The sequence below is a fragment of the Chlorocebus sabaeus genome, chromosome 13 (genome assembly GCF_047675955.1).
Source record: "Chlorocebus sabaeus isolate Y175 chromosome 13, mChlSab1.0.hap1, whole genome shotgun sequence".
Lineage (NCBI taxonomy): Eukaryota > Metazoa > Chordata > Mammalia > Primates > Cercopithecidae > Chlorocebus > Chlorocebus sabaeus.
In genome coordinates, this window is record NC_132916.1 from 41,780,031 (window position 1) to 41,924,209 (window position 144,179).

General features: G+C 38.4%; 1 protein-coding gene and 2 pseudogenes across 1 annotated transcript; 2 read left to right on the top strand and 1 right to left on the bottom strand.

Annotated features, from left to right (window-relative positions):
• Positions 1-31,675: 31,675 nt before the first annotated feature.
• On the bottom strand, positions 31,676-32,041 carry LOC103240493 (small ribosomal subunit protein eS24 pseudogene; annotated as a pseudogene).
• A 4,365-nt stretch (positions 32,042-36,406) lies between these two features.
• Positions 36,407-57,328, top strand: LOC103240492 (nephrocan-like; annotated as a pseudogene).
• Positions 57,329-87,210: 29,882 nt separating this feature from the next.
• On the top strand, positions 87,211-119,503 carry NUS1 (NUS1 dehydrodolichyl diphosphate synthase subunit). The gene is made up of 5 exons (XM_008007227.3): positions 87,211-87,760; positions 104,270-104,395; positions 105,258-105,407; positions 114,775-114,874; positions 117,924-119,503. Exons 1-5 carry the CDS (start codon positions 87,346-87,348, stop codon positions 118,012-118,014), a joined length of 882 nt encoding a protein of 293 aa, XP_008005418.1. The 5' UTR covers positions 87,211-87,345; the 3' UTR covers positions 118,015-119,503.
• The last annotated feature ends 24,676 nt before the right edge of the window (positions 119,504-144,179 follow it).

A 144,179-nucleotide genomic window follows, 5' to 3' on the forward strand; every position in this document is an offset into this window, starting at 1 on the left:
CTGCACTGTGTGCCCTTCGCCGATGCAAGGCCACTGAGGAGCAAGAAATCACAATTTTAGTTTTGCAGTCTTTGTACTATAGGGCAGACTGGTTAGCATGAAGCAATAAAGTCCTTTGGCTTGAGGAAACTTAGCTAATCAAAATGGATCATGAGATCCTGACCTTAGACTCAAGTAGGGACCTTCACACAGGTTTTAGTACACAATAAATAATGTAAAACTAAAATTTGCATCTTTCCCCATTCTGTTCCAAAATTAGATTTATTTTCATCTACAATATTTGCAAAAACATCATTGCTACAGCTATCAAGCTCCCAGCCACTTTATCTACACATAATACAGTTAGCAACGCATTTTCAGGAACTTGAAGTAAATAATTTAAAATTAGCAGGGCAGGGGGAGAATACATTGAACCACAATTGTAATAGCTTTCAATTATTGAATCCTTACTATGTGTTAGGCATGATGCTATTTTCTTTACTTCTCTGATCCTTACAAAATCCTGTGAGGTAGGTATGACCATGTCTTCTATTGTTGTTGTTGTTGAGACAGAATCTTGCTCCGTCGCCCATGCTGCAGTGCAGTGGCACGATCACAGCTCACTGCAGCCTCACTTTGTTGACCAGGCTGGTCTGGAACTCCTGGACTCAAGCAATCCTCCTACCTAGGCCTCCAAAAGTGTTGGGATTACAGGTGAGAGCCACCACACCAAGTAATCACTTTTTAACAGATAAAGTCACAGACAGTTTAAATGTCTTGGTAAGGTCACAAAGCTAGAAAGTGACTGAGGTAGTATATCAATCTGGTGTCTTTTTCTCCTAAGTTGTTGCTCTTAACCATGGAATACAGAAGAATGAAGGAATCTATTTCTTCTTGCATAAGTTAGCAGTATAATAAACTAACAAGTCAGTTCCAAAAGTTCTTTTTAATTTCTTGCTAGTTAGAAACCGTATACAAATCTATTAACATATAAGAAATATTACCAAAAAATTGTAGTAACTCATTTTCTGTTACTTGTAACTCTAATTTATATGAACCACACTTGAGTATAAATTTCATTTCTTTAAAAAAATCAACTTCCAGCTACATTGTGTGGGTGCAGCTGAGTGACATTTTAAGTGTTTATATGTTTCCAGTGCTCTAATGGTTTGTGGGTACCCCCATTTTCAAGATTGCAGAACCCAGCTTCATATCTATTACAACTTTTACAACTTCAACAAGTCATAGACTCAGCTATGTCTCAGATGAGTTTCATGTCATGTTGTCCCTTCTCATTACCGTAGTATGGAGACATAATCTTTTGCCCACCTTGACTGAGGTTATGCAAATCTGCAAGTCACAACAGAACATCAATGTGAAAAGGAGGGCTTATCATCAGGGCTTAATGTTCAAGTGCTGCCATCTGTTGTCGGTGTACTCTAGCTACACTTACTGCCTTATCCTTACCTACTCTGGAATTTGAGATTGTATGTAATGTCAATACTTGAGCGATTTGTTTTTCCACAGATATTAAAGTCTTGATACTTCTATTTGCAGTTGGATAGGCAGAAGCTTCCAATCACTGTTTTATGAATCATGCTTATGTGATTTTTAAAAAATATAACTTAAATGTGACACTCTTGTTTTAGGAACTTATCCCTACAGAGTTTTGTCACAAGGCATTACTAAGAATAAATTGGGTGGAGACTGAGGAAATTGGGGAATTGGGGAAAGAGAGATGATGCTAAGGATTTGATAGGTACTGTGGGGTCAGTGTATAGTTTAAATATTTATGGAGCGTCATTGATTGCAAGGGCACTGTAATAAAAGGGTGTATAAGACCCACCTTGGACTAGAGAGAGAGATTATCACTTATTGAACTCTGCTGTGTTCCAGGTCCTGTACTAAACTTCACATGTTTCATTTAGTTTCCAGTAACCCTACCAAGAAAAAGGGTTAAGTATGCACTGTTGGTGGCTATAACAAGTTGTGTATATGGTGAATGAAGAAAGTAAAAATCCACTAGCATTTTACTTAATCAATGTAGGAAAGTCTTGGAGTGTTGTATTCATACATATTATTTATATTTGTTAAATTTATTATTCATATTTACTAACAGTTTTGAAATTTTCAGATACATATGCTAAAGAAGTAAGTTTAGGAATCCAAAGGGATTTATTAGCCTTATTCCCCTGATTATTTCTCTTGTATAAACAAAGGGATCTGGGTGTGGTGGTATGTACCTGTAGTCTTAGCTACTTGAGAGGCTGAGGTGGGAGGATTTCTTGAATCTAAGAGTTTGAGACCCTCCTGGGCAACATAATGAGTTCATTTCTCAAAAACAAACAAACAAAAACAGGACAACTGTTTGCTCTCTTGTTTTTTAAACTTGAGAATTTTGGTGCAGTGATTTAGAATTAGCTCAGATACCTCCTCTTCCAGGAAGCCTTCCTTCTTTCTCCTCCTAGGGTGCTATGGGCTCCATCCCCAATTAGCTTCCTGAAAATATCTTTTACAGCGTTTATCATATTATATTGGAGTTTATTAGACCGTGAGTTCCTTGGCAACAATAACTGTATCTTACTTATCTTTGTATCCCAGGTCCTATCGCAGGACCTAGAATGTGGTAGGAATGCTGTAACTATTTGTGAGATAACTTCAATAATTAAGGTATTCGAGCATTCTACCTAGGAAACTAACAGTCACTTCACTTTTCAAGACATACTTGTGATACATGCTAGAGAACATAGCTAAATATTAATCTATTTTTATATTGCCTCAGAGATTAGGATATCTATAAATTACATATTAGTCTTTCTTTTTCGAAACCTAAAGTTTTATTTTACAATGATCTGGCTTATTTGACTAATAAATACGTTATAATTTAGGCCTCAAGGATTCTTTTGCTTATTCCATTGTCAAAATTTACTAGATATTACATTTTGTATAGTATATTCAACCTAAAACCAAAACATAACAAGTTTTTTAAAAGCCTTGTTATTATATTTTTATTTCCTTACACTATCAAAGCTGGACTATAACTGCTTTTCCCCTTTTCCCCGATGTACATTCTTCATCTACCACTTCCCACAGCTCCAGGGTTGCTTCAGCCTTGTCTGAAACCACCATTTATCAACAGTAGTATCAGAGTTTCCTACTCATTTTTTCTTCTTCTTTCATCCACTGTCAAGTCACTGTTTATTTCTCAAGTGTCAGACTTTATGGATCAAACATAGACTTTCCCTCATCCCCCTCTGTTATTTATGTTTTTTACAAATTAGTCTACTAAGGGCCTCCCAAACAGTTGTATTCCAAATACCCTTCAACAGTAATTATTTTTTAAATTTTGACTGAAAAGTATAAATTATCTAATTAGAAATTTCAGCCGGGTGCCATGGCTCGTTCCTGTAATCCCAACACTTTGGGAGGTCAAGGCGGGCAGATCACCTGAGGTCAGGAGTTTGAGACCACCCTAGCCAACGTGGTAAAACCCCGTCTCTACTAAAAATACAAAAATGAGCCAGGCACGGTGGCACGCATCTGTAATCCCAGCTACTCAGGAGGCTGAGGCACGAGAATCGCTTGAACCCGGGAGGCGGAGGTTGCAGGGAGCCGAGATCACACCACTGCACTCCAGCCTGGGCAATGAGAGTGAAACTACCTCTCAAAAAAAAGAAAGAAAGAAAAAGAAACTAAAAGTCAGAAAAGTGTAGTGAAACTATTACACAAAAAACCCTATCACAACAGTTGTTGGAGATAGTATTTGTTTTGTCCCCAGTTGATTGTAACTCACTCAGAATTTGTTTGGCTTTTGTGGCCATGGTGAGCAGAGAGAGTTAGGACGAAAAGACTTCTATAGTGAAAATTTGTCACTACACATGGGATACTCTCCATATTTGAGCTCCCTCCGTCTAGGGAATTTCCCATTTTATGTTACTTGGTGAGAGAGAGAATCCTTCTTCCATAATAAGCTGAAAATGTCAGATAATCACTTTCCTGGCTCTGTGACAGGTATGTGACCTGGACTTAGCTACCTAGAATTATCCACCTGAAATTTTTAACATGGAGATAGTGAGGCAGGATTGGGGGGAGATTGGTAGGGATTGGAGAGGGAGGGGAGATAGCAGTTTCAGCAGCAACCATGCTAGTGATGGTGTTGTGCTAGATTCAGGTTTGTGGTAGAGGCTGGTACATTCGTGTTCTGTAGTGGCAGCAAGAATGGTGTCCTCACTCAACTGAGGTGCAGTTTTGCAATTTTGCTTGTGATTTTGACTATGCAGCCTTCCTTTATTCTTGGTCATTTCCAATTCACATTCGCCAGGCATTCTTATACTTCATTGTGCTACCCAATTTTCTTTCAGTAATTCTTTTTCTGCTTTAATTGGCCAGAATTTGTTTCTGTTGCTTGCAATCCATAACTTAAACTGATACACCAACTATCATTTGTTGAGATCCTACTTTTTGCCCATCAGCTTGATAAACGTTAGTTTGCTTCATCTATTCCTTTCTGTAAAGTGGAAATTACTTCCCCCATTTTATCTTGTGGAAGAACAAAAATGAGGCTTAGAGAAGTTAAGTAGTAGTAGAATTTAATTTTCTGTGGTACTTTAAACATATGCTCTTTATGCAACGTGCTTTAGAAGGAATAAATATATTTTTAAAAAATCATATACACAATTTGTTTAATCTTTAAAATGTCTTTTATCAGAGACAGGGGTTTTCATTTTGTAAAAGTCTTCTGTTTAGCTCCTGGCCAGTTTTATTGCAGGAATAATGAGCTGATGCTTGTAATCCCAGATCAGGGAGAATTTGGGTTAGTTCGTTTCCTTTTTGGAATTCAGTTTCCTATGCACAATGGAAAATGTGGTGTTGATTAGATTATCTCTAAAGTCCCTTCCAGTGCGGACATCCTATGAAAGTAATAAAAATGATCAACACATCAAAAACAAAGATAAATACTCCTTCCTTCTTTTCTTTTTTTTTTTTTTTTTTGAGACTGAGTCTCACTGTGTCACCCAGGCTGGAGTGCAGTGGCACAATCTCGACTCACTGCAACTTCTGCCTCCTGGGTTCAAGCGATTCTCCCTGCCTCAGCCTCCTGAGTAGCTGGGATTACAGGTGTGCGCCACCAGGCTCAGCTAATTGTATTTTTAGCAGAGACAGGGCTTCGCCATGTTGGCCAGACTGGTCAAAATCCTGACTTCAAATCCTGACCTCAGGTGATCTGCCTGCCTCACCCTCCCAGAGTGCTGGGATTACAGGCATGAGTACCTGGCGCGGCCAAATTCTCCTCCTAACTACAACAGAAGTTTCTCCATATTTATTTATCCTGGTATGATATGCTTTGTATGGTAATTACTCTGAAAATACTACATACAAGATATTAGGTAACTTCAGAGTTTAGACCAATTATTTCTTGCCCTTTGCTTTTAATAAATTCAGGGAAGGCCAGTGTCCATCTCATAGACGTACACATTTGTATGTACTGCAGCATTTTTAATGACAGCACTATTGACAGTTTGGACTCCATAATTCTTCATTGTGGGGGCTATCCTGTGCATCGTAGCCCCCAAAATGAAGCAGCATCCCTGGCCATTACCCACTAGAGGCCGGTAACACTGCCTCTCTCCCTAGTGTTTTAATTATAATCAAAAATAATGTTTCCAGCCAAGAACATGGTGGCACCCCTGTAGTCTCAGTTACTCTGAAGGTGTGAAGTTGGGGAGGTGAAGGTTGCAGTGAGACAAGATTACATCACTGCACTGCAGCCTGGACAACACAGAATCTGTCTCAAATAAAACAAAACAAAAAAGTTTCCGGAGAGAGAGGGAAAATAAGGATAAAGAAAGCAAGAAAGGGATATCCCAGCTACTCAGGAGGCTCAAGCATGAGAATGGCTTGAACCCAGGAGGCAGAGGTTACAGTGAGCCAAGATCCTGTCACTCCTTTCGAGCCTGGACAAATAGAGCGAGACTCCATCTCAAAAAAAATAAAAATAAAAATAAAAAATAAAATGAGAGGGAGTATCCAGCCTAGAGAATCTGAACAAATAATCTACTCCAATCCAAATTCAAATACAAAGCATATTTCTTGAGATTGCTATCTTTCTTGTGTTGAAAGGCTAAAGCTAGATTCTGAGCTCTATTTTGAACACAGTTGCTAGGCATGTCATTGAGTTGCCATACTTGAGAGACACCCTTGTTCCTTCACTTGGTTTCCCCTTACCCAAAGGAGTCAAGTAATAACAATCATGTAAGGTGTTGTTAAAATCTTTGGAAGAAAGTACTGCATGCTTCACACTTAGCCTCAGGGACCCACAAGCTCCAGAGATAAAAACACCAGAGCTTTATACTTACGGTCCTTAGTCAATGTGTGAAAACTCCAAAAGTCAGCAGAAAGTGAACTAGAAGCTTAGCAATGGTGGCAGCTCCTGTATTGCTCCTAGCATAACAAAGATGAAACAGGCTTGCCATCTACAGAAGAGGAACAACAAAACATGTGTGTCCTTCAAGCATGCAGGCTGTACCTTTGTTTTATATTTTTTCTGTAGTCTATAAGTATCAACAGGACTTTGCCTTCTGTCAAAAAAAAAAAAAAAAAAATTGACTTTTCAGCTTAACCTAAATAGATAGGTATGTTTTGGGAAAAGACAGATCTTTCTTTTATTCTTCAAAACATTCTGAAACTTTTTATGATCAAAGTCATTTACATTTATATGGTAAAATCAAAAAACAGCTTAAAACTCCAATAGTTAGAAAGTAGTTCTAGACAATACTTTTGATGGACTATTATTTTAGACATTTAAGTTTTTATTTATAGAAACTGAAATAATAAGGAAAAATATAATAGTGAAAAGAGGGAAATGTAAAGTTATATATGAGTATGTTTATAACCTGAGAAAATAAAACTCTTCACAGTGTAAAATATTAGAAATAATGCCAGAATTGCAGTAAAGCTATAGAAATGCCATGGAAAAGAAGAAAAAAATTATATAGTATAATTTCAAGGCTCAAAGAAAAAGGAATCCTATGGTCACCAACAAAGGATGAAGAATGGAACTCATCACTGTGCTGTATAATAGAAAAATTTGCTGTTATCAATGGCAGATGGGAGGATAGCATTTTGCAAGCGTTTTTATTTCAAGTAACTGGATATGAATTTACTTTTATAGTAATGCAGAAACATGTGCAACAAGTATTATTCTTTGTCTTTTCAAAGTCTAAACATAGAAAAGAAGAAACTTGAAATGTAATGTTTGACTTTGGGATGTGACTCAAGGTGACTATTCTTCCCTCGCTGTTTTTTTTTCCAAATTTTCTTTCATTGAGCATTACTTTGATTGTTAGAAATTCTAAAAATAAAAATAAATTACTCAACAAAAGAAACAACAAAGTGTTCAGAAAGTCAGAATAGTGACCAAAATCTCTTTACCATTCCTTATCTGTGATAGATAAAGAAAACAGAGGAAACTTTTAGCTTCTGTGAAAGGAAAATATCCTGGGCCCCCAAAATCACTAAGCTAAAGGGAAAAGTCAAGCTGAGAACTGCTTAGGGCAAACCTACCTCCCATTCTATTCAAAGTCACCCCTGCTCACTGAAATAAATGCCTATCTGATTGCCTCCTTCGGAGAGGCTAATCAGAAACTCAAAAGAATGCAACCATTTGTCTCTTATCTACCTATGACCTGAGAGCCCCCTCCCCGCTTCAAGCTGTCCCGCTTTTCCAGACTAAACCAATGTTCATCTTACATATGTTGATTGATGGCTCATATCTTCTTGAAATGTATAAAACGAAACTGTGTTCTGACCACTTTGGGCACATGTCATCAGGACCTCCTGAGGCTGTGTCATAGGCGTGTGTCCTCAACCTTGGCAAAATAAGCTTTCTAAATTAACTGAGACCTGTCTCAGAATTTGGGGATTCACATTTTGGTAACCACGGAGGGATTCTGGGTGTAGGTGCCCCTCACCTTTGACAAATCTCCTATGGGTGCTTGGTATCAGCTTGAACAATCTTTATGGCTCAAACCAATAGAACAATTTGCTGAGGCCTGGAAGCATCTCCTCCAGAGAATCCCTGATCTCCCAAAATTTGGTTGAGAACTAAAGTTTATTTTGCTGTACAACTTTTTTTTTTTCCTTTCTTTTTTTTTTTTTTTTTTGGAGTTTTACTTGTTTCCAACACAAGGAAGGCAAGTTTTTCTGCTTCCATGACGATGGTAGGCAGTGTTATATATAGTTTTGGTACTGCAAAAGAATCAGCACTCGAATATAAAATGTTCTTTTAATTCTCAGCAAGGCAAGGTACTTCTATAGAAGGGTGCACCCTTACAGATGGAGCAATGGTGAGCGCTCACCTGGGCAAGGAAGGGGAAGGGGTTCTTATCCCTGACGCAGGTGGCCCCTGCTCCTGTGTCGTTCCCCTATTGGCTAGGGTTAGACTGCACAGGCTAAACTAATTCTGATTGGCTGGCTAATTTAAAGAGAATGACAGAGTGAGTGCTTTGGCGGAGTCAGTGCAGAGCTGGTAGCAGGTAATCGGAATGAGTCAGGGTGGAGCAGGTGATCAGAATGAGTCAAGGTGGAGTACAAAATCGAAAAATGTTGCTTTACGAGGAAGTTAAGTTTAAAAGCAAAAGGCAAAGAATTGAACATACTGACATATTAATTATTTGAAAAGAAATTTAGAACTGGTATCTAACAGCAGGTAACTCCTTTGGGGAGTTTGAGCTTCCTTCCAACAGGGAAGAAGAGGTTTTCTTTCCCTGCTTCTAGGGTGATAGAGAGCAGTCTTCAGCTTGAGACCCACTGCTAGATAAGTAAGTGAATTGCGGTCTTGGCTAAAGTTAGTTAAGGTTAACAACCAGCTGGTCTTAATTTCTCCTTACTATTAGAGCGTTCAGTAAATATATAAGTTGTGTGATCGTTTCTTTTGCTTAACTTTTTAATTTGTTGCTGTTTGTTTCTGTTTTTGTTGTTGTTTTGGTCTTTTTACCACCAGGTTTGATCAGCTCTATCTGACTTGATTAAATCTGAAGGAAGTTCCAAATTATGGGGAACGAGGTCTCTGAAGTGGCTAAATTCCTACCAAAAAAAAAAATGGTGGTGTGGTCGGGGGAAAAAAATGGCCAGCAAAGGGGGAAAAAAAAGAGGAAAGATTTTTCATTTGACTACCAAGGGGCTTTATTTACAAAACAAGGCCACCTTTTTACTAGCCAGACCAAACTGAAAGAGCAATGGCTGTACGCCTGAAATTGCAACAATTTGTCCTGAGGAAAAAGAGAGACCCTCTCATATTGTTTTATATTGTTTTATACTCTACCTGTTTTAAGAAAAAATAAGGAAGAGAAACCAAAGACAGGCAGCCCGGCGCCAGGCCCAAAACCTAGCCTGGGCCTGCCTGGCCTAAACCTAGTAGTTAAAAATCAACTCATAACTTAGAAACTGATGTTATTCATAGATTCCAGACGTTGTATAGAAGAACATTGTGAAACTCCTTGCCCTGTTCTGTTTCTCTCTATCAGTGCATGAAACCCCTGTCACGTATCCCCTAGATTGCTCAATCGATCACGACCCTTTCATATGAAATCTTTAGTGTTGTGAGCCCTTAAAAGGGACAGAAATTCTGCACTTGGAGAGCTCAGATTTTAAGGCAGTAGCTTGCCGATGCTCCCAACTGAATGAAGCCCTTCCTTCTACAACTTGGTGTCTGAGAGGTTTTGTCTGTGACTCGTCCTGCTACATTTCTTGGTTCCCTGACTGGGAAGTGAGATAACTGACGGATGGATAGCTGAGGCAGCCCCTTAGGTGGCTTAGGCCTGCCCTGTGGAGCATCCCTGCAGGGGACTCTAGCCAGCCTGAGTGATGCGATCCAAAGAGCTCTCCGGGTAGGCAATTGTCCCAGTGGAACACCTCATCAGAGCAGCGCATAGCAGGCCCCCGCCCGTGGAGGATTAACACAGTGGCTGAACACCGGGAAGGAACTGGCACTTGGAGTCCGAACATCTGAAACTTGGTAAGACTAGTGTTTGGAACTTGCCCCCCTCCATCTGAGTGGAAGCGTGGCCTGATCACCCACGGTGTGCCTGGATTGGCACTTTTGTTCTGGTTTTGACTGACTTGATTTGGTAAGACTAGTGTTTGAAACTTGCCCCCCTCCATCTGAGTGGAAGCGTGGCTGATCACCCACGGTGTGCCTGGATTGGCACTTTTGTTCTGGTTTTGTCTTGAGTTGAATTGCTGGATACTTTGGATTTGGTTTTGACTTGGCTTAAATCTCTTAGTACTCAGATTTTGAATTTTGTGGTATTCTGATTTTGGTTTGATATAAACGATAAAAGTGTGTGTGTGCCCTCTTTACCCGTTCTTTGTTTTATGGTGAGTGTGTGTGGTGAGAGCGTGGTAGTTTGTCTTGAAAAAACATGGGTCAGGTGCAAAGTAAGCCCACCCCATTGGGAACTATCTTGAAAAATTTCAAGAAAGGAAAAAAGCGGGGAGGCAGAATTTATGTAAAAAGAATGTTATATGGTCAATTCTTGTCCTGAAATAAATTAACTGGTTGTTTAAAAAAAAAAAAAAAGTCTGTAATAAGTCAAAAAGTTGAGATATGTCAAAAAAATTATCTGTGGAAGTTGTAAAAGAAAAAAGTTATAAAAAAATTTGTATGCAAAAAATGTTACATAATTTAAAAGTAATAAGGCCTCCTGAGTACTCTTGAAAAAACAGTTTATGTGCAAGGTATAAAAAAGTAAAATATACCTTTAGTAAAAAGATTATAATGAGGCATAAGAATGTGGGTTTTTACCTACATTAAAATGTTAAAAAATTATTGTTTTAAAAGTTTAAGCAAGTTTTAAAACGTTAATTGTAAAAAAAATTCTATGTGTGAACATATTAGCTAAAGTTAAAAAGGTATCATCCAGTTTTTCTGTAAACTAGACATTAAAGTAAAAATACAACAGGTTTTCCTTACAGCATCAATCTGCTCTTTAACAAAAATTATAAAAGGTTAAAAAGAGTCTATAAAATCTTACCTGATAGTCAAACATAAAAAATTAAATAAATATGTCTACAAGGATTTATTAAAATTAATAACACACTAATATAAAGGTAAAATGTAGCTTATCTGGTATAAAAATCATACAAGAAGCATTATTAAATAGAAAATGGTATTTAGCGCTTTTTTTGGTCTAAAAACTAATACAAATAGGTGCTAAAGAAAACATTCATTTTACTAGAAGATCAAAGAAGTTAAAGAATTAAACTTTGGCAATTAAGACAGCATACCAAGATGCAAATGCCTGGTTGAAATGGATCAAATGTTCCATCTGCACGTTAAACAAAAGCAATTGTTGTGCTTGTGCACATGGCAGGCCAGAGGCCCTGATTGTCCCCCTTCCACTAAGGTGGTCCTCCAGTCGACCAGGCATGGACTGCATGGTAGCTTTTTTCCAGGATTCTACAGTCTGGAGTAATAAGTCATGCCAAGCTTTCTTCTATATCCCGAAGTCCCTGCGGGTCAGCCCCCGAGGGCCATCCAGCTTCCATCTCCCAACACCAAGTTCATTTCATGTCTTTCACGGCAAGGAGGAAACTTAGCATTCCTTGGAGACCTGAAGGGATGCAGCGAGCTTAAGAATTTTCAAGAGCTTATCAATCAGTCAGTCCTTGTTCATCCCCGAGCAGATGTGTGGTGGTATTGTGGTGGACCTTTACTGGGCACTCTGCCAAATAACTAGAGTGGCACTTGTGCTTTAGTCCATTTGGCTAGCCCTTTCACCCTGGCATTTCATCAATCAAAATAATAATAATAATAAGAAGAAGACATCGTAAAATGAGAGAAGACCCTTATAGGTCTTTCAACTGTCACATCTATTTAGGTGTAGTTAGAACCCCACAAGAAATACCAGATCAATTTAAAACTTGAAATCAAATAGTTACAGGATTTAAGTTAATATTTTGGTAAATGACACTCAAAAAAATGTAGATTAGATAAACTACATCTATTACAACCAACAGCAACAAGTTTTTCATGAGTTAAAAAAAAAACTCATGTTGGCCCCAGCCCTGAGGCTGCCTGACCTGACAAAACTCTTTACACTCTATATGTCAAAAAAAAAAAAAAAAGGCAGCTGGAGTTTTAACCCAGACTGTAGGGGCCTGGCCAAGGCCAGTGGCCCATCTCTCAAAACAATAGACCAGGTTTCCAAAGGCTGGCGGCCATGTTCAAGGGCCCTGGCAGCAATAGCCCTGTTAGCATAAGAAGCAGATAAGCTAACTCTTAGGTGAAACCTAAAGTGCCCCCATGCTGTGGTGATTTTAATAAATACCAAAGGACACCATTAGCTAATGCTAGACTAACTAAATACCAAAGCTTGCTCTGTGAAAATCCCTGCATAACCATTGAAGTTTGTAGTACCCTAAATCTGCCACCTTGCTCCTGGTATCAGAGAGCGCAGTTAAACATAACTGTATAAAAGTATTGGACTCAGTTTATTCTAGTGGGCCCAACCTCAACTGAATCATACAATTGCAAGCTGTTTTAACAATCATCGCTAATAAAACCGGTCAAGCCTTGACTATTCTGGCCCAGCAAGAAACTCAGATAAGAAATGCTATCTATAAAAATAGATTGGTTCTCGCTACTTGCTAGCAGCTGAAAGAGAGGTCTATAAGAAATTTAACCTTACTAATTACTGTCTATATAGAGATAATCAAAGGCAAGTAGTTAAAGACATAGTCACATGTGCCCGTACAAGTGTAGCACAAATTCGACCCTGAAGCCATGTTTAAAAATTAATTCCCAGCACTAGGAGGATTTAAAACTCTTATAATAAAAGTTATAATAGTAATAAGAACCTACTTATAGAACAACATTGTGAAACTCTCTGCCCTGTTCTGTTTCTGTCTACCAGTGCATGAAACCCCTGTCACGTATCCCCTAGATTGCTTAATGAATCATGACCCTTTCATGTGAAATCTTTAGTGTTGTGAGCCCTTAAAAGGGACAGAAATTGTGGACTCGGGGAGCTTAGATTTTAAGGCAGTAGCTTGCCAGTGCTCCCAGCTGAATAAAGCCCTTCATTCTACAACTCAGTGTCTGAGAGGTTTTGTCTGCGGCTCATCCTGCTACAGTCCTAGTTGAAATATGGTAATGAGATTTTGAAAGTTTTTTTTAAAGGAACTCAATGGTTAAAAGTCAGCTTAATTAAAAGCTAACATCCAAGATGTGTGTATGTGTATATGTGCATATGTGTGTGTCCGTATTTAAAAGGCCTTCATGTTTTTGTTTTTGTTTTTCTCCTAAAATCATGTCTTTTTTTGAGCAAAAGGTTTTTTTTCTTTCTCTGTTGACTGAATTCTGTTTTCTTTATTTATTTCTTTATTTACTTCTGCTGTCTCTCCTTTCTCTTGCACCCTCTGCTGCATGAGGGACTTAAAATAGTTTATAATAGCCTGGGACTCCTTAAAGAAAATGAAGGCGCCAGACTCCCTTTGGGGAAGAAACCTGTTTTTCTTATGGAACCCCCAAGAATGTAAATAGATAAGTTCGTCTCAGTTCTTAAACTGCTTAATTTTGTATGGTGTTAACTGTTTTTTTCTTATTTTTGACTAAAATAATTACCACAAGAGAGGTTACTCTAGGGTTTTTAAGGAAGATGGTGGTTTAGACACTTGAAAGTGTCTTTAAAAATTTTTTTCAAGTGTAAAATCGTCACATGGTCTAACTTCATAATAATTTTCCCTTGTTGAAGATTCACAATTCAGTGTGGGCTCTGCTCAGAGCTCAGAGATCCATAGGTAGTCCCTATTTAAATAAAACTGGTCTCCTTATACAATCCTATGATAGATTTCTATAATTTTATGTTTGATTTGGCATCCATTGTTAATATCCCTGCAGCACTACCAAACTTACTCTTTCTCTACCTTATGATGTAAATTTTGCTATTTGAGTTTCACCTGAGTTGTTTCCTTTAATATGCAAATTTAAGGCTATTTAGCTGACTACTGCCTAGGGCTGTGAAACAGATTATCAAGAATCTGAAAGTCTCAGGGAAAAACAAAAGGTTTTTATAAATCTATCAAATGTACTTCTATTGGCATGCCTAATACATCTAGGTATTTATGCATTGCGAACACAATGTTTCACTACTGATATAAAAGAGCTCTAATTGGCTTAAGAAAATAAAAACATTTGAATCAGATACTTTATCAGGAAAAAAGAAAAGACTAGTCAAATACTTTTTCATTTACATAAGTAAAATCTTTAGTAAATAAGCTAGCTTTAAAATTATTGGTAAAGTAATATTAGAAATGTCTTAAGAATTGCCAGCATACATTTTTGTTTGCATTTATTAATCAAGCAATTTCATACATATCCCTGCCAAATACTACAAGGTGTCAAAATTGGTCATGGGGTTACAAAACTATAAATCTAGCCCAAGACAGAATGATCTTTGCTTGTGTAATTTTTAATAAATAAGACATTAATATTGGTTTAATAAAGATAGCTACATCTTGAATTTAGTAAGATTACCATAACTTGTAATCTTGTGGCTTTAGCCAGTCTAGTCCACAGACCTTGTAAAAAGTAAAGCAGAGGTTCCTCTTCAAAGACTTTCCTCCCCATTTAATTAGGAATAAATAGTAACTTCTCTTAGAAGCAAAATTTATTCAAAAACCTGTGCTAGCATTCTTAAATATCTGCTAGCCATGATAAAGAAATCAATGCACTTTATGTTCTTAGCTCCCACAATTTAGCCTAAATATTTGCCCTGGCATGCTTATACTGGTCCAAGCAAGCATTAGGTCATAGCCTGTTCCTCTTGCTTATTTGAAGGTGTTTTTACCTTTCTTGGCATTCCACAAGTTACTTCCTCCTTCTCTTGTTTCCCTCTACCTTTGCCTCTTTTAAAAAGTTATAAATTGCTAGCCAATCAGGACAAATACAGAATGTAAGGTCCCATTCCAGCCAGTGGAAACCGAACACAGCAGTAGGGGGGATATATCAGGTTATAAATGACTTGTCTCCTTCGTTTGGTGTGCTCTCATGGCAAAACTCCTGGCGAGTGTACCCTTTCTGCAGAAAGTATAAAAATGTCCTTGCTGAGTAAATTAAATTTATGTTCAAGTGCTATTTATTTATGGCACTGGGGAACAAGCATTTCAAACAATTTGGCGACAATCCATACGGGGATATATTCTCCTCCAGGGGTGGTCTCCAGTCCTCTCTCATGAGGGAGTGTGCTCTTCTGCCTCCTTGCAGTGGCCTCAGGGATGAGAAATTGAGACTCACCTGGTGTGACGAATAAACTCAGACTCTCAGCAATGCAGAGACAAAAAAAAGAAAGCAACTGGCCAGCAACCTAGCCACATACTGTGGCAACAACTCTCTGCACAGACCAAGGAAGGAGAAGCTGCAGGGACTGGTAAAGTATTTCGTTGGTGGTCGGGACTAAGGAAAAAGCTGCAGGACTATAAAGCATTCCTTGGTTAGGACATACCAAGGAGAGAGAAACTGCAGGGGCCGTAAAGCATTCCTTAGTTGGGACTAGGGAAAGAAAGCCACGGCAGGGCGGTGAAGTATTCCTTAGTTGGGATGTCTTGCAGGTTAAAAAGAGGTGAGAAATCCCCATGGGATGGGTTCTGTAGCAGGACAAGCTGCAGACAAAACTCCACAGACACCAAGTTAAAGAAGGAAGGGGTTTATTCGGGCGGGGGCATCAGCAAGACTCCTGTCTCAAGAGCCGAGCTCCCCAAGTGAACAATTCCTGTCCCTTTTAAGGGCTCACAACTCTAAGGGGGTGCACATGAGAGGGTCATGATTGATTGAGCAAGCAGGGGGTACGTGACCGGGGGCTGCATGCACCAGTAATTAGATAAGAACAAAACAGGATACAGATTTTCACAGTGCTTTCTTATGCAATGTCTGTAATCTATAGATAACATAACCCAATTAGGTCAGGGGTCAATCTTTAACTACCAGGCCCAGGGTGTGTTGCCGGGCTGTCTGCTTGTGGATTTCATTTCTGCCTTATAGTTTTTACTTTTTCTTTCTTTGGAGGCAGAAACTGTGCATAAGACAATATGAGGGGTGCTCTCCTCCCTTAGTTGAACCTCAGAAACAGGTGAGAAATCCCCATGAGGCGGGGTGGGGGACTGGGTTGAACCTCAGAAACTGAGGTGAGAAATCCCCATGGGGGGTTGAACCTCAGAAACAGGTGAGAAATCCCCATGGGGGGGATTGAACCTCAGAAAGAAGTGAGAAAGGCACATGGCGGGGGTTGAACCTCAGAAAGAAGTGAGAAAGCCCCATGGGGGGTTGAACCTCAGAAACAGGTGAGAAATCCTCATGGGGGGGTTGAACCTCAGAAAGAGGTGAGAAAGCCACATGGGGGGGTTGAACCTCAGAAACAGGTGAGAAATCCCCATGGGGGGGGACTGAACATCAGAAAGAGGTGAGAAATCCCAATGAAGGGGGGTTCAATCTCAGAAAGAGGTGAGAAATCCCCATGGTGGGGGTTGAACTTCACACAAACCTCCAGTAGTAAGAAAAATATTCAGAGCCCCCCTTTCCTTTCCTCTCAAGGGAAGAAACAGTAGCTCCACTATGGCCAGTCCCTAAGAAGAGGGGAAAACAGCAGCATAGGTGGCTGGCAAAGACAAAGGAAAGACCAGCAGAGGAAGGAAAAAGAAACTAGGAGAGGAAGTCAGAGAGAAAGAAAGCAAAAACAGCAAGCACAGCACCCAACAGCCAGGAAGGCACACCAAGAGTTAAGTCCCACTCAAGTCCCACTCCCAAGCCTGGCTCTATGTGAAAAAGAGGGCAGGGACCAGTGCTAGGGGGGAGCAGAGAAGGTGAAAGGGGCATAATTCTTGCAATTTGCAGCAGGCATCTGCCAAGCCTCTGGGCTGGTGATGGGGCCTGAACTGCAGCTGTGCAAATCCCATCCAGCCCAAGAAACTAAGTAAGAAGAAAGGAAAAAAAGCAAAAGGGGGAATCAGGGAAAAAAAGTAGAAACAGATGGCAGCAAGTGTGGGGAGGTGGGACCCATGCCGTGGCCCGGCCCTGCTGGTGGCAGGAGTGGGAGAACTCAGGAGGGGAAAGGGAAATGGGATGACAGAGAGATAGAGGAAAATAGAGTGCAAATGAGAGAGAGAGAGAAACAGTGGCAAAGAGTAAGGAAGAGAGAAACTGGAAGAGACAGAAATCAAAGGAAGACACAGAGGATAAAACTAGGAAAAGAAACAGTGTAAAAGGAAGGCAGAAAGTTAAGACATGTTGAAGATTGTGAAAGTCGTAAGAAAAGCTATAGAAGGATATTTATGTAAAAAATGTTGTATAATTTAAAAATAATTAGGCCTCCTGAATGTAAAATTATTTTTAAAAACCCAGATTATGTACAAGGTATGTAAGAAAAATAAAATATACTTTTAGTAACTGGATTATCAGGAGGCATAAAAATATGGATTTTTACCTACATTAAAAGGTTTAAAAATTTTTGTTTTAAAGGTTTAAACAAGTTTTAAAATGTTAATTGTAAAGGAAATTCTTTGTGTAAACATGTAAACATGTTGGCTAAAGTTAAAGGGGTATCCAGTTTTTCTGTGAACTGGACATTAAAATAAAAGCACAATAAATTTTTCTTAAAGCACTAACCTGCTCTTTAACAAAAATTATAAAAAGTTAAGAAAGTCTATCAAAGTCTTACCTTATAGTCAGACATTAAAGTTGGATAAATAATGACTACAAGATTTTATGCAAATTAAGTTTCACATTAATAGTATATTAATATAAAAGTAAAATTTAACTTATCTGGTATAAAGTCATACAAAAAAACATTGTCAAATATAAAATGGTGTTTCGCTTTCTTTCTTTCTTTTTTTTTTTTTTTTGAGACAGAGTCTCACTCTGTCACCCAGACTGGAGTGCAGTGCAGTGGTGTGTTCTTGGCTCACTACAAGCTCCCTCTCCCGGGTTCACACCATTCTCCTGCCTCAGCTTCCTGAGTAGCTGGAACTGACACCGTGCCCAGCTAATTTTTTTTTTTTATTTTTTTTTATTTTTAGTAGAGACAGGGTTTCGCTGTGTTAGCCAGGATGGTCTCTATCTCCTGAACTCATGATCCGCCCGCCTCAGCCTCCCAAAGTGCTGGGATTACAGGCATGGGCCACCACACCTGGCCCAGTGTTTAGCTTTCTTAAGGCCCAAAAGGCAGCCAGGTAAGTCACCAGGGCCACAAGTCATCCCCAAGGCCACAGCGTGCAGGGGCAGTGAAGGCCACAAGAAGACCAAGACATTAAGAGGAGGCAGGGCTGCAGCATCCCCTGGGTGGCGCTGAGCAGGAATGGAGTGGGAGGCATTACCATGGGGCCTCAAGCCCCAGGAATATGCAGCAGAAATCATATACTTAATTTATCTTCTACTTTCCCTTCCCTCAGAAGTAAAAGTCTTTTAGCACAGGTACCACCCCTAGAAATTCCAGTACACATGCACCAGCCTGAAAACCATGTCCTCATCAAAAGATAGAAAGAAAAACCTCGAGCCAGCCTGGGAAGAACCCTATTTTGTGCTATTAATCACTGAGACTGCTGTCCACACAGCTTAGAGAAAAATGGACCCACCATACCCAAGTCAAGAAAACATCTTCCTCTCAGAATCATGCATTACTGTACTAGGATCAAGCTCTAAGTTAAAGAAAGCTTAATTTTCATATACCTTCTATATTGCTTCCTTTCCTTTCCTTATTCTGTCACTAGTTCCTTTGTTATTAATGTAACTAAGTCTGACACACCTTAGGTCATTGCTTTTAACACTTGCTCTGTCATACCTTGTGGAAATGTAAAAGATCAACAACAGCTAGGCTTTTCACACAAATATTTATGTCCCAGCCTTCTAATTGACACTGTTTCCCATAGCGTTCATTGTTGTAATGACCTGAAGCCAAGACGCCAATTTTCTGCTCCTACAGCCTGGCAACTTTATAGTAAATGGGACTGCATCATTTAAACTACTCAGGAGCAAAGTTGGAATTCCAAGAAAAACATTTGTGCAGATCTAAAACCCCTCATCTATTGCACTAAAATGACTACCCCTTGTAACTGTCAGCCTTATCAATATAACCCTGTTCTTCTCTGTATCACCACCTCCACCTTAACTAACTCTAGACCTGCCCTTAGTCACTTCTATGGTATGGGGATTGACATAAATGTAAAAGACCCCCTAGGTATTTTTAAAATATGCATTATTGCCCCATCTTCAGTAGCCTCAGTTCTAGATCCCATACCGGTTGCTCCTACATCTAATAAAACTAGGGTGTCTACTGTAAAAATAAGAGCTCTAAGAGAGATCTTAGCCATCAAGACAAAATATCAAGATGCAAATGCCTGACTGGAATGGATTAAATACTCTGTTTACACTTTAAATAAAAGCGATTATTACACTTGTATGCATGGTAGGCACGGTGGGCCAGAGGCCCAGATTATCCCCTTTCCACTTAGATGGTCTCCTCCTCAACCAGATAAGGACTGTATGGTGGGTCTTTTTCAGAATCCCACTGCTTGGGATAATCCATCATGCTGAGCTCTCTCTGCAATTTTCTGAAATTCAACACCCTGCGGGTCAGCCCCCAAGGGCAATCCAGCTTCCACCTCTAAATGTCAAGTTTACTTCATGCCTCTCATGGCAGGGGGAAAATTTGGTGGTCCTTGGAAGCATAAAAGGATGTAAGGAGCTCAAGTCTTTCCAAGAGCTTGCCCATCAATCCATGCTCAGCCATCTCCAAGCAAATGTATGGTGGTACTGTGGAGGACCTTTACTGGACACTCTGCCAAATAATTGGAGAATTACTTGGGCTCTAATCCAACTGGCTATCCCCTTCACCCTGGCATTTCATCAATCTAAAAAGGTAAAAACAAAACACTGCAGGCCAAAGGAAACTCCTTATGAGTCCTTTAATCCTCAGGTTTACATAAATGCTATTAAGGTCCTGTGAGGAGTGCCAAATAAGTTTAAAGCACAAAATCAAATAGCTGCAGAATTTAAATCCATATTGTTCTGGTAGGTAACTTTAAAAAAAAAAAATAGACTAAATAAACTATATCTATTACAATCAGCAACAATTCAAAAATTACACTAGAGATGCCATCAAAGAGATAGCTAAGCAATTAGGACCTACTAGTCAGATGGCCTAGACAAATAGAATACCTTTAAATATAATATTAGCAAAAAAAAGTTGTTTGTGTCACAATTAAAACTCAATGTTGTACCTTTGTTCCTAATAATACTGCCCCAATGGAAGGATTAACAGCCCTATCTGATAAACTTGCCAAAAATTCTCAAAAACCCTTTTTCTAAAATGATGAAACATTGGTTCAGTGGATAAAATGAAATTTTAACATCAATTCTTACCTTGTTTGCTCTTGTTATCAGTGTACTTATTCTTGTAGGCTGTTATATTATTCACTGCCTTCGCAGTTTTATACAAAAACTTGTCTCTGCCACTGTTACAGAGTTAACTCCTAACTCTCCTCCACCCTACTTGGAAAAATTACTTCTCTTAGAAGGACAAACAAAGCAATTAAGTCAAAATATATTTAAAAATTTGGAAGAGGAATTATAAAATAAAAAGAGGGGAAATTGTAAAAACTAAAGTAGACATTCCTCTTCAAAGACATTCCTCCTCATTTAATTAGGAATAAATAGTAACTTCTCTTAGGCACAAAACGTATTCAAAGACCTGTGCTAACATTCTTAAATATCTGCTAGCTGTGATAAAGAAATCAATGCACTTTATGTTCTTAGCTCCCACAATTTAGCCTAAATATTTGCCCTGGTAGGCTTATACTGCTCCAACCAAGCATTAGGTCATAGCCTATTCCTCTTCCTTATTTGAAGGTGTTTTTACCTTTCTCAGCATTCCACAAGTTACTTCCTCTGTCCTTTGTCTTCCTCTACATTTACCTCTTTTAAAAAGTTCTAACTTGCTAGCCAATTGGGACAAATACAGAATGTGAGGTCCCATTCCAGCCAGTGGAAACCAGACATAGCAGTAGGGTGGACGTGTCAGGTTATAAATAACCCTGTCTCTTTTGTTCAGTGTACTCTCTTGGCAAAACTGCTGGTGAGTGTATCCTTTCTGCAGAAAGTATAAAAATGTCCTTGCTGAGTAAATTAAATTTATGTTCAAGTGCTATTTATTTATGGCACCAGGGAACAAGCATTTCAAACAATTGTAACGTTTGTTTTGGGAAAAAAACTGTTATTGTCTTTGTTTCAAAGCTAAACTGTACACTAGTTTCTCCTGTTAAAGCAAACTAAATATAGCCTGAGAAGGGACTCTGTATTTCTATATATGAGTCCATATGGACGAACTGCAACCTAATTTAATAGGTAGACAAGATTGAAAACCTAACTTAGGAGTATGTGCCTGTAACAATAGCTGAGTCTTGGCCAATCCCAGCGGCCATACTTCAACCATTCGTACACTGCCGAGCGTTCAGACTGTATTCGAATAAGGCAAATGCCAACCTGTAACCAATCCAGTCATTCAGTACCTCACTTCTGATTTCTGTACATCATTTCCCATTTTTGTCTATAAATCTTCTACTATGTTGCTGTGCTGGAGTCTCTAAATCTGCTGTGATTTGGGGGGCTGCCTGATCCATTAGTTGCTCATTGCTCAATTAAACTCCTTTAAATTTATTTTGGCTGAAATTTTTCTGTTATCAGATGGTGTCAGAAGCAGGATCCAAAGTAGAGCTTCTAGCAAGCACTAGGAGCACTGAATGAACAAACAAGGTACCTGCAGGACCCACTTTTGTCCATTAATCTCTCAGAGCATCTGGGGATCATGGGTAAGCTCTCTGTCTTGGATTTCAGAGCTCCATGGATTTGTGCTTTTAGCTCGCTGAGTTTCTTCAAGCAAATTTCTGATCCAAACTGGGTTTGAAGTCACGACAGAATCTGGGCTGGGTCCAGGATTTGATCCAGCAATTAACTGACTTGGATCCAGTTAGAGGCTCCACATATCTGACTTGGTCAGAAAGGAACAATTTTATAACCCCTGCAATATTACTGCTTTTGAAAATTCATGAGGATTTTTGTGTTCTACCTCTTTGTTTCCTTTTGCTTGCATGCTTAGGTAGGAAAAATCATTGGCTAAGTCAATCAAGAGAACCCGAAATTAAAGTCAATATTTTGGGTAAAAATGGGATCCTTAATTTCTGGAAAACTGAGTTCTTTCTGGCTTATACATTATGCCCAGGAGGCAGTGAAGTCTTACAGAAATGGCAAAATCTTACTGAAGATAACTTACAATGGAAAATTCCAAATGAACAACAATTAATTGAAGTACATTTAAAAATGAGGGCTCTCAGTAAAGTCCCTTTTGGCTAAGAATGGGGTTGGCACTATGGTATGTTAACTGTTATTCTCTTTGGATTAATCTGTCTTACACTTTTTGCTGACAGATATGGGTGACAGGATAAGGCATTTACAGGACCATGGGATATGGGGAGCTTTTTCCTCCCCAAAAGGGGAAACTTGAGAGCCGATGGGACTGCTGGAAAAGATCCCTTTGCTACTGACAAGCGGCTGCCTGAACTTTTCAGTGTCACTGCAGTGGGTGGGTCTTTATCTGGCCTCTCTGAGCTCTTCACCTTCCCCACCCTGCCACAGGCAATACTTTTCTTTCTCTACTTTGCCTTTCCTATCTTTTCTGTTACCCAGGGCAACCATCTTGCCCAGAAACCATGTGTTGAAATTCCTAGTAAGAGGTTGGATTACAGATGACGGGGCTCATCTGAGGCCAAATTTAAGCCTTGCCAGTTTGATTTGGGAGTTAAGCAGAGTGGCTAATGTCTACATTTCATCACACATATTTTGCTCCGGGCAGAACAAAAAAAAAGATAATTTTCCTTTATTATGCGACTTGGCCCCCAGGTTGATGGTGCAGCAAGCTGGGTCACTAGGGCTGCTTAGGGAAGCCTGGCATGCTGGCAAAAGGGTTAGAATTCCTTGGCAATCAGATTTCTGGCTTTTCTCCCTATTTTTCTCTGTAAAAACTGGTTAAATAGTGGTGAAAAATACTGCTTATCTCCTCTGTAAAGTTTTGGTTAATATGAAAAAGAATTCTGAGGCTGGTTTTAAGCTGTAGTGAATCTGGTGTGCTTTGTGTGTCTTTCTGTATTGTTCTGTCATAAAGAGTGGTACCTTAGGATTAAATGCATGTCTAAAACCCCATAAGCCTGATGTTCAAGATGGCCCAGGAAAAGGGACAGTTATGTCCTTGGGAGATTGAACTTGTAACCATGTGGCTGTGCTTTCTCTTTTCACAATGGCGTCCCGAGTTCAGGGTTCAATCCCTAGCTTAGGGGATGAGCCTTTCTGGTTGATATTTGGGTGAACTTTGCCATTTTTTGATTCTCTTCCCCTCCACCAACTGTCTTGATTTTTCCTTTCTCAAAGTACCTGTGAGGTTACCTTTGGTAAAGTTTAAAAGCCAGAAATATCAGCTGTTTGGCCTGGCTAAAGTAGGTATAAGAAATTTGAAAAAGATTTTGTTAAAGAATGCTATGGTTAAAAGTCAGCTTAATTAAAAGCAAATATTGAAGCTCTAAGAGCCTGGGACTCCTCGGGAAAAATAGAAGTTACCAGAGACCTTTTCCTGGTCCTGTTCTTTCAAGGACTCCACCCTAAAGCCAGTAATCCAATTAAGAAACTTTAAAACTGGCAAATGAAAAGTCTTACAACTACTGTAGTAACCTTCTTCTGTCTGTGTAGTTATATATATGTTGTATGTGAAATGTTTATATATAAGAGCTCTAATTAATTGGCTTAAATCAAATCACTTATATAAAATATTTTGGAAGACAAATAAAAACTATAATGCCTTTTAGTTCATGTAACTTTAGTAATCTTTGGGAAATAAATAGAGCTTTAAAGATTATTAATAAAATAAATACATTTAGTCTAAATCGTGCAGGGCAGATATTAGGTTTGCTTGATGCTTTTAAGGCCATAAACTGCTTTGACTTTTGGAAATTGCTCAATTTCTTTTGGAGTCATTAAATTCTGAATAAGGCCTGGGGATATGTGGAAGTAGCCTACCCCTACCTATGCAAAAAAATTATAAAGAAAAAGATTTTATATAAGAACGAATATTGTATGGTAAATTCATGTACTAAAGTAAAATGACTGGTTGCTTAAAAGGAGGGATGTTTAGGACAAGTCAGAAAGTCGAAGCATGTTGTAGATGTTCTATATAAGTTGCAAAGGGATTTGTAAAAGAAAATGTATGCACCAAAAGTGAAAGTTGCTAAGAATTACCATTATAACATGTAATTAAAACTACTGAAAAAAAAATAGGTTTACATGCAGGGTGTGTGAGGAGAATGAAATGTGTTTTTGGTAAGAGATAGAAGAAGGCAGGGAATGTACAATTTTGTCTAGAGAGTTAAAGGACTGTTTTAAATTAAATAAGACAAAGCTAAAGGTCTAAATGAGTTTTGGAAGGTTTGTAAAAATGAACCTTGTAAAAGAAATTATATGTGTGAACATATTGACTAAATTTAAACAAGTATTATGCAGTTTTTCCATAAATTGAACATCAAATAAAAGCAAAAAATGGTTTTCTTAAAGCACTAATCTGCTGTTTAAAAAAAAATTTGTAAAGAGTTATAAAAGGTTTATAAAAATCTTGCCTTATGGTCAAACTGATTAAGCTTGGATAGATTTATCTATGATGTTTTATTAAAAATTGGGGTTGATATTAATAGCCACTAATGCAAGGGTGAAATTTGACCTTCTCACTTGAACAAGATTTTCATGTAATATTAAAAGATAATAAAAGATATTTGTTTGCAGGGGGTGCGGAGCAAGATGGCCGAATAGGAACAGCTCCAGTCTCCAACTCCCAGCGCGAGCGACACAGAAGACCAGTGATTTCTGCATTTTCTTTTTTTTTTTTTTTGAGACGGAGTCTCGCTCTGTCGCCCAAGCTGGAGTGCAGTGGCCGGATCTCAGCTCACTGCAAGCTCCACCTCCCGGGTTCATGCCATTCTCCTACCTCAGCCTCCCGAGTAGCTGGGACTACAGGCACCCGACACCGCACCCGGCTAGTTTTTTGTATTTTTTAGTAGAGACGGGGTTTCACCATGTTAGCCAGGATGGTCTCGATCTCCTGACCTCATGATCCGCCCGTCTCGGCCTCCCAAAGTGCAGGGATTACAGGCTTGAGCCACCGCGCCCGGCCGATTTCTGCATTTTCAACTGAGGTACTGGGTTCATCTCACTAGGGAGTGCCGGACAATCGGTGCTGGTTGGCTGCTGCAGCCCGACCAGCAAGAGCTGAAGCAGGGCGAGGCATCACCTCACCTGGGAAGCGCAAGGGGGAAGGGAATCCCTTTTCCTAGCCAGGGGAACTGAGACACACAACACCAGGAAAATCGGGTAACTCCCACCCCAATACTGCGCTTTAAGGAAACGGGCACACCAGGAGATTGTATCCCACACCTGGCCGGGAGGGTCCCACGCCCACGGAGCCTCCCTCATTGCTAGCACAGCAGTCTGTGATCTACCGGCAAGGAAGCAGCGAGGCTGGGGGAGGGGCGCCCGCCATTGCTGAGGCTTAAGTAGGTAAACAAAGCCGCTGGGAAGCTCGAACTGGGTGGAGCTCACAGCAGCTCAAGGAACCCTGCCTGTCTCTGTAGACTCCACCTCTGGGGACAGGGCACAGTAAACAATAACAAATGCAGCAGAAACCTCTGCAGACGCAAACGACTCTGTCTGACAGCTTTGAAGAGAGCAGTGGATCTCCCAACACGGAGGTTGAGATCTGAGAAGGGACAGACTGCCTGCTCAAGTGGGTCCCTGACCCCTGAGTAGCCTAACTGGGAGTCATCTCCCACTAGGGGCAGTCTCACACCCCACACCTCACAGGGTGGAGTACTCCCCTGAGAGGAAGCTTCCAAAGCAAGAATCAGGTACACTCGCTGTTCAGAAATATTCTATCTTCTGCAGCCTCTGCTGCTGATACCCAGGCAAACAGGGTCTGGAGTGGACCTCAAGCAATCTCCAACAGACCTACAGCTGAGGGCCCTAACTGTTAGAAGGAAAACTATCAAACAGAAAGGACACCTACACCAAAACCCCATCAGTACGTCACCATCATCAAAGACCAGAGGCAGATAAAACCACAAAGATGGGGAAAAAGCAGGGGAAGAAAAGCTGGAAATTCAAAAAATAAGAGCACATCTCCCCCGGCAAAGGAGCACAGCTCATCGCCAACAACGGATCAAAGCTGGACGGAGAATGACTTCGACGAGATGAGAGAAGAAGGCTTCAGTCCATCAAATTTCTCAGAGCTAAAGGAGGAATTACGTACCCAGCGCAAAGAAACTAAAAATCTTGAAAAAAAAGTGGAAGAATTGATGGCTAGAGTAATTAATGCAGAGAAGGTCATAAACGAAATGAAAGAGATGAAAACCATGACACGAGAAATACGTGACAAATGCACAAGCTTCAGTAACCGACTCGATCAACTGGAAGAAAGAGTATCAGCGATTGAGGATCAAATGAATGAAATGAAGTGAGAAGAGAAACCAAAAGAAAAAAGAAGAAAAAGAAATGAACAAAGCCTGCAAGAAGTATGGGATTATGTAAAAAGACCAAATCTACGTCTGATTGGGGTGCCTGAAAGTGAGGGGGAAAATGGAACCAAGTTGGAAAACACTCTTCAGGATATCATCCAGGAGAACTTCCCCAACCTAGTAGGGCAGGCCAAAATTCAAATCCAGGAAATACAGAGAACGCCACAAAGATACTCCTCGAGAAGAGCAACTCCAAGAAACATAATTGTCAGATTCACCAAAGTTGAAATGAAGGAAAAAATCTTAAGGGCAGCCAGAGAGAAAGGTCGGGTTACCCGCAAAGGGAAGCCCATCAGACTAACAGCAGATCTCTCGGCAGAAACTCTACAAGCCAGAAGAGACTGGGGGCCAATATTCAACATTCTTAAAGAAAAGAATTTTCAACCCAGAATTTCATATCCAGCCAAACTAAGTTTCATAAGTGAAGGAGAAATAAAATCCTTTACAGATAAGCAAATGCTTAGAGATTTTGTCACCACCAGGCCTGCCTTACAAGAGACCCTGAAGGAAGCACTAAACATGGAAAGGAACAACCGGTACCAGCCATTGCAAAAACATACCAAAATGTAAAGACCATCAAGGCTAGGAAGAAACTGCATCAACTAACGAGCAAAATAACCAGTTAATATCATAATGGCAGGATCAAGTTCACACATAACAATATTAACCTTAAATGTAAATGGACTAAATGCTCCAATTAAAAGACACAGACTGGCAAACTGGATAAAGAGTCAAGACCCATCAGTCTGCTGTATTCAGGAGACCCATCTCACATGCAGAGACATACATAGGCTCAAAATAAAGGGATAGAGGAAGATTTACCAAGCAAATGGAGAACAAAAAAAAGCGGGGGTTGCAATACTAGTCTCTGATAAAACAGACTTTAAACCATCAAATATCAAAAGAGACAAAGAAGGCCATTACATAATGGTAAAGGGATCAATTCAACAGGAAGAGCTAACTATCCTAAATATATATGCACCCAATACAGGAGCACCCAGATTCATAAAGCAAGTCCTTAGAGACTTACAAAGAGACTTAGACTCCCATACAATAATAACGGGAGACTTCAACACTCCACTGTCAACATTAGACAGATCAACGAGACAGAAAGTTAACAAGGATATCCAGGAATTGAACTCATCTCTGCAGCAAGCAGACCTAATAGACATCTATAGAACTCTCCACCCCAAATCAACAGAATATACATTCTTCCCAGCACCACATCGTACTTACTCCAAAATTGACCACATAATTGGAAGTAAAGCACTCCTCAGCAAATGTACAAGAACAGAAATTATAACAAACTGTCTCTCAGACCACAGTGCAATCAAACTAGAATTCAGGACTAAGAAACTCAATCAAAACCGCTCAACTACATGGAAACTGAACAACCTGCTCCTGAATGACTACTGGGTACATAACGAAATGAAGGCAGAAATAAAGATGTTCTTTGAAACCAATGAGAACAAAGATACAACATACCAGAATCTCTGGGACACATTTAAAGCAGTGTGTAGAGGCAAATTTATAGCGCTAAATGCCCACAAGAGAAAGCAGGAAAGATCTAAAATTGACACTCTAACATCGCAGTTAAAAGAACTAGAGAAGCAAGAGCAAACACATTCGAAAGCTAGCAGAAGGCAAGAAATAACTAAGATCAGAGCAGAACTGAAGGAGGTAGAAACACAAAAAACCCTCGAAAAAATCAATGAATCCAGGAGTTGTTTTTTTGAAAAGATCAACAAAATTGACAGACCGCTAGCAAGACTAATAAAGAAGAAAAGAGAGAAGAATCAAATTGACGCAATAAAAAATGATAAAGGGGATATAACCACCGACCCCAGGAAATACAAACCACCATCAGAGAATACTATAAACACCTCTATGCAAATAAACTGGAAAATCTAGAAGAAATGGATAATTTCCTGGACACTTACACTCTTCCAAGACTAAACCAGGAAGAAGTTGAATCCCTGAATAGACCAATAGTAGGCTCTGAAATTGAGGCAATAATTAATAGCCTACCAACCAAAAAAAGTCCAGGACCAGATGGATTCACAGCTGAATTCTACCAGAGGTACAAGGAGGAGTTGGTACCATTCCTTCTGAAACTATTCCAATCAATAGAAAAAGAGGGAATCCTCCCTAACTCATTTTATGAGGCCAACATCATCCTGATACCAAAGCCTGGCAGAGACACAACAAAAAAAGAGAATTTTAGACCAATATCCCTGATGAACATCGATGCAAAAATCCTCAATAAAATACTGGCTAACCGGAAGAAGTCAGATTGTCCCTCTTTGCAGATGACATGATTGTATATTTAGAAAACCCCATTGTCTCAGCCCAAAATATACTTAAGCTAGTAAGCAACTTCAGCAAAGTCTCAGGATACAAAATTAATGTGCAAAAATCACAAGCATTCTTATACACCAGTAACAAACAGAGAGCCAAATCATGAATGAACTTCCATTCACAATTGCTTCAAAGAGAATAAAATACCTAGGAATCCAACTTACAAGGGATGTAAAGGACCTCTTCAAGGAGAACTACAAACCACTGCTCAGTGAAATCAAAGAGGACACAAACAAATGGAAGAACATACCATGCTCCTGGATAGGAAGAATCAATATCGTGAAAATGGCCATACTGCCCAAGGTAATTTATAGATTCAATGCCATCCCCATCAAGCTACCAATGAGTTTCTTCACAGAATTGGAAAAAACTGCTTTAAAGTTCATATGGAACCAAAAAAGACCCCGCATCTCCAAGACAATCCTAAGTCAAAAGAACAAAGCTGGAGGCATCACGCTACCTGACTTCAAACTATACTACAAGGCTACAGTAACCTAAACAGCATGGTACTGCTACCAAAACAGAGATATAGACCAATGGAACAGAATAGAGTCCTCAGAAATAATACCACACATCTACAGCCATCTGATCTTTGACAAACCTGAGAGAAACAAGAAATGGGGAAAGGATTCCCTATTTAATAAATGGTGCTGGGAAAATTGGCTAGCCATAAGTAGAAAGCTGAAACTGGATCCTTTCCTTACTCCTTAAACGAAAATTAATTCAAGATGGATTAGAGACTTAAATGTTAGACCTAATACCATAAAAGTCCTAGAGGAAAACCTAGGTAGTACCATTCAGGACATAGGCATGGGCAAAGACTTCATGTCTAAAACACCAAAAGCAACAGCAGCAAAAGCCAAAATTGACAAATGGGATCTCATTAAACTAAAGAGCTTCTCCACAGCAAAAGAAACTACCATCAGAGTGAACAGGCAACCTACAGAATGGGAGAAAATCTTTGCAATCTACTCATCTGACAAAGGGCTAATATCCAGAACCTACAAAGAACTCAAACAAATTTACAAGAAAAAAACAAACAACCCCTTCAAAAAGTGGGCAAAGGATATGAACAGCCATTTCTCAAAAGAAGATATTCATACAGCCAACAGACACATGAAAAGATGCTCATCATCACTGGCCATCAGAGAAATGCAAATCAAAACCACAATGAGATACCATCTCACACCAGTTAGAATGGCGATCATTCAAAAGTCAGGAAACAACAGGTGCTGGAGAGGATGTGGAGAAATAGGAACACTTTTACACTGTTGGTGGGATTGTAAACTAGTTCAACCATTATGGAAAACAGTATGGCGATTCCTCAAGGATCTAGAACTAGAAGTACCATATGACCCAGCCATCCCATTACTGGGTATATACCCAAAGGATTATAAATCATGCTGCTATAAAGACACATGCACACGTATGTTTATTGCGGCACCTTTTACAATAGCAAAGACTTCGAATCAACCCAAATGTCCATCAGTGACAGACTGGATTAAGAAAATGTGGCACATATACACCATGGAATACTATGCAGCCATAAAAAAGGATGAGTTTGTGTCCTTTGTAGGGACATGGATGCAGCTGGAAACCATCATTCTTAGCAAACTATCACAAGAACAGAGAACCTAACACCGCATGTTCTCACTCATAGGTGGGAACTGAACAATGAGATCACTTGGACTTGGGAAGGGGAACATCACACACCGGGGCCTATCATGGGGAGAGGGGAGGGGGGAGGGACTGCACTGGGAGTTATACCTGATGTAAATGATGAGTTGATGGGTGCTGACGAGTTGATGGGTGCAGCACAGCAACATGGCACAAGTATACATATGTAACAAACCTGCACGTTATGCACATGTACCCTAGAACTTAAAGTATAATAATAAAAATAAATAAATAAATAAATAAATTAATTAATTAAAAAAGACCAAAAAAAAAAAAAAGATATTTGTTTGCTTTTTTTTTCTTTCTTTGAGACGGAATCTCACTCTTTCACCCAGGCTGGAGTGTAGTGGCATGATCTCGGCTCACTGCAAGCTCCACCTCCCGGGTTCACGCCATTCTCCTGCCTCAGCCTCCCAAATAGCTGGGACTACAGGCACCCACCACCATGCCTGGCTAATTGTTTGTATTTTTAGTAGAGACAGGGTTTCACCATGTTAGCCAGGATGGTCTTGATCTCCTGACCTCATGATCCGCCCTCCTTGGCCTCCCAAAGTGCTGGGATTACAGGTTGTTTGCCTTTTAAATACACTACCAAAAAAAAAAAGAAAAAGAAGGGAAAGACAGAGACAGACTGTTTGGAAAGCGAAGTCTTCCCTCCATTAATGAGTAAAGGTGTTTGACTTTTTAAAAAATTTTGAGTCATCATTTTGGCTAAATGAATAACTTGGGGTGACCTGGAATTCTAGTTCATAATATCAAGTGTTTTAAACCTTTAACATATTGAATAGGCTTCCCCAAATCAAATTTTAGCTTCAAAATGGTCTTCTTCCTTAGGTTCTGTTTTTTTGTTTTTTGTTTTTTGTGGTTTTTTGGAAGTTTTTAGTTAATCTGCTTGTGAAAAATCCAAAATGGACACAGGTAGCCTTTACTGCGGCACCTTTACTCTTTCGGCTGTGATCCAATCTCCAACTTTTTGCCAGCACCAACATTGGCCTTTGCAGTCCCCCTGACTTTCTTCATTCTGTTTTTGTGTTCCTTTCATTGCTTTCTTGAGGTCTTTTTCTTCTCATACAGGCCATGTCTTGCAAGTCTATGTTTGGGTTCATTTTTCTTTGCATAATCCAGGGAGTCATAAATCATGCCAAAGCCAGTTGTCTTGCCACCACCAAAATGAGTTCTGAATCCAAATACAAAGATGACATCCGGTGTGTTCTTGTACATTTTGGCTAGTTTTTCCTGAATTTCTGTCTTAGGCACTGTTGCCTTCCCAGGGTGAAGGACGTCAATGACCATTTGTTTCCTCTGAAGTAGTCGGTTGGTCATGAACTTTCTAGTGCGGATAGTTACGGTGTCATTCATGATGGCGGGCCTATCTTCAGACAGGGAGGAAAAGAGAGCCAGGTTCTGTTTTTTGTGGCCTGATGCTAACAATGTTTTCTTAAAGGTCTCAAGGACATGTTTTCTTCTAGCATAATATTCTGTGCAGTGCAGAAGGTCTTCTCTTTTGTCTTTTGGTAACTGGCCTAACAGATTTTACATTTTATCAAAATAATTCCTATGCTATTATTTTTAAGTTAGGTTTGCTTAGGAAAAACTGAGATTAAAAAAAATTAATTAAGGTTATTAGATTCTTGAATCTTCGTGTCATCTCAGACCTGGTAGAAGATGCCAATCAAAATTAACTGCATTAAAGCCTCATCTTTAATTAACTGCATTAAAGCCTCAAAATTAACTGCATTCCTAAGACACAGGGTCAGTAATTAAAGTTATTCAACTCCTCAAGGCCCAGGGACAATCGTGGAAGAGGGGGGCATGTAAGATAGTAAGGGCCGATTTTGAGAGATAAAATAAGTTATTTCTCTATAAACTAATCATTAATGTCAAAGGCACACTGATGCAACACCAGCATATGAGCCCCTGTGTCAGATTAACAACGTTTTCATGAAACGTTAAATGACTCCTTAATAAAGGTTATAAAGACTTATGGAAGTTATAACTTAAAATCAAGATGAAATTTTTATAAGTGGTTTATAAAATTTTGGAAAATGAATTTAATTGACTTCATGCTGTTTTATTAGGACTTACTGTTTGGAAAATTAGTCTCTCTCAAAGAATGAAGGTTTTTGCCTTTTTTTTTTTTTTTGAAATCCTTGAGTTATCACTTTGGTTAAATGAATGGCTTATTTTATAGTGACCTGTAATCCTATTTTGAAATATCGAGTGTTTTAAACCTTTGGTAATTGACAAACTTTCCAAAATCAAATTATAAATTATGTCTTTTTCTGACCTAATTAATGCTTTAAGATGTTATTAATAAGTTCCCTAAACTCCAAAAATCACATATTTGGCTTATTTGGTATAAAAATTACACAGGAAGCATTGTCAAATATAAAATGATGTTTGATTTTCTTTGGGCTGTATTTGTATAAATATGTTATTGGTACCTCTTCTAAAATTATGAGAAATTCCTATAATTTTGATGTGACTTAATGTATGTTATCAGTAATAATTATAATTGTTATGTTAAATTATTGTGTGCCATAGAGGTAACAAATTTCCTTGTCAATTGTGTCTTTGAGTATGGCTATCCTGAAACTTTTTGCCATCCATGGACACTGACTGTCTTGTTTTAGTCCTCTGATAACTTTGAAGATTGTGACATCAGAATAGAGGAAAAACTTTCAGTACTCACGGAGAGCTGAAATGATCATGAATATCAAGCAGAACAGGAATTAACTTAATGGACTAAACTAATAGAAGACTGAAGTAATCTTTTTAAGTTTTGCTTAAAACATTGGTGATCCTTTGTTTTGCTTTTCAGAGTCAACAACTTTAAGTTATTTACAAATTTTAACAATTGAGTAAAGTATACTCCTATGAATAAAATTTGGAGCATATTTGTTTCTCTCTACCTTATTTCTACAGAATTTCGAAACTATTTGTGAGCATTTTTAACTTGTGACAATACAGTTAGTAGCATAAGTGCAATAAGAATCTGTTTTCATTTGTAACAGGACACAGTAGGAGAACTGGTTATTTTACCAAGACTTTTACTGGAATGGTGTGTTTTCCATTTTGGAATCAAACTTACTGAGCCAATAAAACTCCTTGGAAAAACTGTCCACATACCTTTGTCTACACAGTTCCCGTACAGGGTTCCTGACCTGTGGTAAGTAAGGAATATACTTTCTGACAAGTCCAGAACCCCAGGTTTATCTTGGAACCTCAAGAGGAGAGGAATTCACCCAAATCATAGGTATTTAATGGTATAAATACATGACTGGGCTCGGCTTATTCCTTCTATGGAACAAAGTTCCATCAAGGCCAATGTAAAAGCCTATGTAAGCCAGGCATGGTAGCTCATGCCCTTAATCCCAGCACTTTGGGAGGGTGAAGTGGGTGGATCACTTGAGGTCAGGAGTTCAACACCAGCCTGGCCAACATGGTAAAACCCCATCTTTACTAAAAATACAAAAAAAATTAGCCAGGTGGAATCCCAGCTACTTAGGAGGCTGAGGTAGGAGAATCGCTTGAACCCAGGAAATGGAGGCTGTGTTGAACCAAGATCGCACCACTGCACTCCAGCCTGGGTGACAATGTGAGACTCCATCTCAAAAGAAAAAAAAAAACAGTTATGTAAAAATTAATTATTCTTGCTGCACTGTATACAAATAATTAAGCCAAATATAATAAAGCAAACTAGTCCTACTATGGTTTGTCTTTAGTAAAAATGGGAAACTGGAGAGAGAAAAATTAGTTTTCAAAAACTATAGTACACCTGTTGTTAGATTCTGGTCTTGCCTAATGTTTTTCAATTTTTATTATCTTCTACAGTTTGGATCAAATTCTATTTTTTCTTGGCTAGAAGACTTTAAAATAATGTTTTCCTTTTTTTCCCATTTTTCCTAATTCAGAGTCATTGAAAACTAAGCTGTGCTTTCATAAAGCCCTGCAAACTGAAGCTAGACAGCTTAAAATTCACAAGAAAATAACAGCAACCTATTTACATACATAAGCCACTTTCATACCTGCCTACAGATGTATGGGCTTCAGCGTAATGTGGCCTATATTGATTTTCCAGGATGTTCTTTGTTTGTTGTTGTTTTTCTCCCTTCCTCCCACTATTTTCTTTTCATAGTACATGACACTTCACAACCTTCTAAAAATGAGCTTTCCTAATATCTCGAGACCCACCTGACTAGGAATAAACCATCCTAACCATGAGAGATCAGATGAAACCTGAGACCAGAGACTCATTTTCTTCTAAAATGTTTTCTCCAAAAGATTTTAAAAATTAAAAGGAGGGAAATGTGAAAGGAAAATACCTTGCGGGACTGAATATCTTAGTGATTTGGCCCCCGACATCACTAAGCTAAAGGAAAAAGTCAAGATGGGAACTGCTTAGGGCAAACCTGCCTCCAATTCTATTCAAAATCACCTCTCTGTTCATTGAAATAAATACATATCTGATTGCTTCCTTGCTTTCTTTGGAGAGGCTAACAAGAAACTCTAAAGAATGCAACCATTTGTCTCTTATCTACCTTTGACCTGGAAGTCCCCTCCCCACCTTTCCAGACCGAATCAATGTTCATCGTACATATGTTGATTGATGTCTCATATCTCCCTAAAATGTATAAAACCAAAACTGCTGACCACCACTCAGGACTTCCTGAGGCTGTGCCACAGGCATGTGTTCTCAACCTTGGCAAAATAAACTTTCTAAATTAACTGAGACCTGTCTCAGATTTTCAGAGTTCACATTTCAAATGACAATTATAGCAGAGAGGTAAGGTTGAAGAGGAGACTGAAGGATCTTTTCAATATTAAGGGTTTCATTAAAGCAAACTGCTGAGGCCTGCTGGCATTAGGAAATAAAGTTCTTCATTTGTGGGTAGAGATCTTCTTTATATAATTTTTTGCATAGAATGCTTTTGAAACCCTCAATAGGTATGCTCAGAGCAACACAAAAAAGCCACATCAAAGGAGTGCCTAGACAAGTGAAGCTTTCTCCTCTGTAGTTAGTTAGGTTTCACATCTGACAACTTTCTCTGAAGCAGCCAGAGGCCCTTTCTATCATTATTAAAAATAGATGAAAATAGTTGACCCATGTTGAGGTTTTGTTTTCTGAATGAACAATATTTTTGAGTGACAAAGTTGTTTCCCAAATATTATATTTGGGTGGATCAAGTGATAAATGAGTAAGTTATCTGTGCCTCTAAGTATCTTGCCATTGTACTGCCATTGTTTTATTTAGCAATAAAATGTTACTGAAACAGCAGTAACAAATAGAAAACCTTCCTATTTTCCCTTACTAGTTAATGTGAGAAGACAACACCTGCCTGTTTCAGTCCCACAAAAATGGTTTTAATATAGGGTCACACAAAATTCAAAGGTTTTATGGCCCATTATAAAACAGCTCTTTGTCTTTTCCCACTAATTCCCTAGTGTCACATTTAACAAAACAAGGAAACTATGGATAATAGAGGTATTTGCAGATTAGCTTTCAAAACCATAAATAACATAGGGTTTTGCTCACCTATAAATATTAAGACAGCTTATTAATGTTTAATCCCCTTCCTCTTTATAATTGTTGCTAACATTTTAACCAAAATTGAGAAATTTTTCTCTACTGCTTTCTTACATTGACAGACTACACATTCGTAAGATTTTATCATCAGACTTCATGGTATAAAGAGACATCACCTGAACACCTACCTACATCTGACAGCCCCTGTTTTGGAAGATGCATCTGCTTTATGCTTTCTTTATTTTGCTCTCTCTTAGCAATGGTTTTAATCCTAACTGTCATGGAAGATGTAACTGTGTTTCTATGCAGTCGGTGTAATGCTACAGACTAATGGAAGTATCATCAAGTATTCCTTCTGCCATCAAGAGGCTCTACATGAGCCACAGAAAAATTCAACACCTCCAGGTAACTATATCATGTGACACTCAAATTATTGCAATCTTATTTCGTGAGACAGTGTGAGGGGCAAGTGTGGGATTATTAAATTTATTTTAAATAATCATAACTTAAATGTACTAGTTATCAAAGTAGGGTAGTTGAACTAGCTATCTGCTTGCTCTGTACTATTGAGATGGGTATATGCCTCTGGATGTTTATTTTTAGGAAAACAACAAAAGTCAGAATCTACAGTTAATGATATTCTATTTTAATATTTATTCAAAAACATTAAAAAACTATGTTGCTGCAAAGTAAAAATGACTCTTGCTTAACAAAAAGTATACTGCTACATTATGTCCCCAGGATTAAGAATAAATCCTTTCGGGGAAAATGTAGTTTTGTTTATTCCATGGATGGAAGATGATACTTAGAGCAACATCAGACTACCAAAGCGAACCCAGTATATCAGAAGAATTCACACAAACCCTGTGTATCAGTCAGGTATCAGTGTCTTTGTGGAAACCTATACAGAGGAAATAAATTTTTTTGTTTTGCCAAGTTACCCACAGTTCTCATTCTATGTGCTTTTAATTATGACTTTTATTTTTATGCCCACTTATGCAGACAGCACTGAAAAGAGTGCTACGGATTTGTCTGACTTATATAATATAAATGAACTTTTATTTTTGATCTCTGATATTTTGAAAGTTATCAAGAGACTAGAGTTCTCATCCCAGTTTCCCCCTAATTAGAGATATGACTATCTTAGGCTGGCTGTTTAAAAAATCTTTGGGCAGCACCTTTATGAAGTGAGAAGGTTAGATTAGATAGGTGATCCCAGGCCCCTTCCAGATGGAAAATTCTATGGCTGTCTAATTTTCCCTTTACTATTCACTGCTTCTCCCTTAAAGATCTGAATCCTAAGATAAAGTAATGCCTCTCTGTGAGCCAGGTGCAGAGAGGCAGCAAGTGAGTGTACCTTACCTTCAAACAGAGACACCATCCCTTTAATTTGGTTAAGAAATGTTCATATGGGTGTCCCATAAACACATAGAGTTTAAAATATGTAGCATGGTATTTAGATCCTGGCTCAATAAACACAGTTGTCTCATCTCCATCTGTTTGCTTTCCTCTTCTAACCCTGTAGTGCCTAACACCAGATAGCAAGTCTGACCCCATTAAGTGTAAATTTTCAAGCAAGACACCCAGTTAAAGGGTAAGCTACTTAAATATTTGCCCTGAGGACTTGACATGCTTATTGAAAGCAGAATGTCAACTAATCCTAGTAATGATTACACACTGGTACTTTGTAGCCAACAAGATAAAATTATACCTCTTATTAAATTCAGTTATTGGATGAGTCAGTTTGTCATTGGTTTAGTTTCATTGAACAGCAGCATTGCCACTTCCCTGACTTTAAGTTAGGTAATTATCTCTTGTAAGGACTGTTCACAACAGAAACATAATAAAAGACAGGATTGTTTTGTTAAGGAAAATGAAAGTTCTTTTTGTTGATGAAAGTTCTGACCAATGATACTTCTCTTTTAAAAATACTTAGGTTTTAAGTTATCATATCTCACTTGCATAGGTTTTAAGTGACCATATCTCATTTGCATTTGGTAAATACAATGTACATTCTGTGTATTGGGTTTGAATTTACGGAATCATTCAATATGTTCCAAAACTTCAGTAAAGTGTTGGGTTGCATACTCAATTCCTGCCATCCTAATTCTCAATGAATAGCTGGCCTCCCATTTTATTGACAAATCATGGCAAGACTCTCAATCTCCCTCAGTCCCTGCTCACTGTGTACAAATTTGTCTCCATCCACTTTTGCAAACTCTTTTCTCCAGAGAGGACATGTCTCTCCTTGTATTCAAGGCCCTTGATTCCATCCTTCACACCTCTCCCCAGACCTTGCCCTCTCACTTTCTGTACCCCCATATATTTAACTGCTCTTTCTTTACTAGTTGCTCTTTACCTGCCTTGGCCTCCAGAGTGCTGAGAGCTACCACACCTGACTTTTTTCTTTTGTCACTCCTGTATTTGGTGTTATATCTAAGCTAGCTTTACCTAATTCAAGTTCATGAAAATGTAATGCCTATATTATATTCTAAGAGTTTTATAGTTTTAGCTTTTACATTTTGGTCTATGATCCATTTCGAGTTAATTTTTGTGTATGGCATAAGAAAGGAATTCAGCGTCATTCTTTTGTTTCCTCTCTCCTGTTCTGTTGCTATGCACTAACTCAGACTTTAGTCTCAAGCCATGATGAACTGCTTGACTGTGTTGAGTGAAATACACAATGAACAGATGATTACATGTGATACCAAATGGACAGTGTACTAGGTGACCCAAGTCACTCCTATTTAGAGGATTGTAGGTTTGGTTCAGTACTTTGTGTCCACATATGTAAAATATCCTTAAGTTTACTTCACTATTGCCATTCAAATGGATAAGCAAAAGTGATATATTCTCTTCAGAGGCAGAAGACAAATGGGAATGTAGTTATGGTAGCAGTTAGTTAAAATGATTGTACTTCTTTTATAGAAGAGAAGAAGCTTCTTCAAATTCTTCCTAAGAAATATATAAACAAGGATTCATTACTGAATGGGGGGATTATGGGTTATTTTATACTCTCTCTATATTTTCCAGAATTTAAAAATTGTTTGGAGAGAACAAATGTTGCTTTGATGATCAGGAAAAAAATCCAGCATTGTTTTACAAACTCCTTCCTGGCTTGGTTCACACAGGTCTGAAACCATCACTTTGTGTGTATGTCAGTTTTGTTGTACATTGGCTCTATAAGGAGCCGGAAAAGGGTCTGTTCCCTTTACTACGTAGAGCAGGGTCTGCCCAGGATTGAAACCAGAAACAAAGCCTCTCCTGGGGAAGCTAGCAGGAGCTATCCTGTGCCCTACTTCATTTTACTGGCCTTGCTTTTTAAGCAATATGGGAAAAGCTGCTGGTAGCCCCAAGGTTAGCTCTAGGGCAAAAGCATCTCTTTCCACATAATTGTTCGAGGCCCTGCTTAAGCCATGGAAATGGAAAAATGGGTCTGGCAGAATTTTTTCCCTTTGTCAGTTCTGCAAACCCAACTGAAAAGTTGAAAGTCAGCAGGAGTCTTCCTCATTGTTATGTGGCACCATACCTCTGTTTTCTTCAGCTAAAGGATGTTATAGCAGTAAGGCTAAAAATATATGCACTGGGGTAAGATAAACCTGGGTTAGTAGCCCAACTTTTCCACTAGAAAATGATATACTTGGACAGGTTATTCCACCTTCTTGAGCCTTAGTTTCCCTCTCTGAAAATGGAATAATTATGCTTATGCCTAGGGCTTTGTGAAAATTAAATATAGTAAATATTTCTAAAATTGTAGCCATTTTAATTAATAATCAAATGTAATCTCTATTGACCCTAACAAAAAAAAAAAAAAAAAAAAAGGAGGAAAGAAATAAAATGCTTTCTATGCTTAATAATAGTCATTTAAGAATATGAAGTCTATTTAGGCCAATCTGTATACTTTATAAATAGAAATCAAGACAAATTGAAAGCTTTGACACCATCCCTTGCCCATTCCCAAAATAAATTGCCCATTCTGATCCATGTCATCTCTGAGACTTATTGCATAGTTAGTAATCATTTTTTGTGTATAGTCACTCAGATATAAGCGGAAATATAATACCCAGTTCTTTTTTGGGAATCTCAACAGTCCAAGACATAAAGATATATGTGTAGAGACATTTCTGACTTTATATAAAAGATAAGCCTACAAAAAGACATTTCAGAATGGAATGTAAAGAACACTGAGTCTTTAGCAAGTTATTAACTTTTTAGGCCTGAAATTCTTTATTCCTGAAATGGGAGATTTAGATTAGATAATCCCTAAAATTTCTGCTTTTCTAAAGCTCTGTGATTGGTGTCTAGATCTTGAGCCTCTTTTGAAAAACATTAATTACAGGCCAAATGCAATAGAAAATGCTTTAGAAAATGGTGTAGCTAAGGAAGAAAGGGGTTTGCAGTTCAACAGACCTTGCTGAAATTCTGAATTCTTTCACATTCTAGTTCTCCTAGTCTCCTCATCTAGAAGCCAATGTTGATAATAGTAAACTTGCTGGGTTATTAGGAGATTGGTGATAATATATAAAAAAGCACTTGGCACTCACAGATACTCAACGAATGCAAGAATAAAATCTCTATCATTATTGTGACTAGGACTATTCAATATAACTGATAAATCATTAAGAAAATATAAAATGTTAGCAGCAATATGTAACTCAAGGCAACTGCCAAAACTATTATGATTAAAAATATTCATTTATGGAAATTTTAACTGGAGAGTCTCCTAATGAAGTAACATATTAGGAGACATTTAAAAATACATGATAATTCACATCACATATCCTCCCAGAATATAAGTACCTATAATAAATATATGATACAAAATTAACTCACCTTGAAGGTGTTAACCATGTATTGGTATTATGAAAGTGCTCAACTGCATAATTAAGTCAAATATTTAAAAACTGTGTATAGTAAGACACATGAAAGTGTATACTGAAAACTCCAGCTTCATTGAATTCTAAGGCAGATTGAAAATTTTGTGAAGATTCATCAACCTGAAGAAAACACAGAACAATTCCTTTTTCTGCTTAAACATAACCTTACTCCTGACACCAAATAAAGATAATTACATCATTGAGCAAAAGACATGGGTATTAAGCTGGGAGGTTGGCAGGCATGTAGGGGAACTTACAAAACACGAAGAAAGTATATCAGATTTGGCAAATATCTAAATTCTAGAGGAAGAGTGGCATTAGGTCTGGGATATATGCACAAATGAACTCTTTGCTCTACAGAGACAGAGGGAGATAACATGTATACGTTTGTTTACGATTTTTTTTTCATTGGTGAAGTGAAAATTGGGTATAGGAAACAGGCTCATTTTCCAAAATACAATATAGTTGAAACTGTTTTCAGTAAGTGCATCCTAGTGATAACAGACTGGGACATTTACATTTTTATAGCTTTTAATGCCTTTTAAAAATATGTGATTCATAATGTTAAACAATGCAAAATGTAACTAGTGAAAATCCTTTGTAATCTTACCCTCTAGATTTAGAAACTACTAACAATTTGATAAGAGATTTCCAGATTGTTTCAATTTATGGCTATTATGAGATGATACAACAAAGAACATCCTAGTGCATAAATCATTTTGCAATTTGTATCTCTGCCTAGAAGTAAATTTGCTGGGTCAGAGAATATGTAGTAAAAGTTGGCCAATATTATGTGTCTATCAATAATGTATAAAAGTGCTTAGAATAATTTTCATACCTTACACTTATGTTATCAATCATAAATAAAAATATTCAGGATCTGAGTTTCAACCCTTTTCCAAGAGATAATTTAAAATAGAACCTGAAGAGAAATCTGAAGTATTATTAGAATTGTAATGACAGCATATATGGTATTTTTAAAACAATATTAATTTATTGCTTTTTCTTCCCCTTCCCTGCCTCTACATTTTTTGTGGCTGTCTGACTTCACCTGAATGTTGGCTGTAGAAGATTCTATTCTGCTGGCCAGTGGAACAGAGTCAGTAGAAAATGACACCTTCAAAGCTCTGAGTACTTTGAAGACCTCAGAACTCTGGAAAAGATAAGTTAAGACGAGTCCCTAGTGCTCTCCCAGCCAGTCTTGAAGTGTTAAAACTAAATGATAACTCAATAAATGTCATACATGGATCAGATTTTGAAGGACTGAAGAAATTAAAAATCCTTGAACTTTAAAACAACCTGATCTCTTCCTTCTCTCCCAGCATCCTCTCCTGCCTTGTCAGTTTGCAAAGTTTGATGTTGGATGTAACAGTGTGGAGGCTATAGCTGGACCCCTGATACTTCCCCATCTGACACACATGAGCCTGGAGAATAATAAGTTACATCTTATACGACAGCTTCTTTATTTCTCTAGAGTCTTTGCAATTTCTCAGTTTCAGTGGTAACTTTCTGACTAAAGTTTCTGTCAATCTACCCAAATCCTTGCTATCTTTAAAGATGGAAAGAAACCAACTCAGAATGGTAAGGTTTCGAGACACAAAACACTTGAAGAATCTTTGCCATCTTTACCTGTCAGAAAACTTATTCTCTTCCATCAGTGGGGCACAGCTCCTTACCAATTTAACTACTCTTGAGCTGTCCCCAAACCAGCTCCAAATGTTGCCCTTCAGACTACCAGTAAAGCTACAAAAACTTGATTGTAGCGATAATCTGATTCAGAGAGTTACAGCACAAGACTTCCAGGACCTCCAAGACTTGAAACATTTGTTTCTGGACAACAACATTGTGAGTTTGTTCCAAGCTGGAGCCCTGCAGAGGTGTTCTCAGCTCTCCAACCTGGCCCTGGAGCAGAACCTGCTGTTGTCCGTACCCCTAAGGTGAGTGAGTATTTTCATTTATTGTAGCTACCATATAAAATTTCTGAAGATTGGGACAATTCAGCACATCATATAAGCAAGAGAATTAGAGCAAATGTGAATTATCTGATCAAGGCTACACAAGGATTTAGGGATAGAAGTTTTAAACAGAGGTGTTGAATCTCCAGGCCCCAAACTCACTCCTGCACTAACTTTATCTATCTTGCCTATGGGACAAGACACCAACAGGTGATATCTCTATTAGCAAACAATATGAAGATACTGTAAAGAGTGTGTCTCTTTCTAAGTGCTGTATATGACCTGGATAATCAACAGTCAGGAGGCCTGAGCTTAGCCACTAGCAAAACAAGCACACCAGGAAAAAAGAGGGGTAAAATATACTAAGATATTTGTAATTTAAAATGCGTTGAAGTAGTAGTTATTGGGGGAAAATTAAAACTTTACAATGTAATATTGTATTTATTTTGAATTACTTATTGGGGAGCCTCATATTCTTTTCAGTGCTATGATCTTTAAAGGGCTTAAGCTGGCTTTGCTTATTTCTCTGTGTGTCTCTCTGTATGAGTAGGTGAGTCCACTAGGTTGGTCTTACCTTCTGGTTTTGGTTATCTCTTCAGTTCTCTCTCCCCCTCCCCTGCCCCGCCTTTCTCTCTCTCTCTCTCTCACACACACACAGACACACACACACACATATGCACACGCCCTCACACTCAGACAATTTCTCTTCCCAAATATCCCTCCCTCTATACCCAACCTGCTGCACCTGTTCCCCCAACTGCTCATAATTTATAACTCATGCAACATGTGTTTATATTAATTGATCCTATTTCTTAAACATTATTTTATGTTCTACATTTTACAGTAGATACATTTTTAAAATGTAGGATGAAACACTATTATTCTCTTTAAAATGATACTATGTTTGTCTATCAGTGGATTCTTTTTTTCCTTTCAGTACTTTATTGAAAAAATAAAAGGCTTCTTGCCCTGGCTATTAGCATTATCAAATTTCTCGTAATTAATATACCAACTTCTGGTTTCTGTAGAATCCTATGGTACTTTATTTACCTAATTTTATTGTGTTTTATAATATAGATATTTTTAAGACAGGGTCTCACTCTGTCACCCAGGCTGGAGTGCAGTGGGGTGATGATGGTTCACTGCAGCCTCAACCTCCTGAGCTAAAGCGATCCTCTCTCCTCAGCCTCCTGAGTAGTTGAGACTACAGGCGTGCACCATGTCTGGCTAATTAAAATAATTTTTTTTTTTAGAGATGAGGTCTCGCTACTGCCCAAGCTGGTCTCAAACTTCTGGGAGAAAGTGATCCTCCCACCTCAGCCTCTCAAAGTGCTGGGATTATAGGCATGAGCCACTAATTAGAGGCCCAGCCTATAATACATTTTTTTATCAATAAAAACGAGAAAATTACCTTTGATACATAGATATGTTCTTTTTTCTAGTTGAAAAGGGGATTTTAAAATTATATAGTAGGGTAACTGTACTCAGTGTAAAACATTAAAAAGCGATGTTTCCAAAAGAAATCAGTATTTCAAAATATATATTAAAGGTGATTTCAAAGTAATTAATTTCTTTTATTACATAAGCATGAATATACAATTGCTTTAATTTAATCAGTACATTTTGAGCACTTACCATGTGCCAGGTATTTTACCAGACACTTGGGATACATCAATGTAATAAAAGAGATAAAACTTCCTGTTCTGTACAGTTTAAAATCTAGCAGGGGAAGACTGACAACAAACATAATACATAAGTAAAATATATAACATTCAGACTATATTAGGTATTACAGCTTACAACAAAAAAGGGCATGATTACCAGGTTCAAGAGTGTAGTGGGTGAGGTGGCTGGTTTCAGTTTCAAAGAGGGTAAGAAAGGTAACCTTCATGAAAATATAACCTTTGAGCAAAGACTGGAAGAAGGTGAGGGATTTAGCTGTGAAGCTATTTGGGAGAAACAGTTTTCTAGAGAGAAGAACAGCCAATTCAAAGGCCCTGAGGCAAAAACACAATTGCAGTGTCTCAAGACTCTACTACTTGTTATTTAAATAACTTCTTGACTATGTTACGAGACTTTTTTTCTTTTTTTTTCTTTGAGATGGAGTCTCGCTCTGTCGCCCAGGCTGGAGTGCAGTGGCTCTATCTCAGTTTGCTGCAAGCTCCGCCTCCCGGGTTCATGTCATTCTCCTGCCTCAGCCTCCTGAGGAGCTGGGACTACAGGCGCCTGCCACCACGCCTGGCTACTTTTGTTTTTGTATTTTTAGTGGAGACGGGTTTTCACCTTGTTAGTCAGGATGGTCTCGATCTCCTGACCTCGTGATCCACCCGCCTTGGCCTCCCAAAGAGCTGGGATTATAGGCGTGAGCCACCGCGCCCAGCCACAAGCCTTATTTTTTACTTACTGACTGCCCCAACTTCAAGGAAAAAAAATAGTGTATAAAATAAAAACTCATACAACAGGTTAGACAGTAACTACATCATGTAAAAGATGTGACAGCAGGCTATGACAGCCATGGGCACTATTGTGAACTTGGTGGGTTTTTCTACTCAAGTGACTTTTAGAAAGCATTTTGTTGAGTAATCCTGCTAAGTTTTAAGAGTGGAAAAAGTAGCTTAATTATTTACTCTTGTTAGAGTACTTGTGTTTTAACAAGTGACTACAGAAAGCACAATGTTTTACCCAATGGAATGTGTAGTGGAATCACAAGCATGAACTAGCCATAGTTCTCCAATCTGGCTGCACATTAGAATTATCTGGAGAAATATTTTTTAAAAGCATACTTATACCTAGGCCTCACGTCAAACCAATTAAATCAGATGCCCCTAGACTCAGGCATCACTACTTTTGAAAAGCTCCCCAGATGAATTTAATGCGCAGCTAGGGTCAAGAGCTACTTTGCAAGGACAATGGGGCCAGTAATATGAGGTGGGAGTGGGCTTTTCCTGTGAGGCTTAAATTAAGCAACACAACTGTCTGCTGTGTCAAAGTACTTGGCCAGCTATGATAGCAAAGTTTTTGTGACTTTGAAATACCCCTGTCAACACTGCCTCCACTCCTCAGCCCTTTTTTGTTTTGATTGACAATTGGGAAAGACCCAGAAAGGTTTCCCTGTGGTTCTCCTCTCATTAAAAGTTAAAACATGGTTGGGCACAGCAGCTCATGCCTGTAATCCCAGCACTTTGGGAGGCTGAAGCAGGCAGATCACTTCAGCCCAGGAGTTCAAAACCAGTCTGGGCAACATAGTGAGACCCCCATCTCTACAAAAAATTTTTAAAAAATTAGTTAGGTGTGGTGGTACATGCCTGTGGTCCCAGCTACTCAGGAGGCTGAGGTAGGAGAATTGCTTGAGCCCTGGAGGTCGAGGCTGCAGTGTACCATGATTGTGCCACTGCACTCCAGCCTGGGTGACAAAGCAAGACCCTGCCTCAAAAAAAAAAAAAAAAAAAAAAAAAAAAAAAAGTTACAACTTGAAACATGATAATATCTATTCCTTATATTTTAATTAAAAATTTTTTATTTATGGCTTTTAAACATTACAACTTTTAAAAATTTGCATGCTGCTTCTTCATACACAAAATCTATAATATACAATTCAGTTTTCTACAAGTAAACTATTAACACAGGCAACCTGCTTCTATCACCGACGATATTTTGGCATATCTTTTCTTTTGCCACCATCCTCCATTCCACATTTCATCAAGAAAACAGTAGTATATGAGTATATGGTTTTAGGTACACATACATTCAAAGCCCTACTACATTTGCCTCATTACACTAATTGAGATAGAAAATAATACCTAACATTTATTAAGTGCTTATTAAAACCAGCAGTGAACTTAGATACATACAATAATTCTGTGAAGGTAGGTACACTGGTTTATCTAATAATTTACAGACTAGAGCACTAAGGCTTAGAGGTATTCAGAAACTTGGTCAACGTCATAGTCAGAATTTAAACACAGTATTTTAACTCCAGAGTCGGAGAAGTTTAGACACTGCATAGTCCTGTCTCTAGGATTTACTCTACTGTCAATAAAATAACCATACTACTTCAAATGCCTAGGAACTGGACTTCAATTGCTGCTGCTTCAGATTTCATCAATTTGCAGCTTAGTGAATAAATATAAATTAAATTATCTCTTTTTATCCACTCTTCAGATGATTGAAATCTAGAATGGCTTCTTACAACCTAATGCAGATAGCATTTTATCTTACACCCAAGTGCTATCTACTGCAAAATGGGCTGTGCCCCTTTTTACTCTAAAAAGCAATAGCTACCCAAAGAACATGATAACATTTCTAGAAAACTGTTTATTTTAAAATCAGAGCTACTTTAAAATATAAATCAGACTTATAAAGACAAATTATATCAAAGCAATAAGTGGCTGTCAGAAAGTCACAAAACCAGGATAAATGGTGATTTCTCTTACAATGTCATTTTGGTGATGACTTCCATACAAACAAGCCAGGGAGAAAAAAAAGGCAAGCCTAAGAACAGGCACAATTTTTGGATACACATCCAAGAACTGGATAATTGTATTTATTTCCTAGAAAACTTGGCTTGCTCATTTTCATTCTCTAACATTGGTTATGGGACTTACGTGTAATGAATGGTTCATCTGTAGGGTGGAAAATTAGGATCTTTAAGAAGAAAAATGACTTACCTAAAACCCCATAGTAGTAAGCAGAATGGCTCAAGTTAGAACACAAGTCTTAATACATTGGGCCTTTTTGACACCTGTTTCCTCTAGCGCATCTTTCCCAGTTAGGCTTCATTGTCCTCTGCAATGGGAATAAAGTCTTGCTTACTACTACACAATCCAACAATAGTCGATTTTTCCTTGGCAGGAGGGAACTTATACATAAGAGATTTTCTGTATACCATTTAGAAATTCACCTTAGGTAAGCTGGTATGTGCACAAAATTTCATTTTCTTGGAGATTAACTTTGAATTGAATTTAATTATCAAACTGTTAGAAGGCATAAAGTGATCTTCCCTGGTAAATTAACCTGCTTTATTAGGTTAATTTTAAAATTTTATTTTAAAATTTATTCTATCTAGGAAGAAGACACTTTAAATGATTGAGTATTTTTACTCAAAAAGTATAAATACTTATGTATACATACTACTGCATAGTCTAGGATATGATTACAAATATAAAATGACAAATTTCGTTTAAAAAAGAAAACCCCAAAGGCAAAATGCAGGCTAAGTGGCAAAAACCCAAAAGACTGACCTTTTGGAATAAAATTCATGTAATAATAACACTATAACAAGCAAAAGGTAATATTGGCATAGAATATGGCTAAACTTATTTGTTTTCTCTTTTTGATATATAACTGGGACTGCCACAATAAACTACACTGAATACTAAAATTCATGAATATATATCCAGTATGTTCACTTTGTATAAAAATAGCATTCAGGTGGTATGTCAATTTGAAGGGCTTCTTTTCCCTATTAAACTTTCAGATGTTTTGTATTTCATAAAAAGGAAAGCACTTACTACAAAGTGTCTGTGTAGGAAAAAGAGTTTCACATTCACCATTGTGATTCTTTTCTATTTTTTCAATCAATAGGCATGAGCATGACATTTTTCAAATTGGTATTCACAGTTTTAAAAAATCTGTTTTGTCTTCCTGGTTATAAAGCAATAGCTGTTCAAGCTTGAATACTTAATATGCTGAAAAATTAAAAAATCATCCAGAATTGTTCAACCAGAGCCTTTGTCTGGACATAAGCACATAATTTGTTTTTACATATTTGGTATCATTCAGTTTTATATTCTACTTTTTCCACTTAACATAATGTTTTTTTTCTTTCCCTCTTCCCCTTTTCTGTTTTTTTTCTGAGCATCACTAGGGACCCATGGATTTTAATTTATTTGGTATGTTTTGATCATTTACAGTTACTAGTCTCTTTTGATGCCCAAATTGTCACAAATATGGCTAGTGGGAGCCCCTCCAAGGTAGTTCCTCTGTTCATGAGACATGACTCCATTAATCTTTTTTTTTTTTTTTAGTTGTGGTAAAATACACATAATGTAAAATCATCTTTAAGTGTACATTTCAGTGGTGTTAAGTATGGTCACATTCTTGTGCAACCAACCTACAGAAGTTTTCATCTTACAAAACTACAACGCTATACCTATTACAAAACTCTCTATATTCCCCTCCTCCCAGCCCCTGACAACCACCATTCTACTTTCTAACTTTAGGTTTCTATGAATGTGACTATTCTAGATATTTCATATAAGTGGACTCATACAGTATTTGTCTTTGTGATTGACTTCTTTCATGTAGCATAATATACTATCCCCAAGGTTTATGTATGCTGTAGCATGTGTCAAAATTTCCTTCTTTTTTAAGGGTGAATAATACTCCATTGTATGTATATACCACATTTGGTTTATTTATTTGTCTGTAAATGGACACTTGGGTTGCTTATATCTTTTGGCTATTGTGAACAATGCTGCTATGAACATGGAGGTACAAATATCTCTTCAAGACTCTGCTTTAAGTTCTTTTGGATATATAGCCAGAAGTGGAATTGCTAAACTATATGCTAATTCTATTTTTAGTTTTTTAAAAATAAAAAATTATTATTTTCACAGCAGCTGCACCATTTTACATTCCCACGAACAGTGCAAAAGGCTTCCAATTTCCCCACATCCTTGCCAATACTTTTTATTTCTGTTATTTTGACAGTAGTCATCCCAATGGGTGTTCCATTAATCCTTAAACATTTTATCACATTCTGATAAATGTATCACACGGCTGACAATCTCTATGGGTTTTCTTCCCTAGACATAGAATCAGTCATTTCTCCAAGAAGCTCTGGTTCTTTCCAGTAAAGAATGGAATTCAGCAGCTAAGATCTGTGTGCTTGGTGTGCTCATGTCATTGGGGTAGCATTGATACTAGAATATAATATTGTTTCTAGGTCCTTTGAGCAAACAAGAGCTAGAAAATATATTTTTTAAAATTATGAATTCACATTAACATTTTCAATTCATATTTAACATCAGAGAGGGTTTTGTTTATTTTATTTTATATTTTTATCTTTTTCTCTTACAATGAAAGTATAGTTTCCTTATGACATGAATGTATTTACTTATTTGTTTTGCCACATAATATTCATAAAAATTTTCAAAATTTCATTATTAACATTAGTATTAACAATAAACATGCTAAGAGAAATTTCGAGATCTTTTTGTCCTTAGAATCTAAGGCTTAAATAAATCTGTTAAGGATGTTCAGTCAGAGTACTTTTTCTTTTCTCTGTATGACTATGTTACAAATATAAACATTTGATTCATTAATTAGTTATGCTTGTTCCTGTTTGTGTTCAGTTTTAGCACTTGATTTTGTTTTTGTGAACATGTAAAGCATTAACATGGTTGAAAAGTTAAAATCACATGGAACCAACAATTCCCTATATGTAACCATTTTTATCGATTTCTGGTTTATCATTCTCCTTCAGTTGCCCCAAATAAGTAAACATGTATATATAATGCTTATTTCCCCTTTTCTTACACAAAAACTAGTGTACTACATATACTGCTCTGTTTTTGCTTTTTTTCTGTCTTTAACAATACTTTCTGGAAATGACTTCATGGTAATTCATAGAGACCAGCCTATTTTTTTTATTATTTTATTTTTTTAAGGCTGTATAGTAGTTCTTTACTAATGTACTGGGTTGCTTCCAACCTTTTGCTATTATAAATAATATCATAATAAATGCCACATATACTGTTTATATTTGTAAGGTCATATCTTCAGGGTGTATTCCTAGAAGTGGGAATGGTGGTCTAAAGGGATAAATACGTTTTTTTTTTTGTTGTTGTTAGGTTTTGCTAAATATTTCTCCAAATGGGCTGTGCCATTTTAGACTCCCATTAGAAATATATCAGAATATCTGTTTCTTCATAGCTTTGCTCACAGACCAGGTTGCTAAGGCTTAGAATTTTTACCAATCTGATAAGTGTTAAGTGGCATGTCTGTGTAGCTTTAATCTAATTTCTCTGTCCTGCGTAAAGTTGATGACTTGAGGGCCCTTTGCTTTGATTTTTATGTGAGCTTCCATTTGTTATTTTTGCCCATTTTTCTGTTTTATTTTTATAATCTTTTCTTCTCAATTTTAAGGGCTTTTTGTTAATTAAGGAGATTAATTCTTTGTTTGCTATAAAGTGCAGACATCATACTTATCCTCAGTTTATCATTTGTCTTTTGACGTTGCCTGTCTTTTGCTATACACAATTTCTTTTAAAATTCTTTTTAATGTTGAAACTTTATCCATTTTTATAGCTCCTAGATTTTTTTAGTCATAGTTACAAAAGCTTTTTCATATAACTGTTATTTTAAAAATTAGTTTAAAACATCAGGCCAGGTGTGGTGGCTCACACCTGTAATCCCAGCACTTTGGGAGGGCGAAGTCAGTGGATTGTTTGAGTCCAGGAGTTCCAGACTAGCCTGGGACACATGATGAAACCCTGTCTCTACCAAAAATAGAAGAAAATTAGCCAGGTGTGGTGGTGTGTGCCTGTGGTCCCAGATACTCAGGAGGCTGAGGTGGCAGGATCACTTCAGCTGGTGAGCCAGAGGTTGCAGTGAGCCGAGATCTCACCACTGCACTCCAGCTTGGGCTACAGAGACAGACTCTGTACTAAAAAAAAAAAAAAAAAAAAAAAAAATCAAGCTCCTCTGGGGATAGGGCATAGCTAAACAAAAAGCAGCAGAAACCTCGGCAGAGGTAAATGCCCCCGTCTGACAGCTTTGAAGAGAGCAGTGGATCTCCCAGCATGGAGGTTGAGATCTGAGAACGGACAGACTGCCTGCTCAAGTGGGTCCCTGACTCCTGAGTAGCCTAACTGGGAGACATACCCCTCTAGGTGTAGACCAACACCTCACACCTCACATGGCAGGGTACACCCTTGAGACGAAGCTTCCAGAGCAAGAATCAGACAGCAACACTCGCTGTTCAGCAATATTCTATCTTCTGCAGCCTCCGCTGCTGATACCCAGGCAAACAGGGTCTGGAGTGGACCTCAAGCAAACTCCAACAGACCTACAGCTGAGGGTCCTGATTGTTAGAAGGAAAACTAACAAACAGAAAGGACACCCACACCAAAACCCCATCAGTACATCACCATCATCAAAGACCAAAGGCAGATAAAACCACAAAGATGGGGAAAAGGCAGTGCAGAAAAGCTGGAAATTCAAAAAATCAGAGCGCATCTCCCCCTCCAAAGGAATGCAGCTCATTGCCAGCAACGGAACAAAGCTGGTCAGAGAATGACTTTGACGAGTTGAGAGAAGAAGGCTTCAGTCAATCAAACTTCTCAGAGGTAAAGGAGGAACTATGTAACAAGTGCAAAGAAACTAAAAACCTTGAAAAAAGATTTGACGAATGGCTAACTAGAATAACCAATGTAGAGAAGTCCTTAAAAGAACTGATAGAGATGAAAACCATAACATGAGAACTAGGTGACAAATGCACAAGCTTCAGTAACTGACTCGATCATCTGGAAGAAAGAGTATCAGCAATTGAAGATCAAATGAATGAAACGAAGCGAGAACAGAAGTGTAGAGAAAAAAGAGTAAAAAGAAATGAACAAAGCCCCCAAGAAATATGGGATTATGTGAAAAGACCAAATCTACATCTGATTGGTGTGCCCGAAAGTGACAGGGAAAATGGAACCAAGTTGGAAAACACTTTGCAGGATATCATCCAGGAGAATGTCCCCAACCTAGTAAGGCAGGCCAACATTCAAATTCAGGAAATACAGAGAACGCCACAAAGATACTCCTCAGGAAGAGCAACTCCAAGACACATAATTGTCAGATTCACTGAAGTTGAAATGAAGGAAAAAATGTTAAGGGCAGCCAGAGAGAAAGGTTGGGTTACCCACAAACGGAAGCCCATCAGACTAACAGCAGATCTCTCAGCAGAAACTCTACAAGCCAGAAGAGAGTGGGGGCCAATGTTCAACATTCTTAAAGAAAAGAATTTTAAACCCAGAATTTCATATCCAGCCAAACTAAGCTTCATAAGTGAAGGAGAAATAAAATCCTTTACAGACAAGCAAATGCTTAGAGATTTTGTCACCACTAGGACTGCCCTACAAGAGATCCTGAAGGAAGCACTAAACATGGAAAGGAACAACAGGTATGAGCCATTGCAAAAACATGTCAAAATGTAAAGTCCATCGATGCTAGGAAGAAACTGCATCAACTAGCAAGCAAAATAACCAGCTAATATAATGACAGGATCAAGTTCACACATAACAATATTAACCTTAAATGTAAATGGACTAAATGGTCCAATTAAAAGACACCAATTGGCAAATTGGATAAAGAGTCAAGACCCATCAGTTTGCTGTATTCAGGAGACCCATCTCACATGCAGAGACACGCATAGGCTCAAAATAAAGGAATGGAGGAAGATCTATCAAGCAAATGGAAAACAAAAAAAGCGGGGGTTGCAGTCCTAGTCTCTGATAAAACAGACTTTAAACCATCAAAGATCAAAAGAGACAAAGAGGGCCATTACATAATGGTAAAGGGATTAATTCATCAGGAAGAACTAACTATCCTAAATATATATGCACCCAATACAGGAGCACCCAGATTCATAAAGCAAGTTCTTAGAGACTTATAAAGAGACTTAGACTCCCATACAATAATAATGGGAGACTTTAACACCCCACTGTCAACATTAGACAGATCAACGAGACAGAAAGTCAACAAAGATATCCAGGAATTGAACTCAACTCTGCACCAAGCGGACCTAATAGACATCTACAGAACTCTCCACCCCAAATCAACAGAATATACATTCTTCTCAGCACCACATCGCACTTATTCCAAAATTGACCACATAGTCAGAAGTAAAGCACTCCTCAGCAAAAGGGAAAGAACAGAAATTATAACAAACTATCTCTCAGACCACAGTGCCATCAAATTAGAACTCAGGACTAAGAAACTCAATCAAAACCGCTCAACTACATGGAAACTGAACAACCTGCTCCTGAATGACTGCTGGGTACATAACAAAATGAAGGCAGAAATAAAGATGTTCTTTGAAACCATTGAGAACAAAGACACAACATACCAGAATCTCTGGGACACATTTAAAGCAGTGTGTAGAGGGAAATTTATAGCACTAAATGCCCGCAAGAGAAAGCAGGAAAGATCTAAAATTGACACCCTAGCATCACAATTAAAAGAAATAGAGAAGCAAGAGCAAACACATTCAAAAGCTAGCAGAAGGCAAGAAATAACTAAGATCAGAGCAGAACTGAAGGAGATAGAGTCACAAAAAACCCTCCAAAAAATCAATGAATCCAGGAGCTGGTTTTTTGAAAAGATCAACAAAATTGATAGACCTCTAGCAAGACTAATAAAGAAGAAAAGAAAGAAGAATCAAATAGATGCAATAAAAAATGATAAACGGGATATCACCACTGACCCCACAGAAATACAAACTACCATCAGAAAATACTATAAACACCTCTATGCAAATAAACTAGAAAACCTAGAAGAAATGGATAATTTCCTGGACACTTACACTCTCCCAACACTAAACCAGGAAGAAGTTGAATCCCTGACTAGACCAATAGCAGGCTCTGAAATTGAGGCAATAATTAATAGCCTACCAACCAAAAAAAGTCCAGGACCAGGGGATTCACTGCCGAATTCTACCAGAGGTACAAGGAGGAGCTGGTACCATTCCTTCTGAAACTATTCCAATCAAAAGAAAAAGAGGGAATCCTCCCTAACTCATTTTACGAGGCCAACATCATCCTGATACGAAAGCCTGATAGTGATACAACAAAGAAAGAGAATTTTAGACCAATATCCCTGATGAACATCGATGCAAAAATCCTCAAGAAAATACTGGCAAACCGAATCCAGCAGCACATCAAAAAGCTTATCCACCATGATCAAGTGGGCTTCATCCCTGGGATGCAAGGCTGATTCAACATACGCAAATCAATAAATGTAATCCAGCATATAAACAGAACCAAAGACAAAAACCACATGATTATCTCAATAGATGCAGAAAAGGCCTTTGCCAAAATTCAACAGCCCTTCATGCTAAAAACTCTCAATAAATTCGGTATTGATGGAACGTATCTCAAAATCATAAGAGCTATTTATGACAAACCCATAGCCAATATCATACTGAATGGGCAAAAACTGGAAGCATTCCCTTTGAAAACTGGCAAAAGACAGGGATGCCCTCTCTCACCACTCCTATTCAACATAGTGTTGGAAGTTCTGGCTAGGGCAATCAGGCAAGAGAAAGAAATAACGAGTATTCAGTTAGGAAAAGAAAAAGTCAAATTGTCCCTGTTTGCAGATTACATGACTGTATATAAACCCCATCTTATCAGCCCAAAATCTCCTTAAGCTGATAAGCAACTTCAGCAAAGTCTCAGGATACCAAATTGATGTGTGTCAGGAAACAACAGGTGCTGGAGAGGATGTGGAGAAATAGGAACACTTTTACACTGTTGGTGGGACTGTAAACTAGTTCAACCATTGTGGAAAACAGTGTGGTAATTCCTCAAGGATCTAGAACTAGAAATATCATTTGACCCAGCCATCCCATTACTGGGGATATACCCAAAGGATTATAAGTCATACTGTTATAAAGACACATGCACATGTATGTTTATTGTGGCACTATTCACAATAGCAAAGACTTGTAATCAACCCAAATGTCCATCAGTGGCAGACTGGATTAAGAAAATGTGGCACATATACACCATGGAATACTATGCAGCCATAAAAAAGGATGAGTTCGTGTCCTTTGTAGGGACATGGATGCAGCTGGAAACCATCATTCTCAGCAAACTATCGCAAGAACAGAAAACCAAATACCACATGTTCTCACTCATAGGTGGGAATTGAACAATGAGATCACTTGGACACAGGAAGGGGAACGTCACACACCGGGTCCTATTGTGGGGAGAGGAGAGGGAGGAGGGATAGCATTAGGAGATATACCTAATGTAAATGACAAGTTAATCGGTGCAGCACACCAACATGACACATGTATACATATGTAACAAACCTGCACGTTGTGCACATGTACCATAGAACTTAAAGTATAATTAAAAGAAATCAAAACCCATGATTTTTGTAATCACATAATAGTTCATCATCTCATAATTTAAAATCATTGAGCATTAGTCTTTTTTTACTGTTATAAATATCAAATATGTGACAAATATCTTTGTAAATAAATATTCACTTTTTCCATTGTGTCCTAGGTCAAAAGGCATGCTGTTAATTAAATTTGATACATATTACTAAATTGTTTCCTAAACGGTACCAATTTACACTCCTAGCAACAGTTTTTACTATACCCACAGCAGCATTGTTTTAAAATTAAAGCCATGTTTTAATTTGCTATATTAAAACATTGCATTTTTTCATTTGCCTTTTATATTCATGAAGAACAACACTTTTTCATACTTTTATTTGACACTTTTACTGTTTTTTCTGTAAATCATTGATTAATGGCCTTTGCCACCTTAGAAATTGGGAACTTAGTGTTTTTCTTATCAATTTGTTTGCATGATCTCATTTCACAAGAAAAAAACTAGAGTTTATGAATAGGAGCCAGAAAAATCAGAAGGTTAGAACATAAGATCTATGAGAAAAAGTTAAAGATCCATAGAATAACACTGAGATATTTGCTTATAATTGATTTTCTCAAATAAATCTTGTTTCCTAGCTTGAGAAGAGACAGAGCTGTATGAAAAGGCAATGCTGCTCAGTCACTGTTGCCCTGACAGTTGTGGAATGATGGGCATGGCCTCCTCTCACATCCTGTTTCCATGCTTTGTAGGCTCCCAGGGACCTTAACCAGGCTGGACCTAAAAGGTAATGTCATCCAGAATATTGCTGAATGGGAGCTCAAGGACCTCAAACAGCTTCATGTTCTAAACCTGAGGAACAACAAGATCTCTGCCTTAGACCTAAAAGCCTTAGAGGATCTGCCTTGTCTCAGGCACCTGTACCCAGATGGAAATCCCTGGAATTGCACCTGCAGTCTCCTAAAAGCAAGAGAAGTCCTGATGGCCAAGGGCACAGATATAAGGGGAGGACAATGTGCAGCATCAGCTGAACAGGAAGGGAAGAGCTGGATGTCTTCCAAGATCATGAGGCAATGTGAGCATCACTTTCATCTGACCAAGAAAAGCAAAGAGACCAAAAAGAAATCAAAACCCAAAGACCACTCCAGCATCAGAATCAACATGGATGATGATTATGACTATGAAATAGATTAAGTATGAACTTTGCTCACAGTTCAGAAAGTGTTTTTTAATGTTCAGTCTCTTAAGTAGGAATGTGCTATACACTTAGATATGCAAGACTCTCTTTTGTAGTGGTTCTTATTTTTGTTTGAAGAATGTTTTAAGAATGAGGGTTAAGATGAGATGGGGGAAGAAAACAGAAAAGAACAATAGTAAGAAGATGTAAGATTCCTTCCATTTTAAAAGTAATTTGTGTGGCGGGCAAGATGGCCGAATAGGAACAGCTCCTGTCTGCAGCTCCCAGAGAGATCAATACAGAAGGTGGGTGATTTCTGCACTTCTAACTGAGGTACCTAGCTCATCTCATTGGGACTGGTTAGACAGTGGGTGTAGCCCACAGAGGACAAGCCAAAGGATGGTGGGGAGTCACCTCACCCAGGAAGCACAAGGGGTTGGGGAAATCCCTCCCCAACCCAAGGGAAGCTGTGAGGGACTCTGCCATGAAAGACAGTGCATTCCGGTCCAGATATTATGCTCTTCCCAGTCTTCGCAACCTGCAGACCAGGAGATTCCCTCAGGTACCTACAGCACCAGGGCCTTGGGGTTCAAGCACAAAACTGGGCAGCCATTTGGACAGACACTGAGCTAGCTGCAGGACTGCAGGAGTTGTTTTTGTTTTTGTTTTGTTTTGTTTTGTTTTTTGTTTTTTTTTCATACACCAGTGGCGCCTGAAACTCCAGTGAGACAGGGCCATTCACTTCCCCGGAAAGGGTGCTGAAGCCACGGAGCCAAGTGGTCTAGTTCAGCTGATCCCACCCCCACAAAATCCAGCAAGCTTAGATTCACTGGCTTGAAATTCTCACTTGCCAGCACAGCAGTCTGAAGTTGACCTGGGACACTGCAGCTTGGTTGGGGGAGGGGCGTCCCCATTACTGAGGCTTGAGAAGCTGGTTTTCACCTCACAGTGTAAACAAAGCTGCCGGGAAATTCAAAGCGGCAAAGTTGCTGTAGCCAGACTGCCTCTCTAGATTCCTCCTCTCAGGGGAGGGGATCTCTGAAAGAAAGGCAGCAGCCCCAGTCAGGGACTTATAGATAAAATTCATATCTCACTGGGACAGAGCACATGGGGGAAGAGACGACTATAGGTGCAGCTTCAGCAGACTAAAACGTTCGTGCCTGCCATCTCTGAAGAGAGCAGCAAATCTCCCAGCACAGTGCTCGAGTTCTGCTAAGGGACAAATTGCCTCCCCAAGTGGGTCCCTGACCCCTGTGCCTCCTGACTGGGAGACACCTCCCAGCAGGGAGAGTTCCAGCTGGCATCTGGCAGGTGCCCCTCTGGGATGAAGCTTCCAGAAGAAGGAACAGGCAGCAATCTTTGCTGTTCTACAGTCCCCACTGGTGATACCCAGGCAAATAGGGTCTGGAGTGGACTTCCAGCAAACTCCAGCAGACCTGCAGCAGAGGAGCCTGACCGTTAGAAGGAAAACTAACAAATGGAAAGGAATAGCATCAACATCAACAAAAAGGAGGTACACAAAAACCCCATCCGAATGTCAACAACATAAAAAAACAAAGGTAGATAAATCCATGAAGATGAGGAAAAACCAGTACCAAAAGGCTGAAAATTCCAAAAACCAAAACACCTCTTTTCTTCCAAAGTATTCCAACTCCTTGCCAGCAAGGAAACAAAACTGGACGGAGAATGACTTTGACGAATTGACAGAAGTAGGCCTCAGAAAGTGAGTAGTAACAAACTCCTCCAAGCTAAAGGAGCATGTTCTAACCCAACGCAAGGAAGCTAAGAACCTTGAAAAAAGGTTAGAGGAATTGCCAACTAGAATAACCAGCTTAGAGAAGAACACAAATGACCTGATGGAGCTGAAAAACACAGCATGAGAACCTCATGAAGCATACACAGTATCAATACCCAAATCGATCAAGTGGAATAAAGGATATCAGAGATTGAAGATCAACTTAATGAAATGAAGCATGAAGACAAGATTACAGAAATAGAATGAAAATGAATGAACAAAATCTTCAAGAAATATGGGACTATGTGAAAAGCCCAAACCTACGATTGATTGGTGTACCTGAAAGTGATGGGGAGAATGAAACCAAGTTGGAAAACATGCTTCAGGATATTATCCAGGAGAACTTCCCAAACCTAGCAAGACAGGTCAACATTCAAATTCAGGAAGTACAGAGAACATCACAAAGATACTCCTTGAGAAGATCAACCCCAAGACACAGAATCATCAGATTCACCAAGGTTGAAATGAAGGAAAAAATGTTAAGGGCAGCCAGAAATAAAAATAGGGTTACCTACAAAGGGAAGCCCATCAGACTTAGAGTGGATCTCTCTGCAGAAACCTTACAAGTCAGAAAAGGGTGAGGACCAATATTCAACATTCTTAAAGAAAAGAATTTTCAACCCAAAATGTCATATCCAGCCAAACTAAGCTTCCTAAGTGAAGGAGAAATAAAATCCTTTACAAACAAGCAAATCCTGAGGGATTTAGTCACCACCAGGTCTGCCTTACAAGAGCTCCTGAAGGAACCACTAAATATTGAAAGGAACAATCGGTACCACCCACTGCAAAAACATACCAAATTGTAAAGACCGTCAACATTATGAAGAAACTGAATCGAAAATGGGTAAAATAATTAGCTAGCATCATAATGTCAGGATCAAATTCACATATAATAATATTATCCTCAAATAGAAATGGGCTAAATGCCCCAATTAAAAGGCACAGACTGGCAAACTGGATAAAGAGTGAAGACCCATCAGGGTGCTGTATTCCAGAGATCCATCTCACATGCAAAGACACACATAGACTCAAAATAAAGGGATGAAGGAATATTTACCAAGCAAATGGAAACCAAAAAAAAAAAAAAAAAAAAAAAAAAAGCAGAGGTTGCAATGCCAGTCTCTGAGAAAACAGACTTTACACCAACAAAGATCAAAAAAGACATAGAAGGGCATTACATAATGGTAAATGAATCAATGCACCCAATACAGGAGCATCCAGATTCATAGTGCAAGTTCTTAGAGACCTATGAAGAGACTTAGACTCCTACACAATAATAATGGGAGACTTTGGCACCCCAGTGTCAACATTGGACTGCTCAATAGGACAGAAAATTAACAAGGATATTCAGGACTTGAACTCAGCTCTGGACCAAGCAGACCTAATAGACATCTACTGAACTCTCCACCCCAAATCATAAGAATATACATTCTCCTCAGCACCACATCGCACTTATTCTAAAATTGACCACATAATTGGAAGTAAAACATTCCTCAGCAAATGGAAATGAACAGAAATCATAACAAACAGTCTCTCAGATCACAGTGGAAGCAAATTAGAACTCAGGACTAAGAAACTCACAGAAAACCACACAACTACAGGGAAATTGAACAACCTGCTCTGGAATAACTACTGGGTAAATAAAGAAATGAGGTCAGAAATAAATAAGTTCTTTGAAACCAACGAGAATAAAGACACAATGTACCAGAATCTCTGGGACACAGCTAAAGAAGTATTTAAAGGGAAATTTATAGCACTAATGCTCACAGTAGAAAGCAGGAAAGATCTAAAATTGACACCCTACAATTAAAAGAACTACAGAAGCAAGAGCAAACAAAATCAAAAGCTAGCAGAAGACAAGAAATAACTAAGATCAGAGCAGAACTGAAGGAGATAGAGACACAAAAAACCCTTCAAAAAAATCAATGAATCCAGGGGCTGGTTTTTCAAAAAGATTAACAAAATAGACCGCTAGCCAGACTAAGAAAGAAGAAAAGAGAAGAATCAAATAGACACAATAAAAAATGATAAAGGGGATATCACCACTGATCCCAAAGAAATACAAACTACTATCAGAAAATATAAATACTTCTACACAAATACTCTAGAAAATCTAGAAGAAATGGATACATTTCTGGACACATACACCCTCCCAAGTCTAAACCAGGATGAAAGTGAATGCCTGAATAGATCAATAACAAGTTTGGAAGTTGAGGCAGTAGTTAATAACTTACCAACCAAAAAAGCCCAGGAACAGACAGATTCATAGCCGAATTTTACCAGAGGTACAAAGAGGAGCTGATACCATTCCTTCTGAAACTATTACAAACAACAGAAAAAGAGGGACTCCTCCCTAACTTATTTTATAAGGCCAGCATCATCCTGATACCATAACCTGGCAGAGACACAACAAAAGAAAACTGCAGGCCAATATCCCTGATAAACATCGATGCAAAAATCCTCAGTACAATACTGGCAAACCTAATCCAGCAGCACTTCAAAAAGCTTACCCACCACGATCAAGTCAGCTTGATCCCTGGGATGCCAGACTGGTTCAACATATGCAGATCAATAAATGTAATCCATCACATAAACAGAACCAATGACAAAAACCTCATGTTTATCTCAATAGATGCAGAAAAGGCCTTCGATAAAATTCAACACCCCTTCATGCTAAAAACTCTAAATAAACTAAGTATTGATGGAATGTACCTCAAAATAATAAGAGCTATTTATGTCAAATCCACAGGGAATATCATACTGAATGGGCAAAAGCTGGAAGCATTCCCTTTGAAAACCTGCACAAGACAAGGATGCCCTCTCTCACCACTCCTATTCAACACAGTATTGGAAGTTCTGGCCAGGGCAAGCAGGCAGGAGAAAGAAATGAAGGGTATTCAAACAGGAAGAGAGGAAGTCAAATTGTCTCTGTTTGCAGAGGACATGATTGTATATTTAGAAAACCCCATCATCTCAGTCCAAAATCTCCTTAAACTGATTTAAAAAAAACCAAAACAAAACAAAACAAAAAAAAACTTCAGCAAAGTCTCAGGATATAAAATCAATGTGCAAAAATCACAAGCATCCCTATACACTAATAATAGACAAACAGAGAACCAAATCGTGAGTGAACTCTCATTCACAATTGCTACAAAGAGAATAAAATACCTAGGAATACATCTTACAAGGGATGTGATGGACCTCTTCAAGGAGCACCACAAACCACTGCTCAAGGAAATAAGAGAGGACACAAACAAATGGAAAAACATTCCATGCTCATGGACAGGAAGAATGAATATCATGAAAATGGCCATACTGCTCAAAGTAATTTATAGATTCAATGCTATCCCCATCAGGCTACCATTCACTTTCTTCACAGAATTAGAAAAACTAAATTTCATATGGAACTATAAAAGAGCCCATATAGCCAAGACAATCCTAAGCAAAAAGAACAAAGCTGGAGGCATCATGCTACCTGACTTCAAACTATACTACAAGGTTCCAGTAACCAAAACAGCATGGTACTGGTACCCCAAACAGATATATAGACTAATGGAACAGAACAGAGGCCTCAGAAATAACACCACACATCTACAATCATCTCAGCTTTGATAAACCTGACAAAAACAAGCAATGGGGAAAGGATTCCCTATTTAATAAATGGTGTTGGGAAAACTGGCTAGCCATTTATAGAAAACTGAAACTGGACCCCTTCCTTACACCTTATATAAAAATTAACTGAAGATGGATTAAAGACTTAAACTTAAGACTTAAAACCATAAAAACCTTAGAAGAAAATGTAGGCAAAACCATTCAGAACATAGGCATGGGCAAAAACTTCATGTCTAAAACATTAAAAGCAATGGCAACAAAAGCCAAAATTGACAAATGGGGTCTAATTAAACTAAAGAGCTTCTGCACAGCAAAATAAACTTCATCAGAGTGAACAGGCAATCTACAGAATGGGAGAACATTTTTGCAATCTATCCATTTGACAAACGGCCAATATCCAGAATCTACAAAGAACTTAAACAAATTACAAGAAAAAAAGAACCCCATCAAAAAGTGGGCAAACGATATGAACAGACACTTCTCAGAAGAAGACATTTATGTGGCCAACAATCATATGAAAAAAAAAGATCATCACTGGTCATTAGAGAAATGCTCATCAAAACCACTATGAGGTACGATCTCATGCCAGTTAGAATGGTGATCATTAAAAAGTCAGGAGACAACAGATGCTGGAGAGGATGTGGAGAAATAGGAACACTTTACACTATTGCTGGGAGTGTAAATTAGTTCAACCTTTGTGGAAGACAGTGTGGCAATTCCTCAAGGATCTAGAATCAGAAATACCATTTGACCCAGCAATCCCATTACTGGGTATATACCCAAAGGATTATAAATCATTCTACTGTAAAGACACATGGACACATATATTTATTGCAGCACTATTCACAATACCAAAGACTTGGAACCAACCCAAATGTCCATCAATGATAGACTGGATAAAGAAAATATGGCATATGTACACCATGGAATACTATGTAGCTGTAAAAGATGAATTCATGTTCTTCACAGAGACATGGATAAAGCTGGAAACCATCATTCTCAGCAAACTAACACAGGAACAGAAAATCAAATACCACATGTTCTCACTCATAAGTGGGAATTGAACAATGAGAACACATGGACACAGGGAGGGGGACATTACACACTGGGGCCTGTCAGTGGGTTGGGGGCAAGGGAAGGGATAGTATTGGAGAAATATCTAATGTAGGTGATGGGTTGATGGGTGCAGCAAATCACAATGGCACATGTATACCTATGTAACCTGCATATTCTGCACATGTATCCCAGAACTTAAAGTATAATAAAAAATAAATAAATCAAAATAAATTATGAAAAAAGAGAAAAAAATAATTTGTGCTTGACAGTGAAACCTAGGTGTATTAGTGAGGGTTCTCTAAAGGGACAGGACTAATAGGATGTATGTATATACAAAGAGGAGTTTATTAAGGATAATTGACTCACAGGATCACAAGGTAAAGTCCCATGATAGGCTGTCTGCAAGCTGATGAGCAAGGAAGCCAGTCTGAGCCCCAAAACCTGAAAAGTAGGGAAGCTGACAGTGCAGCCTTTGATCTGGGGCTGAAGTCCTGAGAGCCCCTGGCAAACCACCAGTGTAAGTCCAAGAGTAAAAGCCGAAGAGCCTGGAGTTCTGATGTTCAAGGGCAGGAAGTGTCCAGCACAGGAGAAAGATGAAGGCTGGAAGACTCAGCAAGTCTGCGCTTTCCGCTTTCCTCTGCCTGCTTTATTCTAGCTGTGCTGGCAGCTGATGGTGTACACCAGATGGTGCCCACCCAGATTGAAGGTAAGTCTGCCTCTCCCAGTCCACTGACTCAAATGTTAATTTCCTTTGGCAACACCCTCACAGACACACCCAGGAACGATAATTTGCATCCCTCAATCCAATCAAGTTGACGTTTAATATTAACCATCATACTTGGCAAATCATAATGCTAAATAGAATCATCATATGGATAACTTCCTGGAAATAGAGTAGCTGATTTTATCAAATAAGAAAAATAATTTTTGTTTATGATGCTGGTGCTATTGGCATACACTACAAGCTTTTGGTTGCAAGCAATAAAACCAGACTCTAACTGATTTAAGCATGAAAGAAGTTATTGAAAGGACTTGGGATAGCTCACAGAGTCAAAGGAAAAGATGAGGATGTTGAAAGGACAGGGATCAAAGCTGCTCCAGGGCCCCAGGCAGAAATACGTCATGGAAGAGACCCTCAGTTTCTTCAGGGTTCTCCTCTTGGCAGAATGCAGTGCCTCTGACTATTATCATTGTTAGCTCCCTCCTCTCAACATTCATATCCTCAGAGGGAAAGATTAATTGGCTTAGTTTGAGTCACACGTTTGCCAGGCTAAGGAACAGTAGGTCTTGTTTGATAGTCTTACCCAGACCAAAATGAAAACAGAAAGGGAAATGTAAACAGGCACCTTCAATCCTACAGATATCCCTACAATGGCCTTCCTGAAGAGTTGTGCTCTGAGTTCTATGCAGTTCTCACTGAGGTGACCACAGTCCCCCTCCTGCCTTTCTTTTGATTAAATGTACGCTTTTGAGAGTTGCCTATTTGGGAATGGCCAAAGAATAATTTTGTTCTGTGAATCCACTTGTGAATACAGTCTACTTGCAAATAAATCTGAAACCCCATCCAAATTAGGTCCTACAAGATTTATTTGTTGCAGCACTTTACAACATTTTTCTGTTAAAATATCCCAGTGAGAAAGAAAGTAAATAATAGAGAATGAGTGGATGAGCAAAGATGTCCACCAGAAGCCAAACCTTTTTTCAGAATGTCATGTTTTAACTTACCATTTTATTCACATTTTGCATTACTTACTTTATATTTTCCTCTCTCAAAATCTTTATAAAATTGACCCTCTTGGCCGGGCGCGGTGGCTCACGCCTGTAATCCCAGCACTTTGGGGGGCCGAGGCGGGCAGATCATGAGGTCAGGAGATCCAGACCACGGTGAAACCCCGTCTCTACTATAAATACAAAAAATTAGCTGGGCGTGGTGGCGGGCGCCTGTAGTCCCAGCTACGCAGGAGGCTGAGGCAGGAGAATGGCGTGAAACCAGGAGGCGGAGCTTGCAGTGAGCCGAGATCGCGCCACTGCACTCCAGTCTGGGCGACTAAGCGAGAGGAGACTCCGTCTCAAAAAAAAAAAAAAAAAAAAAAAAAAAATTGACCCTCTTGCAGAAAAGCCCTATTGTATTGTGTTTTTTCTTTCTCCTTGGCACACTGACATGTATCCCAAGAATATAAAGCAACAGAAGTACAGAAATAAGGGAACTCTTACATGATTTTTCTTATTATTGTGTGGGACTTCAACTCGTATGTGCTAGACCTACAGTTCTCTCTAAGGAAGACTAATAATGCATGATGAGTAATAATTTATAACCACTGACATTGCTTGGATATTTATTATCAGCATTCCCAAGTTGTGAGGGCCTTGAGAAGGAATCTAGCCTTTTACAGATAAAGGAGCTCAGGCTCATAGGGGTGAAGTAACTGTCATATTCACACCTACAGGAAGAGGCAGAGCTAGAACTTGATTGTACCTGAGTTTTCTTACTTCCATCCAGCACTCTTGACTACAATATTTGCAGCAATATAAGATTCACTCAGTACATTCTACTCACAAACAGTATCTAGAATAGTCATATGTCCAATAAAGTATCTGCAGTCATCTGTTCTGGTGGCCATAACTAAATGCCATAGACTGGGTGCTTAAACAACAGAAATTAATTTTGTTACAGTTCTGGAGGTTGGAATTCCAAGATTAAGTTGCCGTAGGAGTTGATTTCTGGTGAGGCCTCTCCTCCCAGTCTCTTATCTGTGCATGCAGGGAAAAAGAGGGAGCACACAGTGCATTTTGGTTTCTCTTCTTTATCTTATAAGGACACCCAGGTTAGTGCCTCGCCCTTATAACATTATTTAACTTTACTTACTCTCCTAAAGGCCCCATCTCCACGTACAGTCACATTGGGGTTAGGGCTTCAACACATGGATTTTGGAGGGACCCAATTTACTTAATAATAGAATGTATCTGTATCTATCCATTCATCCATCTGTTCTTCATTGAGTTGATTCAATGATTCACTTCACTAGAAAAGAAAAAAAAAGGTGGGGAGAAGGACCAAGTAGAAAAGGATAAGCAAAATTTTTAAAGCCTAATTATCACCCACTTATACTTATGTAGAATCATTTTTTCTAATTAAATAATTACCTATCAATCTTGGAAAGCAGCTAGAGACCAGGATTGGGATGCAGGGCAGGTGATATATAGAAGGAAGAATGAAATACAGAATCTGAGATGTTGTATCAAGGCCCTGGATGGTAGGTGTAGGCTGAGTGTCACTTGAGTTGGAGAAGGGAGAGTCATTTTGGGCACTGAGAAAAGGGACTACTTGGGGGTAGATAGGTAAAGGGAAGATAAACTTCCAAAGACTAGTTTTTCTTGATACCTTTCAGTGTTTCTGTTTCTTCATCTGTAAATTAAGTATTATAGCAATATCTCCTAGAGTTAATTTTCTTGAGTGAAACCTATACAAAAAAAGATATTTTTCTATCTGCTCCCCATAATTTGCAAATCTGCTCCTCTCTCCCAATGGAGACATTGCTCAATATCCCAGATGCCAGTCACATGGTCACATGTAAATGGTTTCCCCCTGGGTTATGCAGTGGACAGCATGCGTCTATGTTGAAGGCCCCTGTCTTTTCTCCATGGACCCTAAACATTACAAATTACGGTTGCTTAGCCCTGAAAAGAGTCAGAACTGAGCCATTGCCTGGTCGTATACAGTCTATGGGCTGCTCCCTTGGTAATACAAATTCTGGTTGGAGCCTTTAAGTTGGCCCCTACAAGGGCTTGCTTGTTCTTAGATGGACTAATCTCCCATTCAGCCTTGGGTTAGTGGATGAGAACGTCATCCCAATTTGGAACCTAAGAAGCAAGAGCTGAAATAAATGAAAAGGAGCTAGCGCTTTTTTCTGGCATACACATGGTCTCACTGGAAATTACTGCTTTGATCAGAGCTGATATTTTCACTAAACAGCATTCTTAGTATCTACTCAGAATTGTTCAAAATTTATCAACTTTAAAGGGTTTCTTTGGCCAGTTTTTAAATTTCTGCTATGCAATATATACAATAGCAGGAAACGCTGTAGACTTATCTACCTCTGATGAGGGCTTTCTGCTAATGCCTTTGCAAAGGGGCTCAAAAGTCTTCTCCAAATCTGCTTAGTTGCACCTGTGAGTCTCCTCCCTTACTTCAGAGAGAGGATGTTCATGGATGTCTTGGCTGTAGAAGGGAAAGTTAACTTCAAGGCTGATGGTCAGAAAACTCTCCTTCCTTAGAAGGAATTGTTTTTTTCTCTATAGGTGTTTACTATCTCCCCTCAGCAAATAATGCTCTGGTGTTGAGGCTATAGCCGAAGAGTCTGCTCTCATTATAAAACAGCCATTCATATGGGGGAAAGGAGGTTAGAAGGATCTGATGGTATTTAGCTCTTTCATGATTTTTATCTGTAGATTATATGAGTTTCACCAACACTAAGAAACTCAATAATAACTTTTTTTTTTTTTTGAAATGGAGTCTTGCACTATTGCCCAAGCTGGAGTGCAGTGGTGTGATTTCGGCTCACTGCAACCTCCACCTCCTGGGTTCAAGTGATTCTCCAGACTCAGCCTCCCAATTAGCTAGTGTTACAGGTACTTGCCACCATGCCCAGCTAATTTTTTGTATTTTTAGTAGAGATGCGGTTTCACCATGTTGGCCCGGCTGGTCTTGAACTTTTGACCTCGTGATTCGCCTGCCTTTGCATCCCAAAGTGCTGGGATTACAGAATAATAATTTTCTAAAGCTCTCTTTGTCATGCGTCATGGCTCAGTTATGCCACTCATCATTTAGTTAATATGATATTTTGCTCTTAGCTAAATTTGCTTAGCCAAATATGCACACAAATGAAATAACTGCTGTCTTTATAAGTCACCCAGAAACTCAATGTTTTTGCATCACATACCATAATTGATGGGGAATTAAATTGGATTCTTGCTGGCATATCAGTCTGAAACCCCAGGGAATGGTAAAAGTGCCCGAAGCACAGGTTTGTGAGAATAAACTTTATGGAACTGGTGTTGTCCCAGTTAATAAAAATGGATTATCTTAATGGTTTGATTCAGGGGTCTTACTAGCATAGTCTCAGTCCTAGGATTGCCTTTATTCTAGGTGGCATCTGTTTTTGACAGGACAGAGGTGGTGTAATGGATTTCCCCATCTTTTTCTGAGGCAAGATATTGTTTTAATATTCTCTATGGGTTTCCACAAAATATGTTTTTTAAGAATCCAATATAAAGGATTTTATTTAATACCTATTTTCAACATTCAAAAGTCACTGATGATTGCCTTCAGAGTGGGAGTGTTCTTAACCCAATCAATCTCCATATTAGAAAAATACTTAGTATATAGTCATTTTGCTCATCTATTCTCTTCCACACCACACAACCCCACAACTGCCACAACCTCCCTCAACCTGGATTAAATCACTGTTATTCAGGCCTATAGTACTAATTTCTTATTTAGAATTTATCAACCACTTTTTTTTCCCTCAATTCCCAGTGTCACTGAAAATTGTCTGAATGGGCAATAAATTTCCATGTATTGTATGAAAAGTAGCTCATGATTCACCTGGAAATGTAATGAAATTCCAAACTGAGATCCCTGTGTTGGTGATATGTTTTTTTGTTTTGTTTTGCTTTCTTTTGTTTCTTTTTTGTTTGCTCATTTTTAAGAGACAGGATCTTGCTCTGTCACCCAGGCTACAGTGCAGTGGCATGATCTTGGCTTACTGCAGCCTTGAACGCCTGGGTGTCAGGCCTCTGAGCCCAAGCTAAGCCATCATATCTCCTGTGACCTGCACGTATACATCCAGATGGCCTGAAGCAAGTGAAGATCCACAAAAGAAGTAAAAATAGCCTTAACTGATGACATTCCACCATTGTGATTTGTTTCTGCCCCACCCTAACTGATCAATGTACTTTGTAATCTCCCCCACCCTTAAGAAGGTTCTTCGTAATTCTCCCTACCCTTGAGAATGTACTTTGTAAGATCCATCCCCTGCCCACAAAACATTGCTCCTAACTCCACAGCCTATCCCAAAACCAATAAGAACTAATGATAATCCCACCACCCTTTGCTGACTCTCTTTTTGGACTCAAGCCTACCTGCACCCAGGTGAAATAAGCAGCCTTGTTGCTCACACAAAGCCTGTTTGGTAGTCTCTTCACATGGACATGTGAGACACTGGGTTTAAACTATTCTTCTGATTCAGTCTCCCAAGTAGCTGGGATTACAAACTCTCAGCACCATACCCAGCCCATTTATTTTTATTTTTATTTTTTTGTAGAAGTGGGGGCTTGCTCTGTTGCCTAGACTGGTCTTGAACTTGTGGCCTTAAGAGATCCTCCCACCTCAGCCTCACAAAGTGCTGGGATTACAGGTGTTGTAGCAGGACGAGCCACAGACAAAACCTCTCAGACACCTAGTTGTAGAAAGAAGGGCTTTATTCAGCTGGGAGCATCGGCAAGCTACTGCCTTAAAATCTGAGCTCTCCAAGTGCACAATTTCTATCCTTTTTAAGGGCTCACAACACTAAAGATTTCATATGAAAGGATCGTGATCAATTGAGCAATCTAGGGGATACGTGACAGAGGTTTCATGCACTGATAGAGAGAAACAGAACAGGGCAGGGAGCTTGACAATGTTCTTCTATACAATGTCTAGAATCTATGAATAACATCTGTTTCTAAGTTATGAGTTGATTTTTAACTATTAGGTTTAGGCCAGGCAGGCTTAGGCCAGGTTTTGGGCCTGGCGCCGGGCTGTCTTTAGTTTCACTTCCTTGTTTTTTCTTAAAACAGGTACTGAGTATAAAACAATATGAGAGGATCTCTCTCTTTCCTCATTTCCCCCCTTTGAGACTCTCACTTTTGATTAATGGGAGTTCTCACTCTTATTTTTACTACTTATGTCTTTTTGTGCAATAGATTGATAGTGATTTATATAGTACACTTGTGCTGAAGCATTTTGGTGAACTAAGGTAGCAATGCAGCTTTTTATCATTTGAAGAAGTACAGGTAGCAAACAAGGGAGCAGTAAGCAGGTTCTTATTACTATTATAACTTTCATTATAAGAGTTTTAAATCCTCCTAGTGCTGGGAACTAATTTTTAAATACAGCTTCAGGGTCGAATTTGTGCTACACTTGTACAGGCACATGTGTTGGTTTTGTCATATTTTTAACTATGTTTTTAACTACTTGCTTTTGATTATCTATGTGTAGACAGTAGTTAGTAAGGTAACATTTATTATAGACCTCTTTTTCAGTTGCTAGCAAGTAGTCGAGAGCCAGTCTATTTTGATAGATAGCATTTTTTATTTGAGTATTTTGTCAGACCAGAATAGTCAAGGCTTGACTGGTTTTATTAGCGATGATTTTTAAAACAGCTTGCAACCATATGATTTGGTTGAGCATGTAAATGGGGCTCTGGTATCCCCATGAGCCATCTTGTGTCTAAGTGGCAGGCCTATAGTATTGTATAATATTTTTAGGAGGTCATTTATCATCTTTCCAATTACCTATGGCTATGCTTCATTTTCCGTGGGAAGCATAGACAGGTAAGCCCAGGAGTTTGCCTGTTTTTATGGGCAGTAGGAAGAAAAATGGTTTAATAGTGCCAATAACACAACTACGTGTCCACTGGTCAGGCAGCTTAGCGTAGGCTATATGTCTGCATATCCAGTACAACCTGGTGGGGGGCAATCCAGTTCTGGTGGAATTCTGGGTGGGCCCAGACAGTCTGCAACCTTGAAAATTTACTGAATGGATCTCTTTCTGTGTAATTGGAACTCCACCATGTAACTGGTTTTTTTTTTGGTGGTACCATTATACAGTTTTTGCCCCAGACAACTAAGTCATCTTACAGAATGAGTGAATTTTTTCATTTTTTTAGCTATGCAATATTGTCTAATAATTGAGACTTTTAGAACCCAGAGATGATCAGGGTGATTTTTTTTTGGGGGGGGGGCCAGGAATTCATCAGGAACTGGGTCTGTAGGCACTAATTCTTGTGTTTCTTGTGGTCACTGATCTCTTATTACAGTTTTTTAATGAACATAACATGAAGTGACATTTAGAGACTGGGCTACATACTCGGCTAATTGCAAAAACAAATTTCTGGTTTTTCCTGGAGTCTCTGGTGCTGGCACATTTAGTTTACTATAGAAAGTCTGAAATACTGGTTCCAGAGAGAGTTTACGAACCTCCTCTTTTACTAAGATATTTACTGTAGGACCTAGTCTTTTCCTATTGATGCCCAGAGATATGTGTTCTCCTTTTTTTTTTTTTTTTTTTTTTTTTTTTACCTTGGGTTTAAGGGATTTGTAATTATTAATTTCAAGGGGTTGCAGCTTCCACTCATACAGGAGGGGCTGCCTTCTCCTGTTTGGAGCTAAACAGGATTTTATTCATCCTTTTTTAAAGTAGTCTAGATAACATAAGACCAGTAATTACACACATTTGCACATGAGCTTAATTCAGGGCAGATATAATTATTTCCTGCCGTGTAACCTTTTTTTTTTTTTTTAAATTTAAAGAACTGCATCTTATTCTATGCTGATTGCTATTGATAGTGGCAAAAGCATTAAATTTTAGGGTTATATGCTTGGAGACTCCTCTTTCTTCTGTCATAGCTATTACTTTATTTGTGTTGCCTAGAAAAGGACCAGTCTTTAGTTTTATTTTAAAAACTGTGATCATGGGAGGCTTAAAATGGGTCATAACACGCATCAGGTTGGTTATTTCCTGGGCTACATACCTTGGATAGAATAGCATTATACAAACAAGTTTCTTTTAGAGTCCTGCTACATTTACAATAACTATAAAATTATAGGATTATAGCAATCTTTTGTCCTACTTCAGTGACTTGATGTATATACTGGGAACAGCCCTCAGTCTGAGGAAGATCAGTTGAAGTCCTTACTGTACAAGTCCAAATTTTAAGGAAAATGAGTCCTGCAGTGAGTTTCCTCATGCTTCAGCCGTGTGTGGACCAGTCAGCTTCCAGGTGTGAAAGGAGCAGGGCTTGTCGTCTTCTTCAGAGTCACTTTGCAGGGGTTGGCGAAGCTGCTCCCATCCATGTACAGCTCCCGGTCTACTGATGTTTAAGGATGGTCTTGGAGATTGGGCCCACTAGAATAAACTGAGTCCAATACTTTTATACAGTTATGTTTAACTGGGCTCTCTGATACCAGGAGCAGGGTGGCAGATTTAGGGTACTAAAAACTTCAATGGTTACGTGGGGATTTTCACAGAGCAAGCTTTGGTATTTAGTTAGTCTAGCATTTATTAGCTAATGGTGTCCTTTGGTATTTATTAAAATCACCACAGCATGGGAGGACTTCATGTTTAGGTTTTGCCTAAGAGTTAGCTTATCTGCTTCTTATGCTAACAGGGCCGTTGCTGCCAGGGCCCTTGGACATGGGGGCAGTCTTTGGAAACCCTGTCCAGTTGTTTTGAGAGATAGGCCACTGGCCTTGGCCAGGGCCCTACAGTCTGGGTTAAAACTCCCACTGCCATTTTTTCTCTTTTTGATACATAGAGTGTAAAGAGTTTTGTCAGGTCAGGTAGCCTCAGGGCTGGGGCTGACATGAGTTTTTCTTTTTAACTCATGAAAAGCTCGTTGCTGTTGGTTGTAATAGATGTAGTTTATCTAATTTACATTTTTATTGACTGTCATTTACCAAAATATTAACTTAAATCCTGTAACTATTTGATTTCAAGCTTTAAATTGATCTGGTATTCCTTGCGCGGCTCCAGTTGCATCTAAATAGATGTGAGAGTTGAAAGACCTATAAGGGGCTTCTCTCGCTTTACAATGATGTGTTTATATTTTTTATTTATTTTTTCCTCTGGTTGATGAAATGCCAGGGTGAAAGGGATAGCCAAATGGACTAAAGTACAAGTGCTACTCTAGTTATTTGGCAGAGTGCCCAGTAAAGGTCCACCACAATACCACCACACATCCACTCATGGATGAACAAAGGCTGACTGATTGATAAGCTCTTAAAAATTCTTAAGCTCACTGCATCCCTTCAGGTCTCCAAGGAATGCTAAGTCTCCTCCCTGCCATGAGAGACTCAAAGTGAACTTAGTGTTGGGAGACGGAAGCTGGAAGGCCCTCGGGGTGCTGATCTGCAGGGACTTTGGGATATAGCAGAGAGAACTTGGCATGACTTATTATTCCAGGCTGTAGAATCCTGGAAAAGAGCTACCATGCAGCCCATGCCTGGTTGACTGGAGGACCACCTTAGTAGAAGGGGGACAATCAGGGCCTCTGGCCTGCCATGTGCACAAGCATAACAATTGCTTTTGTTTAACATGCAGATGGAACATTTGATCCATTTTAACCAGGCATTTGCATCTTGGTATGCTGTCTTAATTACTAAAGTTTGTTTTAAGTCCTTAACTTCTATGATCCTCTAGTAAAATGAATGTTTCCTTTAGGACCTATCTTTATTAGTTTTTAGACCAAAGAAAGCTAAACACCATTTTATATTTAATAATGCTTCTTGTATGATTTTTATACCAGATAAGCTAAATTTTACCTTTATATTAGTATGTTATTAATGTTAAACTTAATTTTAATAAAACCTTATAGACATATTTATCCAATTTTTTATGTTTGACCATAAGGTAAAATTTTATAGAGTCTTTTTATAATTTTTGTTAAAGAGCAGGTTGATGCTTTAAGAAAAACCTGTTGCATTTTTACTTTAATGTCTAGTGCACAGAAAAACTGGATGATACCTTTTTAACTTTGGCAATATGTTTACACACATAATTTTCTTTACAATTAACGTTTTAAAACTTGCTTAAACTTTTAAAACAATAATTTTTTTAACCTTTTAATGTAGGTAAAAATTCACATTCTTATGCCTCCTTATAATCTTTTTACCAAAGGTATATTTTAATTGTCTTACACACTTTGCACATAAACTGTTTTTTCAATAGTACTCAGGGGGCCTTATTACTTTTAAATTATACAACATTTTTTGCATAATTTTTTTATAACTTTTTTCTTTCATGACTTTTGCAGACAATTTTTCAAGATGTCTTAACTTTCTGACTTATTACAAACTTTTTTTTTTTAACAACCAGTTAATTTATTTCAGGACAAGAATTTACCATACAATAATCTTTTTATATAAATTCTGCCTCCCCTCTTTTTTTCTTTTCTTGAAATTTTTTAACATAGTTCCTAGTGGGGTGGGCTTATTTGTGCCTGACCCATGCTTCTTTGAGACAAAACACCACGCTCACACCACACCCACACCACAAAACACAAAACAGGTAAAAAGGGCACACACACTTCTGCAGTTTACACCAAACCAAAATCAAAACCAAAATCCGAGTATACAGAAATCTAAGCCAGGTCAAAACCAAAACCAAAGTATCAAGCAATCCAAGTCAAGTCAAAAACAAAAACCAAGGTGCCGGTACAGGTACACCGTGGGTGATCAGGCCACGCTTCCACTCAAATGGAGTAGGCAAGTTACTAAGACCAGTCCTGTCAAGCAATTTAAACCAAGTCAAAACCAAAACCAAAGTGCCGATAAAGGCACACCGTGGGTGATCAGGCCACGCTTCCACTCAAATGGAGTGGGCAAGTTCCCAAGACTGGTCCTGTCAAGCAATTTCAACCAAGTCAAAACCAAAACCAACACCAAAGTGCTGATAAAGGCATGCTGTGGGTGATCAGGCCACGCTTCCACTCAAATGGAGAGGCAAGTTCCAAAGACTAGTCTTTCCAAGTTTCAGATGTCTGGAATCCAAGTGCCAGTTCCTTCCCGGTGTTCAGCCACTGTGTTAATCCTCCACGGGGGCCTGCTACGTGCTGCTCTGGTGAGGCATTCCACCAGGGCAATTGCCTACCCAGGAGCGCTCTTTGGATCATGTTACTCAGGTTGGCCGGAGTCCCCTGCAGGATGCTCCACAGGGCAGGCCTAAGCCGCCTAAGGGGCTGCCTCAGTCATCTGTCAGTTACCTCACTTCCCAGTCAGGAAACCAAGAAATGTAGCAGGAAGAGCCACAGACAAAACCTCTCAGAGTTGTAGAAGGAAGGGCTTTACTCAGCTGGGAGCATCATCAAGCTACTGCCTTAAAATCCGAGCTCTCCAAGTGCACAATTTATGTCCCTTTTAAGGGCTCACAACACTAAAGATTTCATATGAAAGGGTCGTGATCGATTGAGCAATCTAGGGGATACGTGACAGGGGTTTCATGCACTGAGAGAAACAGAACAGGGCAGGGAGTTTCACAATGTTCTTCTATACAATGTCTGGAATCTATGAATAACATCGGTTTCTAAGTTATGAGTTGATTTTTAACTACTAGGTTTAGGCCAGGCAGGCCCAGGCCAGGTTTTGGGCCTGGTGCCGGGCTGCCTGTCTTTGGTTTCATGTCCTTGTTTTTTCTTAAAACAGGTACTGAGTATAAAACAGTATGAGAGGGTCTGTCTCTTTCCTCAGTGTGAGCCACCGTGCTCAGCCCATTTTCAATTGTAATTAACCCCACCAGATAATTGTACAAAGATTACTTCCTCCAAATGTTGTGTTGACTCACACTCAAACTCTAACAGCAGTGTTGTGGGTCCCTGTTTATGGGCAGTCATCAGCATCTATGTACAGTCTTTACTTTCTGCCAATCCGATGGGTGAAAATAATGGTATCTCATTAATTCATTTTTGACTTTCCTGACCACTAGTAAGATTGAACAGGTTTTTACGTATTTTTTAGGATTTGCATCTCCTCTTCTGTTAATTACCTATTCATATACTTTGCCTATTAAGCAATCGAGCTCTCGTCTTTTCTAAAGATCAATTTGTAAGGTTTATTTTATAGTAGGGATATTATCTCTATTTTGTCAGATATATGAGTAGCATTTTATCCCAAAATATTTTCCTTTTGATTTGCATTATGATGTCTTTCATCTTATAGAAAAAATTATCCTGGCCAGGTGCAGTGGCTCACACCTGTAATCCCAGCACTTTGGGAGGCCAAAGCGGGCAGATTACCTGAGGTCAGGAGTTTAAGACCAGCCTGCTTAACATGGTGTAACCCCATCTCTACTAAAAATACAAAAAATTAGTCTGGCATGGTGGCAGGCGTCTGTAATCCCAGCTACTTGGGAGGCTGAGGCAGGAGAATCGCTTGAACCCGGGAGGTGGAGGTTGCAGTGAGCCAAGATCACACCACTGCACTCCAGCCTGGGCGACAAGAGAGAAACTCCATCTCAAAAAAAAAAAAAAAAGTTATCCTGTAGCAGGACGAGCCGCAGACAAAACTACTTAGACATCGAGTTAAAGAAGGAAGGGATTTATTCGGCTGGGGGCATTGGCAAGACTCCTGTCTCAAGAGCCGAGCTCCCTAAGTGAGCAATTCCTGTCCCTTTTAAGGGCTCACAACTCTAAGGGGGTGCGCGTGAGAGGGTCGTGATCGATTGAGCAAGCAGAGGGTACGTGACTGGGGGCTGCATGCACCCATAATCAGATCAGAACAGAACAGGACAGGGATTTTTACAATGCTTTTCCATACAATGTCTGGAATCTATAGATAACATAACCGGTTAGGTCAGGGGTCGATCTTTAACTACCAGGCCCAGGGCACAGGCGCCAGGCTGTCTGCCTGTGGATTTCATTTCTGCCTTTTAGTTTTTACTTCTTTCTTTGGGGGCAGAAATTGGGCATAAGACAATATGAGGGGTGGTGTCCTCCCTTAATCCTTCAGATAATCAAATTAGTCAATCTTTTATATATAGAGCATATACTATAAATACACAGATATATACAGTAATATATATTTGTGTGTGTATATACATTTAGTGTGTATTTATGTATGTTTATTTAGATCTGAGTTTCTAACCTATCTCATTTGCCTTCTCTCTGAATAACTTCTTTTAATATTCCTTGTAAGGCAAATCTACTGAAAACAAACACCCTCAATTTTTGTCTGCCTAAGTTTCTTTTTCCTTCACTTTTGAAGTATAATTTTGCAGGGTACACAGTTCTAGGTTGGTGGAATATATATATACACACACTAAATGTATATACATATACATATACATATCAATGTGTATATATAAGAATATGACCAATGTTTCAGTATTCTATGTTACTTAGAAGTTATTGACGCAACTTATATCAATTACTCAATTAACTAACCTGATTTCATATTATTCCAGGTCTTAAAGTTAACTAAAGATTTTGGAAATTCTATTTAAGATGATACATTACAGATCACAATTAATGTTGATATAAAAAGTTCCTCAGAATTTATATAGTTCTAAACTGTTGAGTTTATAATTTTATATTTTTCCTAATTTAAAACATTATATGGGAGTAAATGTATCTGATCAGTAACTCAGTGCAAAAATTCAGGAAGTTTATACTGACTAGTTTCTTTATGTGAAGATAAATCCAGGGAATGAACTTAGACTTTTTTTTAAAAACCCAAACTATCAAGCCAGTGTGATTTACCTAAGGATATTGGATTGTTAAATAAAAATGCTTGTGACCTAGTAGTTTTTGTCAAAATGGGATTTCACCCCCTAAAAAACTAGTACATATTAATAGTTTCTTATTATCTGGGAGTTCTAGGATTATTAGATGTATATAACACTTTTTAGCCTCTAAAGCCAATAAGAATACAGTTCCTTTTACTGAAGACACTTTATAATCTAAATCAGGTGTTGGCAAACTTTTTATGGGTACAACCCAATATATATATATATTTTAAACTTTGTGGGCCTTGAGTTCTCTGTTGTTACTACTCATCTCTGCCATAAACCACCGTATTCATAAATGAATGGATGTGGCTGTTTCCCAATAAAACTTTACAAAAACAGGTACCTTACAACCACATCACCAATAGTATATATACAGCAGTTCCTTTTACCCAGCACATCAAGTCTGGCTATCAATAAAAAATTGCAAGGCATACTAACAGGCAAAAAATACAGTTTGAAAAAGAGCATGAATTCAGAATCAGACTCAGATATGGCACAGATGTTGAAATTATCAGACCAGGAATTTAAAACAACTGTGATTAATATCAATAAGGACTCTCATGGATGAAGTAGACAGCATGCAAAAATAGATAGGCAATGTAAGCAGAGATGGAAACTCTAAGAAAGAATAAAAAAGAAATGTTAGAGATCAAAATTACTGTAGCAGAAATGAAGAATGCCTTTGATGGGCTCATTAGTAGACCGCACATGGTTGAGGAAAAATATCTCTGAGCTTGAGGGTATACCACTAGAGATTCCAAAACAGAAAAGTGAACACAGAAAAGATGGAGGAGGAAAATAAACAGGATATCTAAGAACTGTTGGGACAACTAAAAATTGTGTAACTAGGTTAAATAGAGATTCCAAAAAAAGAAGAAGAGAAAAAGAAAAAAAAAAATATTTGAAGCAATAACAACTGAGAATTTCCCCCAAAGTAATATCAGATACCAAACTACAGGGTCAGGAGGCTCATAGAATACCAAGCAGGATAAATGCCCCCAAAACTAAACGTAGGCATATCATATTCAAACTTCAAAAAGTCAAAGATAAGGAAAATGTCTTGAAAGAAGTCAGAGAGAAAAAACACCTATGAAGGAGCAAATATAAGAATTACATCCAGCTTCTCAGAAACTATGCAAACAAGAAAAGAGTAGAGTGAAATATATTAGTGTTGAAAGGAAAAATCCCACTAATCTAGAACTCTGTACCCTGCAAAATTATGCTTCAAAAGTGAAGGAAGAAAAACTTTCTCAGACAGACAAAAATTGAGGGTGTTTGTTGTCAGCAGATTTGCTTTACAAGAAATGTTAAAAAGAAGTTCTTCAGACAGAAGGCAAGTGAGATAGGTTAGAAGCTCAGATCTAAATAAAGAATAAACGAATTTATTTTTCTAATTCTTAATTGATCTAACAGGTAACAGTGTTCAAAATGGTAACTTCAACAATGTATTCAATTATATGAGCATATATATTTGATTATGTATGCATAGATATTATATGTGTACATATGCATATGTATAAGTGAAATGAATGATAGGAATTATAAAAGGAAATAGGAAGAAGGAATTAGGATTATTTTATTACAAGGTACTTGTACTACCCATGAAGAAGTATAGTGTTATTTGAAAGTGGACCTGGATTATTTATAAATATATATTGCAAACTCTAGGACAACCATTAAAAGCAGTTAAAAAAAAAAAAAAGAGGTATGACTGGTATGCTAAGAGAGTATATGGAATCATATAAAAGGCTCAATTTAAACCATGAGACAGAAAAAAGGTGGAAGACACAAATACAAACAAAAAACAAGTACAGCAAATAGACAAAAGGAACAAACACAGTAAATATTAATTCAGCTATATCAGTAATCACTTTAAACATGAATGGTTTAAATATACTAATTAAAAATCAGATAATTTGTTCCTCAGTTGGGTCAGTTAAAAAAAAAACAAACAGAGATTGTCAAAGTGAATCTAAAAACAAGATCCAATGATATGCTTTCCATAAGACCCCCACTTTAAATGTAAATATACATAAATTAAAAGTAAAAAGATGGATAAAGATATACCAGGCTAACACTAACCAAAGAAAACAAGAGTAGCTATATTAATTTCAGACAGAGGAGACTTCTGAGCAAGGAAACTTGTCAGTAATAAAGAGAAGCACTGTATAATGATAAGGTAAATTCTTCAAGAAGATACAAAAATCCTTATTATGTGTGTACGTAACAGCAGAATTGTTTTGTTGTTTGAGGAGAGGAGAGGGAAGAACAAAGAGGACTTTGTCTTGCAACTTGGACACCAGCTTAGCCACAGTAGAATAGAGCACTAGGTAGAGTCATGAGGCTCCATTCTAGGCCCTAGCTCCCAGATGACATTTCCAGATATACCCTGGGCCAGAGGGAACCTCTTCCTAGAAGGAAAGGATCCAGTGCTGGCAGAATTTATTACCTATTGCCTAAAGAGCGCTTGGGGCCTGAGTCAATTAAATTTATTTCCTTTATAAATTACCCAGTCTCAGGTACGTCTTTATTAGCAGTGTGAGAACAGACTAATAGAGTAAATTGGCACTGAGAGTGGAGTGCTGCTGTAAAGATATCCAAAAATGTGAAAGCGACTTTGGAACTGGGTAACAGATGAGGATGGAACAGTTTGGAGGGCTCAGAAGAGGACAGGAAGATGTGGGAAAATTTGGAACTTCCCAGAGGCCTGTTGAATGGCTTTGACCCAAATGCTGATAGTGATACGGATAATAAAGTCCAGACTGAGGTGGTCTCAGATGGAGATGAGGAGTTTGTTGGGACCTGGAATAAAAGTCACTTTTGCTATGCAAAGAGTGACATGCGGCATTTCGCCCCTGCCACAAATCTGTGGAACTATGAACTTGAGACACATGATTTAGGGTATCTGGTAGGAGAAATTTCTAAGTGGCAAAGTGTTCAAGAGGAAGCTGAGCCTAAAAGTTTGAAACATTTGCAGCCGACAATGCAGTAGAAGAGAAAAATCCATTTTCTGGGGAGAAATTCAAGTTGGCTGCAGAAATTTGCATAAGTAACTAGGAGCCAAATGCTAATCACCAAAACAAGGTCGGGGGGCGGAAATGTCTCCAGGGCATGTCAGAGAGCTTCACAGCAGCCCTTCCTATCACAGGCCAGGAGGCTTGGGAGGGAAAAATAGTTTCCTAGTCCTGGTTCAGGTCCAGGTCCCCTCTGCTGTGGGCAACCTCTGGACTTGGTGCTCCATGTCTCAGCCGTTCCAGCCCACGGCTAAAAGGGTCCAAGGTAAGAGGCTGCTACTTCAGAGGGTGCAAGCCCCAAGCCTTGGCAGCTTCCACATGGTGTTGGTCCTACAGTGTGCAGAAAACAAGAATTGAGGTTTGGGGACCTCAGTCTAGATTTTAGAGGACGTATGGAAATGTCTGAATGTCCAGGCAGAGGTGTGCTGCAGGTGCAGGGCCCTCATGGAGAACCTTTGCTAGGGCAGTGTGAAAGGGAAATGTGGGGTTGGAGTCCCCATACAGAGTTCCCACTGGGCACTGTCTGGTGGACATGTGAGAAGAGGGCCATCATCCTCCAGACCACAGAATGGTAGATCCACTGACAGCTTGTACCATGCACCTGGAAAAGCTGCAGACACTCAACACCAGTCCATGAGAGCAGCCAGGAGCAGGGCTGTACCCTGCAAAGCCACAGAGGCGGAGCTGCCCAAGGCCATGGGAGCCAACCTCTTGCATCAGTGTGGCCTGGATGTGAGACATGGAGTCAAAGGAGATCATTTTGGAACTTTAAGATTTAACGATTGTCCTATTGGATTTCAGTCTTGCATGGGGCCTGTAGCTCCTTTGTTTTGGCCAATTTCTCCCATTTGGAATGGGTGTAGGTACCCATTGCCTGTACTCCTATTGTATCTAGGAGGTAATTAACTTGCTTTTGATCTTACAGGCTCAGGGGCCTTGTCACAGATGCGACTTGCAGCTATGGACTTTTGAGTTAATGCTGAAATGAGTTAAGACTTTGGGGGGCTGTTGGGAAGGCATGATTGGTTTTGAAATGTGAGGACATGAGACTTGAGAGGGGCTGGGGTGGAATGATATGGTTTGGCTGTGTACTCACCCAAATCTCATCTTGAACTGTAATAATCCTCATGTGTCAAGAGCAGGGCTGGGTGGAAATAATTGAACTATGGGAATGATTTCCCCCATAATGTTCTTTCAGTAGTGATTAAGTCTCACAAGATCTATGGTTTTATAAATGCGAGTTCCCTGGTGCAAGCTCTCTTACCTGCCACCATTTAAGACATGACTTTGCTCCTCATTCACCTTGTGCCATGATTATGAGGCCTCCCCAGTCATGTGGAACCATGAGTCAACTAAACCTCTTTCCTTTATAAATTTCCCAGTCTCAGGTATGTCTTTATTAGCAGCGTGAGAACAGACTAATATACAACTACCAAAGGCATAACCTGTGAAAAAAAAATTGATAAGTTTGACTCTACTAAAATTTAAACTTTGGATCTGCAAAAGATACTATCAAGAGAATGAGAAGACCAGCCACAGACTGGGACAAAATACTTGCAAAAGACATATCTGATAAAGGACTGTTATCCAAAATGTACAAAGAACGCTAAAAACTCAACAATAAGAAAACAACCTCATTTTAAAAATGGGGTTAACAGAACTGAACAGACACCTCATCAAAGAAGATGGACAATGGCAAATAAGCATACAGAAAGATGCCAACATCGTAAGTCATTAGGGAATTGCAAATTCAAACAATGAAATACTGCTATACACCTATTAGAACAGCCAAAATTCAAAACACTAACAACCGAAATCCAAAACACTAACAATATAAAATGCTGGCAAGGATGTGGAACAATATGAACTCATTCATTGCTGGTGGAAATGCAAAACAGTATAGACTCTTTGGAAGACATTTTGACAGTTTCTTGCAAAACTGAACATACTCTTGCCATATGATTCAGCAATTGTGGTCCTTGGTATTTTCTTTCTTTCTTTTTTTTTTTTTCCAGAGATGGGGTCTCACTCTGTCACCGAGGCAGGAGTCCAGGGGTGTGATCCCAGCTCACTGCAACCTCAACCTCCTGGGCTCAAGTGATCCTCCCACCTCAGCCTCCCAAGTAGCTGGGACCACAGGCACCTGCCACCATGCCCAGCTAATTTTTTGCATTTTTGGTAGAGAAGGTTTTCACCATGTTGCCCAGGCTGGTCTCAAATTCCTGAGCTCAAGCGCTCAGTCTGCTTTGGCCTCCCAAGGTGCTGGGATTATAGGAGTCAGCCACTGTACCTGGCCTTCTCCTTGGTACTTATCCAAATAAGTTGAAAACCTGTATCTACACAAAACCTGCACACTGATATTTATAGCAGTTTTATTTATAATTGCTAAAACTTGGAAGCCACCAAGTTGTCCTTCAGTAGGTGAACATATAAGTTCTGTGGTACATCCAGCAGTGAAATATTATTCAGCACTAAAAATAAATGAGGTATGAAATCATGCAAAGACATGGACAAGCTTAAATGCATATTAGTAAGTGGAATAAGGCAGTAAGAAAAGGCTATATACCGTGTGATTCCAACTGTGTAACATTCTGGAAAAAGGTAAAACTATGGAGACAGTAAAAGTAGCAGTGGTTGTGAAGATTAAGATAATGTAAAGCATTTTGTAAACTGAAAAGTAAATGAAATACCGTCCCCATAATGTTTTGGGACTTAAGGGTCTGAGGCTGGATAACTCTTTCTGTATTTTTCTGTACTTTGTAAAATTTTGGGGTGGAAGCTTAAATGGTATTTAAGAAATCCAAACATTATATTCAGAACCCCTAAGTTCCTAATTGTGCCACATTTACTGCTGTTTTGAAATGACAAAAGAAGAAAATCTTTAGAAGAGAGGGGACTCCATAAACTTCAGATTCCAAGTATCTTCAGAGCAAGACATCCAGTGTGACTTTCCTGTTACTCCAGAATTATAGTCGAGAACAAAAGGCACTGAGTCCACCTCCTTTTAAGTACAGTGAAGAAGCCTGAAGTTGACAGCAACCACCAGATGCAAAGCAGGTTCTCTGTGCACTGGTTACCGGTTCAGTCCACGGCATTTTGGACTGCACTTTTCCTATATCCAGTGTCCAGTGACACAGAACACTCACACACAAGTTACATGAAGTGAGTTTATTACAGACAGGCAGCAAGGGACAAGAGAAGCATAAGTCATAATGACCATATCTCTCAAGGCTGAGGAAAACGGCTTAGGGAGGATGGCGTCTCATTGGCTCGTGCACCGCTTGCACTGCAACTGAGGGACCCCAGAAAGCAGTTTGCTCTCAGTTTTAACCACAGGGAAATGGAATGTGCTGGGCTAGTACTAGTTGAAGGACATCCTATTTCTAGAAGAGACTGGAACACAGCCTAGGTTGTTCTGGTCAGTTCTTCCTTGTCTACAGTATATTGCATTCCAACACATTCTACAGTTATTCTCGAGAACTACAAGTGAGAAAAGGGGAAGAAACTGTGTTGGTTCAAGGCCACCCAGAGAACTATTCTGTATGAGACACTTCCAACCCTAGCCTACTAACAGCTGACAAAGAAGAAAAGTGGTACCACCGCCCCACCACTCTTTAGGAGGTTGAACATCCTGGGAGTTAGGGGACCTGCTACTAGGAGGAAACTGTAGGAGGAAAATAAGCAAAGAAATGGCTTGGGAGAGATGCCAGGATCTGCATGTTGGTGTGTCAGATGGACATGTGGCCAGAATCCTTTTGCTTAAGTTTGCAATTCAAAGAAATACAGGGGCCGGGCGCAGTGGCTCACACCTATAATCCCAGCACTTTGGGAGGCCAAGGCCGGCGGATCACCTGAGGTCAGGAGTTCATAGACCAACATGGTGAAACCCCGTCTCTACTAAAAATATAAAAAATTAGCTGGGCGTGGTGGCAGGCACCTGTAATCCCAGCTACTTGGGAGGCTGAGGCAAGAGAATCGCTTGAACCCAGGAGGTGGAGGTTGCAGTGAGCCATGATTGTGCCATTGCACTCCAGCCCGGGAAACAAGAGCGAAACTCGGTCTCGGAAAAAAAAACAAGAAAGAAAGAAAAGAAAAAAGAAATACAGAAGATAGAACCTGTCTGCGCCTGCACACCTGAGAGCAGGCCACAGGAACATGAGATTGATGTCTTTAATCTTGTCAGAACCGATAGACATTGAGGCAAAGAAGTGAGTACTTTACAGAAATGTGGCAAGGTGTCAGCATGGGAGGTGGGGTGGGGTCTGCAGAATACATGGCCAAATCTCAATGGGACACCGGTGTCTAGGGAGCTTCCTTAACAAGGATCATGTAGCAGCATAAACTGCAGCAATGGACAGCGAGGAAGAAGACTGTAGGCTTCCCTGATCGTGGCCTTTCGCCTCTCCTCCTTTGTCCATCATCAGAGGAGCTACTGCAGAGGAGACCAGGAGAGAAACAAGTGTGTGAAGGGTATGCCTGGTGCCCAGCCCTCAGTTCTTCAGGCTGCACTGCCAAAGGGAGGAAAATTGCACTGCGAAAGGGAGATGGACATGAGATTCAACTTTTAAAGTAAAGTTAAATGAGTCTTAGAAACCAAAATGAGAACAGTTGAAAAAGGGACAATGTTAGAAAAATTAAGTCACATAGCCAAGACGTGAACAGATGTTTCCCAGGGGGAAAAAGAGGCTCTAGCGAACTAAGAATAGGTAGGTATTACAAAAATGCAACTGTTTGCACACACACGTGTGTAAGTATGTGTGCATACATGTGTATGTGTAAACAGCTGCGTTTTTGTAATACCTCCCCAATCTTTACATATGTACTTATAGAAATAATATAAATATTATTGCACACACACATATATATGATGATAGAGGATGTGGCATGTAGGATGAACCTTGAGAAATGGGTTGGAATGTGGGCAATACCAAGTTGGGAACGAGGAATTCAGGAGAACAGCTTGAACAAAAAGGGCAAAGACAGTAGAGACTTGCCGCGGGGAAGTACAGAACCATTCTAGAGGACCACTTCGAAGTCCAGATGGACAGAAACATTAGGGGATTAAAGGGGATGATAAGGCTTGGATGGGCAGTTTACCTCAAACAGTGGCGGTGACTGAAGTCAGGCACAATGTCTATTTTTCTCCCCACTGTAAACCCAACTCACAGCGGTTGGTCAAAGTCTTGCCGAATAAGTGAAAAAAAAAGAATGAAGTGACTGGACTACCAAGCTGTAGAGCCTTTCTTTTATGTACTAAGCGATGTACAGCCAAGAAAGGATACCTTAGATGAGAATGACATGGGTAGAGGGGTGTTTCAGGAACATGGCTAAAGAGTTTCGTTCCCAGCCTCAGCTGGGAGGCGAATAAAAGACAGTAGCAGGTCCACTCCAGCCTTTGAGGACACTTTTGGGAACCCTGGTGGATTCCCAGCCTCAACACTTACTGAGGGCTGCTTTCCACCCCTAGGTTCTTTCCTGCATTTGTAATTTCCGGTCCACTCAGGACACTTTTACTCCTCAGAAACCGTTTCTGGGGGGGCCGTGAGAGGAGACACTGTAAGACGTCCTGGACCCAAGGGACGCGCGGGTCCCCTGGAAACGCCCATCGCATGGACGACCGCACGTGCCTTGCTAGGGTTCCGTTCAGAAAATCCAGGGTCGTTCGCTCATCGCCCTCCACACGACCAGGGGGCGCTCGCGGTCTCCGCCCGGCTAGTTCGCAGGCGTGCGCCTTCTCTCACTGCGCCGGGCTGGGCCATATTCTCGGACCTAGAAGCCGCGTCAGAATTCCACGCTGGCCAATCAGAACTGTCCATGTACTAGTAGGGGCGGGGCTGCCAAGGGAGGAGGAAGATGGCGGCGGGGGCGAGGTGAGGTGTTGGCAGTGGAAAGGGGTTCGGGCTCGGGGGGCGGGGGGACGCGGAGCGATGGCCCGCGCCGGCCGTAGGGGCGGATAAAAAGCCGTCGCGCCGCGGGAGTGGGCGGGAGGGAGAGGTGGTGCCCGAGGGCCACAAGAGTATGACGGGGCTGTACGAGCTGGTGTGGCGGGTGCTGCACGCGCTGCTCTGTCTGCACCGCACGCTCACCTCCTGGCTCCGCGTTCGGTTCGGCACTTGGAACTGGATCTGGCGGCGCTGCTGCCGCGCCGCTTCTGCCGCGGTCCTAGCGCCGCTCGGCTTCACGCTCCGCAAGCCCCCGGCAGTCGGCAGGAACCGCCGTCACCACCGGCACTCGCGCGGGGGGTCGTGCCTGGCCGCCGCCCACCACCGAATGCGCTGGCGCGCGGACGGCCGTTCCTTGGAGAAGCTGCCTGTGCATATGGGCCTGGTGATCACTGAAGTGGAGCAGGAACCCAGCTTCTCGGACATCGCGAGCCTCGTGGTGTGGTGTATGGCCGTGGGCATCTCCTACATCAGCGTCTACGACCACCAAGGTGAGGCCCAGTGCGGTGGTGGGGGGTGGCCGAGGTGTCTTGGACCGCTGGACCGTCTGGCGGGTGGTGCCCAGGGCGTGAGTTGCCGCGGCCTCTCTGCAAATCACAGCGCTAGCGCTTTCGAGGACGGGAGACAAGCTTTATTGAACACCTACTAAGTCGCTGGATTTGACTCGGTCGCTTTTTAACGTTTTAAAAATACTCCTTGGCCAGGCGTGGTGGCTCATGCCTGGAATCCCAGCACTTTGTGAGGCCGAGGCGGGCGGGTCATCTGAGGTCGGGAGTTCGAGACCAGCCTGACCAACATGGAGAAACCTCGTCTCTACTAAAAATACAGAATTAGCCGGGCGTGGTGGCACATGCCTGTAATCCCAGCTACTAGGGAGGCTGAGGCAGGAGACTCGCTTGAACCTGGGAGGCGGAGGTTGCGGTGAGCCTAGATCGCGCCATTGCACTCCAGCCTGGGCAACAAGAGCAAAACTCCGTCTCAAATAATAATAAAAATAATAACAATAAAAATTAAAATACCCCTTATTCGTTATAGTAGCTCAGTAATGTAGATGGTATTTGTATACCCTTGTCTCTCAAGAGGGAGCAAGGTTTAAAAACATTAACTGATTTGCCCAAGGCCACAAAGATGGGGCCTTGGGCAATGGGGATATTGGAATTTTAGCCATTCTGTGCTTTTTCACAATCTTTGCCTTCAGTTACACCACAGTGTTTCTTTAAGAGAGCTTCCAGGCGCTGTTCTTAAGTCGCAGTCTGGCTATAGAGGACATAGGCATGGGCTGTGTTAGGTACTGCAAATGGGATTGGTTGGAGTCAGGTGGTATTTGAACTGGGTTTATGAAAAATCTGTGAGAGATTGGATAGGCAGAAAAGAAAATGGTCCCTTTCTGTCTTGGAAGCCTGGGATGGTTTGTGATCCTTCATTATCAGTGCCCAACACAGTACTTGATAGAATTCTCCTCTCATACGTTTTGAGTTTTTGTAAGTACAAAAATTCAATACTGATTGGGTAGCTACAAACCTAAAGCCCTGTGCTAGGCACATTCCTTAGAATCTTGCATTTAATTCCATGGACTCTCAGGCTTGTTAGGAGGTAGGCACATGCTCACATATTTGATGTGGTTAATAACAATAAGTGTTGAGAGTAAAGTTACTACTGTGAGAAGAGAGGAGAGAAATTGTGAATGAAGGAACTTGAGAAGTTCATGCAGTGGAGGTGGGATTTAAGCAGGACCTGGAAGAATAGGTAGGAGATAAGTTGAGGAATACTCAGGTTTGGGATGTCAGGTTTGGGTTTCAATCAGATCTTGAAAGCATTGGGATTTCTTTAAAGATAAAGATGTGAGAAGAATGTTTAGGAGTATTGGTATGAAGGGAAGAAAATGAAAGTTTTATTCATTTTCAATAAATTACCTGTGTGCTCTAGAAAAGCATAAATCTTTGTCAAATAGGTAAATTTAAGTGCAGGGTTTTGTCAGAAAGGGTAGGAATAGGCCAGACAGTAACTCTTACAGGGGGATCTCTGATTGCCCTATCTTTACTGCAGCCCGCAAGGAACGTGATGACGCAGTAGCCTGTCATCACCAAATAATGGTTTGCCCTGTAGGGTAAAGTTTGATATATTCAGGGACTGACATTTATGGAACTTGCTAAAGAACTCAGCAGACCAATAGTAGTCATGAGACTGTTAGGAGATGACACAATCCATGCCTAAACCGATACAACCAGTATTGTCTGGCGAAAAAAAATAAGTGAAGCAAAAGTGGACATCAAAGACATTAAGCAATGTGGTGGATTGATGTATAGCCAGGTGATTTAAAGCAAGTATCTTTTAAAGCAAGTATCTTTATCTTCCAGTAGGGAAGGAAAATGTATAGCTAAATTGTTTGACTTGATGACTGTGCCTACCAGTACAGACTATAATGTTGCCACATTTCCTTGTTCTGGCATTTCCTGTGTTTAAATTGCTGATGTGATTCAGAAGTATCCTGTGTCACAGTTGCTAAAAGAAAAATGATTGCTAATTAAGAGGAAGAAGTAAGCTAAGCCAAGTTTTGACTGAGAACTGAAAGGCACCTTAAGGAGCATTTTCAGTGAAAAGGCTTACAGAATTTTGTGTCTTAACTGTAAAATAATTTTTTTGTTTGTTTGCTTTTTAAAGGAATAAGGAATAATATTCCTGAAATAAGAGATCTTCAATTAGTCCATTCTTGGTTTTGATTCGTTCATGCATTCATTTACAGGTGACAGTCGGGGTCTGTTAAGTACCAGATACTCTTCCAGACATGGGAATGCAGCAGTGTACTCATGGAACTTAGATCTCAGTGGGAGTCTGACAAATAATATACGTGGGTAAATATGTAGTAATGTAAGTGCAATGAGGAAAAATAAAGCAGGGAAGGGAAGATAGGAATGTTGAAAAGTCAGTGGTGTAGGAAGGGGTACAGTTTTACGTAGGGAGGCCAAGGAAAGGCTTAGTAACTTTGAATATAGACTTGAAAATATAGGCCCTGTGGATATGTAAGAATTACTCAGAGGGAGTATAGACACATAAGTTTTATTTAGTGTTTCTTTTTTTTTTTTTTTTTTTTTGAGATGGAGTCTTGCTCTGTCGCCCAGGCTGGAGTGCGGTGGTGCAATCTAGGCTCACTGCAACCTCTGTCTCCCAGATTCAAGCAGCTCTCCTGTCTCAGCCTCCCTGAGTAGCTGGGACTACAGGTGTGCACCACCACACCCTGCTAATTCTTGTAGTTTTAGTAGAGACAGGGTTTTGCCATATTGGCCAGGCTGGTCTCAGATTCCTGACCTCAGGTGATCTGCCCGCCTCAGCCTCCCAAAGTGCTGGGATTACAGGTGTGAGTCACTGCACCCGGCCATATTCAGTGTTTCTAAATACACATCTATTTAAGCTTCTTTTTAGATAGATAGATATGTAACATGTAAAAAATCCTGTTGACATAAATGCCACTGGGATACAAGAAGTACAAGAAATGGTGTTTCTTAAGGAGTTTCCACTCAAGTAATGATGTCCATTAAAAATTAACACAAGCTAATATAGAAATGCTAAGTGAATGGCAGAGACTTTATTTAAGGAGGAAAAAATGGAAAATTTCCCAGGTTACCCCCATATTTGTCTGGTAAGGAAGGGAGCAACACCTGAGCTGGACCTACTCACAAAGATAGAATTGGGATTGGCGTGAACAGTGTTCTCTGTGTGTGTGAATGGGGATTTCACTAATGGCAGCATTCCCATTAGACTAGCTTCAGTAATAGCGTTGAGTAGAGTGTTGGGAGCAGTGAATATAGTAGGTTGATTTATGTAATGAACAGTTGGGAAATGAGGTAGGATGAAGTCTTGGACAGTTATTCTGGTTATCTGTTGCTTTGTAGAAATCTACCCAAAGCATAGTGTTTTAAAACAACAATTTATGTATTGACTTAGTTCAGTTGGGCAGTTTTTCCTTTGGGTCACTCATAAGCTTTCATTCAGATAGAGTCTGGGACCTAAAGGTTTCTCCTTGTGTCTGGTGCCCGGTTTTTGATGGCTGAAATAGATGGGGCAGGTTTGTCATCTGGCTTCACATGGTCTGGAGGTTGTGGCTAGCTTGGGCTTTTTCTTTTAATAGTGGCTTCAGGGTAACCAGTTAGCTAACTTCCCGCAGAATGAATGTTTCCAGAGACTTAGCCAAAGGCTGAAGCTGAGAGATGTCTTAGGACCTAACCTAGGAAATCACGCAGTGTTATTTTTTCTATGTTCTCTTGGTCAGAGAAGTCTCACGTCTGTTCTGCATCAAGAAAGTGGAGAAATGGACTTCACCTCTCAATGAGAAAATGGCTTGTGTAGAAAGGTTGGGTGAGGATTTGAAGGGGGATTGAGGGGCAACCACTTTGAAGACAAGCTTACCACCTCACATTTTCTCCTGTCCTACACCCCTTTGCCCTCAAATTTGTATTTAAATTCGTTCTAATTATGGTTGAATCTAGATAATAATATTTAATCCTTAGACTAAAAGATCTATTATATTGACGTTGATTTGACTCTGCCAGCAAACTGATCTTTATGTTTTTCATTTACCTGCAATATTTCTTAATTATAATAGAGTCTGCAAGTAATTCTTCCATCTTTCAGAAATTTGAGTTGTTCTCTCAGGTCAGTGATCAGGAATTTTTTGAGCTCAGAATTCTAGCAAGGTTTTGCTGTTCTGTCTATATGATTATAATTTAAGAAATGACCGTAACTGGGATGGTACAAGAACCAGGGGTTGGGGTAAATGGATTTTGTCGTTCTAGTCTTAGCAGTGTTGTTTGCCTGTGTCTCACATGCACGTACACTTGGCTCCAAGTTATCTGGATATGTATTGTTATCTTAAGTGATGGAACTTGTTCTTATTTCCTGGCTTTATTGTGCCTTGCTGGGAACCTTGCTGTGGGTCAGTACTTTTCAAAAGCTGTCTGTGGACCATCTGTGAATTAGTCATTGGGGATGCTTATAAAAAATACAGGTTCGACACATTTAGTAATCAAACTTAATGAGGGAACTGGGACCTGGGCATCTCTGTTTTTATCAAGCTACCTATGTGATACTTCTGCACACTGAAGTTTAACCCTAACGCAGATCAAAGGATACTCTGCTACTTACCTTACATTAGATTATTTGTATTTCATGTTCCTTTTCATGATTGAGGATAATTTGGGATAGGCCTTAGGATTATTTGCTGTAAATTGGAATGAACCAGAATAAGGCATTGCCTTCTGTGTGAGAATTCAACAGTAACACAACAGATTTTTTTTTTGTGCTGCTCTTTCTAGCGTTATTTCCTTAGTTTATTTAAATCGAAGCTAGGTTTCTTTTGAATTGGTTTTTGCATACAAGTTTCTCACAGTAACATTTTAAAAGTCTGCCCAGTGTATCCCACCTTTTCAACCTGTTTCTCAGTGCTTTGCATACCTTTTGCTACGTCTGTATTTAGATTATTTAATGTTCTGTCTTCCTGGAACTCCCTCTTCTCCTTTTTTCTGGCAAATGGCTATATGCCTACCAAGAGGCTATTGTCGATCTTTTCTGAGTCAATCCTAAATATCACCTTGTATATTTTTGCCTTTCTTGAGTATTCACTCCCTTCCCTATCTTACTGTATCTCTGAATCTCCTCAGAACTTCAAACATCTCTAAAGGTACTTCTGTTCTCCGCTTTGTATAGTTATATTTGTATGTATATGTACATAAACTTTCTTACTGGTTTATAAACTCCACAGATACTATCCATCTTTCTCATTTTTGCTTTTCTTACAGAGTGTGTCTTGGTGTTATGCATGTAATGAATAGTTAATATGTGTTCTTTGAATTCAGAGAAGGGCTGCATTTCCTGTAGATAAGAATAATGAACTGAGCTGCACTTTGTGTTTCCCAACATAATACCCAGAAGCCTTAAAGTAATGGAGGAAAATGAACCGAGTTTACCCTAGTTTACTTAGTTGGCACAGTGACGCAGATACTATTGAGAAGTATGATTTTCTTAAATTTATTCTCCTTATGTTGAAATACAGAGGTGCCGGAAATATTGGAAGTCTAAATATTGTGATTACGTTTGACATACTGAATAGTACAACCTAGTGTTTATCTTCCCTCATGTGAAAACTCATGTAAGGGAGCAGTCTATTTTTAATCTCTACCTTTGTGTAGCTCACGTCTTGTACAGAATTTCACGTTTATCTTAACGTCCTGAAATGTCCTCTTCACCTTTTTCTGGCAAAGGGCTAGCTACCTGTCAAAAGACTGTTGATTCTTTTTTTTTTTTTTTTTTGAGATGGAGTCTGGCTCTGTCGCCCAGGCGGGAGTGCAGTGGCGTGATCTCGGCTCACTGCAACCTCTGTCTCCAGGGTTCAAGCTGTTCTCCTGCCTCAGCCTTCTGAGTATCTGGGATTACAGGCATACGCTACCATGCCCGCCTAATTTTTCGTATTTTTAGTAGAGATGGGGTTTCACCATGTTGGCCAGGCTGGTCTTGAATTCCTGACCTCAAGATGCACCTTCCTCAGCCTCCCAAAGTGCTGGGATTACAGGTGTGAGCCATCGTGCCCAGCTTGTTGGTTCTTGTAAGTCCATCTGAACTATCATCCTGAAGTGGCCTCTCTTGACTGTTCCATCCCCAGTCTTATTCTGTCTTTGAAAAATTCTATCCCACTTTTGTTAACTTCTTAAATGACTTTATTCTGTAGGTACCCTTTTGTTTAACTGTAGTACTGGATATGTGTATTAAAGTAAACCTTGGCTGAATGTGGTGGCTCATGCCTTTAATCCCAGCACTTTAGGAGGCTGACATGGGAGGATTGCTTGAGCCCAGGAGTTTAAGACCAGCCTGGGGAATATAGTGAGACCCCATCTCTGAAAAATAAAAATAAAAAATTAGCTAGACATGGTGCGTGCCTATAGTCCCAACTCCTCAGGAGGCTGAGGTGGGAGGATCACTTGAGTCCTGGAGGTTGGGGCTGCAGTGAACCATGGTTGCAGCACTGTACACTAGCTGGGGTGAAAAAGTGAGACCCTACCTCAATCAATCAATCAATCAATCAATCAATCAAACCTGTATCTTAGTAGTAATAGTTATCCTTTGTTGAACTTTTACTCTGTGCTGGATACCATAGAAAAGTGCCTTAAGTCGTTAGCAGTTTTACAGATAAAGAAACTGAGAATTTAAAAGCCAGGTTCCAAATCTAGTAAGGAGCAGATCTAGAATTTGAACCAAATTTTTATTCTGGAGCTTTTGTGCTTAACCATTACATTAGTTTGATTTCCACTGGTAAGAGAATGTGACCACAATAGTCACTTTTAGTACTATTTCTGATTGTTTTGGGTCATCTTAAAGCCTTGGTAAACAGGCACTTATCTACAGGTCATAGAAATTATTTGTAAAAGATATTTAAAGACTAATAGAAATTTCTTCATCCCACCAGTATATGTGTTCATCCTTTGAGTTATAGGACGCATTTTTTAAAAAACCAACTAAAAATTTCATGTTACGGTGCTCCAGCTTTGTGTTGAGTTGTTACTTTGTCAGGTGAGCAGATTCGGTAAATATATTCTCATTTTAAAAATGTGCAACCAGATGCCGAAAAAACCCACATGGCCTGTTCATTTTACATATCTTTTGTGCTGACAAGCTAGGACTTAAATCCAGCCCTCATTTTGTTATACTTTGTCACCATTACATATACCTGTTCTCTTACTACAGCATTGCAGTATAATTTTCTACAGTATAATTGTTGTTCTGTGAGGTGTCCTGAAGGGCTCTCTCCTGAAATAAAATAGCTTAATGGCCTATGTATTTTGTTATGATGTATTTTCTCTTGACTACTTCAGTCATGTAAAATTTTAATGGTAGATTTTTTTCACTGTAAATTATTGCTCCATAAATGTATGTTTTCTTCTCTGAAGATTGTTCTCTAGTCGTTTTATAATTGGGTTGTTAGAGGTAACTTAGGGGTCTAGTTCAAAAAGAAAAAGAGGTAGGCCAATTTTTTAGAACTGGCATTTATTTACAACCAGTGAAGTGCTTAATAATGAGGCGAGATTGTTTCAGTGCTTATCTCATTTTTTCCCTTGTTTGTTCATGTAAGTACTTGCTATTATTTCTTAAAAAGTCTGTTGCTGTAGAAGGGAATGAATAATCACAGTAAAAATTCTAGTTTCAGATTTAAAAGAAACAGTAAATGTATTTTAAAAGCCTCATTTTATAGACTTGATTATACATTTCACATACCTTTTAAAATAATCAGTATTTGAGGAATGCAGATAAGATTTACTGATGGAATACTTGTCTAATTGAACTCCTTGTTACTTGGTTCCCTTAATTTAAAGTCTTGCATGTCATGACTTTATTATTCAGTTAATGTGTAAGACTGAATACACTATGTAACCTAATAGGTAGATTAGGCAAATTCAATTCTACTCGGCTGTCTTCTAATCCATATGTCTGACTTCTCCTCCTCTGTTGTACTTTCAAATGTTGTGGTGTCCTAGAGTTTGCAGCTGTATGTATGCCCCTGTCTTTCTGTTATTCACTTTATTGCAACTACTCAACTCTGCTAGTGTAGCTAAAAAGTGGCCATAAGCAAATGTGGCTGTTTTCCATAGCAGTAGTTTGCTGACCCCTGTCCTGCAGATGATCTCCCCGAAGCCATGGCTTTAAATGTCATATGTGTGCTGACATGCAGGTTTGGGCTGGAAATACAGTACTGATATCTCCCATAATTCCAGACTTCTGTATCTAACTCCTTGCCTAACATCTACTTTTATTAGGTCAGTCCTATGCCTTATATGTCTAAAACAGTACTTTCGAGACCTAATCCTTGTTTTAGTCTCCATCGCGGCCACCCAAGTTTAAATTACCATTGTTCTTTCACCTGGATTACTGTCGTAGCCTCCTAATTGATCTCTAGTTTTCTATCCTGGTCCCTGTATAATCCATTCTTCACCTACCAGTGAGGTGATCTTTTTTTGATCGCATCATTCGGACTGAATAAAACCCTCCAACAACTTCTCGTTGTAGTTGGAATGCTTTCGAAGTTCATTACCAAGGCCCACAGGCCCCTTCATGTTATGGCCACAGCTGACATCTCTGGTCTCCATATGATACTCTTCTTTCCTCGAATGTGGTGAGAAACCTGACTGCTGAGAGAATATGCAATACAGTGATTGCTATAATAGCAATCACCTGGAAGTATTGATTTTTGTATTTTAAGAACTAAAAAAACAGCAAAAAACTTTTTGTTTCATACAGTTGTTAAAATAATCATCAGACTAGCACCAAGGAAGGATACATATTATGCAAGTAAAAAAAACAGTATACAAAATTGCATAATCACATACACTAGGATTACATATGCATGTGGACAAAGACTAGAAAATATGGAGAAGTAGAAATAGTTGTGTTACAATGGTAAGGTTAGGACATTCCAGCAGTTATGGGGAAGGTTAGGAAATATTCCCTTATTGTCTAAACATTGAACATCTTATTTTTTAAGGCTAGAATTTAAAACAAATGTTTCTTAGAATATAAAAGGAAGTCTTCATTTGGCCCTCGAAATGCATACCTGCTGTTTATTAAGAAATAAAAGCATGGTAGTCTTTCTGAGGTGTAAGTTTGCTAGAATAATTTTCTTCTTTCACGGAAGTTGAAGATTTTGCGGTTTTTCTTTTATGTTTTTCAACTTTTATTGTAGATTCGAGGGATATGTATGCAGGTTCCTTACCTTGGAAATTGAAGATTTTCTTGTGTGTGTTTTGTCATAAATGGCTATTTGATATATCTTTTCTTTCTTGTTTTTTAGAGACAGGGTCTTACTTTTTTGCCCAGGCTGGAGTGCAGTGGTGCAATCATAGTTAACTGCAGCCTTGAACTCCTGGCCTCAAACGATCCTCCTGCCTGAGCCTCCCGAGTAGGTAGTACTACAGGCACAAGCCACCATGCCTGGCTAATCTTTTTTTTGTAAAGACAGTGTCTTGCTACATTTCTCAGGCTGGTCTCAAATTCCTGACCTCAAGTGATCCTCCCATCTCAGCCTCCCAAAGTGTTTGGAATTACAGGCATGAGCCACCGTGCCCAGCCCATTTAACTTTTTTCTTATATTTCATGCAGTTTACATTTGGGAAATTGAGAGTACATGAAATATAATTTTAAAGAAACAAAACATAAAGTAAAATTCTTTAAGTCGTTATTGCAAAAACTTTAGATTCCTAAGTCACTCCTAAAGAATTCAAATATCTGTTTGCCCCATGAAACCTCCTTAAAAGGCTTTTAAAAAAGAGCTCTAGAGTCAGGACAATCACTTGAACCCGGGAGGTGGAGGTTGCAGTGAGCCGAGATCGCACCATTGCACTCCAGCCTGGGTGAGAGAGAGAGACTCCGTCTCAAAAAAATAAGCTCTAGTCCTAGTTTTCTTGAAAAATACTGCCCATTTATTAAAAGATAGGTTATATTTATTTTATAAAATTCAACTTTTTTGGAAGGGAGTTCAAAATTTAATTGTACGGTGGAGTTTAGTATTGTTCCTTTATCAGAGTTAGAAATAGTAACTGAACTGAATAATTAGAGGGGTACCTGGATTTCAGGCCAAATTCGTAGATGCTTGCCAAAGACAATTGTTTGACCTTTCTGGGTTTATTTCCTCACCTGTAAAAGGATGTGATAAAGTGATTCTTGAGGCACAGTACTATATAATTCTGTAAAATACTGTTTTCTTAAAAATTTGAGTATTTTCAAGTGTTTTCCCTTAATCAGTTATTTCTGAATGAATATGACCTTAGCTTCCTTTTACATAAAATAGCTTTCATAATAGTTTATTATTTTGGCTTTAGTTTAGATTCTAGAAGGGAAACAGGATGAATTAGATGAATTATATGAGAAAAAGAATCTGTACATATACTATGATATTACTAGGGGAATTGCCTGTTTTAGTCAAAGCCAACCTTATATCTTGTATTTCTTGTGTATCATGTGAAGAGTGTGTGTGTGTGTGTGTGTGTGTGTATGTGTGTGTGTGTGTAGACATTGAATCCTGAAGAAAATTGTAAGCTGATAATATTGCTTGTGATTACGTATAATCAGATTTCTGGGTGGGGGTCAAGTTATGAGTTATTGGGAATTATCTTGCCCATAGGGTGTTATCTACACTCACAGCAATTCTCAGAAACCATACCTTTAAATTTCATTTCTGCATCCATATCAACCAAGACAAAGATTCTGTTCCATTAACTGTATGAAAGTCTTTATAAGAGACGTTTTGCAATTGTGTCTCTCTGTAATATTCTTCCTTTTTTTTTTTTTTTTTTTTTTTTTGAGACGGAGTCTTGCTCTGTCGCCCAGGCTGGAGTGCAGTGGCACAATCTCAGCTCCCTGCAAGCTCCACCTCCCAGGTTCACGCCCTTCTCCTGCCTCAGCCTCCCGAGTAGCTAGGACTATAGGTGCCGGCCACCACGCCCGGCTAATTTTTTTGTATTTTTAGTAGAGACGGGGTTTCACCGTGTTAGCCAGGATGGTCTCGATCTCCTGACCTCGTGATCTGCCCACCTCGGCCTCCCAAAGTGAATATTCTTTCCTTTTAATGGAACTTTTGCCTGTGTGCAATAAGGAAGTGTCTGCTTTTTTGTGGCATGTTCCTGGAAACCTAAGAAAAATTCCATTCAGTGACATGTTCCTTTATGTTTCATTGTTGTTAAGCGGCACTTTGTACATTGGTAATTCAGTTGATTAAATAAACATTGAACTGCTATATGGAAAATATGGGAAAAGAGATGAGTAAGCCACACATTCACAAATAAGACTACAGTTTAGTCGAGGGGAGGGTGGAGAGATTTAAGCTATAATAAAAAGCAGAATATTAGTTTATTAACAATTTTAAATGAGTGTACACGGAGGAGCTGAGAGTGAAGGTAAGTCAGAGGAGGAATGGGGCACATCTGGCTGGGGAATTGGGAAAGGCCTCTTGAAGGTAAGCGACATTTCAGCTGGCCTATGAAGAATTAGGAGAATTTAATAGGCCTGGGCTTGGGGAAGTGGCATAAAGGATGGAGGTTGGAGTCACTCTATGTGTTTTTGAGGAACATAGGCAATTCTAATTTGTGGAGATAAAGTATTATTGAGAAATGGAAAACTTCATTTGATTTGTGTTCAGTAAGCCTGGAAACGTAGGCTGGAATGTTAATGTTGGACTGAGCAGTTTGTTCTTAATACACTAGGCATTTTAGGAGCCATTTAAGATACCGAAGTTGGAATGTGCCAGGATTGAATAAATCTGGTGTTGAAGCTAGCAGTACTTAATAGAAGGGGGCAGGAACACCCACAGAAGTTGCTTATAATATTATAAAGAAGTAGGCTGGGCTGGTTGCTCATGCCTGTAATCCCAACACTTTTTGAGGCCCGAGGAGGAAGGATCACTTGAGGGCCAGGAGTTAGAGATCAGCCTGGTCAACAAAGCAAAACCCTGTCTCTACAAAAATAAAATACTTAGCTGGGCACAGTGGTATGCACCTGTAGTCCCAGCTACTCAGAAGGCTGAGGCAGGGGAATCACTTGAGCCTAGAGGCTGGAGGCTGCAGTCAGCTGTGATAGTCCCACTGCACTCCAGCCTGGTTGACAGGGTGAGACCCTGTTTCTTAAAAATATGTATGTATATATATAATAAAGAACAGCACAATGGCTGGGAACCGTGTGGGCAATGGACAGAAAGGAATATGGATATAGGAAACATTGCTGTAAAAGAGTATATGGGCTTAGCATAATTAGTAGGGCTTTCGGGGGTGATAATGGGAGAGCAGAGAGGATGCCTGGGTGACTGGGCAGATACTCATGCCTTTTTTTAGAAATAGAGTATCAAGAAGGAGAGCTTTTTTTTTTTTTTTTTTTTTTTTAAATTATAAACCACTTTATAGCGGTTATGATTTTAAATCACCTGCTGTCCTGCTACCCCTATACATTTACTGTTCTCATTTTGGTTGTCCTCTTCCAGTCTTGTTCTTAAGTGCATGTAAGTTATACACTTAAAGTCCTGCTCCTTTTAATTTATTTTCTAACCTTGATGTCATGTAAGTGTTCTGAGAGCTAGCTTTATTAGATAAGCCACCAAGGTTTGGCTTTGTTCACTCTCAGGTGCCTACAAAACTTCAAGGTAGAATTAGATGTTTGAATGAACTAGGAATGTTAGGAACCAAATGATCCTGTTTCTACCTAAAATTTTAATGTTTTGTTCATCGTGGATACTTTGGCATTTTAATTTTTAAAGATACTGCATTGTTATTCGTTGTCTTAATTACTGAGCTTTTTTCGGCACCCTCTTAAATTTTTGCACCCCAAATTTTACCTCACCTATTTTTGTCTGGGCTTTTTTTGTTTTCAAGTCTTGCGAGTAGCTAGAATCAGAAAAGAAGGAGCACATGGACAGAAAGAGAGGGCTGAAACGGGAAACCTGAGGAATACTCTTTATTTAGGGTGAAAAGAAGAAGAGGATTCAGTGGAAAGTGAGAGTGGGCCATTCAAGGAGCCAGGTTACGTGTTGAATCAGGAAGAGAACATTGAGACAAGGTGAGATAAAGATAGAATTTTGAGAAGGAAGCATGGTGGTCATTAATGGTAATGCTTCAGAAAAACTGAGGAGAAAGAATTTTGAGAAGGAAGCATGGTGGTCATTAATGGTAATGCTTCAGAAAAACTTAGGAGGGAAGAATAAAGATTGAGGAGAGGTAGTGAATATTCTGGTGATAAGATTGTCATCCATTGCTTTGAAGAGGGCAAGAGTTCCTGAAAAGATTTACCATTTTAATCTGGAGGCTAAGGTAAATATGAACAAATTAGTGAGAACTGAAGGCTAGGTTTTTAAAAAGAGTAAAAGGAAGGGATTGGTGTGGTGTGAATAGACAAAGCAGGCTTTCCTAGTATTACCCAACACTATTAAAATGAATAAATCTTAGTTTTTAATGGGAAAGGGAGTCATTTACCATTTTATTTTTAATAAACTTACATGTCCTGGCTGGAGTGTTATGGAGATTTTTACATTTGTTTGTTCTCAAGTTGGAGTGCAGTGGCATGATCATAGCTCACTGCAGCCTTGAACTCCTGGGCTCAAGCAATCCTCCCACCTAGGCCTCTTGAATAGCTGGGACTAAGGGCGTGTGCCACCACATCCAGCTAATTTGAAAACTTTTTTTTTTTTGTAGAGACAAGGTCTTGCTATGTTGCCCAGGTTAGCCTCTAATTCCTGGCCTCAAGTGTTCCTCCTGCCTTGGCCTCCCAAAGTGCTGGGATTACAGGTGAGAGCCACTGGCACCCAGGCCATTGTTAAATTAAGAAATTTTTGAAATTCATATGGCTTCCACAATTTATACATACAATACAGACCAAAGTGTGGTCTAACTTGTGTAGATAGTTGGAAATCTTGTAAAATTTATAAGCCGGCATCATGTATTTTATATGCTTTTTGGAATATGTACTTTTTCTATCATACATGTGAATTTTATGATTGATTTGAGGATTATGATTATATCCTACACTTCTGCATTACTCCACAAGTATTACTGTTCTAAAGATTGCCATTCAAATAGCTACTGATATTAATCACCTTCCTTTAAAAATTTTGCTAATATTTAGTGATTTTTTTTTTTTTTTGCTTAATCTTGTTCTGGATATGGCTGTTTCAAAATGCTCACTTTTATATTTCCACACTTAGAGTCTTAGGATTTTAGACTTTCATAATAATTGTGGGCATTCATATGTAGTGCCATCTTAGTCTTCTACTTTTCTCTATATATACCTACTTATATTTGAAATCTTACTTATCGTGATTCTTGCGTGTTTGGCTCTCCCACATTGAGAAGGATGATTCCCAAGTGTATATCTGTGTCTCAGTTTCTGAGCTCCCATATTCTATCAGCAGACATTTATTTATTGTTTGCTCTGTGCCAGACACTGTGGTTGGCCCTGGTGAGCAAAACAGATAAGATCCCTACTCACATTGGTGCTTATATGACCTCTCTTGAACTCCTTCTGTATGATCCCTCTTAATCACTTCTATAGTAATCCCCACCTAAATTTTCTATCATCAGCTGTCTAAAACCGAATTTATCCTTTCCTTCCTCATCAGCTGTCTAAAACCGAATTTATCCTTTCCTTCCAACCACTTTTCTTTGTTGAATTTTCAACTTTTAAAAATGTTATTGGCCAGGTGCGGTGGCTCACGCCTGTAATCCCAGCACTTTGGGAGGCGAGGCGGGCAGATCATGAGGTCCGGAGGTCAAGACTATCCTGGCTAACACGGTGAAATCCCATGTCTCCTAAAAAAAATACAAAAAATTAGCCGGGCATGGTGGCGCATGCCTGTAGTCCCAGCTACTCAGGAGGCTGAGGCAGGAGAATCGCATGAACCCAGGAGGTGGAGGTTGCAGTGAGCCGAGATTGCGCCACTGCACTCCAGTCTGGGCGACAGAGTGAGACTCTGTCTCACAAAAAAAAAAAAAAGTATCATTTTCTGCTACCTAGGATAAAAGCCATGGAATTTTCTACATTCACTTCTAAGTCAGTCATGTACCATATTCTCTCAATTCTTCCTTTGTGATGAATCCTTTTTCCCCTCATCCCCTCAACAAATTATGTATGGACTAATACAGTAGTCTGCTGCTTGCCCTTCTATATGTGGTTGCCAGATTAATTCTTGTAAAGATATAAATTTTTATGTATTTCCATATTGCTCAGAAACTGTTGCTTATCCATTTGGCAGGCAGAATGAGATAAAAACTAGGACTGTCCTCTTACCAGTTTTTTCATATCCTTTGCATCAGCAGCATTGGTCTGTTTTTTTAACATTCCAAACTCATGCTTTTTCTTAAGCGTTTTTTCCCACCTGGTATTCTTCTGTTTAACCTTCTGAGTTCATCTCAGCTCATCTTATTTTATAAAGCCTTCCTCACCAAAGGAGACTACTTTTATAAGTACTGTTACACGTATACTTCTGGCTTGGCATTTGTATACAGTATATTCAGCAGGTTCTGTGCCATATAAATACACACACACACACACACACACACACACACACATAAAAGCTGGAAATTCTACAAAGAGAACTGGTTTGAAGGAAAAGATTTAAGCAGCTTTATATATATGTGTGTGTGTGTATATTAACCTGTGTTCTCTCTCCCAGTTATTTTGCTGAACTACTTTAAAGTCAGGCCTGACTGAGAGTACAGTGTAGGAACATTTGATAAAGATTAAAAAGGCAATGGCCACTAGAAAGCTGCCTCAGCAAATTGTCAACGACTTGTTCCTTTTTTTAGTTTGAGCTCTTACTAGTTTTACATTAAATGTATGTCACACAGTTCCTTTGTCTTTCTCAATAACATGACAGTAGTTAACAGTGTTAACTTTTCCCTGCATAGAGGACCATATATTTTATGTATTTTATTTCTGTGCTTTGTTTTAATTTACTAAATTGTTACTTTTTCTGTTCTCTACTTTTTATGTAATCCATATTACTTCTTCTTATGATTTAAAAAACTAATCAAATTGAAGCAATAGTATTTAATACAAGTAGTAAATCTGCAGAAAAGGTACATTAGACTGTGAGTGAGGAACACAACAGGCTGTAGACCCCTGCTGCAATTTATAATTTCTTGGAGAAGAACCTTAAAGAGTTCTTAAAGGCCTCAGTTTCTGAATCCACAAAGATTTTAAGTAAGTGATCTCTTAAAAGTCCTTTCTAAGTCTAAATTTCTGTCATATTCACATGCCACTACTTAAGTAGTTCTTCTGTTCTTTTTTTTCCTGGAAGGCAGACTCTTGTATTAACAAAGTTTTGTTGTCGTATTTTCCTTTTAGATTCTAGTTTAGGACTAGTCATTACAGCTTTGCTTGACATTTGTTCAGTACTGGATCTAGTGTTGTTTTCACAGCAAGCATTCACTTGAAGAGGAAAAATTAACCTAGTTGCGTTTTACTTGCCTTTTTCTTTTTTAAAGGTATTTTCAAAAGAAATAATTCCAGATTGATGGATGAAATTTTAAAACAACAGCAAGAACTTCTGGGCCTAGATTGTTCAAAATACTCACCAGAATTTGCAAATAGTAATGACAAAGATGATCAAGGTAAGCATGAGTGTATAATTGAACATGTGACATAGGAAGATGTGTGTTTCATGTTTCATGGCAATTTCTGTTACTCTGTCATTTATTCATTCACGTTGCTCTCTTAGTCTTTATTGTTAACATCTTTAATCATCAGATTTAGACTTTCCCATCTTAATCTTGGTAAAAAGTGAACACATTGTGAGGATTTTATTTAACCAGGCAAATTTTTTAACTGGTTCCACAGAAAATCCATAAAATGGACACATTTGTAGGGATATTGAAATGAATATATAAATAGAGGTACAACTGGTTGTTCTATGGCATGAGGGAAGAAATTGAATCTTTGCTGGACAAGAAAGAATTTGCGTGTCTATAGATAAGAATTTTGCAGTGTTATCTGAGAATCCCTATCAGTTGTAAGATAGCTCCTATAGAAGTAGAATTGATAAAAGGTGTGTATGCTATAGGCAATGCATATTCTACTGTAACAGTTTTTTCTTAGTCTTTATTTTTTCTTTTATTCTGTGTTACTGCTAACTGTATTGCAATTATAGAGGAAATTTTAGATGCATGAAAATTTGTTAGCTAGCCTGTAAAGCTTCTGTTTTCTAGAGGATGTAGTCACAATACATAGTCATTCTGAACACTTTGAAAAGAAGGCAGTGTATAAATTTATACATGGACGTGATTTGGGGTGCATAGATCCTTTCAGAGGAGAATAGCTAAGCATGTTTTGATATTGAAATTGAAGGGCTTAAACAATTCTTGTTTACTGTAAGAACTGTATGTTTATTTTGGCCTAAACCGTATATTTCTTAAAACTGATTTTGAAATAGACTTGTAAGAGAGTGTTTTTAAAATACATTGTTTTTTCTTCCAGTTTTAAATTGCCATTTGGCAGTGAAGGTGCTGTCCCCGGAAGATGGAAAAGCAGATATTGTGAGAGCTGCTCAGGACTTTTGCCAGTTAGTAGCCCAGAAGCAAAAGAGACCCACAGATTTGGATGTAGATATGTTAGGCAGTTTACTTAGTAAGTTTTTTATATATATACATATATGTGTATATGTATGTGGTGTGTGTTTAGTTTTGTCACAGAAGGATATAGTATGAAAGGAAATATTTGTTTCTTTCACACTATAAAGCCTGATTCTTTTAGTTGCTATACCTGTTAAATTTCTGAAATTTAAAGACCTATGTGAAAATGGTTTCGAGACAATGAGATTTGTAGCCACTCACTTGCATGAGGATTTAATGGTAAAGGGGACGACCTCTGAGGATCTTTTTTGTAGTGATGACTATTCTTGAAAATAGGACTTCTGCTTGTTAGCCTTCCTCTCCCTCTTCCCCTTTCTTTTTAGTTTGAACTTTCCCTTAACTTTGAACTTAATCTTTTTATGAGGTGATCCCAGGAATATAACCTATAATCTTACTGTTACCGTGATTCCTTTTTAATTATTCTTTCTATTATGCTATACCAAATATACAACTGTATTTGTCATGTTATACCAAATATAACTTTTTTTCTTCAACTGTTTAAAAAAGCTTTTGGTTTGCTTATTCTCTCTAGAGAATTCCCTCTAGGACCTTTTTGCCTTACCATCATGGTCCTTCTTGCTTACTAGCATTAGCCTTGATCCTTTTGAAGAAAGACAGTCTCTCTAGTAGATTCATGTTCATTAATAGTTTCTATAGACATACAGTTTTAGACATTCATTCGTTTTTTATTACTTAGAATATCCATTTACTTATTAATCATGCATTTTCAGGCTGGATGGGGTGGCTCACACTTGTAATCCCAGCACTTTGGGAGGCTGAGGCAGGTGCATCGCTTGAGCACAGGAGTTTGAGACCAACCTGGGCAACATAGCAAAACCCCATCTCTACAAAAAATAAAAAATTAGCCAGGCATGGTGGCTCATGCCTGTGGTCCCAACTACTCAGGAGGCTGAAGCAGTAGTATACTTTGAGTTCAAGAGGTAGAAGTTGCAGTGAGCCAAGATCGCATCAGTACACTCTAGCCTGGGTGACGGAGTGAGACCCTGTCTCAGAAAAAGAAAAAAAGAAAAAGAAATGCATTTTCTATCTAACTTACTTATTTACTTAACTCTCCATTCTTTGTTTCTTCCATTTTGACATGTGTCCATCACAGAGCAGAGTCCATATCCCGCTTCTTGGTTTCGCTAACTTCCTACTTTTGTTGACTACTCGTTTCCTACCCTACTCTTTGTATTCTCTGTCATTGCCTAATTATATTCAGGCTCAGTTAGTAGTACACTATTATGAGAGCTCTCTGCTCAGATGTTACTGGGATGTTGACTGTTTCCTGCACCGTATGAGGTCCTAATAAGAGAGTAATTTCTTAAGGACATTCTAAAAGTTGATGGAGATCCAAAGATGACCTTCAGGTAGTCCATGGGAAAGCGCTAATGTTTATTAAGCCCAGGTGTTGCCTGCAGGCATTGTAGGCTTAGGGTACATGAAAATGTACACAATTCTTAACTCATTAATTTGACAGAAGCAAGCATTCTGAATACCATCACCCCCAAAGTTCCTTTGTGACTGCTTTTAGTCCCCACTCCTGCCCCCTAAACCAGCAACCACTGGTCTGGCTTCTGACTATGCTGTTGCTTTTTCTATGAATTTTATATAAAAGGAGTCATACAATATATAGTCTTTTATGTCTTGCTTTGTTTACTTACTGTAATATTTTTGAGGTTCATCTATGTAAAATACATTAGTCATTCATTATTTTTTATTGGTGAGTAGTATTTTCTAGATATACTACATTTTGCTCATGCATTCATCGGTTAATGCATATTTGGTTTGTTTCCAGTTTTTGAATAATGCCGTATGACCATTTGTGTACAAGTTTTTGTGTGGATGTTTGTGTGTTTTCAAGAATTCAGAAAGTCAGAATTCTATCAGATAAATTTAACAAAGAAAGTGAAATAATTAAAAAGAATCAAGCAGAAATTCTGGAGTTGAAAATGCAGTTGACATACTGAGAATGCATCAGAGTCTCAACAGCAGAATTGATCAAGCAGAAGAAAGTTACAAACTTGAAGATAAACTATTTACAAATACACAGAGGAGACAAAAGAGTGAAGCACACTTAAAAATCTAGGAAAAAGCCTCTTGAGGGCAAATCTGAGTTATTGGCCTTAAAGAGGAGATAGAGAAAGATGGGGTACAAAGTTTATTCAAACTTAGAGAACGTCCCAAACCTAGAGAAAAATGTCAGCATTCAACTACAAGAAGATTATAGAACACCAAGCAGATTTAACCGAAAGATGACTGCTTCAAGGCATTTAATAATCAAATTCCCAAAGGTCAAGGATTAAAAAAAAAAAAAGGATTCTAAAAGTAACAAGAGAAAAGAAACAACATACAATAGAGGTTCCATATATCTGGCAGCAGACTTTTCAGTAGAAACCTTACAGACTGGGAGAGTGGCATAACGTATTTTAAAAAGTGCTGAAGGAAAGAAACTTTTACCCTAGAATAATAGTATGCCCAGTGAAAATATCCTTCAAACATGAAGAAGAAATAGACTTTCCCAGACAAACAAAGCCAAGAGATTTTATCAGCACCACACCTGCCCTGCAAGAAATGCTGAGGGGAATTCTTTAATCAGAAAGGAAAAGATGTTAATGAGCAATAAATCATCTGAAGGTACAACTCTCACTGGTGATAGTTAAGTACACAGAATATTACAGAACTGTAACTGGTATATAAAACTACTGTCAAATAAAAAGACCCTGATGACCCAGTCAATAATAATAACTAAAACAACTTTTCAAGACATAAGACAGTACAATAAGATACAAATAAAAACAACAGAAAGTTTTAAAATGGGGAGATGAATGTAAAGTGTACAGTTTTTATTAGTTTTCTTTTTGCTTATTTGTTTATACAAGCAGTATTGTTATCAGCTTAAAATAATGGGTTATAAGCTGGTATTTGAAAGCCTCATGGTAACCTCCAATCAAAACACTTAAAAGAGATACACAAAAAATAAAAAGCAAGAAATTAAGTCATACCACCAGAGAAAATCACCTTCCCTAGAAGGAGGACAGGAAGGAAGTAAAGAAGGAAGAGAAGACCACAAAACAACCAGAAAACAAATAACAAAATGGCAGGAGCAAGTCTTTATCAATAATAACATTGAATGTAAGTAGATTAAACTCTTCAAAAGACATACAGTGGGCGGATGGATAAAAAACAAGACCCAATGATCTGTTGCCTACCAGAAACATACCTCACCTATAAAGACATATACAGACTGAAAATAAAGGGATGGAAAAAGATATTTTATGCCAATGGAAACCCAAAAAGCAGGAGTTATACTTATATCAGAGAAGAGATATTTCAAGACAAAAACTCTGAGACAAAGAAGTTCACTATCTAGTGATAAAGGGGTCATTTTAGCAAGAGGATATAACAATTGTACATACATATGCACCCAACATTGAGAACCCAGATATATAAAGCCAATATTAATAGAGCTAAAGAGAGAGAGATAGACCCCAATACAATAATAGCTGGAGACTTTAACACTGCACTTTCAACACTGGATAGATAAAGACAGAAAATCAACAAAGAAACATTGAACTTAATCTGCACTGTAGACCAAATGGATCTAATAGATATTTACAGAACATTTTATCCAGTGGCTGCAGAATATACATTCTGCTTGTCCGGACATGAAACATTCGCAAGGAGAGACCATATGTTAAGCCACAAAACAAGTCTAAAACATTCACAAAATTTGAAATAATATCAAACATCTTCTCCGACCACAATGGAATAAAACTAGAAATCAATAACGAGGAATTTTGGAAACTATACAAACACATGGAAACTATATCAATATGCTCCTGGATTACCAGTGGGTAACTGAAGAAATTAAGAAGGAAATTGAAAAATTTATTGAGACAAGTGATAATAAAAATACAACATACCAAAATGTATGGGATGCAGCAAAGCAGTACTAACAGAAAACTTTAAAAATCAGAGCAGAAATGAATGAATTTGAAATGAAAAAGTATATACAAAAGATCAAAAAATTGGTGGTGTTTTAGAAAAGATAAAATTGAGAAATCTTTAGTTAGACCAAGGAAAAAAACCAGAAGATCCAAATAAGTAAAATCAGAGATGGAAAGGAGATATTACAGAAATTCAAAGGATCGTTAGTGGCTGCTGTGAGCAACTGTATGCCAATAAATCCCCCTTGGAAAAACTAGAAGAAATAGATAAATTCCTAGACACATACAACCCACCAAGATTGAACCATGAAGAAATCCAAATCCCAAAGAGACCAATAATAAGTGATGAGATTGAAGCTGAAGTAATAAAAAGTTTTAGAGCAATGGAAAGCTCAGGACTTGATGGCTTCATTGCTGGATTCTACCAAACATTTAAAGAAGAACTAATACCAATTCTACTCAAACTGTTCTGCACAATAGAAAGGAGGGAATGCTCTCAAATTCGTTCTATGAAGCTAGTATTGCCATGTTACCCAAACCAGACAGAGACACATCAAAAAAAGAAAACTACAAGCCAGTATCACTGATAAGTGTTCATGAAGAAATCCTCCACAAAATAATGGCAAACTAAATTCAACAATATATTAAAAAGATCATGACCAGGTGGGATTTATCCCAGGGATGCAAGGATGGTTGAAGATACACAAATCAATGAATATGATATATCAACAATATGAAAGATAAAGATCACGATCATTTCAATTGATACTGAAGAAGCATTTGATAACATTAAACACTTGATGATAAAACCCATAAAAATCTGGCTATAGAAGGAACATACTACAACTTAATAAAAGCCATATATGATGGACCCATAGCTACTATCTTTCTGAATGGGGAAAAACTGAAAGCCTTTCCTCCTAAATCTGGAACACAAGGATGCCCACTTTCACCACTGTTATTTAGCATAGTACTGGAGGTCCTAGCTAGAGCAATCAGACCAGAAAAAGAAGGAAAAGGTATCCAGATTGGAAAGGAAGAAGTCTTTCTTTGCAGATGATCTGATCTCAAATTTGGAAAAACCTAAAGATTCCACCAAACAACTATTAGAACAGATAAACACATTCAGTAAAGTTGCAGGATACAAAACCAATGTACAAAAATCAGGAGCATTTCTAGATGTCAATAGTGAACAATCTGAAAAAGAAACCAAGAAAGTAATCCCATTTACAATAGGTACAAATAAAATTAAATATCTAGGAATTAACCGAAGAAGTGAAAGATCTCTACAGTGAATACTGTGAAACATTGATGAGAGAAATTAAGGACAGCGGCCAAAAAATGTAAGCCTATTTTCTGTTCATGGATTGGAAGAAGAATAAATATTGTTAAAATGTCCATACTCCCCAAAGCAATCTGCAGTCATTGCAACTTCTATCAAAATAGCAATGACATTCTTCACAGAACTAGAAAAAACAATCCGAAAATTTGTATGAAATCACAAAAAGACCCAGAATAGCCAAAGCTGTTCTGAGCAAAAAGAACAAAACTGGAGGAATCACGTTACCAGACTTCCAGTTATGCTACAGAGCCATACTGATAGTTACCAAAACAGCATGGCACTGGCATAAAAACAAACACAGACTAATGGCAGAGAATACACAATCTAGAGACAAATGCATACATCTCCAGTGAACTCATTTTTTGACAAAGGTGCCCAGAACGTACTCTGGGGAAAACCAGTATCTTCAATAAATGGTGCAGGGAAAACTGGATATCCATATGCAAAAGAATGAAACTAGAACCCTATCTCTTGTCACATACAAAAATCAAATCAAAATGCATGAAAGACTTAAATCTAAGCTCTCAAACTAAGAAACTACTACAAGAAGACATTGGGGGAAGCTCTTTAGGACTTTGGACTGGGCCAAAACCCTACAAGCACAGGCAACCAAAGCAAAAATGAACAAATGGGATCACATCAAGTTAAAAAGCTGCTGCACAGCAAAGGAAACAGCAAAGTGAAGAGACAACACAGAGAATGGGAGAAAATATTTGCAAACTACCCATCTGACAAGGAATTAATAACGAGAATGCATAAGAAGCTTAAGCAAATCTATAGGAAAAAAATCTAATCTGATTTTCTAAATAGGCAAAAGATCTGAATAGATATTTCTCAAAAGAATACATACAGATAGCAAATAGGTATATGCAAAGATGCTCAATATCACTGATCATTGGAGAAATGCAAATTAGACCTACAATAACATATCGTAAAATGGCTTTTTTTTTTTTTTTTTAACAACAGGTAATAACAAATGCTGATGAGGATGTGGAGAAAGGGAATCCTTGTACACTGTTGGTGGGAATGTAAATTGGTACAACCAGTATGGAGAACAGTTTGGAGGTTTCTCAAAAACTAAACATTGAGCTACCATATGATCCAGTAATCCCACTGCTAAGTATATACCAAAAAGAAAAGAATCTGCACTCCTATGTTTATTGCAGCACTGTTCACAATAGCCAAGATTTGGAAGCAGCTGAAGTGTCCATCAGCAGATGAATCAATAAAGAAAATGTACAGATGGACCATAGAGTAGTATTCAGCCATAAAAAGAACAAGATCCTGTCATTTGCAGCAACACAGATGAAACTGGAGATCATTATGTTAAATGAAATAAACCCGTCACAGAAAGACAAATATCACATATTCTCACCTGTGGGAGCTAAAAATTAAAAAAATTGAACTCATGGAGATAGAGAGTAGAAGGATGGTTACTAGAGGCTGGGAAAGGTGATGGGGGAGTGAGCTGGAGGGAAGTGAGGCTGGCTACTGTGTACAAAAAAAAAAATTGAGTAATATTTTTTTTTTCAAAGTTGTTGTGTCTATTCAGGGTCCTTTGCATTTTGCTACAAAGTTTGGGATTGGCTTTTTAATTAAAAAAAACTCCGCTGGGGTTTTGATATGGATTGAGTTGAATCTGTAGCTCAATTTGGGGAAAGTTGCCGTCTTAACAATATTGAGTCTTCCAGTTCATGAACATAGTGTATTTCTCCATTTGTTTGGGTTCTAATTATCTTTTTTTTTTTTTTTTTTGGAGACAGAGTCTTGCTGTATTGCCCAGGCTGGAGTGCAGTGGCACGATCTCGGCTCACTGCAGACTCCGCCTCCCAGGTTCACGCCATTCTCCTGCCTCAGCCTTCCGAGTAGCAGGGACTACATACAGGCGCGGACCACCATGCCCGACTAATTTTTTGTATTTTTAGTAGAGATGGGGTTTCACCGTGTTAGCCAGGATGGTCTTGATCTCCTGACCTCGTGATCCACCCGCCTAGGCCTCCCAAAGTGCTGGGGTTACAGGCGTGAGCCACCGCACCTGGCTGGGTTCTAATTTTCTTAAATAATATTTTGCAGTTTCAGGGTATAGAATTTCTACTACTTTTGTTAAATTTACTCCTAGGTATTTTATTCTTTTTGATGCTGTTGTTAATGGAATTATTTTCTTAATTTTCAGGTTGTTTGTTAATACTTAGAAATACACTTGTTTTTTAATACTGATTTTGTATCCTGCAACCTTGCTAAGATACAAGTTCACCTAATAGTTCTAGTAGCTCTTTTCATAGAGACTTAGGATTTTCTAAATACAGGATCATATTGTCTATAAATAAAGATTACTCCTGCTGTCTCTGCTCAGGTTATTTTTTTATTGTATTTCTTAGTCCGGCTTATGTCTATGTAGCTTAGTGGTTAGCCAGTGATTTCCACACTGGTTATGCTTAGATACCTTACATTTGTAAGGCTTCCATGATTTCTGGTATTGGAAACTGAATTTAAAGTTGCCACTAGTTCTCAAGTTTCCTTGGCTTTTGATTTTCACTGAACTTTCTTCCTGCCCTGTCCCCTACCCTGCTTCCCCTCCTAGTATGTATGTTATTTCCCAGTCGGCCATGGATATGTGAGAGTTTATCTGAGCCCTTATTTCCTGGATCTCACTGTTAAATTTCTTTCCATTGTACTAACTGGGGCTACAACCTCAGGCAAGTAAAGCTGTGTGTTTTCCTATTTGTTCTCTTTTGAATTTCCCACCCTTAACTGTCAAACCATGGATTTTCATTGTTCCTTTTCCTTCTTGCCTACACCCTCCAGTTCCAAATTGAGTCCATATCTTTTGACAGCAAGTAGCAAATCATCTAATTTTTCTGTCAGAGATATACTGGTAAAATGTAAGTTCCCTCCAGTTGATTGGGGTGGACTTTGGGAGCAGTCCCAGGCAAGAAGGCCGTAGACCTTTGCCATTCTTACTGAAAACTAGCTTTTTGTTTTGCTTTGTTTTTTTAAAGAATAATTGTCCGCCTTTGGTCAGTATCTAGTGTTCTTGAATGGTTGGTTTTTTCCAATTTAACATGTTTTTTATAGAGAAGATTTGCCACCCTCTTTACATCACTATTGGTTTGCAGTTCCTTCTTGTCTTTTTTTATGGAAGATAATTTATTGCTTTTTAGGTGATACAGGAATGTGTGTTCTTCTGCTTGGCCCATTCACTCTACCAGTATGGACTTTTAAAAGGACTTTGTTACGAAAGTAATTTTTTCAATATTGCTTCTGGACAGGACCACCTAATCCAGTTTCCTTATTTGACAAATGAAGGAATTTGGCACTGGAAAGATTGTATAGCAGATAAGTTAGTGGCAGAACTGAGGATATTAACTATTGGAACCTTAAAATTATAGTATCTTTTTTCTATACTCTTCAAACTTTATTTTTAAGCTATTGAAATACCCTTATCCTTTTTTTCCCCAAGTCAGGTCTCATATGGAAACCAGTTCATGAAAGAGATAAAAATTGACCTTGCCCTTGTTGAGGCAGATGCTTGGTCTCCTTTTGCTCTCTGAGGCTGCTCCGGCTCTAGGGAGCACTGAAGACGTTTGTAGTATATAGCTAGGAGTTGGTCTTTTTGGGTTCATAGCTGTAAAATGAGATACATGAGGGAAGGAAGGAGAAGAGATACTTTTTAAATTTCCTTTTCGTCTCTGAAGTTATTCGATTCTGTGGCCAGAATCAAGCAGTCACGCCCTTAGAGCTGTAGTACCTTTCCCAGGATTCCAAGAAAACATCTACGTTGAGTCTTAAAAGATTCATGTGATTTTGGGGGGCACCTGTTGGGTGTAGTGTGGGAGTTGGGTTACCCTTACCAGGTAATCAATCCAGTTAAATAGACTTTTGAGAAAACTTCCACATTTGGAATGAGCATAGATATTAAAGTATGTATTAGAGAGTTGGGGGTGGGGCATGGAGACATACCTGAAGAAACCAATTTGATTAATACATTTTGCCCTTGATCTGTGTGTTTCTGTGTGTGTGCGTGTGGGTGCAGTGCATGTTAAGTTCATGTGTATTTCTTTATTTCCAAGGTTCAAATGGTTGTCCTGATCCTGATTTAGTATTGAAGTTTGGTCCTGTGGACAGCACATTAGGCTTTCTTCCCTGGCACATCAGATTGACTGAGATTGTGTAAGTAATTAAAAGTGAACTGACTTTGTTTAGATTCAGCAAGTGTTTCTTGAGCTCAGCACTATACTAGATCTGGTGGGGAATTCCAAAGAATTATAATACTGGACCTTTTACGTCAGTTATTTCACAGTGTCACAGGTAAAATAAAGTCATACATAAATGAGTTAGACACAAGAGAGTGTATAGTTGTGCAGATGTTTGGTATTGCCACTAATTACCTTAGGAGATCGGGAGTGAGACATCATTGTAAAGGGTGTGGCTTGATCCACGGATATATAAAATGGGTACAGTTTTCATATTTAGAGGAGAGGCGAGAAGAGGGGAAAAAAGAAAACCTGGGGCGTGTTTTAAAGAAATAAGAAACTAGCCACACCAGAGCGGACAGTGTTAGGCAGTAGCATGAGATGAAATCATATAGTTCAGAGGTGTCAAGGTTCAGAAATCTTTAAATGCCAGCATAAGGAATGTTTATAGTGGTAGGCAGACAATACGAAACCTGTTGAGCCTGTATATTATGTGGGAATGGTGATTTTGGAAAGTTTGTTTAGTAGCTTATGCACTAGAGTGGATTGGATTTGGGAAAGGATGAGATTAAAAAGACAAGTGAGGAGGCCATAACTATAATTTAAGGGAAAATATATTGAAGAGAGTGAAATTGCTTATTTAGAACAGTTTAGGCAAACTTTCTATGAAGGGCCAGATAGTAAATATTTTAGGCTTTTCAGGCTGTACAGTCACTTGCAACTGCTCCTCTCTATTGCAGCTATGCAACTCTGCTGCTATAGCTAAACAACCAAGGATGATATGTGAACAAGTGTTGTGACCGTGTTCTGATAAAACTTTATTTACAAAAACAAGTATCAGTTTCCTAGGCTGTATTTGCTGACCCCTAATTTAGAATAAAGGAGAGACGTAGTAGCCTTAAAATATATTTAAATGCTGGGTCTTGGAGAATACTACAAATTCTCTCTCTCATGACAAGTATTTACCAAGTATAATTGCAGGCCTAGCACTTTACTAATTGTGATAAAATTAGAGAAGAGATGAAATGACTCCTAAGTTTTTAAGCTTAAGTGACTAAGTGATAACGATATTATTGAGAGGAAACCAGAAAGTAAAGGGAATATTCAGTTTTGAAGGGAAGATGCAGATGATTTTGAGGCTATAGTCTATTTGGATGGATATGCTTAGTGTAGGACAGATAACGATGTAGAATTGATGCTTGAGTGAGAAGTCAAGGCTAAAGATGTATGTTTGGGGATCATGATAACCTAGGAAGTAGTTGAACCTATGAGAATACAGAGTATCTCTCCAGAGTGTACAAAGGGGTCCTTTAAGCTTGCGGGCAGGAGGGACAGAGTTTCAAAAAGAGGAGAGGACATGCAGCATGTTAGAGTTGGAAAGGACGCTAAATCATCTGGTCCTACCTTCTCATTTTATAGGTAAGGAAAATAGGGAAGAGACATTGTTCAAGCTTGTCACAAAGTGAGTTAGAACCCACGTCTCCAGACTCAGAGTTTCTTTATGGTGGGAGTATGTTTCTCTTACCTGGTTTTCTCCAAGGGTTTTCAAGTCATTTCAGGTGGTCTCCAAGTATGACAGCAGTGATGCCGTGGACAGTTGGGAGTGGTCTGGAGGGAAGAACAGAAGGATTTTGGTTTGAATCTTGACTATGCAGCTCAATAATGTGACTTTGGAAAGTTACTTAAACTTCTCTGTATTTGTACAAAGGGCATGTTAATTTGGAGCTGAGAATTTAAATCTGATAATGGACAAGATATGAAGCACATAACAGGCTCTTCCTTTGACCTATGTACATGTCTGTGATAGCTATATCACATTATACTGAGGTTTGCTTTGTATTTGTGTACCCTTTACGAGACTGAGCACTGTGATGGCAGGGAAAATGTGTTAATACAGAGAAGGGAATGGTGGGGTTCTGACAGAACAGACTGAGAAATAGCAACAGAGCTTCTGAGGCATTGAGGGCTAGTGGCACTATGTTTATTGAAGAGTTGTAGGAGATGAGGTTGATTGAAGGGGTAAGATGAGGAAGACTTAGGAAAGTTGAGAGTTTGAGGATGTTTGAAGCAAGCTTTAGCAAGAAGAATGCATTACATTTGTTCTTTGAGCATATTATTTCAGAGACGTGAATAAGACTTAAGGTTGATAGCAGAGATTAATAAGAGATGATGAGGAGTTAGAAGTGGGTGACTTGTTTCAGAATTTCTGGCAGTCAGAGGAAGGAAAAAGAAAAGTATAGCTAAAGTCAGGCAGGAGTCCTTTCAAGGTAGGTTTGTTCACTCTTTTTTTGTGGTGCATGTGACTATGGGACTCTGTGACTCTTCTGTTCTGACCAGGTGTTTGATCCTGATACTATTTGGAATTCCCAGATTATATTTGGAATTCCCACATTATAAAGCTACATAAATTACAGATGTTTTTCATGTTACTTATTGAAAATTAATAGTTACTTATAATATATAAAAGGGAACCCTCTGATCGTGTATTCAGTCTATCTTTAAAGTGCTTGTTTTCACACTGTAATTGCCCTTGAGTAATTGGAAATGGTGGAGATAAGTGTTGATTTATAGGTTGCTCACAACATGGCTACAATATTTCATCACGTTTGGATGCTGTGTAGCCCTGCCCAATGTTAAGCATGGCATATTAATTTTTTACTTGAACTCTTTCACAACGAGCTGAACAATCTTAGTAGAAATCGTTTGGCATATTCTGCTTATAATTTACCCTCAGAGCAGAGGGAATACCTATCTTCCATGAACACTCGTCAATAAACAGTGACCACTACCCCTCAGTGCCTCAGAGGCTCTCTGCTATTTCCCAGTCTGTTCTGTCAGGGTCCCACCCTTTTAGTCTCCATATTATGATTAAGACATTTTTTGTGCTTGTCATGGTGCTGTCTGGTGGAGGATAATTTGGTGTATTCTATTCTTAACTTCTTTTTGTTCCTTATCTTCTGGTTCCCCCCTACATTACATACAGTGTATATCTAATTGCTTTTTTCCCCCCTGTATTTTCTTTTCAGCTCTTTGCCTTCCCACCTAAACATCAGTTATGAGGACTTTTTCTCTGCCCTTCGTCAGTATGCAGCCTGTGAACAGCGTCTGGGAAAGTAGTGGTCATTGGTTGCATAATTTGATTTGAGGCTTATGGAGGAAAGGACCCAAGCGACTCTGATGTTTACAAAGCACCTATGAAACCCTGTACACACCTAGTTCATAATCCTCATAATTTATCAACAAACACAAAAAAGTGTCTTACTTGAGAGTGAGTGTGTGTGTGTGCGTGTGCACGTGCACACATGTGCACGTTTGTATGTATGGAAATAAACTTATAAATGGGGACGTATTGGAGAAGGAAATACATAGACCTACAACTTTGAGCAAATAGCAGCAATGTTTTAGGAACTGAAATGTCACACTTAAAGTCTTCAGCCCAGCTACTTCCCTATTTTTGTGGGGAGCAAAGGGCCTGATTAGAACTGTTCTGGTTGTGTTTGGCGGGAGGGGAATAATTTTTGTTCAGTCCTTCTTAGTGACCAAACTTTAATTTTTAAGAATAATATATTGACTTACTGAACGGAAGCATTCTGAGTTGAAAGGAGCTCCAGAGGAGTGGAGTTCTGTGTTGCTCACATGTTAAAAGCTTGCTCACGTTCAGAGCAGAGGAAATATCTGTCTTCAGATATCCGTCCATTTTCATCTCTTAATTGTAGTCAAAAGTATGACTTGAGAGTATTGCTCTGGTGTCTGTATTCTGGGTTATGAAGATTATTTGAAAAATAACTCTTACCACATTGAAATGCAGACTTTTAAAAATTTAAATATTGGATTAGGCAGTCAAAAAAACCAAACAAGCATAAAAGGTCAATAAGTTGTAATCTTGATAGTAAAGGTGGAACACTAACTATAAATGGAAAGAAAGTTTTGATTTCCTTTTTTGTTTGATGGGCAGTATGCCATATTATACCCAAAGTTGGTTTAAAAAATATTTCCATCAACTATTTTTTTTTAAATAAACATTTGAGGGAAGTTACCAAGGCAGCTTTTTTCCTCAAAAGTAACCTGTTCCTCTTTGGAATAGCACATTTTAGGGGCATGGTTAATAACTGAGATTTTTACTCAGTAAATCCTGGTGGTTACTGTGTGTAAAATATCTTTAAGTAAGATTGAAGGCCTCTGTGGGGAATAAAATATTACCAAAGTCTATAAAAATACATTTTACATGTTCTCTTTTATGACAGAGAGCAGCACTGGTTCTGTTATTTTTAAAATGAATAATTGATTTCTTGATAGGCGTTTAATATTTCTTCCCTTACTGCTGATTCTTAGATAGAAACCATTCTTGATATTTGATAGACTGTTTTCAGAAAACCCTTATCAACAAGTGTACAATACTTATCTAAAACTGTACATTTAGAATGGAGCAGTTTAATACTAGATCTCAGAAGTTTGGAAAATAGCAAAGAAGACTGGATTTGGAAAGGATGGTCTACAGTTGCTTGTCAAATTCTGAAGCTATGAAGAATAAATGTTTTAACTTTGGATTATGAAACCCCATTTATGATTTTTTAAATACACTTGAAATAAAAATGATTAAACTAAATTTTGGTCCAGTGACGTTACTTTGCACTGCATAATCCATTATACATTGTACGACTTTTTTGTTTTAATTTATTACTGAGAGTTTTGTGTGAAGCTACAGCATATCTAATCAGAGAATTTCTGATTCCTTATACTGTGATTATGTTATATTGAGGCATTTGTAATGCAGCTTAAGACTGAATTTATGCCTTTTGTAAACATGATAGGTATAAATGTCTTATAAAAACATTCTGGAGTATGTATAGCTTTAATGAATGAAATTTAATGGACCTGATTAAAATGAAGGGATTTAATCTTTGTTAAAGTGAAGTTAGTCAAATTACCTACTGGAATATAGCCCAAGCCACTAAAGGTTTAATATTTGCATTTTTCATGCTTTTATTTTCTCCTTCCATTCATAAGTATATACTTGAAAGTACATTTGTAGCCTATGATTTGAGTCTCTTGAAGTTCTAAGAGGAGGCCAAGTACAAACTACTAAGATTCTGTTTTCAGATGTAGTCATTCCAGAACCTTCTCTTTATGAGTTCACCTGCTAGTACAATCTCCACAACTTGAATGGCATTGTTTGTTCTATAATTCCTGCCAAAAGCATCACAAGTTGTACATCATCAAGCCTCCCTTTGCACTCCCAAGAAGAACTGGTAATTTTAAACAAAAGTATGTGTCTTTATTTATATTGGAAAATACTGTCTTTAAATAGTTTCTTGTTGACACTCCCCACAATGGAAAAATTACCAAATTTAAACCTGTTTTATGAATGGCAGCTTGGAGCATAGCAAGAAGTTGGAGGATTTGAATTCCATTCCCAGTTCTCATTGTGTTTTGTTTCTTAAAACTGTAATAATCGGTTACTGTTACAAAGTTTAAAAGGTGGTTTTAATGTGAATAGCAAATTCTAGTATATCGTGACTAACGCTTAAGAATGCCTGTCTTTGAGAGGAAGGTGTTATAATATTAATGAACAGTGCCAAATACACTGTGCATATCTACAATTTAATCTTTGAATGTATGTTACTGGATTAGCTCCCTCCTCCTCCTGTGTGATGGTACCATGCATAGAGTCAATCAAATCCTTGTGATGTTTTGTATGGACTTTGACAACATGTAAATAATGTGTAAAGCAAGTTTTTATGATTAAGGAATCAAATTTATTGAATTTTATTATTGAAAGTTGAAACTTAACATGTATGAACAAAATCCAATAAAAGAATATACTCTTTTCTTTGACTATAGTATTATGTGAATGCTCCATTTATTCTGAACACTTAGGGGCTGCAAAAATGTAATAAGAAATGCATATGACTAGATAGCAATACTGTTTTTTTTAGATGGTATGCTCTTGATTGAAATATATTCTCACTTTTACCGGGTTAAACATTTGAAATCTTACAATGTTACTTGCTTTTTGATAGATAATAGTGAAATAAATTCAGCTTTGCCGTTGCTAGAGTTGTCAAAATTCCACAGTAATTAAAATTTGAATTTTCACCGAATATGAAATTTCCAAATTAAAAACGTATTATGTGTACCCTTTTAAAAAGGAATGTGATAGTTCTTGTCAAATGAGGAAATTTAAAGGTAAAAGTTATGGTTTGTCTTATGCTGCATAGACTATTCATCCCCTAACTTGAAGGTCTAATCATAAGACAATTGGTTTTTTGTGCATAGTTTTCATCTAAAATTAAGTTTACCAAAGGTAAATAACTGATTACTAGGAACTGCCTGTAGCAAAAATTACTATAAAGTTCAGGACAGTTTGAAATAAAACCCAGGAAACAAGATTAATGTGAGCAGTTCTGCAAGATCCTCGCTGGTAGGACATAAACTATGGTAAAATGGGTAGGAAAAGGTATGGCAAAAAGAATTTCTTAAGGTTTAAAAGATACACTTTCATTATAGGAAAAAGGATTCAGAGAAACAAAGGATTGTAACCTTATTGATTACATTTTTGGTGATCACCGAGAATTTTTTGTACTTATATTTTAAAAAATGTATTCTACTGTAACAAGTTAATAAAGAGATTTTTTAAAAAACTATAAACTAGAAATTGAGAGTCTTACATTCTCTTTTGTATTTGATTATTGTGTCTGGATATAAATTACAATAGCACATGAAAATGAAATGTTTTAAAATTATAGTCTACATTCAGTTATTAATATTTAATGTTGGTCCAAATTCTTCAAATAATTTTATGCTCATCTCTTCTCTCCCTCATCTAGTGATTCAGGGACTGTTAATTTTAGCATGACATACCCAGATGATTGCAACAAATAAAATTAAATGTACTCTGAGGACAAACAGCAATAACTGCTATTGACTGTATATAGCCCCCTTCATTAGTAATTTAAGTTGCTGTTACGAGGACAAGAAAAAAATCTGGCTTGGAAAATGCAATCCTGGAAAAAACAAAAAATTCAGAATATGGATAAATGCTAACAGCATAGTTCTATACTATAGAGTAATGTTTCCATTCTGAGATTTATTTCAATTGCTATTATGGATGTGGTTCTATGCGTGCTTTATTTTAATGTGTATTTTTCAGTGTTAATTATCAGTAACAGCTATACTTAATAACTGCCTTAAATTTCTTATTTCTTTTTTTTAGAGATGAGATCTCACTATATTGCCCAGGCTAGGCTTGTATTCGGGCTCAAGCGATCATCCTGCTTCAGCTTCACAAGTAGCTGGGCTGAGAGGTTGTATGCCATCACGCCAGGCAAATTTTTTATTTTACATGAAATAGAAGTAGATACAGGTAATGATAATAGTAGCCAACTGTTGTCACCAAGTATTTTAATTAGATTTCAGACAATTAGAAAATGGGATATCAAGAAAAATGTGGAAGCTACTTAGCTGGGGATGTTTGACATGGCGTTCGTTTATCTAGTGCAGTGGTTCTCACCTGGAGTGATTTTGCCCCCCAGTGGACATTTGACAACTGGAGACATTTTATGTCACAACTCAGAGAGGAGGTATATTAGTGGTATCTAGTGGGACCAGGCCAAGGATGCTGCTAAACATGCTGCAATACACAGGACAGCCCTTGCAACAATTAGCCTCAAATGTCAGTAGTGCCAAGTCTCAGAATCTTTGGTCTAGTGTGATTTCTATAGTTTGTCACTTAATTTGTGGGAAGGTGGGGTGGTACTGGATGTTGCCTAAAATTTATCCTATAGGTTAATTTTTTAAAACATCCAATTTATTTAGAATTCATTGTAGATGCTAGAGATAAATTATGTGCATATTTTAATTGTATGAAATGATATATTAACATTTGCCCACACATTATATTCATTATGTTCACATTTATCTTTGACATTTGACCTACCAGTTTTCCAAAGTTTATTGGTTTGTTGTCTTAAGTTTATTTGAAAGAAAATGTGTTCTTTGACAGATAGTAATATTTTATCCATGTACAAAGTTATGAGAAATCTCATGCTTCAGATCACCCATTGTATAAACATTAAATTAGCAGTTTCTGCCATTCATTCTGTAGGTAATTGTGATTTCCACAGTTTAATGAGACAGGGTCTCACTCTGTCACCCAGGCTGAAGTGCAGCGGGACAATCTCTGACCCCCCGGCTCCCACAGCAGCCTCCTGAGTAGCTGGGACCACAGGTGCACATCACCATGCCTGGGTTTTTTGTTTGTTTGTTTTTGGGGATTTTTTGTAGTTTTGGAAGAGACGGTCTCGCCATGTTGCCCAGGCTGGTCTGAAACTCTTGAGCTCAAGCAATCTGCCTGCCTCAGCTTCCCAAAGTGTTGGGATTACAGGCATGAGACACCGCGCCAGGCCAAAACTGATCTTTAAAATGTGTGTGTGTAACACAACCATGGCTTGTTTTTGAGGTTACATCTCCAAGAACAGACTAAATCTCTGTTAAATTTATTTGCCTCTTGTTTTTAAATAATTCATCTGGTGGTCTTTTTTTAGCCTTCTGAAAGCACAACATTGATTGAGGTGGTTTCAACCTTCTGTGATTTCCACAAATAAGTAATTAAGAGTGTTTTTTATAAAGGGATTTTGCTTGCCCTGGAGAAAGATGACTTTTCTAGGGGATAATAAGAGGGAAATAAACCTGCTTTTGTTCAGGTACATATGAGATGTAAATGTATATGAGAAACTAGTCCTCATAACTCTGTCATTGACTGGAGTGTGCAGTACACACCAAATGTAAAGAATTCAGGAGATTAATAGGAATGTACAGAAAATCTCCAGGCAAATGATTTCATTAAATATTAATTTATGAGTTACTTGGAAACTGAAAGCTATCTATACATGAGTATGCAGACTATCAAATTGGTTGCAAATCCAAACTCTATCAGATGTACTGTAAGGTATCAGATGCCTCTTAGATGTTAAGACCAGCTACAATGCTCATAGCATATCAGTTAGTGATGCCTTTAATTATTTTAAAGGAGATAATCAGTTTCCTTACTGCCTACTCTTATGAGCACTGGAAGAAAAAAGCAAAGTTAACAAAATGAGCCTGTGTGCTTCAGAATGTGAATTTTTGTCAATTAAAAGGAGAAATAAGTATTACACATAAAACAGCACTACTTAGCTGCTAAACTGGTGATTATGTCCAAGAATTCTCTATTTTAAAAAAATCTAATTCCAAAAAGATGAACTTAGCTCTTGGTAGTTAAGCATGCTGCAAGGAGGCCTTCTGTAGCTCGTGTCAACATAATTTTTTCCTATCCCCAAATTCCCTGTCCTGTGTGAAGAAAAAAAAATGTATTCCTTTTACTTCTTATCACAAGTAATAAGTAAGTTTACTCCTTATCACAAGCAAGCCTCACATTGTACCTCTGATACCATTTCTTCCTCTTTTCAGGATTTTTTTTTCCTTCCAGTCTCTGTGCTATATTCTCTCCCTCAGCTACAAGTATTTCAGGTTTTTAACCTTTCTAATTCCTCAAGTCATGGCATCTCTCCTTTTCCCTCCACTGTAAAATGTCTTGAAAGCCTTTACCTATCTCCTTGTTTCCTCAATATTCCTGATCCTCTTACCCTGCTCCCATATTTACTTATCACTTTCTAACATATTATTTGATTTACTTATGAAGCTTATTTGTTAATAGCCTGCCTCTTACTAGATGGTGAGCTCAAAGTCAGGGCAGGAATTAAAATTAATTTAATTGACACATAAAACTTAGGTATATGTATTGAATACAACATGATGTTTTGATATATGTATACATGTAGAATGGCTAAATTGAACTAACTGAAGTGCATTAATTCACCTTTTTTGTGATGAAGATACAATCTATTCTCAGTGATTTTTCAAGACAACAATACATTTCTTATGAACTTTAGTCACCATGTTGTACAATAGATCTCTTAAACCTATTTGTCCTGTTTTAGTGAAATTTTGTATTCTTTGACCAACAGCTCCCTAATTGCCTCCACCCACTTCCCATACCCAGCCCCTGATAATTACCATTCTACTCTCTATCTCTTGTGAGTTCAACTTTTTTAGATTCGACATATAAGTGAGATCATTTGGTATTTGTCTGTCTTTGCCTGGTTGGTTTCATTTAACATGATGTCCTTTAGGTTCATCCATGTTGTTCCAAATACCAGGATTTTTGTCTTTTTAAAGGCAGGATGGTATTACATTATGTGTATATACCACATTTTCTTTATCTGTTCATCCATTGAACACTTAGGTTGATTCCATGTCTTGGCTATTGTGAATAATGCCGCAGTGAACATGGGAATGCATATGTCTCTGACACACTGATTTCATTTCGTTTGGATAAATACCCAGCCGTGGGATTGCTGGATCATGGTAGTTATATTTTTGTTTTTTTATTTTTTATTTTTTTTGAGAAAGAGTCTCACACTGTTGCCCAGGCTGGAGTGCAGTGGCGCGATCTCAGCTCACTGCAACCTCCGCCTCCTGGGTTCAAGCAATTCTCCTGCCACAGCCTTCCAAGTAGCTGGGATTACAGCCATCCACCACTATGCCTGGCTAATTTTTTGCGGAGATTGGGTTTTGAAATGTTGGCCAGGCTGGTCTCGAACTCCTGACCTCGGCCTCCCAAAGTGCTGGGATTACAGGTGTGAGTCACCATGCCCGGCCCTATTTTTAATTTATTAAGGAACCCTCACTGTTTTCTATACTAATTTACCTTCCCTCAACTGCGTAAAAAAATTATGTTTTCTCCACATCCCCCCCACCCAACACTTGTTTTTTTGATACGAACCATTCTAACAGGTGTGAGGCGATGTCTCATTGTGATTGTAATTTGCATTTCCCTGATGACTAGTGACATTGACCATTTTTTCATGTACCTGTTGGCTATTTGTTTGTCTTTTAAGAAATACTTATTCAGGTCCTTTGTCCACTTAAAATCCAGTCAGTTATTTGTCTTCTTGCTATTGAGGTATTTGATTTCTTTATATATTCTGGATATTAACCATTTATTAGATATATGGTTTGCAGATATTTTTTCCCATTTCATAGGTTGTCTCTTCAACTCTTGATTCTATGGCTGTGCAGAACCTTTTTAGTTTGATGTAATCTTATTTGTTTTTGCTTTTGTTGCTTATGCTTTTGGAATCATATATAAAAAATCATTGCCCAGACCAATGCCATGAAGAGCTTTTCCCTTATGTTTTTCTCTTAACAGTTTTACAGTTTCAGGTCTTATGTTTAAGTCATCAATCTATTTTGAATTGATTTTTGTATATGGTACGAGATGAGGGTCTAATATTGTACATGTCGATATCCAGTTTTCCCAGCACCATTTATTAAGGATTGTTCCTTCTCCATTGTATGTCCTTGACACTTTTGTCTAAAATTAACCAACCATAAGTGTATAGATTTATTTCTGGGCTCTCTGTTCTGTTCCATTGGCCTATTTGTCTGTTTTTATGCTAGTACCATACTGTTTTGATCACTATAACTTTGTAGTATATTTTGAAGTTGGGTAATGTTATGTCTCCAACTTTGTTCTTTTTGCTCAAAATTGCATTGGCTTTTCACAGTCTGTGGCTCCATATGAATTTTAGGATTTTTTTTTCCTATTTCTGTGAAAAATGTCATTGCATTGAATCTGTAGATCACTGGGTAGTGTGGACATTTTAACAATATTCTTCCAATTAATGAACATGGGATAGCTTTTTGTTTATTTGTGTCATCTTCAATTTTTTGCTTTTATCAGTGTTTTATAGTTTTCACTTTATAGGTGTCTCACCTCTTTGGTTAAATTTGTTCCTATTTTTTTTAGTATTGTAAACAGGATTTTTTTTTTTTTTTAATTAAAATTTTGCATTGGTGGTCTTAAGTGAGGTAGGTCTGAAGTTTCTGTCCTTTGCAGTATAATTCAGGTTTGGAATCAATGTTATGTTTTCTTTATAAAAATTAATGGAAAGTTTTTTCCTCTTTTAGAAATGTTTAAATAGCTTTGGGAGTATTTGGTTCTTGAAGATTTGGTAGAATTCCCCTCTGAATCCATCTAGGGCCAGTGCTAGTTAGGTTAGTTTTTGATAAGTTTTTACATTTCAATTTTTACTTTCTATCTTATCAAATTTGATAAGAGATATTTTCAAGGAAATATCTGTTTCATCTAGGTTTTCAAATTTATTTGGAAAGATGTGTATTAAGCGGTCTCTCATTTTTAAAAAATATAGTATTTGTTTCAAAGTTATTTTTCCCTCTTTATTTCCTGTTTTGTATATTTGTGTTCTCCCTGTCATCTCTTCCCTCCCCACTTTGATTGGTTAACTAGTGACCATTTGTTTTGTTGATGAATGTTTTAAGAGTCAGATTATTTATTCTGTTGTTTCATTTCTAAATAATTATTTGTACCTTGTCTTTATTGCATTTCCTCTTTCAGCTGTTACTATTTTTATAGCTTTTGAAATGAGTATTGAATTCAGCATACTGATTCTTTAATTTTTATTGATAGTAAGTGTATAGACTCTAAATTTTTCACTAATCACTGCTTTAATTTTATACTATACATTCTAATATTATGTTTTAATTATGAGTTTTTAAAAAGAAATTTGGCAATTTTTTTTTTACTCTGATCTGAGCTGTTTGTTTAATGGAGAATTTTCTTTTTTTTAAATTTAAAAGTGAAATGACATTTTTGGTTTTAAAAAATTTCTGACTTTTAGTTTTACTATATTGTGACTGAAGAATGTTTGTATTCTATTTTTGAATTTTTATGACATAACATATAGTACATTTCTTTGAATGTTTCACATTGTTTGACAGAAAGATAAAATTCTGTAGCATCAGGGTATATTTTGGATATATATAATGTTGACATTATTAGTTCTGTTTTTAGGCCTTTTGTATACTTAATGTATACTTTTTTCACTTGACCTGTCTTGGACTGATTGTGATCTCTTAGTATATTTCTGTTCATTTCTTCTTGCATCTTCTGTAGTTTCTGCTTTATGAAGGTGGCTGCTGTTATTTGGTATGTAGATATTCAAAATGATTATATCTTCATTATGGTTATAATACTATAAAGTATCTTTATTTGTTTTGTTTACTGCTTTGAGGCCTGAATTCTACTTTACTAGATATACAGTTCACAACCTTGCATTAGTTTTGTTTGCAATTGCCTACTCTACTTTTCCTATTCCTTTACTTTTTTGGAAACAAGGCCTTTTTTGGAAACAAGGCAAATGGTTTAGGCCTGTCTGCATTTATTGATACAACTTACTGGTGAGTCTGTGCAGTAGAGAAAGTCAGCCTGAGACTTCCAAATTCATGTTAGAGCTACCACTTATTACAAATCTCTAGCAATGTTAAATATTTTACTTTTGTAAACACATTTTACAGTACTGATGATCTTGTCTAATCTTCATTTTCTTAAATTTCATAAATAAGAAATATTTGCCAGCTTTATCAAAAGAATATGACCACCCCAAGTTAATATTTTTAAAAATGTAGTTTTAAAATTACTTAAGAGAAAATACATTTTTGAGTAGGAATATTATGCTTTTATTGCACAAGCAAGCTCAAATGGTCAGGCAGTACATTGATCAAGTCTGCTAGAACAGCATTCACTGGGAGAAAACTACCAAAGACAAGTAATATCCAGGGGATGCCATTGTCCATCCCCTCTAGAAAATGCATAGAGATTTTAACGGGATTGGTATTCTATTCAGAAAGAATACTTAGATTGTTGGCCTTCTAATCTGCACGACTAAGAAGGCACTGGTATCCTGCTGGTTGATCAGGGACCAGGGGGATCCTGGCCCTATCCTAAGAGCTCAGGCTTTGTGGTTAGGGTGTGTGTGTGAAGGGATGGGGGTTGTTTTTTGTTTTCTTCCCTCGTTGTAATCAGGGGGCTGGTTCCAAGTGATATGGCAATCTGGTAGTAGGATTCACCTGCCTCTTTCCTGTCATGACCAAGACACTGAAGTCCAAGATTTGGGGTTAACTGAGAATGATTGCCTTAAGTGCTAGGCATAGTCAGTTTTTATGTAGCTTTGAAAATTCCAACACCCTCTCTGGGAAACTAGACTCAGGCAAGTTAATAATTAACTTTCTATTTCTATTACAGAAACATCATTATGTTAGTTAATTTTTTATTCCAGAAGCAATGTATGTTTATATAAAGTACCTTACATTTTTGATATGGTTTCCATCAATAGGTAACTGTATCATGATTTCAGTCTGGTCAGTTGTGAGAAAGTTATTTTTGATTTGGTCATTTAAATTTGGATGTTGTTACTATGGGAAAATGGAAAAGTACAACTTCTCTTTAAAAAGTAGTACGTGGTTTGGATATGAAGGTTGCTTCCCTTGAGGGAAAAACATGTTAGTGCAAATAATTTTCTCTACACGACATGCTTCTACGAAGTTGTTACACGTAGTTTTTACTGTACTTCAATTTTTCAACAAATGGCAGCAGGTAAAGCATTTTTAATATATTGTTAAGCTATAACCTGATTCACAATAGGAAATAAGACAGGAATAAACTTTAGTTGGGGTCTGGGATGGATGGATTTTTAACTCAGTTTTTCATATGTTTGAAAGTAAAACAGATAACTAAAAAAAGAAACATTGATTATACTCTTTCCTTTATATGTTTTATGCCTCCTAAGTTTTCAATAATTTGTAGTATTTTAGTAAAGGAACACCTATAGAGCAAACTTCATATTGAAAAAGTCAGGATTCTATGTTTCATCCATGTGGTATATATTTTATTCTACTTATATAAAATTTATATACTTTTTTGAATTTTAAATATTTGATATGGATTTTATACTTTTTTGGACAGGTAAAAAACATCAAATGTGTTTGGTACTTTCATTGGCATTTCCTTTTTCCTTTTTTATTGCACCACTTCCCACACCCATAATAACAATGACATGCTTATGGTGGATGCTTGACGAATATTAGGTAAATAAATGACCGCAGTATGTCCTCCCTGAGGCAACCTTAATTTGAATGTGTCTGCTGGAATCAAATTTGTGACCTCATAGAAAGAATGAATTCTCTGCAATTCGGCATGACCTGATGTGACTGTCAATTTTATATGTCAACTTGACTGGGCCAGAGGGTGCCAAAAACTTGGTCAAATGTTACCTGAGTGTGTCTGTGAGGGTGTTTTTGGAAGATGACCATTTGAATGGGCAGACTGAGAAAGCAGACTGACCTTCCTAATGTTCCTGGGTCTCATCCAGTCAGCTGAAAGTCTGAATAGAGCAAAAAGGCTGATCCTCCAGTTGAGTAAGAGGGAGCTCCTCCTGCTTGACTACCTTGATCTGGAACATTGTGTTTTTTTCTGCCTTTGAACTTGAACTGAAACATTGGCCCTTCCTGGGTCTTAAGGCTGCAGGCCTTCAGACTGGAACTTACACCATTGTTCTCCTGTCTCCAGCTTGCCAACAGCAGATCTTAAGACTTACCAGCCTCCATAATCACGTGAACAAATTCCTTATTATAGATCAGTCTCTCTCCCTCCCCCATCCCCCACAGCCTATTCATTTTGTTTCTTTGGAAAACCCTGGAAATATCTGGCTACCATTCTGTTTTCAAACATAATGAAAAGTATTAATGCTCATCATTTCCTTGAACCTAATTTCTCTTTCAATTGGTCTTATTTTACTGGGTACTTTAGTAACATATAGGAATAGATTATGATGGTATAGTATGTTCAGTAATGGCCATTCAGACATCAAGTCCTAATCCCTAGAATTTGGAAATGTTACCTTATTGGAAAAGGGGTCTTTGCAGATCTAATTAAGGGTCTTGAGGAAAGGAGATTACTCTGCATTATCTGGGAAGGCCTTAAACACCATCACAAATAGTCTTAAAAGAGACAAAGGGAGATAACATGAACAAACAGAAGAGAGGACACGGATAAGGAGGAGGCAGTGTGACCATGAGGCAGAGATTGGAGTGATGTAGCCACAAGCCAAAGAATACCTAATGCCATCAGTAGCTGGAAGAAGCAAGAAACAGATTCTCCTCTAGAGTCTTAGGAAGGAATGTGGCCCTGTTCACACCTTGATTCCAAGTTCAGGCCTCCAGAACTTCAAGAGAATAAATTTTGTGTTTTAAGCCACTAATTTTGTGATGATTTGTTACAACAGTCACAGGAAAGTAATACAGATGGAAAAACCTGCAGCTACTTAGGTGATCCTTAAAAATGCTATTGTAATAGAAAATAGCCTGACTGGTTATTGTGTGTGTGTGTGTGTGTGCGCGTGCGAAAAATTTACAGATAGCCATTATGCTTTACTATGTAATTATTTAAATTTTACAAACTGTTGCTATTTGTCTGCGTACTCTGAATTGATTCAAATTATTGTGCTGTATAGACTTTTTGAGGCTCCAATTGGATTTCTGAGATAAATGAGGTATGGATTGCCCTCAAATATTACTGAACTACAGTCACGTGGTAAAACTTACTTTTCAAACAACTAGTCATAAGGTGGATGCCAGTCTCATGTTACTGTGTCTAACAGTTCAAAGGTATAGTGGATAATCAGTGTTTGGATGGTTGTCCACCCTCCAAATATTCCCTCCTGTTTGGGATAGTCCACCATTTGTATAATCTTCATGGAAGATAGGATACTACCCTTAAATATAGTAGCTAAAATGGTTTTCTTTCCTCTTCCCTCTCCTGGAGCCAGGAGTTGGTCATGGGATCAGGGCTCAGTTAATCAAACACTCCCACCCAGAACTTTGCATCTTTCGTGACTAACGTATCCATAGGAGTTAGGCAGGATTCATGGTGGCAGGGGCAGCTATTTCTGCTCTTCAGCACTGCCTTTGTTGGCCCATATTCCAAGTTTGGTTTGCCAGCATCCCATTAATAATGTGAGCTCTCAACATCCTTCCAACAAATTCCCTTTTACTTGAAAGAACCAGTGTTGGTTTCTGTTACTTTCAGTTGAAAGACTTATAAAAGCTATAATGGTTCTTCTTGGTGTCCATCTTAGTTCATAATAGTTTCTTAGCAGTTCAAGGTTTATTAATCCAATAGAATTTCTGACTCAGAGATGGTAAAAGTGAAACATCATGTACAGCCTTAAACTTACTGGTGTTGATTATCTTTTCAAGCTATACCAGATTGTAAAATATAATTGAAACATGTAAGCAGCTTTGTCACAAGCTAGCTAGTGTCTTTGCATCATTATAACACCAAAGGTAACAAATTCTGATTGAAACTTAACATAAAATGATATGATATTTTTGTTGCATTATTAATATGACATATATAGGAAATTATATAATAGATAAACTTATTGAAGCTTTACTTAATGCCAGACATTAAGCATTTAGACATTTATTTAATCCTCATAACAATCTTATGAGGAAGGTACCATTAAAATTCCCATTTTGCAGATAAGGAAATGGTGGCATTTGCAAAATCAAAAATAAAAGGCAGCTGATACTTTGTTACGCTGTAGTGCTTTTAACTTCAATCATTATTAGTAAGTCAGTTCTGTAAGACTCTGCCTTCTTCAGTGCAGCCAGGTCCAGACAGCTCAGCCACTGCAAGCTTCATGTATCCTTTATCTGCTGCATAAGTATGGATCTCAAAATAGCACCACATACAGATGGTACAGCTGGCCTAGCAGATGTAGAGTGAAGCTATCTGCAAAATTTCGCAAATGAATCTGTAGTTTAATATGTTACAGATATATAAAAATAATAAGTGCACTATTTTAATGCATAATTTTTTTAAGGAATACCTTCCTCATCTAGAGAATCATTTGGGATTATTTAAGGCAATCTCAATTTTATAGCTCAGCTGAAAACCATAAGGAGAATCTCAATACAGAAGTGTACACCAAAAGTAACTTTTAAAGAAGTCAGTATAAGTTAAGTTTCATAATCAAGCTGGCAGAAATAGCTTTTTAGGCATTTCTGCCCTAGTACTATCCTTTGACCTACTGATACTAGCTGCGGCATGCCTTTGCTTTTGGCATCATATAGGTAGAAAGGATTGTCTGAAGCACAATTTTGTGTTTCTGGGATCCTCCTGTTTCTTCAGTATTATATGTATCTGCCTTTATCTCCGTTGTTCTTTGATTTTCTGTTCATTCTTATATTGCCCCTTACCCCCTTCTCCTGGCCCCAGCTTTCCCTTGGCAGTTTATCCCATTCGGTGTCTTTTGGCTATCTAGTGCTACATAATGGAGCACCCCAAAATTTACTGGCTTAAAACAACAACTGTTTTTATTGTTTCTCACTATTCTGTGAGTCAGGAATTCGAAGAGGGAACAGCAGAGATGATCTAGATACCATGTCTACTAGAATGTCCACAATGGTTTCCTCACTTCCATGTCTGGTACCTGCACTAATTAGTCTCTAATGGTAGGAGTTGGCTTGAGTGATTCAGGTGAGGTCACATATTTAGGGTCTTTGGTATAACTGTTGGCTGGGTTCCTCAATTCTTCATGCAATCTAATGACCTCTCCCTCTCCACATGGTGTCTCCATAGGGCTTCTGTATGTGCTGTCTCCAACGGGGTAACCAGACTTCTTATGTAGCAGTTCAGGACTTTCAAGAGTACAAAAGCAGAAACTGCCAGGGCTTCTGCCTTATTCTGCTGGTCAAAAAAGGTCCCTGGGCCAGGTGAAATTCAAGGGGAGGAGACTATAGAAAGACAACTTTGGGAGTCATCAAAGAACCAGGGCACCACATTGTGTAATGGCAGCATCACAACCATGTTTGTGTTCAAATATTGTGTGCATGTACATGATGGACATTTGATAAAAGCATTTTCTCCATTCTCCTTGCAATAGGCTAGATCCTTATTTCAGTCACATATACATAGATGTAAAAACAGTTATCTTGCATATCATTGTTATTACTGCTTCTTTGGGTTAGGTCAGATTTGTAATAATTTTGGTCAGAGTTTAACAGAGAATTTTGAGAGCAGTGAGTTATGCCTTATCTTCAAAATAAAGGTAAGACCAGAACAAAGTGAGAATACATTTCTAAGTAAAAGAATTGTGAGATCCTATGGGTTCATTCTTTATTTTATTTTATTTTATTTTAATTTTATTTTTGAGATGGAGTTTCACTCTCGTTGCCCAGGCTGGAGTGCAATGGCACGATCTCGGCTCACTGCAACCTCCGCCTCCTGGATTCAAGCGATTCTCCTGCCTCAGCCTCCCGAGTAGCTGAGATTACAAGCATGTGCCACCACGCCCGGCTTACTTTGTATTTTTAGTAGAGATGGGGTGTCTTCATGTTGGTCAGGCTGGTCTCGAACTTCCGACCTCAGGTGATCTGCGCACTTTGGCCTCCCAAAGTGCTGGGATTAGGGGCCTGAGCCGCCGCGCCCGGCCAGGTTGATTCTTTTAAAATCCACATTCTTGAGATATAACTTATGTAATATAATTCAAGGTATAACTAGCCTAAACATAATCCATAAATCTTGTGTTTTTTCTCTGAGTTTTGACAATTTCATATACTTATGTAAACATTATTCAAAACAAGACGTAAATCATTTCTGTCACCTCAGAAGGTGTTATGTCCCGTTCCGGGTGGGTCCTTCTCACACCCAGAAGCAGTCATTGTTCTCATTTCAACTACCACTGATTAGCTTTTCTAGTTCTTGAATTTCATGTAAATGGTATATACTATGCAACCTCTTGTGTTTCGATTTGTTCACTCATGATGTTTTTGAAATTATTCTGTTAAGTTCAGTGTATTCATAGTTTATTCCCTTTACTAATGAGTTTTCAATTGTATGGCTAGAGCAAATTTTGTTTTTCCATGTGCCTGTTTCCACAGGCATTTTGGTATCTTCCAGTTTTAGGCTACTTGAAATAAATTTTTGCATAAAAGCTTGCTGGGATATTGATAAGAATTGCATTAACTCTACAGATCAATTTGTAGAAAATAAAACTCATCAATTTTGAGTCTTTCAATCAACATAGAATGGTTTATATCTCTAGGTTTTCATTTTTCTCAGCTATGTTTTGTGTTTTATATTGTAGCAGTTCCCACATTTCTCATGTTTATTTTTAGATACTTGTTTCTTGATATCCTGTCACATTGCTAATGTCACTTACTAGTTGAGTAGTCATTTTTTAGATGCCACAGTTTATATGCAATCATGCCACTTGTAAGTAAGGATCATTTAGCTTCTTCCTCTCCTGTCTTCATGCTGCTTATTTCTTTTTCTTGTCTTTTTCTTGTCTTGTCTTTCTTTCTAGCTAGGACTCCCAGTACAATGGTGGAGACAGTACATATCCTTGCCCTTTTGCCAAGGATAAGGAAAATATTGAAATATTTCACCATTAAAATATGATGTTGGCTGTTTATCAGATTGACAAGGTTACCCTCTGTTTCTCGTCTGCTGTTTTTATTTTTAAAATCATGAATGGGTATTGTCTTTTATCAATTTTCCTGTTTTCTCTGTCTATGGAAATGAATTTATAACTTTTCTTCTTTACTATTTTAATGTGATGAATTACATTGATTGATTTTTTTTTTAAACTGTTAAACCAATCTTACATTCCTAGGATAAACTCCACTTGTTTGTGATGTGTTATAGTTTTAATTGGTGGATTTGGCTTGCTAATTTTTCTTAAGGAGTTTTAAAATATTTGTTCAGGAGGTATATTGTTCTGTGCTTTTATTGCACTGTTTTTACTTCTAGTATGAAGGTTATGCTGCCTTCCTTCATAAAACAAATTGGAAAGTGTTTCTATAGAAGAATAATACTCTTTTATAAAACAGTTTAAGATGGGCATTATTTCTTCCTTAAATGTCTGATGGCATTCATTGGTGAAGCCATCTGGACCTCGAGTTTTCTTTGTGGTAATGGTTTTGATTACAAATTCAATTTTTTTCATGGATATAGGTTTACTAAGGATATTTGCTTTCTCTTGAATGAGCTTTGGCAGCTTGTGTTTTTCGTTTTGCTTGTTGGTTTTTATTGGCATAAAATTGTTTATAATACCCTTCTAATATCTGTCAGATCATAGTGATATCCTCTTTTATTTGTGAAACTGATCATTTATGTTTCCTTGTTCTGTAGTCTTTGGCCCTTGTGTTAGTTAGAAATGTGTGGATTAATTTCCTAATGTTTGGGAATTTTCTGGGTACTGTATTGTTACTCATTTCTGATTTCATTCTTGTGTGGTCAGAGAATTACTCTGTATCATTTTTATTATTTGAAATTCATTGAGACTTTTTTTTTTCTGGCTTGACACATGGTGTATCTTGGTGTATGTTCCATGTGGACTTAAACAGAATGGATATTCTGCAGTTGTTGGGTATTATGTTTTATAAATGACAGGTCCAGTAGTATTATTTAAATCTATGTGTTTGTTGATTTTTGTCTCTGCCTTCTTTAAGCAGTGAGAGAAGGGCATTAAAATTTCCAACTACAATTGTGTATTTGTTGATTTCCTTAGTTTTGACAATTTCGATTCATGCATTTTTAGGTTCTGTTATGAGGTGATTACATATGTAGTATTGTCATATCTTCTTAATAATTGTCCCTTTTATCATTACCAAATATCCCACTTTATCTATAGTAATACTTCTTGTCTCAAAGTCTGCTTGGTCTGATATAACTTTCTTATGCTTAATGTTTGCATATTTTAGCTTCTTGCACATTCTACAACTTTAATGTGTTTCTTTGCTATATTTTTTGGTATTGCTTATTTATCAAATCTAATAAACTGCTTTTTAACTGGAATGTTTAGTCCATTTTTACTTGATACGGTTGAGTTTAATTCTACTATCTTGCTACTATAAAAAAATATTTATTTTTTGTTTACCTCTTTCTCCATTCTTGCCATCTTAGGCATTTTCAATATTCAGTTGCTTTTCTCCTCTATTATATTTTCAGGTATTTTATAGTTAAATCATTTTTTTCAGAAAGAAACTAAAATTTATTTTTATTTTAAATAGACTTTATTTTTTAAAGCAGCTTTAGGATCACAGCAAAAATGAGCAGAAAGAACAGAGAGTTCCTGTGTTAGTCTGTTTTGCATTGCTATAAAAGAATACCTGAGGCTAGGTAATTTGGAAAGAAGAAAGGTTTATTTAGCTCATGATTCTGTTGGCTACACAAGAAGCGTAGTGTCAATATCTGCTTCTGGTGAGGCATTAGGAAGCTTACAATCATGGCAGAAGGCAAAGGAGAAGCCAGCGGGTGACATGTCGAGAGAGGGAGAAAGAAAGGGAGGAGGTGCCAGGCTCTTTTTAAACAACCGGATCTAATGTCAACTCACTACCACAGGGAGGGCACTTAGTCATTCATGAGTCATTTACTGTCTCCATACTTTTGTCTTTTCCAAAATATCATGTAGTTGGACTCATGTAGTATGTAGTCTTTTCAGACTGGCTTCTTTTACTTAGTGATAATCATTTATGTTTCCTCCATGTCTTTTCAGGGCTTCATAGCTAACTTTTGTTTAGCACTGGATAATTGGATAATCTGTTATCTGAATATACCACAGTTTATTTATTCACCCACCATCTTAGGTGGCTAGGGCTGCCATAATAAAATAACACAAGCTGCATAGCTTAAACAACAGAAATTTATTTTCTCAAAGTTAAGGAGGCTGGAAGTTCAAGATCAAGGTCCAGCAGGTCCTGTTTCTGGTGAGGACTATCTTTTTTTTTTTTTTTTTTTTTTTTTTGAGACTGTCTCTCACTGTGTCCCCAGGCTGGACTGCAGTGGCGCGATCTCGGCTCACTGCAAGCTCTGTCTCCCGGATTCACACCATTCTCCAGCCTCAGCCTCCCGAGTAGCTGGGACTACAGGCGCCTGCCAACACGCCCGGCTAAATTTTTGTATTTTTAGTAGAGATGGGTTTCACCGTGTCAGCCAGGATAGTCTCGATCTCCTGACCTCATGATCCGCCCGCCTCGGCCTCCCAAAGTGTTGGGATTACAGGCGTGAGCCATCCCGCCCGGCCTCTGATGAGGACTTTCTTCTTGGCTTGCAGATAGCCACCTTCTCACTGCATCCTCACTGGCCTTTTCTCTGAGTTCATGTGGAGTGGCCAGGGAGAGATCTCTTCTTATAAAGCCAACAGTTGTGTTGGACCTCATTTAACCTTAGTTACCTCCTAAAGGCTCAATCTCCAAATATAGTCACATTTGGGATTAGGGCTTTAATATGTGAATTTGGAGAGAGGAGTAGAAACAATTCAATCCGTAGAATCTATCGAAGGTCATCTTGGTTGGTTCCAAGTTTTGACAGTGCCATAAACACCTGTGTGCAAGATTTTTGTGAACATAAATTTTCAGCTCCTTTGGGTAAATACTATTGAGTGTGACTGCTGGATTATGTGGTAAGAGTATGTGTAAGAAACTGCCAAACTGTCTTCCAAAGTGACTGTACAATTTTGCATCCTCACCAGCAATGAAAGTTCCTATTGTACCACATCTTCTCCAGCATTATTATCAATATTCTGGATTTTGGCCATTCTAATAGTTGTGTAGTGGTATCTCATTTTTTAAATTTGAATTTCTCTAACGATATGTGATGTGGAGCATCTTTTCCTATGCTTATTTGCCATCCGTCTTTATCATCTTTGGTGAGAAGTCCGTTCAGGACTTTTGCCCATTTTTTAATTGGGAAATTGTGTTTTAATGCAAGATTTAATTTTATAGACTAGTAAAGTTTTAAAACAACCTGTGAATCTAGACATTTAAAAAGCATTGGAACAATTTGTAAAATTTATAAATACAGTCCTTAGAGTTCTGAAGAATTTGACACTTTTTTGTGTCTGCAAAGTTTTTATTATTTAGGTCATTCAAATCCACATGAAAATAGGCTTTGGCTAAGGTAAATCTACTTTCTATGTAAATATGAGATTCTCGGGTATTTTGGTTTTTGAGGAATAATAACACACATATTGAGGAAAAACAAGGGGGCATCATTTTCTTATATCTTTAAGAGCAAGGCAACATTGCCCAGATGCCGTTCCACCTCTGCTTATCCCATTCCACCACCTGCATTCTTTGGCTTGGACTATGTCACACAGCTTCTCAAAGCAGTCACAGAAAGGAGAATACTGTCTTCATAATTGGCTTAGACCAATAAGGACCTAGTCTTGGGCTTAGGGATGGGGCTATCCGCCTCTGAATTATATGGCCATGTGGAAGAGGTGGCTGTCTGAAGAAAATCAAAGTACTGTTGTTAAGGAGACATGTTGGTGGCTAAACCCCATTTCCACAAATAAGTTTACTTACTCTGACCTTGGAAGCTAAAAAATCTGGTACTGAGGGAGAGTTGCCACACAAGGGATATGTACCAATCTGAGGGAGAGAATCATGTAGCAAAAAAATAATACAGAGAGCATGGGGGCAGTGAACTCCAGGTAGAGATGGGCTTGGGAGGGGATTCAGGCAGAAATAAGGGTCATGAAGCTGATCCCAAAGGAAGGAAAGCAAACTTCAAAGGCCAGCTTGGCTGGCTGCAAATTTTGCCTTGGGCCATCAAACTCAAATGTTTGTGTAACTCATAAATAAACCAAAAGCTCTAGGCAGTTACAGCACAGTTATAAGCTGAGGGTAAGGACTATGAGCTGTTTCTTAAAATAATTAAGTCGGGGGGGATCTCACCTCTCTGGACATCTACGGTGTCTTATTTACTGCACAAATGCATTGCATATTTATGTGGAGGTAAAGAGCAGGATCAGCTATATAATTTGCAAGGCCCAGCGCAAAATGAAAATTCAGAGCCCCTTGTTAAAAAAATGATTAAGAAATTCAGATCACTCGGTGCCTCTTCAGACTTTACAGAGAGCAATCCTCCCTCTAGAAATGACTTCATGGCTGTGTAATTTGTGTAGTTGTACAAGGTTCCCATGCTTAGAAAGGCCCCACATTTTGTTTAATCATTAACATTATGGTTTCTAGCTGCAGTTTCTAACTGCAATTCTACAACTGAGGGCAAATTAATTTTTTTCAGATCTCAGTTTGCATATTTCTTAGAACTGATCTATACTAGTAGTTTTCAAACCTTTTGTTTTAAAGCAGTAGAACCCTCTTTACATCAAAATTTTTACTTGGAGTCTGCTGTGGTCTGAATATTTTTGTCTCCCCAAGATTTATGTTGAACCCTAATCGTCAGTGTGATACTGTAAGGAGGTGGAACCCTTGGGAAGTGATTTGGTCATCAGGGTGGGACCCTCAAAAATGGGATTAGTGCACAAGGGCTGAAGAAACCATAATTTTTCCACCATGTGAGGATGTAGTAAAGTAGAAAGTGGATCCTCACCAGACACAAAATCTGCCATGACCTAGATCCTTCCCAGTCCCTAGTTCTAGAAGAAGTAAATTTCTGTTGTTTAAGCCACCCAATTTATGAAATTTTGTTATAGCAGCCTCGATGGACTGAATACAGGATGGAATGATTAGAGTCCTAAATATAAAACAGATAAAAGAGAAAGTATCTAATTAAAATCTCCTCTCTAATAGAAGGAGCCCATGAAATTCCACAGAATAAATTGATAACACTCCATTGCAATCAGGTTTGCCAACTACAGCCCTCAGGTCAGCAGCCCTCAGCTGCTAGCTGTCTTTGTACATAGGTTTTATTTGAACATAGCCATGCTCATTTGTTTACATGTCATTTCTGGCTGCTTCTGCTCTACAGAGTTAGAGTTGAGTAGTCTTGACAGAGTCCACATGACTGGCAAAGCCTAAAATATTTACTTTCAGGTCCTTAACAGAAAAAGTTTACCACTTCTTGATCTAGATTATTTATGCTGATGACACTGGGAGGATGGCAAGGACAAGGCACAAAGGTTCCCAGGCTTGGAGAATGGGCAGGCTAACAAGGCAGGAAGTTAGATATCAGCTAACAATCAAGAGACCAGTGTGGAGCTAGTGTGTGTCACATGGATCCAGACCCTGAGATAAAATAGAAACCTAATTACCAAGACAGAGACACAAGACTGAAATGAGAAAAGCAGCAAGTGTGCCCACATGCCAACTTACCTGAAGTATAGATCAGTCCTGAGATTTCTCCCCAGAGTGGTTTAGATTCCAGAGCCCTGCAGGGAAATAGAGTTGGAGAATAAAGAAGTACTGGGACAGGGAGCAGGTGGGTCCTCATCAAAGTTATAGAGATGAGAAGATAATGGCCCCTGAAAGGGTAAGAGAGTGCAAACATAAAATACTCATGTCAGTAATAACTCAAATATAGAGAATAAATAGGCCAGGTGTGGTGACTCGTGCCTGTAATTCCAGCACTTTGGGAGGCTGAGGTGGGCAGATCACCTGAGGTCAGGAGTTTGAGACCAGCCTGGCCAACATGGCAAAACCCATCTCTACTAAAAATACAAAACTTAGCCAGGTGTGATAGCACACCTGTAATCCCAGCTACTCGGGAGACTCAGGCAGGAGAATCACTTGAACCCGGGAGATGGAGGTTGTAGTGAGCTGAGATCGTGCCACTGCACTCTAGCCTGGGCAACAGAGCAAGAGTCCGTCTCAAAGATGATTGATAGATAGATAGATAGATAGATAGATAGATAGATAGATAGATAGATGATAGGTAGATAAGTAGGAAAAACCCAGAGAGAACAAAGTAATAACTAAAACAAAATAGACTGTTTCCTAAACATCTTTGATAGGTACTATAAAAATGAATTAGATTACATACATGTACAAGGTGTCTTTGACTTCAAGAATTATACATAGAAGTCAGAAAATACACTGGAATGCAATCCTGTGTATTTGAGGCTCCCTGTGGTAGTTTTAAAGTAGAGATCCCGAGGTACTTCCCCATACCTACTGAATCAGAGTCTCTGTGACTGGGACTTGGGAAAAGTAATGGGCTGAACTGTGTATTGTGTCCCCCACAAAGTCACATGTTGAAGCTCCCAAACCTAGTACCTCAGAATGTGCCTATATGTGAACATGGGGGTCTTTAAAGAAGTGATTAAGTTAAAATGAGACTGTTAGGGTGTGCCTTAATCCAATCTGACTGTTATCCTTGTCAGAAGAGGAAATATGAACACACAGAGAGACACCAGGGGTGCACATGCCCAGAGGGACGACCATATGAGGGCAGAGCAAGAAGGTGGCCACCTACAAGCCAAGGAAAGAAGCGTCAGAAGAAACAATATCTGTTGAAACTTTAATCCTGGATTTCTAGCCTCCAGAACTGTGAGAATATAAATTGCTGTTGTTTAAGCCATCCAGTCTCTGGTAATATTACGGTGGCCCTACCACATGAATAGATCATGTGTGATATTTGAATATCTACACAGGTAATTCTGACACTCACACTGAGTTGACAACCGCTTGGTTAGAGTTAAGATGCAGACCCAGGAGGAAGATAAGGAAAAGGTGCTGAAGAATGGATAGAGGAAATGTTGCCTTATAAATATAAAAGAGATGAACTTTGTGTTGCCTGTGAGGTTCCCCATGCCTGTTACTTTGGTTCTCAGCCCTGAAGCAGCGTGGTTGTGCTGTCCACATAAAACACTTCATTTGCTGGGTGCAGTGGTTCATGCCTGTAATCCCAGCACTTTGGGAGGCTGAGGTGGGCAGATCACCTGAGGTCAGGAGTTCGAGACCAGCCTGGCCAACATGGTGAAACCTTGTCTCTACTAAAAATACAAAAATTAGCCAGGTATGCTGGCAGGTACCCGTAATCCCAGCTACTCAGGAGGCTGAGGCACGAGAATGGCTTGAACCTGGGAGGCGGAGATTGCAGTGAGCCGAGACCGCACCATTGCACTCCAGCCTAGGCAACAAGAGCGAGTCTTCATCTAAAAAAAAAAAAGGTTCTTTGTTTACCATCTTAGTGCTGCTTCTGTTGGTTTGAGTTGAATGAGGTCAGTCTTCTTCTTCTTCTTGGGAAGTTTTACCCCCAGTCAATGGGAAGCTAGTATGTTTTCCTATCATGTACTCTTGATTGCCTCCCTCTCCTGTTGTCAAGTTGGAAACTGTGCAAGAGACAGAAGCCAAGAACTAAAGCTTTTCTTACCACTAAACAAACTATTTTTAAACTAGACAAAATAAGGGCCATTTCTTTGAGGGCAGAGTCATCTCGTTGCTATCTATGGCTTATTGTTACAAATCCAATTTCTCAAAAAGAGTTCCAGCATTAGCAGATTTTAATGAAGTAGTTATTAAGCATATTTGGCTCTGATGAACGCAAATTTATTTCCTAATGATCTTTGTCTGACTGAAAATAGCAAGTCTTGAATATGTTAGTCTGTGCAGGGAATATTAATGTTTTCTTAATTTTTCCCGGTGATATTGAATCAAAATGGCTTTTGGTAAATCAGTCAACTGAAGCAATAGCTAAGGACACCAAACTCCTGTCTCTTATTACTTAACATGATATATATTCAACTAAAATTACAGTATCCCATTTTCTTAGTGCTTTGAACGGAAAAGTTCCAGAAAGTAACCATTTGATTTAAAACTCCTAGCTCTTTTTAAAACAAGGTATTATCTCCTTTTAAAGGCTAGATTTCAGGAATAACATCAGCAAGATATCAGAGTAGGAGACGCCAGCCTTCATCTGCCCACAAAAAAATAATAATTAGACAGCTATCCACAAGTGAAAATAGCTATGGAGAGCTCAGGCATCAATTTGAGAAGCTGCAGCAACACAGCAAAGCAAAACAAACAAACAAAACAACAACAAACAACAACAACAACAATACAAAGAATAATTGCATAAAAGCCATAGGAACAACAGTTGCATTTTGCCTGCACCATCTCATCCCCTGAGGCTGTCACTGCTCAGTGCTAAGAGGGAACTACCCAGTGCACAAGTTCTCCTTACAGGGACAAGAAGAGCGGAATGAATGACCAACTTCCCCAGTTTTTTGGGGGCATTGCCCTAAGGATCTGCTTTGGCTTCACCTTACCAAGATCCCTGGGGACACCAACATAGCTGAGACATCTGGAGAGGACTAAAAACTTAACATGACATATATTCAGCTAAAAAACAAAGAAGGCTGGAGACTATCAGTGTCAGCCATATGGTGGATGCTATTGTGACCCCCCATGGCTTGATCTCAACTCTCGCCACTGAGGACCTCAACAGCTCTTGTGATGTTTCATGGCATCCTCCTCAACAGCCAGCTCCTCTGAGGACCCCATGGTGTTCATCACTGTGGATCCAAGCAGTCTGCTCCACAGGGGATGCCAAAAGCTTTTGCCTTTGAGATCTACAGTCTTTGCAGACTCCAGCTGTCTGAGCTGTCACCCTTTTCTCCCCTTCCCAGAGCTTT

Excerpts from the sequence above, each read along its gene's own strand:
- NUS1 (XM_008007227.3), top strand. The coding sequence starts at position 87,346 with ATGACGGGGCTGTACGAGCTGGTGTGGCGGGTGCTGCACGCGCTGCTC. Across the intron at positions 105,408-114,774 it reads TATGTTAGGCAGTTTACTTA|GTTCAAATGGTTGTCCTGAT; the intron begins GTAAGTTTTTTA and ends TTTATTTCCAAG. Across the intron at positions 114,875-117,923 it reads ATCAGATTGACTGAGATTGT|CTCTTTGCCTTCCCACCTAA; the intron begins GTAAGTAATTAA and ends TTTTCTTTTCAG.